Source organism: Accipiter gentilis, chromosome 5 (assembly GCF_929443795.1).
Source record: "Accipiter gentilis chromosome 5, bAccGen1.1, whole genome shotgun sequence".
NCBI classification, from domain to species: Eukaryota; Metazoa; Chordata; class Aves; order Accipitriformes; family Accipitridae; genus Astur; species Astur gentilis.
In genome coordinates this window covers 31,523,706-31,667,884 of record NC_064884.1, presented here as the reverse complement: position 1 = coordinate 31,667,884, position 144,179 = coordinate 31,523,706, and the positions used below count along the sequence as shown (strand labels likewise).

Genomic DNA, 144,179 nt, shown 5'->3' with positions numbered 1-144,179 from the left:
GGACTCAGCACAGGCTCTTAGGTAACACGCTATAAGGAGAGGGAATACTTCCACCAGCAAGGCTGAAGAAGAGCACAGCCTGCTTCCAGACCCCTTCTTGCCCTGCTCCTAGAAGAAACAGGTCACACCACCATGCTACTAGTATACAGGCCATCTTTACAAAGTGCCAACCCATCTCTCGGCTCTGTTTCTTAACTAGACTGTTTTCCATTTCATTTAGGACTCATGGAGAGACTGTGGAAGTGGATGCGCTACATGAAACTCTGGTTTTGCTATTGACATACATATAACTGCATCGGAGTGACCTCACTGACCAGTACTCCTAAGACAATCTTTGACAGACTTATTTTCATCCTAAAATTCTCTGCAAGTCTTGAGTCCTTCTCAAGTCTTCAGTCCATCCATTTCTAGTTACAGTCCCGCAAACTTTCCTATTGCTAGTGCTTTGGCAGAAAAGAGACAAGCAAAAATTTCATCTGAGATGGAGGTTGTAATTCTGACCCCAACCTGATGTTGAGGCATCCGTTTAAAATGTACATGTCTCAAAAGCTATGTATTTCCCTTTTTGACATGCACTACACTGCTACTCACAAGAAGGAATTACTGGTCTGCAACTTCACAAATACCTTTTCAGCAGAAAGGATCTCATGCATTATTGTACTTAAAATATCCTTCACCATCTGAAAGCATTATTGTAAAGATTTATTTCATATTGCCTATGTCCTTAAGAAATAACATTTGTAATGACTTTGCAAAGAGGTGCATTTAACTATCATTCCCCTACCTTGAAATTTTGCTTAATGAGGCCTATCTTAAACAGGCTCAACTCCCGGGGCTTTTTGCCAGTCCTCTCTGCAGCCCGAGTTTTCATCTGCACCTTCCAAAAGGTTGATTTAATCGGGCATGATAATTATTCTGTATTTAATAATAAACACTTGTATATAACACTAGATTTACCTGGGCATCTGTTTTTAAGGCTTTTCTAAGACTCTCATTTTTAATACACTCAAGGCCCTTCTGACAGCGAGGATGATACAAATCTGGCTATGACACAAGATAGAGAGTGGATCTCCTAGCAGCCTTGATTTTTGTCCCCCATCTTCCCCATCCTTTCCACAGCCAGGCACAGGTGTATTCAAAGGGCTAACTAAATACTAATTATGTCCAGGCTTACATTAAACTCTTCTGATGGCTTTGGTGGAACAAAGGGCAAGCAGAGAGAGAGGTTCCTGCACGCTATGCACATACCCAGAGATGAAAGTCTCTGAGAAAGCCTTGTTCCTCCTGTTCTATGTATGACTAAACATGCTATACTTCAGAAGGTTATAAAGAGGCAGTGACTTTGACCATGTGAAATCTCTGGGTTCTTGCTTTCATTTCCCCTCGTCCACAATTTTTTCCAGCGACAATAAAGCTCTTTTTCTGAATATGATGCTAAATGGCCCTCTCCTATCAATAAAGGATGCTGAAAATACTCTCTCTGGCCATGAAGCAATACATGCTATCTATCAAAAGTGCCCATTAACAGCTTACTGGATCTTCTTCCTCCATTCCGCTATATGCCTGATACGACTTGACAGTACGTAACTTGAAAAAAGGAATACCAATTACCCAGATCTATGTCCCTCTCAAAGTCCAGCAACACCGCTTTCCCATTCCCTTTTTTCTTCCTCCCCACTGCTAACGACCAGAGATACTGTGGAAGAGCGTGTGGTCTGACCCTGCTACTGTTACCTGTCCTGATCTGCTCTGGCTCCCATCACTTGGGGCACAGAAAGACGGGGGAGCTCCTCAAACTAAAATGCCAGGGGGTTTTGCATCTTTCCATCAAGGTGCAACTTGCTGCTTCTCCACTTCTGCCATTACCACTCTTGAAGTCGCAGCAGCTGCTCTGCACGTGGTGAGCAGATACGCTGCGCGTGCGTCCGTCCGCGGCGAGGCAGCAGGAGCAGCCACTGCCACTCGATCTCCTTCCTGCTCCCTAGGAGGTATTTCTTCTGCCTTACCAAGGATCCCCTCTGATTTCATTGAGGAGAGAGTAAAAAGAGCTAAGTCCTAGTTAACTAGCGATCAGCCATCCAGCAGGCAGTCCCGGCGATGCACCTCTGTGCTCGGCTGGAACAAGCTGATCACAGAGACGCGCTGGTGCAAGTAAGTGCGGCGTGAGTCGAGCACCCGGTGCAATGCCTGTACGGTTCAGAGAACGGTCTTGGTGTCTTCTGTCCCTGTGTTACCGCACCCGAGAACAATGACGCCAGTGCCCAGGGGAGAGCATCCTTGGAGCTCTGGAACAGAAAGTCCTCTGAAAACCCTGAGGATCCGTGAGATCCGAGTCATTTCCAAAGCGCGGGTCTGTTCACAGTCACACCCTCTCCCCCCCCCCCCCCCCCCCCCGGCAGCGTGGCGCCGTACGGTCCACCACACTTTATGACAACCCTCTGCAACCGCGGAGGACACCCTTTCGCCAAGGTCCCTGGCTCATTACGTTAATGAGTCGCGCGCTGGGCTCCCCCCCCCCCCCCGCCCCGCTCCTTTAGCCCGCGAAGTCGGTCTCTCCCGGTACTTTCGCCACCGGCGTTCGCCACCGGCGCCCGCGCCGCTCGGGACGGGAACATCTGGAGCGCCCGGCTTTCAAAGTGCCGCCCGCAGGGAAAGGGAAACCTGCCCCCGCGGCCCCTCCCCGGCGACGGGGCGGGCGGCCCCCCGCTCTGCACCAGCGGCGCGCCGGCGGGGGCTCCGCTCGCCGCGGGAACCGCCGGCGCCGGGAGGGGGGCGGGCTGGCCGGGCCGGGCCGGGCCGGGCGGGAGCGGCGGGGGAAGCCCCGCCTCCTGCCGCAAGCCCCGCCTCCCCCGCCCGCCCCGCCCGCCGCACACATGTGCCCGCAGCCAGCGGCGGGGCGCGCCGACGGGGCGGGCGGGCGGCCGCCGCCTCCCCGGCAGCGCAGCGCAGCGCACCGGACAACGGCGCCGGGCACCCCTCGGGCGCGGAGAGCCGGTGGCCGGGCGGACGCCGTCGCGCGCCATGGCCGTCGCTTACCTGCTGGGCAACGGCTCCGCGCCGCTCCTCGCCGGCGCCCTGGAGGTGCCCTTCGCCGCCAACGGCTCCGCCGCCGCCTGCCGCCCCGCCGCGCCGCCCTGCGCGGCCGCGCCGCCGGGAGCCTGGGGTAACGCCTCGGCGGCGGCGGCGGCGGCGGGCTGGAACCGCTCCGAGCCCTGCGGCGGCGCCAACGGCAGCGCGGGGGGCGGCGGACCCTGCGCCCCCGCGGGCGGCGGCCCCTCCGTGGTCACGGCCATCGCCATCATGGCCCTCTACTCCGTGGTCTGCGTCGTGGGGCTCTTCGGCAACTTCTTGGTCATGTATGTCATCGTCAGGTGAGTGCTGCCCCGCCCTGCCCCGCCCCGCGGTCGCCGGCCGCTGCCGTCGGGGCGGGCGTCCCGCCGCGGGGAACCGGGCTGCGGGCCGGCGTCCCGGCGGGGGATGCTGCCGTCCCTCTCCGGCAGGCGGCGAAGGGCCGCGCAGGGGGGTGCGGGGGGACTCCCGCCCCCGCGGGGAAAGGAAGGAAGGAGGCTTTTGAGAAAGCGCCGGAGCGGGCGAGCGGGGAAGAGAAACTTGCGGTGGGGCCGTGAGGAGCGGCCGGGCTGGGCGGACCGTCAGCAGCCGCTGCGGGTCCGGGGACGCTCCGCGCCGCAGCACCCCTGCGAGCTGCTCAGGCAGACGAGGCCCGACTCCCGCACCTGCCCGCCGAGGAGGGGGGATCGAAAGGGACTTGAGCCACTGCCCGTGAGCGGGTGCGGGGTCGCCCACGGACACCCGGCACGCAGCCACGCGTCTGTCCCCCCCACCTCCCCCAAACGCACGAGCGAAACGTAAACGGCACCGCGGCTAAACGCTTCTCTCTGCCCGGGTCTGTAGATCTTCAGCCTCAAGTCTCGATATGGATGTTTACAGTCGTATACCTCTATAAACGTATGTATACGTACGGGCGCATACCCGTGTATAATAAATACGCCAGGACCGCGGCCGCTATCCGTAATCCCGGCTTCCCGGCCGTGCTGCAGCGTTTCGCAACTTTCTCGCCCGCGAGCCCACCCGGGCTTTTACAGGTCGCTCACGAGTGCGTCTTTCACGCCGGAGACGCCCCGCGCCCCTAAATCGGAGGAAAACGGGTGAGAGCGACATGACGGGGCTCCTCCGCCCGCCTGCGAGCGGGGCGGGCGGCTGCCGCGGGGGAACACCGCCACCTCCCGGGAGCGGGGCGGTGGGACGCGGCAGGACCGGGCTGACCCTCCTCCTCCTCCTCCTCTTCCTCCTCCCCGGCTGCTTGTCGTTTCCAAATCAAACCAAGCAGCTGCGCAGCCCGGCGGGCGCTGCTGCGGGGGCGGGGGGCGCGCTCCCGCCCTGCCGGGGCAGCCCCGGCACTTCCAGTTTGCCCAGGTCTAGAGAGCGTCCTTTTTCCCCTCCGAACGCTACGTTTCCCCTGGGAGTCGGGGTGGCAGCCGTCGGGCCTGGGTGCCGCGGGCGCTGGGAGCTGGCAGGCCGGAGCAGAGGCCGGCGCCCAGCATCGCTCGCGGGGCAGCGGCAGCGGGGTGGCTTCATGGTGGGTGCGGCGCTGGCCCTGAAATCGTGGGGTGAGGAGAGCGGTGAAGGTGGGGTGCTGCGGGGGATGATTCCTTCGGCATGCGCTGGGGATGTCACCGCAAAGCCTGTGCAGCTTGTAGACCTGATGTGAACGCACGTAATCGCGCCAGTGGTTCGAACGACGGTAGTTCAGAATCCTCGTGGGTTTAACTGTGCTTTAGAGGCTGCATTTTAAATGCGCAGAGCTTGGGCGATTCTCTTCTGCCCTGTGGGTTTGGTCAGTCCGAGACTGAAGCTATCCGTGTCAAGATACAGCTGCGGAAAGGCTTTTGAGCAGGGGCATGACTGCCATCGGCTGAGCAACGTTCAATGCATTCCTCTGGAAGAAAAAGCAGATGCACGGTGTAACAGCCAGGATAGCGATCAGCAGAGAAATAGGCCACAGGTTGTCCCTGGAATTACATATTTATACCGAGCATAACCCATACTGGGTTCGTATTTCTTACATTAATGAATTGAATTACACTTGCACTACAAAGCCAAATTGAGGCACTTGCGTTTAGATTTCTATCTCAACAGAGCATCTTTCCCTGAGATTACAGCTTAAAAACAAAAGCCAGAAGCAAAAGGAGAAAACAAAAATATATTTCCATTTTGCAGAGGGGGGGGGGGGGGGAAATGGCTTCTCCAAAACCATTCGGGAATTCTATGGCAAAGGCAGGATCAAACCCAGGTCTCCTGTGCAAGAACAGGTTTTGGTATGACAGAGTTCTTCCCAATTAATATCATGCAGCTGTTTACCCATTCAGGATGAAAAAGAGTTTACGTGTTAATGGTTGAATAGGCTCTGTGGTTTAAGCAACATAAAAGTGCGTTTCCTTTCTGTGCTTCTCCGTAGGTTTAGTATATCTGGACAGCAATAGGGAACTCTTTGATTTACTTCCTCTTGCAAGCTATACTAACATGGCAGTATTCCCAATCATATAATATGCATCTATGAAATGGCGAGCATATGTGCTCCCATTCATGTATCCTTGGATCCAGCTACAGATAGGAGGCAAACCTTTCACTGGATTGAATTTGGCACCATATAAAGCCCCCCTTCTTTATCTACCTGTTACACCACGCCTGCTCAGGAAGAACAAAATATTGAAGTTCATATTAATTTTGATAAGAATTGAGACTACTAGAAGTAAGGTTTTAAAGTTATATTGGTACCCAGTTTGCCTTGAAAATACTAAAAGTTGGGAGGTAGGTGCTTAGATATTTGAAACTCTGTCCCGGATCACCTTCCAGAGTCCAGCCCCAGTGAAAGCAACAGTGACTTCATATTCAGTGTGCTGCATGCTAATATCTCATGCTCAGCTTCTTTAGAAATATTTTTTAATAATTATTATATTATTCTTATAAACATTATTATTCTTAACAACTTCTCAGCCTGGAGCAGATCCATGGGTTTGGAGCCAGAGCCCTGCAAGTGCTTGCCTGATGTGGAACTGTCCCTATCGGTCCACAATCTCACCCACAATGCCCCAAGCTGGGGCAAACAGGGGTCAGAAAGTGGACATGTCCAACAAGGAGTTAGAAGTGTAAGGTCATTATCGATATGAAAATCAGGCTCTTCGTGCAAAGCAGGTCCATGGATTTCCAATTTATATACATTATAATTAATGTGTTCTTATCCACCCTCTTCATTTTCCCAAATGGTTCCTGTTCAGCTGAGTACTTTCATCCCTGAATTAATATTTACGTGTTACATCCGTGATGTGTGAGGCTGAACCCTATGTTGCTAACGCTGAGCTGTTTCCCTTGTCAAGTACAAAAAAAAGCCTTCTGAGTGACAGCAGTAATAGTCAGGTTTTACTGCCAGCCATGAATTTCCTGTAATCTGAAAAATCTGTGGATCATTTTTATTATCTGTTTTCCTCATATGCTTTGTATAAGTGTAAATTACTAATATGAACACAGACTTGTTATGGCTATGTCAACAGCAAATGCTACTTCTAGCTGCTGCAGAGTACAACAAGACAGTGTACAATTAGCACCATGTGGTATTGAATTAATTTACCCAGTAATCTTTAGGCTTTTCTAGCTTTCTTGTCAAGTCAGTGGGATATTAGTCACGCGTTAGAGTGGGAAGAAGAATATGCCCTGTGATTAAGGCAATATGCTAGAAAGCAGTAATAGATCATGGACAAAAATCTTTAGCGTTGCTGGTCTGGAAGAGAGGAATAGATCTTGGAGGCCCCAGTCCTCCACGATGCCAAGTGCCCTGAGAGGACTGTAATTCCACCAACAGCTGCTAAAGTCACTCGGGTGATTCCTTAATTGCTTTGCTATTAATTTTGTCACATATCATAAACAAAGGGGACTCGGGTTCTCCATGATCCTTTGCAGGAGGAAGGACATGTCTTGTTTCATTAGAGTAAATGATTAAAATGATTACTCTGCTTAAAAAAAATAAATAAAACAGGGAAAGAAGTCCTCTCTGAAATGAAGAGATTTCTTTCTACATTTCTCAGAACAGTCTCTTAATAGCGTTTTGAAAAAAAAGAGCTGTGACTGAAACACAATCTAATCTGGAAAGACTGTGCAGTAGTGAAAGCTCTGGTTACTTCAGCTTGGCTCGCTCACGCTTCAGGAAAGCTGGTTTACCAAGTAGAATGGAATCTGGGGGGAAATTTCAATTGTAGAAAGAATTGATATCACCAGAGGAATAAATACTCTCACATATGTGCACAGAAAGGGAAAAGTGAGGGGTTTGGAAAGAGGTCATAGCATATGAAGCAGAGAGAGTCTGTTTAGAGAAATAAATTGAAAATCATCACAAGCTTGAAAGTGGCTGAAGCGAAGCAGGTTTTTCTAAAAAACCTTCTTTGCAAGGTGATGTGGAGTTTTGGGTGCAGTGTGAAAGAAGGGCTACCGCATTTCTTGTAGCAGCATAGATCAGGGAACTTAGAAACCAAGAAATGCTTAAAATTCATTCTTTTCTTTCCTGTCCACAGCCGTATGAACTTCTCTGCGTTTGGATGGTATTGCATGTGCAAATGGGTGTCCTGCCTGTTCCACTGTCTGCCAAGAAAAGCCCCATTGCTAAGAGCTTTTAACTAAAGCCACAGCAGCCTTAACCAGTCATGTCAATTATGAATTGTTAGTGCTCACCAGCACAAGTCAGAGACGATCTGAGGACAGAACTGAGGGAGTCGGGTCGGGCAGGAACAGCACAGAAGCTGAATTAAATGAGCAGCATGGCGAGGGGTGACCCTCGGCATCTTGCCTTACAGAAAGGCCCGTGTCCCTGTTTGCACGCTATTTGTGATGAGTTTGCCGACCTCTGTTATAGTGGGTGAATGTTTGACTAGCAAGCGGCTCCCCTCCTTCCCCCAAGATCAAGGGAAGCAGACAGATAAAACAGCCTTTGTTTTATATACCTCTGTATTATCTTCTTTTTTTTTTTTTTTTAATTATATTGATACGGACATGGTCAAAATTTGGCCAAAAACACATGAGCCTGCAACCTGGGTATAACCCCCGTGTCCCTGAGGGAGCAGAGGTGACTGTGGGATGAGTGAGGGCTCTGCAGCCCCATGCTCCGCTCCAGACCCTGTGCCACCCCGTGCCTGGCCCCGGTCCCAGCGAGTTCTTGCCTGCGGGACGGCACGCCTGTCCCGAGAGGGCAGACCCCCTTGCTCTGCTAGCGGCTACCAGCGGGCACTTCTGGGCTGAAAACATCCCCTCTCACTCAATTTCTCTTGAAAAAGCGGGTTTGATTCCACTGTATTTTCCCGGAGTATCATTTTGGTAATGGCTCCCATGAAGAACAGTGTTAAAAACTTCCTGATTATTTTTTTTTTAATTTCCTTATAAAAATAAGTCAAATTGTACCAACTTTCCATGGCTTCAGTAAAGAAAATATTGTAAGCACAATTGTTTATATTGTTTATATGATGTAATTATTAGCAAGCTAATGACTAGTGAGCTAATCAGCTAACATAATCCTGAAGTACTGTTTTATTTCATGTTAACTTAGAGTATTTTTTCAAACATCAAGGCATAGCTTTTGTTGAACGCCGTTGATAAGCTTTTATAATTTTTCCAGATCAAAAGGTGACACATTTACAAAAATCTGAAACATAACATGATGTAAGCCCAAATGTGTCAGAATCATAGTCTAGCTTACTAACCTCTTTTCCAGCCATAACCAGCAGCTTAGTCAAAGAGCAGAAGAAATAAGGGCATCACTGTGTGAGAATCCTTCTAACGGTCTGTGTGAGAATCCTTCTAACGGTCTGTTAGACTGCATAGAGACTTTCCGAGCTGCAGTTTGCATTTATTCAGTAGGGTTTTGTGGACATTTCTAACATGCAGCAGTCCCCAAAAATCAGAATCAAAAATAAGGTTGGAATAAAAGGTCACAAATATTACCACTTCTAAACTAAGCTGCTTTGAAACAAATATTCTCTAAAGTAAAGTTTCAGAATTCTGAAACATTTTTGAAGATTATAAGGTGCTTATTTTTAAGCTTAGGTGTTCTAAGATGGATGTTGTAGAGATCCTGATTAGCGGACATTTTAAAAGAATTATTTATTTTCATTATGATTCCAAGTGAAAACAAGTTTTCAGCCTGTGATGATTCTCTTCAAAATACAAATTCACTCATTATAACTATATTTTTTAAAAACCTGAAAGCAACTATTTTCTGAATTGCTGTGGTTAGGCTGATCTCAAACAAAGTTCTTTTTATAACCATCTGTGCCTTCTTTGGTTTACAGCATGAAGTTTGGATTTATGGTATTATAAGTGGGGATGCTATCATTATCTTTCAAAGCCTCTGCTCCCTTTTGGAAGTTGGCTTTTAATGGTGTTCACTAGCAAGGAGTTCCACAGCTTAGCCCAGCCACGTTAAGAAGCATTCTCATTCATGCATTTAATATTAAACACTTTTAAATTTTATTTATATTTCCTTTTGAGTTTACGTGATGAAAAAAAGGTAGGCATGACAGACCATAGCTAATCAAGTAACTGTGAAAGACATGAAATAGCCTATTTTTTTCCACCTTCTTACTGAGAAGTGTTCAATTATCAGCTATAAGATCTTGTATCTTAGATCAGGAATAAAACTTCAAAACAAAAATGTGTAAAACGAGCATCTCCTCCTCGTTGTGTTGTATGGAGCAATCCCAGCTGAGAGAAGTTTCTTTCTTAAGGGGGAACAGAGAGCAGGTATCTTTTTGTGTTTTCCCCTTGCACAGTGCTAACCTCTAGCACTGGGATGTGCTGCCTCTGTAGAAAAATGACCCAAGAAGCCAGTTACCCAAGTCCTTCTCATAAGGTGATGGTCTCAATACCTCCCTCAGAGCCCCAGTGCCAGACGCAATCTCATCCTTGTCACATGGAGACTAAATCCACAATTCCTGGTATTTTTGATCTGGTCTTCTCAAAACATAATCATGCTCCTTCTTTCCATTATGCCTGCTTTTCCTTTCCCCCCTGTCACAGACAGGTCTTCGTCCCCCCTCGCTCCTTTCCAGGTCACACTCGACAGCTTTGCTAGACAATCCCAATCTCTTGTATGTGAGAGACCATACCTTTTATAGTTAGCATTACTGTACATACTGTACAGTCTATAGCCTTGCCTCAAGCTCCGTGCTACCTCCCTGAAACCCTCTGACCGAGGGGCGATTACCACTGCTGTTGCCCATCACCCCTTTGAGGATCTCACATCTACTAGTGGTAAAACTGCCTTCAAAGGCTTCCCTGCCAGTTTCCCCGCTGAGCAGGGGATGTTTCATGTACAGTCCTCACCTGAGGTGATCAGTCTGCAAATCAGAAGGAGGGAACAAGCACCTGGCAACCAGAGAAAATAGCTGTTAACTTGTCCCCCCAAGAAAAACGTCACCGCAGTTATGACAGATGTAGTCAGTAGTTTTACCGTCAATCGCAGATTGAGGCAGAGGGGAGAACGTTGAGTTGAAGACAGCAACAGTTTTCCTTTCCATGTGTTCCTAGCAAAGCAAAAACTTCAGCAATAAGCACCTGCTGCTGAATAATGGCCATATATTGGAGTTAGCCTTTTTAGCACCATTGATTTATTTGAGAGAGATGTGTTACACAATAACTGCAAAAGCAGCAACCTTTACTGGAGACCCGTATATGCCTTGGCACCAAGCAAAGAGAGACTCAGCTAAAGGTGGTTTAACAAACGGGCCAGATTCAGTCCTGAAATAGTTGGCAGATAATTTTTCCCCCATTTAACTAGGCTGGGAGGGAAGGAAGTATACCAGCAGATGACTGTTTGGGCATTGGAGCATACATATTGCTGTCATTTGTTTTTTATCATAAAGTAGCTTTTTATGGTGTCTGGGAAAAGAAAAACAAACAAGGGTAATAGGAGTTATAAGACATTGCTACATCTTAAGTGTTTTTGTGGCAAGTTGATATGAATATATCTATAAAACCCTGCTCTTGGCTGGTTCCCCTCCCCTTTTTGGAAAAAAAGAAAGAACGCATCACATCAGCTTTATTTTGTATGGATTTCTGCCAGGATATTTTGCATATACATGTAATTTAAAAAGGCATGAAAATAATGAGAGAGAAATAATAAAATAGTTACCTGTTATGACTACTGTGGAGTTCGTGTGTTCTGTCTCAAGTAATTTCCTTGCTCGTTAATCCCCTGTCAGACATCAAGGGAAAGGACCAGCCTTCCTCTCCAGAACAGCTGGTTTTCCCAAAGAAAGAGGCTTGTTTTGTTTTCTCTGGGGAAGGACTAAACTCACTGAATCAAACTAAACAGCAGAAAGAGGACCTCTACATGATGCCTTTCAGTAGCAAAAAAACACGAAGAGCCATAAAGGAAGCAAGTAAATATTAGCCCAAAGCCCAACACAGCACTCTAATTAACTGAAGACAGGATGAGTCAGATGCCCTCCCAACATTCTTGGTGTCACATCATTCCCAAAAAGACCAGCACCGGAGTCTGAAGAAAGTTGACTCTGCCTAAAAGGCTTTCGTTTAGGTCTCCCGCTCCCAAAGCTGAGGTCTGAGAGAAGCTGCTAATTGGTTCTGAGTACAGGAGAAACAGCCCTGAGCCGGTGCTCCTCCACGAGAAGCGGTGTGCTGTGCGTACTTCTGCCTGCGTCCCGTAAGCAAATACTGGTGGGTCTGCACATACCTTGATGCTGCCCCAATGCGAGGAAAGGACAAGCTGGGAAGGCAAAGATGGTAGCAAGATAACCCAAGGGAAGTAAACTTCGGTGAAATTTTGGCTTGCTTTCATTTGTGCTATGGAGGAGAACAAAGTGCAAAAGGAACATGGCAGTGGGAAAACAAAGTATTAGGGAGAAAACAGGTAGCAGCTGAAGCAAATACAGTCAGCAGTTTTCTGCCCCATGGTCAAATCCACGTTCAGCACATACATTCAACCTCCTTCAGAGAATGGACATCCCTTTGCCAGTGTGTGAGGAAGGGAGGGGAAGGCTGCTCCAGCATAACGTATGGGAAGGCCTCGCTGTGTTCCCGACCGAGTATGTCAAATACCAAGGCCTTGTGATTTTTAGATCTAGTACATTCCCTTACTATGTCATGCCTTGACACCTGAATCAATGCTTGATATTCGTATGTTTTTTCATCTCTAATTAAGCCTCCATCACCAGTCACAGCAGTGACCCAGTAGCAGCATGTTGGGAGTCAGTCTGCAAGGCTTTAACAGGGGAAACAACCACTGCCTCTGTCTTTCTTAAAAGCAGTGAAATCTTCTTCCCTTCCCCGGTTCAGCTTTTACCCCCAAACCCAGGATCAGTGCAGGAAGTAAGTGAACGTGCTGCAGATTGCACAGTTGCACCATAACTAAGCGTGGACATTTTCTGCTATAATGTTGTACCTGCTGGAGGGCTTTTTTTCCATTTGTTGTTTGTTTGTTTGTTTTCCCTGAGGGCTTATTATTTGATCTCTTGTATATGATCTCTTCAGAAGAACATAAACCAAAAGGATGAGCAGATTGGTAACCACAGTATGGCACCTCCAGTCTGAGTGGCCTGACCGCCTAATAACATGTCAGGGTTGTACACAAGCTTATGGTGCTTGCGCCCAGAGCTTGAATTTAATGGCTTAAGGCATAAGCATTCTGAAGTATCCATGAACAGAAAAATCAAAGACTAAATCTTCAAGCTGATTAAATCATATGCTCCCAGACAGGTAGGTTAGGCTCATCCAGAATATATATGACTTCAAAACTTTAATAGGTAACGGTCTGCCACAGCATACGTCACAACTGTGGCTGAGATACAGTACGAGTCTTTCACTCTATAGAGACCTGCTACCATGCAAAGAAAGAAAAAGGACAATAAGGTAGGATGGCCATCATTTAAGTCCATCATTTGAGACCCTTTAGCTCAAAGGTACTTTCCAGAATATGGCCTAGCTGAGAGACTTAATTTCAGTGTCAGTCATACTAATTGGATTGGCAGAGAGAAGACATTTCCGAGGTTTTGGGTTTTTTTTTTCCAGACCGTTCTGAATATGACATGACTTTGTCAAAGCTTTAAGAGCTCAACGAAAATTGAAAGTACCTGATATCTCAGGAAAGCACACAAAAAATCCCTCTTTCCTACTGTTTTTGAGTTGTGTATAAAAGATGCACCAGAACAGCCATGGAAATAAATGTTTGTTTAAATTGGTTCGACTAGGCATACTTCACATGTTTTAATCTTCCCACCCAAGGAGACCGCAACTAATCTAACCTATGCACATAATGATTCTTCATTTGTTTAACAAGTCATTTATGCAAGAAGAACATGAATTTGAAACACGAACCTAATCTCCTCCAGCGTCAACAAGAGTTATGTCAGGTTGTCTGTATGCAAGACCTAATTGCTGGCTGTTGTTTTTTCAGCAGCCAAACTATTTTCATGAGTGACTGCTTTCTGCAATGAATCTCCTGTAATTAAGCCAATTTTTTCATATATTTTGCATTGAACTTAAACACAGATCAGTTGAAGCAGTCTTTGTCTCCAAATTAACATTCTGTGGGCAAAAACTTGTGTGCCTTTGTGTTGCCGAAAGTAGTTATTACCAATCTATCTTCGACCAGCCCATTTCCTGAGTGCAAAAAGACTGTTTCTGCTTTTCTCCTCACTTGTTATTCAGATAGGAATAGTTTTCAAATTAATTTGTAATGGTATGTATTACTATATTCATTAGGCTAAACATGGACCCCCCCCTCTCTAGCTTCCTTGCACCAGCCTTGTGGTACAAGGATGCTATAAAACTGATCTGGTACAGAAAGGCTGAAGGGTCTGGAGGAGGGTATAGTTCAACAATCCACGTAGATGTAAACAGCTTGTCCAAGAAGCGGGAGGGACAAGACAGTATACCAACTGTGTCTATTAGGCTTAGATAAAGTGTGATGCAAACTAAAAATTCTGTCATTTTTTAAGCAAAGATATGGTCTTCATGTTATTTTTCTTTACTTTTGAGCCATGGAAGATTAAAGGAAAAGACTCTTCAAAAATTTTTGGAGGTGTTAAGGTGGAGACTAAACCATTGGAGTGGGCAGGCCAGAAACAGAGCTGTGGCACGTGTCTTGCAGACAGAGAGGCACAAGCGTGCTCACATCTCTCTTGTTGCACGACTGTGAGGTGGAAGGGAAGGTGCTCGTGGTTCCTGCCCAATATGCTGTTACACTTTGTGCAATGCAGCTGGGGGTCTCTCTAGTTAGTTTGGTGAACCTTTTATTTGGTTTGCAAACTACGAGTGGCCCATGGGCTGCCAGTTGAAGAGGTCATTTCAAGACTTCCTATTTATCCTTGAATGCTAGGAACTTGGTGACTGAGTAGGATTCTCATCCTTTTCTCTATTGTTTTTTCTTATTCAAAGCAAATCCCAGTTGAGTGGACCTCTAGAGCTCAGATCTTCAAACTTCAAGTATATTTTAAAGCTTTGCTAGGTCGAAGATAAAGGCAAGGCTGAGTTTTCCCTACAGAATTAGACAGATATAAAGTATATTCTTCCTGTTGTACATCTGATTACCATCTACTGCTACCAACAAAAAAAAAATGCTTCATAAACATAGATGTTTTATGATACAAAACCTGCACTGAGGAGACAGAAAGGGCATACTAGTGGATGTCAGTATTATAATGAGCATATTGAATTTGAATATGTATCAAGAGCACTATGGAGCTACATATTCACCAAAAAATTGAATCATCATGTTTCTCTATTAGTCTTTCATTGCAGAGTTATAAAAATAGAAGTTATGTTGCCCAAAGCCAACTTCTGTCTTCACTTGCAACCTTGCTCATTGTCATGCAAAATTTAATATACTTAGTGCTTTAGATGCTGACATTTCAATGTAATCTAAATAACAGCATTCAGATTTTCATGGGTTTGCATTTAAGCCTCTTTCTTTACACATCTGGTAATTTTTAGATTCCCTAGTGACCTTGAATGAAACTGTGAAAACAGTATCTGTTAAAAGATTACATTTATAAACACAATACCTTTGGTATTATAAGTCATACAGATATCCTGTGACTTTAATTACATATAAAATCCAGTCCCTCTGAAGTACAGGAATCTCATCATCACATACACAACTATGACTGTACAATGGAAATGTTCGTGCTGCTTGTTCAAATATGTGGACTGATGCCTTGGCAAAAGCTATAATAACAGTTAAGATCAAGGCTTTGAGGAGCTCAGTTTTGAGGGACTGTTATTTTTCATGCTGTTAAAATTACTTTTAATCAGTTGCTTCAGTATTTATTTTTTCATACCAAAAAAATAATCCTGGGGACACTGATAATCTACTTATTTGGAAAAATACATGTTTAACAAAATGTACCTTTCAGAAATAAGCCCTTTATAAAATCTTGAAATACTCACTACAGAGAAACACCCAAATCCCATAGAATTCACTGAAAAGAATATTGTGAATTTGAATAGGCTTTTGGTGATTAGGCAATTGTGGAGGTAAATACTTTCCATCACCACAAAAGCTCTGCTTCCTTTCTTTGTAAGAACAGCATGATTAGAAATATAAAGATTACAGAGTACATGAAGCAAAATCCTTCATTAATAGCCAATACAGCCCATTAAACAAAGTAAGTCCAAGAACTTTTAAGCTTAAACTGACAATGAAAGCAAGATAGCAAAACTGAAAAATGCGTAACATTTAAGTAGAATAAGGCCCATGCCAGTGCCAGTGAAGAAACTTTATTCCATTTATTCAGAGCTTTTCCCTGCCCATCCTCTGGCATGCTAACCTTACATATTGGTTGAGATATTTATGTTTTTACTGTATCAAGCATTCCCTTTAAATGCTAAGAATGGCTTTAATTACTAATAAAAAAACCCATTATCATTATCATCTGATGATGTGCTCTCCAGACAGAACTGTGCCAGAGCCATGTGTGATGGCAGCAGCCCTGAGCACCGTACCTAAGCGTGCTTTCTTGTCCAGCCATAAAGATAGGGACAATCACCTGAGGTCTGAGAAGGGATCAGCAGCCTGGGTGAGGGCGCAGGATCCTCATCGCCTTTCCTTGTCTGTGCAAAATTGAGAGCCACTGCTTCTCCACTGCTGTTGCTGCCTGAGTGGATCAGACTGGAGTAAACTGGATATGTCTGCTCACAACGCAATCAAACCTCCAGGTCAGCTCACTGGAATCAACCTTAGCTAGTCCTGGATCTGTTGTCAGACCTATGGAGAAGACATTCATTTTTGATAAAGAACAGGGGACATGGCAAAAAGAGGGCTTAGTACAACATTTTCATTCCTGGTAATAGTGAAGTCAATAAAAAATGTCACTATTTTCATTCTCCTCTGCAAGATTCTCCAGCAAATTGCCGAGAAAATATTTTCTCCTCCCTCCAAACTGTATTTAGAGCTGTAGCTTATTGTGTACCTCTCCCACACTGCAATCCTGTACATTTTTTCTAAATAATTCCCAGCAGAGAGAGGCATGGATGCTTGCACCATCTACCTCTTCCTAAGTTAGCGTTACAATCTTGTTGGATAAAGGGAGCGTTCCTGTAAGAAAAGTTTTTAGGGTACTTTCAGAATATAGGTTTTATTTAAAAATTGGAAGTATCGTACTCAGAACAGACTTTCTCAAGACAGCAGTCAAGAAAGAGCTTGGATCTACTTGAAAATCTTTTATAAAAAAACACCCTAAATTGAAATTAGGGTTGTTAGTGACTCCTCATGCACAGTGCTAGAAAATGAGAGGACAAAGCCAGTACAAACTTCTTCAGATGCTCATCATAAAAGCTATCTAGATGCATTCAGCAAGAAGTCTGCATTTCTCCAGACCCTACCAAAAATGTTCCAAATGTGTGTTCCCTACACAGCCTTGTCATTGGGGGTTTTTTGCAGCTGACTCATGTTCTGAAGAGATCAAAGTCTGAGAGAAAAGAAACATGAAATACTGTATTTTACACTTTGTCTTCCCCAGCAGGTTGCCTGAAAGATCTTTCCAAATGGGCTATTCCTCTTGCAAATCACTCTGTAAATTGTAAAATGTTTGATCAAACACTGCACTTGTCACTTTGCAGAACAGAAGGAAGTTCTATCAAAAGAGCAAACCATCTGAGGCCTCAAAAGCCAGGCAGTCACAGCTGCAACCTCGGCAGTAATCAGGACAGCAGAGCAGCATGGCCAGGACCATTACTTAGAGTGAAACATTTATTGTACCACTGCAAAAGTATAGCGTCCTCATAAAAAGTGGATCTCAAGTGCTACTCAGCTGACACAACAGACTTGAAATAGTGAAGGGCTCCTTAAAAATGTGATGAGACTAAGGAGGAATTTGGACTCTACCTTTAGCAATGCAAATACAAATTGAAACATAAAAAGCTCCTCCTGCTCAGCTGTGACTGAAGTGTGATGTAGTCAAAATTCAGGAAGTGGGTTTGGGGTTGTTAGCAGCCCAGACTTAGAAAGAAAGGGGTGCAATAGAGGTTGAATACCCTCCTGCCAAAATAGGCACTGGGAAGCAGAGCAAGCGTTTCTACCTCAAGCAACAGGACTGCACTATCCACCCGGCGTGGTGGTTCTACTGATAACATTTAATGCATATGGTTAATAGCTTCTGTCGTCTTGGTTGATTGAAAGAACATCTGTCCAACTTCTATTGGACATGGAGAATGGTAAAGCGATGTAGTAACCATCACTACAAATGATTTTAGAATTCTGTAATTATCAACAAACGAGAAAGTCTAAAAGCCTGACTTTTTAGACACAGCGGACTTGATAATTATACTGATCTTTTAGGTCTTTATTCCCTAAGGAATTACGTCATTACTACTCCACAACCTACAAATGAGTTCTCTATTTCTACAGACCATGGTTGCGATACTCATCACGACATCAGCAGATACAGAAAATCTATCCATGTAGTAGTGTCCTATATGTACAAATACAATTTTTTTTCGGCTTCTCAATTTTTTAGCATCTATAATATTGTTTCTTCTATGTGTATCCTTTCTCTCTGCACAAGTTAAATTAATCTTTTCTTTCTTACATCGTTTAGCTAATGCCTCACTCAACTGCAAACATTATTGTAGATAAACCATAGCAAAATCATTTGGTTAAAAGCAGGAGAAATTATCTTTGACAGTATCTAGCACATTATTTCACAGAAGTTTCTTATAGATGGTGCACTGGATTCAATTTTTTTTTAACATTGTTCAGTTGTGGTCATTCACATGCTTTGCTGATTTTTTTTTTTTTCTAGGTACACGAAAATGAAGACTGCTACCAATATCTATATTTTCAATCTTGCATTGGCAGATGCCCTAGCAACAAGTACTCTGCCATTCCAGAGCGTGAATTACTTGATGGGAACATGGCCATTTGGTACCATCCTTTGTAAGATTGTTATATCCATAGACTACTACAATATGTTCACCAGTATCTTTACACTCTGCACCATGAGTGTGGATCGCTACGTAGCTGTTTGCCACCCAGTTAAGGCCCTTGATTTCCGTACCCCCAGAAATGCCAAAATTGTCAATGTCTGCAACTGGATTCTTTCTTCTGCCATTGGCCTGCCAGTTATGTTCATGGCAACTACTAAATACAGACATGGTAAGTCCGGCTTTCATTCCCAAATTATTTCAATGTTTAAACTCCTTTCTGCATTGTTTCACTTTATTGTAGAGGCATTGAATTAAATTCTGACTTCCAACCTGTATAAAGCAGGTGTCGGTGCAAATGGACCCCATCATCAATGTTGCATCTGGCTGTAGCTGATGGGACACAGTGCTGCGCATGATCTGTCTTTTACAACAGGCAGCTCCTGCTCCTTCTGTGGGTCCGTGCGACTCTCGCTGCCCCACACAGTTACTGTAGTGTTTGGAAAAGCATCTGTGCCTGCCTGCCTTCTGCTGCGGGGCGGTTATGCGCTGTCCTACAGCACAGAAGCCTGTGCTTTAGCCAGGATATTCCCACTGAAGTTGGCAGTCACAGATATGTTGCGCCTAGTCTGGCAGGACGTGATACAGAACAGAGAGCACGTTCTGGATCACTGGTGCTCAAAGACCTTCCATGAAGTGACAACACCACAACATAAATCCAAACCTGCCATTGTGCACAGTTACCGAGTGTCATATCATTTTCTCCATTGCCCTGAAATACCCAAACTCTCAGTGGATATGGTGGTTAAACCATCTTTCTTTTCACCAGGTTTTATACTGAAAGCAAAACCGAGTCAAAGTTTAAGCATTTATGACAGTTTAATTCTTCTTCTTGTCCAATATACATGCAATTCCAAGCAATAAAATAAAATGCAAAAGAGAACAACTTACCTCGGAGTTTTTATAACTGACACTTCATACGTGTTTTGCAGCACTGTGTCCTGTCAATGTTTGTGCCAATGACAGGTAACAGATTGCTTCGTTTTACCTGTCTACTGAGTAAATCTTCATATATTTGCCTACAATATTTAACAAAAAAGGTTCAAAGAAAAGCAAATTAAAAACTGATGTGCTTGTTCTTCTCTGCTGGTTTCCTTTTTCTCCAGGCTCTATTGACTGCACGCTTACGTTCTCCCACCCTGCGTGGTACTGGGAGAACCTCCTGAAAATCTGTGTGTTCATCTTTGCCTTCATCATGCCAGTCCTGATTATTACCGTGTGCTACGGGCTGATGATTCTACGCCTGAAGAGCGTTCGCATGTTATCTGGCTCCAAAGAGAAGGACAGGAACCTGCGGAGAATCACGAGGATGGTTCTTGTAGTGGTGGCAGTGTTTATTGTCTGCTGGACTCCCATCCACATTTACGTCATCATTAAAGCCCTGGTCAACATCCCAGAAACTACTTTCCAGACTGTCTCCTGGCACTTCTGTATTGCTCTAGGGTATACAAATAGCTGCCTTAATCCAGTCCTTTATGCATTTCTAGATGAGAATTTCAAAAGGTGTTTCAGAGAGTTCTGCATCCCCACTTCCTCAACCATTGAGCAGCAAAACTCCACCCGAGTCCGGCAAAACACTCGTGACCATGCTTCCACTGCCAACACTGTGGACAGGACTAACCATCAGGTATGACTAGCAGTGGAGATGTCATCTGTGGATCCAGGCCTCCCGCTTGGAGATGACATGTATTCTGAAGTTACAGTTTATACTGATTTGTAGCTATTTGAAGGTCTAAACACCTTCAGGGTTATAAGAGAAACTGGTGTATGCATACACAGAGAGCCCAGTCCTGCGTAGTGCTAGCTGTTCTCTAGTTGATGCTCAGAAGCTGGGGGCTTTCAAAGTTACCTTGCACAACCGGGTCCAGTGTGCATGCGTATACAAAGCACACAAAACGGTGTCATTTGCAGGATATTTACAAGAGGTGACGGCTTTAGAACCGGTGGGAGATTAATCACAGATTTCTCTATTCATACTCCTTGTCTGCTGACAGAGACAGCAGTGGGACAGAATATAGATCTCTCTTCTTCTCCCATTGCAACAGTGAATAAAAAAGAGAAGAAACTGTATTTGTACACCTTTGATTGATGTACAAAGAAGGCCTACCTGGCCTTGTTTGTCCTGGAAGACATGCAAGAAGTAGACAAAGGCTTGTCTACATGCAGTTCTTGTATCAGATAATTATCTGTGTTGGCTAAGGTGGGTTTTGAGATATATATAGAAAGATATATATAAATATATAAAATACATATATATATACACACACACACGTTAAGGAGTATTGTGCCATTTTGTCATTTAAAGTATACTGAGAATATACTTTTTCCCTGTAGAAAAAGCCTTTGAGAGGTAGGCATTTTAGGGCACAGAAGGTACCAAGAGAAATTTTTTTTTTTTTATTCAGGCTATTTTTTGCTTAGCTTTTGCAAAGGAGCTTTTTTGTTACATGTTCAACATCCATACTCTATGATTAGTCCTGAGAATTTCCAATCCCCATCCCTCAGTGAACATCAAGCAAAACGTGAAAGCAAACCTTAACGTGCGTGAAAGTAACTCAAGTGCATAACAAGCACTAGAAAAAGTTTGAGTCATCTCTGTAATTCATTAAAAGGAAGAACAAAAGGCACAAGCCTAGTTCGTTCCTTGCCATATCACCTTTCAGCAATATACTTGGGTTGCTCCTGCACCAGTTTCTCACTGCTGCCACTTTGGCCACAAGCTACCTGCCACCTCAAGGTGCAGAGGTCAGTGCTTTTTTGCAAAAGCAGTCGCACACCTGCCACTCAGCTGCGCCAGAAAGCCCAAATCAGAACATTACCATCTCCAAACAGACAAAAAAGTAACTGTACCAGAAAAGAGGAGGAAGCAAGCTAAAGGGAGAAGGGCTCAAAGGAGAAGCTTTGTTAAGCATCTGATTCATACATGCCAAACTGTGGCCTGTAAAATCAGCTAGCACCTGCTCGTCTTACGCACATTTTGGCGGTGGAGCAGAACTGCCAAACTTGGCATAGGCACATACATAGATGTATGTATGTATATACGTGTAGTATTTACTAGGTGTAGCGAAAATTTATTAGACAGATTCAGCTGTTAATAATGCATTTGTAACCCTCAGTGGAGTCAATTTTGCGCATGTGTCTGACAACAGGATTGTATCTATATCTAGCACAATTCCAGCTTTTTACAGTGCAGTGTGTATGCACACATTTTTCTACATTTAGTTTTGTAACTTTATGTTATTTTTAGGAGAGCTGTTGCCTTCTAAACTTCTACCCTTAGCAAAGATTAATATGGTACTGCCCAAAGGCTGAGTGAAGTAGAGTCTATTTCCCTGGGCACTGAGCAAACACAGAGTAGAAGATGATCTTTCAGCCTACACCAAGAAGGGAGAGAGCCAGCTGAGGCAGGGATAGACCAAGCAAGTGAAATGAGCTTTATAGTGGCAATAATGAGGAAGCTAGTCTCATAGTTGGGTTCTTTGTTGGTTGGGGTTTTTTTCTATTCAGGGAGTAGTGATGAAATTAGTTAAGAAGAGATAAAGCACATGTAAAGAGAAGTGAAGGGGAAGATGCTGAAGGGCAAGGGAGGTGAGAGGAAGAGTGCAGAGGAGAAAGGGGAACATCGGGAATGCAATCCGAGTGAAGCAGTAAGGAAGGAAACTGAAGCAAAGAGCCAATATGCGTGGAACAAAGAAGGCATATGCAGAGCTGTAAGGCATTGTTTGACTACCCAGCTCTGACTGCTTTGGTAGCTCTTCCTAGACACTAGCCATCAGTTTTCCCCAGGGCCGGGGAGAAAAACGACAACACTTGGAAGCTTATGTCCTCATAGAGGAGTGGATAGGGTCTCTTTGCATGGTCTGGTAATTGCAAGAATTTGAAGTGGCCATAAATGGACCCAGTTTCACTTCCCTCACCACTATCACTGCAGTCCTTGCTTTGGCAGCTGCTGCTGCTGCCAGTGGTTTATTTCTGCCAGATGTGCTTTCTGGATGCTGACCTGAGCCTTCTCACTGCTGTGCTCCCTGGTGTATAGCACACCAGCTGTCAGGTGCAGTCTTTCTCACTCTCCACAATGTCTATAGAATACGTTCACACCAAGCCATGTTCAATCCTGAATATTAAACTTCATTTACTTTTTCGCTCCAGCAAACATTTCTTTAAGAGACAACATTTTTGTAGTCTGCTACTATCAGAATGACAGACAAGGTTGTAGGACTAATCTACACTAAAAAGATTCTATGGGACAGTACTTACAAGTGTAACATCTATTTTTTTTTATTATTATTAGTGGTTTTTAAATGGAGAAAGCCCTAGGGTGAATGCAGCTTTTGCTCTCAGGAAAGAAAAAAGAAAAGAAAAAAAGAAAAAAACAAACAAACAAACCCCTGTTCACTCAAACAGTGAGCTTTTGTAAATTCTATTGACAGGGCATTCTTTTCACAGGTAAGTGCTTTCTGTACAAGAAAGTCTAACTAGTATATCTGTATTGATATGAGTATACTGACGAGCTCTTTCTTGTATAGACAAGGCCTCAGAGAGTGTTTGGTATGAATTCTAATTGCAAGGCTGCGTAGTACTCGGCACGCTTCACGTCATTTTCAAAGAAACAGATGTTCTACAAGTTGTTTTTTTTACCAAGTGAGAATTCTTTACTCCTGCTAAAGTTAATGAGAACTGCAAGCACTCAATTGCTCAATGGCTTTAGGCCTCACACTTTTAAACACTTAAAAATAAGCATTTACTGGTAGAAGGAACAACTGTGTTTTCTCTCAGTACAGAAGCAGTAACAGGAAACATCATAAATACTCATATTATTCTGAGTTAAGATACTGCCCTTTGGCCTACTCTGTGGCTCTTTGGCATTACCAGAAAGGTCTAGATTAAAAGTTTGATTATTGTTTTATCAGCATTTACAAAAAATAGAAGAGCAGAACAAGTTCAAAACTCCTCCAGAAATGCAGCTTCTTTCAAATGCAAAGAGTAACATCTGACCCATAACACTGATGTTGTGAGCATTTACAGAAATTGTACATGCTCAGTGGAGGAGCATAGTTCTGAGGGAGAAAAGACAGTGGTTAATCAGGCATGCAAAAATTGGAAGAGTTGTAAGACTGAGATGTTTCAGGTCTAGGGGGGGATGTATCCTGTGTTACACTCAGCTAACTCCTGCGGTAAAATGCATAGGTTACATTTCTTCCAGAGTGACTTTAAAGGCTTGGCTCACTTTAATTCTCAGGAAGGCATATGCAATCTTGTAAGTGCATTTGCATGAAGAGTTAAAATGAGAGTAGGAGTGATGGAATCCTGGAAAAATTGCTTGCAGAGCAAAACTGCTTACCTTGAACTTTACTCTTTATGACCCAACATCAGTAGGGAATGGTAATAAAGGACCAAATACTAGCTTTTGCAAATGGCTGAGGTTTTTTAATGTCACCAACGTCAACCTGATTCATAACAAAGACCTTGACAAGTATTTTGAAATAGCTTTTACTTCAGGTGCACAGAGACTCTGCATTAATTTATCACTGAGATTTAAAAAAATTTGAATATTTTTCAAAATTTAAAATTCATTCATTGATAAATCTTTTTTCCTGAAAACTGTTTTCCAAATACTTTTTTTTAAATATCTATCTGTTAATAACAAAAAATTGTAAATACATAGGAAAATGGATTATTATTAATTATAGAAAACAAAAAAAATTTAATTTGGTTCAGTGAGTTAGTTTCTTTGTGACCCATTTAAGTTTTTATAGCAGCCTCACCTGAATGTATCTAAGCAACTAAGCAAATTATGTATAGGCACATTTTCAGGACTATTTAGTCATCTTATGTAACTATTTTTTGTGGTTTTAGCTTCTGATGCTTTCTCCTTAACCACTGAAAGTGTCTAAATGCCATAATGGAAGCTGCAAATCCTCCTCATATGCTGAAAATAAGACCTCAGATATGCTCAGTATCAAGGACCAGAAGGTCTGGTATTTGTGCTCAGCCCTGAAAGCTTTGCCCTTATTTCTTGGATTGGCAGCCACGTGTAGAAATAAAAAGGATATTGGCTTAAAGAAAAATTATTTTTAAGTTGAAAGAAGGAAAAATTTAAAGCTAGTTTCACTTTGATTAAATAAGTGAAAAAAGTACTTTCTTACATTTTAATTTTCCCAGTGCTATATGACAGATTGCAAACAAGTATGGGGAATGTTGGTGCATCCTATGCAGAAACATGACAAAAGCTGGGCAGATTCTGTAACTCCAAACCTTGGCAGATTCACATCTACCCATATTAATAGGGAATGGCCTTTCTGTGTTTTTTTAGAAAGTTGATATACCTCACCTGTAAATAATACTGTATTTCAATAATAAAGTATTGGTTTCTTATAAAGCCCATTTCTGGCAAGATAACGACATCTATGAAAAGCTTGTCTAAATTCAATAGATCCTTAAAAGTGGGCTTTCTTTTGTAGCTGATTTGCACTGACATGGGCCCTTTGTGAATCTTCTAGGTAGCAGAGAAAACAATGTGTTTGTCAGACTATTTCATTAATGGAAACAAGAATAAACTATGCTATGAGGACCAGAACTAATTAGATGGCGTCTATGGTTGCCTGCATTCGTGGCATTCTTTAACCTGTGAAGTAGAATAAATGAGGAACAAAACATTTCAATTTTTTCCTTAATAAATTAGAAAAAGTTCATTGGTAAAAAAATACAAAAGAAATGCTTCTATTTTATCTGATGCATAAAGATAAGCCAATATGGACTTCAAAATTCATTTCTGGATCTAGACTTCCCCAAAAGATAGGGACATTCACATTTAGGATCAGGTCAGTTTCTGGCCAAAAGGAGATGAGGAGAAATATTCCCACTACAGAATAAAGAAAATCCCTTATTATAGCCTGTTAAATTGAACAAGCATTTGAGTTATGTTATGACTTGGAGAAATTTATCTCCAAATCAGAAGTCCTAACAGCCTCCACTCTGCCAAACGTGCTTGGAAAGTGATCCAGTTAGAAAATGCACTTTCCTTCTCCCTGCCCCCAAATCCTTACCCATGTCCCGTTACTTTTACAGGAGCATGTTCCCTCTCTTGTCTCAGTGAGGCTTCATCCATGACTCTGCGTTCCTGATGATAAACCCTTTACCTGCAGTGTCTCTCACCCTGTTTTCAACAGGTTCTAGTGCTGCAGGACAGCATTTGCTGGGCAGTAAAAAGAGTTGCAGACCTTCAGGACGTGCTGTGCAGTAAGCAGATCTTCTTGATGAAAACATCTGTGGGGCTTTTGTACCTGTATGCAAATAGAACTTAACATGGATACTGTGGACAAGCAGGGCTGAGAGGCTGTTGGGTTTGTTTGCTGATATAAGTCCATCTCACACAGAATTTAAACTAGACTTCAACTGCAAATCCAAAAGTTAGCCAATGTACCGACATGAGCCCAGAATCCATCATCTAAACACTAACTCCCCTGCAATTGCTACAAAAAGAATACAAGGAGGGAGCAAAATCCTTCCATGCTCCTGAAATTCATAGAGAGTTCCCCTCTAGAAAAAGAACAACTGGCTTGGTATGAAATATATTCTAATTCAAATTTCAGATCTGCTAATGTTTCTTTGTCTTTGAAGGAATGAAACTTTTCTGTGATCATTTTCTCTGCCTTTGCTGCTTCACGGCAAAGACATAGTCTTGCCTTACTCTCTGGGCTACGTGTTTAGCTTTATACAGCAGGACAGCAGCTGCAAATGAGAAGTAAATTCCTCTTGAAAGCCCACACATGCAAACACACACACAAACTTGTGGGTGGGAAGAAATCAAGTAATTGTTCATTGTATTTGCAATTTCTTTCCTTTCAGTTGGAACTTCAAGAAGCTGAAACTACTCCACTGCCGTGACAGGGTCTCCTGCCGCGTAGCTCTCAAAGCAATTGCACACCAGTGCCACAGTGTCTCTGGGCAGTATGCTATGGGAATGCGTAGGATACCCTTTCCCTCAAAAAAATACTACAGAGGAAAGTGCCTGCTTTTCCAGTCTGTCAAAAATTGCTTCTGCAGCACTTCTACATTGCGCATAACAGAAGCATGAAACTTAACAGCAAGCAGAGCCAAGAGATACGGGGGCTTGCCAGGCACCAGTGTTCAAAACAGTCATGTTTACCAGGAATACATACATTAGTCTAAAACAAAGCTACTGTACCTGTAGTGTGATCTGATGTGCTCTTGACAGGTTGGAAACAAAAGTTCAAGGGCTAGACAACTATAGTTTGAAAAACGAAGGTGAGCTTTTAATGATTGGAAACAATGGGAAATGAAGTTGTAATACTGTTGGGTACTCAATTTACTCTTAAAATCTATTTGTAGAGGTGTTTTCTGTGCAGGTTATTTATGTGCTGAAGTCTCACAAGATCATCTAGAACAACACATTTGCAGTTCAAGAGGTCTTCTCTTAGAAGGATTGCACATTCCACAATTTCAAAGGGAAAATATTTCTCTGAGTGCTCACTTAACAAAAAACAAAACTCCAAGCTTCACCTTCTGCTTCTGTTTCTCACATAAAAAATACTTTAAAATCAAAGCAATGAGCTATGACTTCTTCTATAAGATATGAGTAAATGAAAGTAATCCATGTTGTTATCGATTGTCAAATGATCCCCAAAGCAGCATAGACTCTATTAACATAAATTCCTATGTGAACAAAAATCTGGCTATAAGTCTGTCAGAGCTAGTACAGACTGATGATGACTTCTCTTTCAAGTAGTTTCTCAAATTTCAACTGCCCTGTCAGCAACATTTTGAATTTGTAAGTCATCGAGCAGTCCCTACATGAAGTGCTTGGAGCAGTTCACGCATTAGACCTTTTTTTTTAAAAAAAAAAAAAGTTATGTTTTGCTAGACATCTATTTTTCTCAAGAAAATCCATAAAATGTTTGCTTTTCTAACTAGCATAATATAGTCCGCATGTCCATTTTGTATTAGCTGCTAAAACACATTAAGATTTATGAAAGAAACATTGTACTGATGTAAATACCATGTTAGCTGTTTTCTAGTATGAAGAATAGAAATATCCATGTAGATAATTTGTGGTGCAATGGTATTTTCTAGCCATTGTTTGTTACTTGCTTTGTAAATAAATCATCAGTAGTTAACCAGGGGAAAATGTACTTTCATGAATTTAAGTGTATTCTAAGATACAACTCTATGGAACAGGGTTGGGGTTTTTTCTTTCTATTTCTGTAGCCAAAATGTATTTCTTGTTTTCATTGTTAAATCTATGTAACTATTCACTTTTAATGTGAAATTGTTTGTTTCTGCCATGGACTGCGTAATAAAGATTGAAGGCCAAATCCTTGCAAGTCTTAAATTAAAGTAATATTTGAGTTTCATCACTCTGTTGCAGCTAAATATGTAGCCCTATATATGAGCAGAATATGAAACTAGATATAGCAGAAGTGCCTTAATTTTTTTTTTCCCTTTTCTGTTGAAAATTCCACTATGCTGTCATAGGGATTTAATATTTAATTTTGTATTAGGTTAGCAGGACTTCCTCATAGCCATCATTAAAGTTTAAACCAGAGTTGTCACCATTCTAAGAGGCTTTACATCTAATTTTTAAACAGCATAAGATAGAGTCTCAGAAGAATTTGACATTGTTTTGCACTACACAGCAGTATTATTTAGATAACAAGAAGAACATAGAATATACCAGAAATGCAAATGGATTTACATCATACAACATCATTTCTATCTGATGGGTTCCGAGTAGTCTGCCACGCTCACATACAACCGCCTCACAAAATTGAAACACATTGAATGACTATTTGACAAGTCCTAACTGATAGATCAGAAATATGTTTAATTAAACTTAAAATCAGTTTCATGACCAGTCAAAAGTTCATCAGCTTTCACAGAATTTACATAATGAATTGAAACCATTATTTCACCTGTACTTAGAGTGGAATTAAGCTCACAGACAAAACGCTATGATTTGCCAACAGACAGCCTAATGTTTTTTAAGATATTTTCAGTTTCTACAGTCTGACAATTAATTGAGGACCTAACTGTAAATATTTTTAGCAGTAGTATTGTTGTTGTAGCCTTGATGGTCTAAGGATATAAAGAAGCAAAATTTATCAGCAAAGCATTAGCAAAAATAAGTAAAAAGTCTTGTTTTCTTCCAGAAGGCTTGAATGTTCATTGGTAGTGCTTTGCAGTAAGTAGCATACTATTACACAACTTCTGTATCTGCATTGTAAACCTTTAATAAAAATGTTTGTGTTTCTTGTGTATTTGCAACATACTATATTCAAATATACATTGATTAACATGTTATGCCATATATTAACAGCTTATCTTTAAAAAATGCCATGCAATCAACCCATAGCAACACAACTGCCTTGAAGGTTCTCAGATTAATTACCTGACTGCTTTAAAGAATATGTTGTATTTCTTATTTAAAAAAGGGGAAATCCCAATAGTTCCTTATTTAAAAAAAAAAAAAATTTAAAAAGCACATGGACAGAGTTCGGTTTTGATCCAAACCGCCCACATCCCTCCTGTGCCAAGAACACACTGTCAGGGCTCGGCTCCAGGAGCCAGCCAGCGCGGGAGCCTGTCTCCGGCAATGGAAAGGCAGGGTGAGCAGAGGGGAAGCCTTCCCTTTCCAGATTCTGGCAGACAGAGGCTTCCCAGGCTCCTGCCTGTTAAATTAAACAGCCTGGGCACGTGCCCAGGCCCTGGAACAAGCTTGCCTGTACCACTAAACCAGAGGCTGGCTCCCTGTTGACCTGCATGCTCCTACACCATTTTGGAGGCTAAAAGAATTTATTCGCTTAAATACAAGCTGTTTTGTCCCAGTGGGTCTCAGTGTCCTGACAATGTTACTGGGCACATTTTCTCAATCGTTGTAGAAGTAGTCATGATTTTTAAAAGACTTTGGTGAACTTTTCTTTATGGAGTGACTGAACAATTTTCCTCAATCTATAAACAGATAGAGGTTGTTACCTAAAACATCCTCTAGCAAGGAGTCCCATGGCTGAGTTGTGCTGAAATATTCTTGTTTTGTTGACTTTAAAGGTTCTGCCAAATATTTTATTTGGGCATAACTATTTCTTATCTCGGGGGGGAGGGGAAGTGAATAATGGCCACTCAGTATGACATTTGAGCAAGATTATATGAATATGACTATTCAGTAAGAAATAATCATGACTATTTTTATTCTCTTCTTCATGCCGGTCATGATTTTACAGATTTTATTGTATAACTCCTCAGCTGTTTCTTTCCTAGCATGCTCATTGCCATTTTGAACACTCTTGAGCACTTCATGGATGTTTTCAGGGGATTACCCACAATGACTCTTAAGATCTTTTGCCAGATCGGTAACAACTAATTTGCTACCCACTGTTGTACATATGTGGTTGGGATTTATTTTCTTCACACGCACACATTATTTTGTATATATCAACTTTGGATGTGTTGTGGTTTAACCCCAGCTGGCAACTAAGCACCACGCAACCACTCGCTCACTCCCCCCACACCCAGTGGGATGGGGGAGAGAACTGAAAAAAAAGTAAAACTTGTGGGTTGAGATAAAGACAGTTTAACAGGGCAGAAAGGAAGAAAATAATAGTAATGATAATAAAATTACATTAATAATAAAAGGATTGGAATACACAAAACAAGTGAAGCACAATGCAATTGCTTATTACTCACTGGCTGATGCCCAGTTAGCTCCCAAGCAGTGATCCATGATGCCAACTCCCTCCTCCCCCTTCATCTCTGTCCCTCTCCCTCACCAGCAGCCAGCCTGGCTTTCCAGGGCCCTAGCATGGGCAAAGGGGGTATTCAAGATACGACTACTGGTTACATCCCCACTCAGTGGGGTGGGGGAGAAAATTGGAAAAAAACACCCGAACTCTTGGGTTCAGATAAAGATAGGATAGAAAGGAAGAAAAAAACCCAATAATAATAATAATAATAGTTTAAAAATTACATTAATAATAAAAAAAGAATTGGAATATACAAAACAAATGATGCACAATGCAATTGCTCACCACTGATACCCAGTTAGCTCCTGACCTGTGATCGGTGCTCCCTGTCCAACTCCCCCAAATTTTTATACTTGGCATGACATCCCATGGTATGGAATACCCCTTTGGCCAGTTTGGGTCAGCTGTCCTGGTTGTGTCCCCTCCTAACTTCTTGTGCCGCTCCAGCCTTCTTGCTGGCTGGGCATGAGAAGCTGGAAAATCCTTGACTTAGTCTAAACGTGACTTAGCAACAACTGAAAACATCAGTGTGTTATCAACATTCTTCTCATACTGAATGCAAAACATAGTACTATACCAACTACTAGAAAGAAAATTAACTCTATCCCAGCCAAAACCTGGACAGCATGTCATCTATCATTTGATCCCCCAGTCACCCAATACCATGAACTCTTTGTCGCTTCTGGCCTAGCTTTGACTATTTTAAATAACTGTGTGTTTTTATAAACACTGTTACTTCACTGCATGCCCCTCTTACATGAAACATATGACAAAACAGGACAGCAACTTTCTGGGACATCACTGGAAATCTCCTTTCCACTTACTATTTTTTCCCTCTGTTTCTTGCCTTTCATTTAGTTTTCAATTCATGAGGGTGGTTTTTTTTCCTTTATATCATTATACTTTTGTTTCTTTAAAAGCCTTTGGTGAGGTACAGAGTCCAACAGGTTTTTAAGAATGGATGCACACTGCATATCAGCTGGATCACTTTTTTCTACGTGCTCATCAGCTCCTCCAATGACCTCTGAGATGCTGGGTCTGTTGCTCTTCATTCTGCCATACTTGCCACCTGTCTATCCATTCTGCTCCTCCACCTACCTGGCTTACTGAAGAATCAGAATTACCTGTCAGTAGTTCCCCTTTCTTCAGGCCCGTCTTTTTTCAAAAAATACAAGGCTCCCAACTGCCATATTTTATTTTAGTTCTAAAGTCAGTTTTAAAGTGCATAAAACAACACAGTTGTTAGCTCAGCAATTTCATACCCAAGTTCTTTTAGAACCCTTGATTGAAAAACATCTGGCCCTCACTATTTGATCCTATTGGAAAACCTGATTTATTCTAGGCCACTTTAGTTGACACTTCATTCTGGAATGCCTCTTCAGGCTTCTCCTCTATGAAGACTGCAATACCGAAGCTCTTCTAAGTTCCCCTGTAATGAATTCTTACGTGAAGGATTGACACATCTTTTCATTTTCCACTCTATCTTTTATTTTCTAGTTATTTATTGGACCCTTGGCACCCTTCCAGTTTGTCATGCTATTTTTTACTCTAGGTCTGAATATCTTTTCATACTACCAACATATAACACGAGTAGTCAAAGAAGCTAAGTCCACAACAAAGCAGCTATCTGAGCTATGATCACTGTCAAAGTCAGACGCCGCATCATTTGGAGAAATATCACAATACCAGAGGAGTAACTTACTGTATCCAGAGATTCCTTCAAAACACCATTTCTATGATTCTGTGGTTGCATAGTACTGCACACAGGGCCTCAGAAATCAAATAAATGCTCTATATTGATGGCCTTACTTTATTCCCATTCTGCACCCGCATTTCTCTGTGAATAGAATTGAGATGAAGGAATCCAGCAGCTGCTGAACACACTGCTCTCAGCTGTTCCCAGCCTGCATAAGCCCCTGGAGAAGAGTCATTGTCCTCAAGGAGCACATTAGCTGACATCAGGAACTAGCCTAACGACAAAAGCCAAGAGGATCCCACAGAGAGGAAAAAGCCAATGTATAATCACATCAACCCCCAAGTTCCATTTGTCTCCTAGACACCACCTGGCCAGAAAGTAAGTGAGCATCCAGACACAGTAAACCATGCGCTGGCATCCAGAAAGAATGGGGAGGTAACATGACAGAAGCCACAGTAGGTTCAGTTCTCAAAGACACATATTTATGTAGCAGGCAGCCACGATAAGTCAGCCCCCTGGGCCTGAACTGTGGAGAATGGCCTGAACCGTGATGCATTTAGGTAGCACTGACAATTCACTTTCTCCAGCCTTCAGTCTTACAATGATTTTTTTGCTCTGGAAGAGATGAAACCCCACTATGTGAGTCTGCATCACCCCTGATGCACTATCTACCACCTGGATAGGAAGCAGTGATAAATTCTGTTTATGATCCAAGGGAAGCTGCACAGACACTGCACACCTCCCCAGCAAGACATAGCCGACCTCTAGGATGTAGAGCCATTGCAGCCTCCCAAAGTCCCACCGTAAAATGACTCGTCAGGTGAAGGGATGGACATAGTGTTTTCTTTGGATGAGGATCTTTGTAGCCATTTCGTACTCCTACTCTCTCTGTTAAAATTTACAGTAAGGATCAGCACAGTAACTATACGCACACCTGTATTCAGTTTTTAATGTAGCATCAAATTAATTCCACTGCACCAAAACCTCCTTTGGCATTAGCTGAATAAACAAAAGATATTTTTTCTTTTTTTGGACAAGTCAGTGAAAGTTTTGGAGTGATTTGTAGTATCAGGCTAAATTCCTAAGTGCTACCTTAGTGAGGAATATAAAAGTAGTATGGCTAGAGATGAAAGACAGACATTTACTGTGTATTATTCCAATTAATCACTTCTAATCCAACAGCCTTTTCTGGAGTACACAAAAATTTGAACACACCCACAGATTCACAGATTGACGTGCTGATATTCGTTGCAACAAAACACCTTGAGCTTAAAGAAAGGTGTGTTAAAGCCTGTAAAATTATTGAATGCTCTATATTGATGGCCTTGCTTCATAACACTTTTTAGATAACATTTTACTTCACTGTCCTTGTCGTCATAAACTTAGAGGGGAAAAGTGATGCTTCTCTTTCCACTTTCATTGATATCTCTGCAAAAAGCCCAGCAACAGGCATAAAATACGTTAATAGAGACTATGCATCTAAAAGGACCAATCATTTCTAGAAAGAAATAGGACTGGAAAGAAAAGCATTACACAATGAACAGAAGATTACTGCTGTCTTGGGGAAGAAGCAGCAGTAGGTCCACTGAGCTTACACCAGACAGGAGGTAATATAGCAGCTACAAAGCACAGGCAGAAATGTTAAAGGGAAAGCGATGGGGGAGTGGGAAGGGGAAAACTTAGTAAAATAGTCTGTGGAGATAACCACCTACCTGACATTTAAAACCTGCCCTGGGTTTTACTCCAGTATAGGTAATCCTGATTTCACTGAATTTTTCTGCATAATAGATTTACTTATACTGTTCTGTTTGTTTTGCTTTTTTCCCACTCACTTCTAAATTGTATTCTATTTTTGATGTAATTTTTTTCAGGGCCTGTGAGATTTGCTGAAAGTTTTGATGTGGTGACCTAAAATCTACTGCTACTAGTGACCTCTATTATTACATTTAAACCACAACAACTCCAAGGATCTCTTCAGATGGTGTTTTGCTCATCCCTTACAGGCAAATTCACCAATCCAGAGATTTGAAGGCCAAAACCAACTGCTATAACCTACTGTTCAGACTTTCTACAAAACCATTCTGCTAGCCCTTTACCAAATCCAAACAATCCCACAGCATGATGTAACATGGTTTTTTTAAGAAGAGTGGAAAGGGAGGGTATTCTTGATTCAATGAGTCTAAAGGACAGAAATACCATTATATCCTCATGATATTTCTGTCCAAAATACGTATCTGGTACATATATTTTACACAGGGGAGTATAAAATATAAAAAATATTTTACCTGAATTGGCCATTGCTTCACTTCCTACCTATTGCAATGCCTTTTCTGAGAGTTTAAGGACTCCCTGCTATTAGAAGCCACTATGGGTTTGTATGAGATGCTTCTTAGAAGGATAACTTTGATCTAGTGGATTTATTCTCCCAACTTTTCCTTGAGTGAATTCAAGGCAGAGAGGCATGCTCCTCTAGGGCAGTTCAGACCATTTATCACTGGGACACTCATCTGAACTGGGATGAGGGTCAGCCTCTTTAGGAATAAACAGACCATTGCAAACTCTTTCTACTTCTCCAAATACATTAAATGAAACTTTGCACTTCTTAATTTTCTTCCCATAAGGCATGGTTTTCCAATTTCCATTCTTTGTGTATCACATACTGCCAACTAGCCTGCTAATACTGGTGTCTGTCTTGGTGTGGAAATGAGAAAGGTACCCATAGTTTCAGACACATGCATGACATTTCAGAAATGCATTGAAATACTAGCCACTGTCCTTCCTGAAAAACACATATTGGGGGGCCGGGGGGGGGGGGGGAACATATTCATCCAGAGGTTATATTCTCCAAGGACTTTATTCACTTTATGAGCATCATACCAGTAGCTGCTACTCATTTAATCATTTGCTTTTATCTACAAATGTGTCACAGTTACTTTATTTCAGCATTTTTTTTGTTCCCAGATCCATGATTTTGTATCTGCTTGTATTAAGACATACAAGGTTAAAATGAGTCTGCCTTACCAAGGTCAATCATCAAAAGCCAAAATAATAAGGGGCAAACAGAAGTTTGAACATGACACTGAAGCAAACTCTTCAATCTCCTAAAAACTACCTTGAGAAAATGAAATAGGGATAAAATAAATAAATGGGTTTTTTTTAAAAAATCTATTAGCTATCCACATACAAATTTAAAACTTCTAGCTGCTGAAGGGTCTGAAGCACAAGTCTGATGAGGAGCAGCTGAGGGGACTGGGGTTGTTTAGACTGGAGAAAAGGAGTCTCAGGGGAGAGCTTATCGCTCTCTACAACTACCTGAAAGGTGGTTGTACTGAGGTGGGGGTCCATCTCTTCTCCCAGGAAAGCAAGAACAAAAGGAAATGGCCTCAAGTTGCACCAGGGGAGGTTTAAATTGCATATTAGGAAAAATTTCTTCACTGAAAGTGTTGTCAAGCATTAGAACAGGCTGCCCAGGGAAGTGGTTGAGTCACCTGGACGTGGCACTTAGGAACATAGTTCAGTGGTGGACTTGGCAGTGTTAGGTTTATGGTTGGACTTGATGATCTTAAAGGTCTATTCCAACTTAAATGATTCTATTTTTCTATGATTCCACTTCAGAGCAGGCAATAGACAGAAACACAGGTGGTGTGACTGCGAATGTGTAATTCTGTTGCTACTTCTGTTTTTATACAATTAACAAGGAGTTTCTTTGCCACCTCTAATTCATGGCTTTCTTAGGAGAGAAGAAAAGCTTTCTTACAATTATCCCATGTTCGAATTCCAAATGACAGAGATAATGATGACAATATAAAAAGGCAACAAGAATGCTTTAACAAATGCTTTTAAAAAAATTAGTCTTGTGTTGCTCTGTTATGAACTGCATTAAGCCAGAGACCATGAGCACAGAGGGAGGTTATAGTTATTAGCAACATCAATGGGAGGCCTCCTGTTCAGAGCTCATCTAGTGATGATACTCATCTTCTTCATTACCAAGAATTAATGTCAATGCATGAAATTCTGATCCATCATAAGCTGATGCTTAGATTTGGTCTGATCCTCTCTTGAAAAAAAAAAAATCTCTTAAACATTTTATAATATCCTTTGTGTTAGTCAGTGTTATGATGCCACCATTCTCTGCTTTTATCTAATTGCATTTTGATACACAGAAGCAATCTTGATTTGTAAATCTTTCAGAGCAGGAGGGTTTGACTGCCCTTGTCATGAGACCCCTAACACATTTAGATCCATCAGGGTGTATTTATCCCTCTGAGTTAACATGCAGGGAACTGGGAAGAATGCTTTCTTCTGATGCTGCATACTAACAGCATTACAAGAGAAAAATGAAATAGATGTTTACAGAAAGAGGCTGTGACAGTAAACAAATGTGCAGAAACACCCAAGTGATGCATCACTTACATGTGAACGGTGCATGCCTTGAGCCCTCCCATTCCCTGTTTGTCTTCTGATTCTCTGGAACATCAGATACAAGGAAATATTCCAATGAATACAAAAAAGTAATTAAATTTGAACAGCCTGTATCATCTCTGCACTATTGATTAAACTAAACAAACATTCAATAAAAGAGATTGAATATGTACATTCACAGACCTGTTAAGCAATAAGAGAGAATTTGGATTATCCTGAACTAAATTGCACTTTATTCACAAATATATTGCTGTTTCCAGAAATTCAGAAGAAAACACTAGTTGTTAGAAACCTCAGGGCGGGGGAGAAAGGATAAAAATACAATCCTGTGCCTGGTAACAATTCAGACAAAATATATATGAAAGTACAAGTAATTTTGCCTTCATTTTATTTGCTAAAGTGTAATACATGGAAGCACTAATCAGGAGAAAATTTTTAAAAGTTGAAGAGAAACATCAGATGATCAAATTAGAAACTGGATACCAGTGGAAAGTAAAGTGTTGATCTTAACGCCTGGTTTGGTGACTTCAATATTGACAATCCTTATATGATATATTTTCAAATCAGTTATGGTCCTCCACAAGAGTAATGAATTTGATCCTGTATAACGCAGATAGAAGTTTGATACAAAGCAAAAATTTAAAGGAGGCCTTTCAGTTTGTTTGTAGGAAAAGGCTTCCAAGAGAACTCAGCATAATCTTAAAAAACATAGTTCTGAGAAAATTAAATAACTCAGAAGTAAGTCACTGCAAAAATTATTGAATGGTCTTTGGAAAAATCATAGCTAATCTTTTTTGTGTTAATTTGCCAAAACACTGACCCTATATTGAAACCTTTTCGCATTAAAAAAAAAACCAAAAACACTAGTGAATAATAAGTAGCAAGAAGGACAGGGGCACCCCCAAAGGACCGTGGATGCAGGCAACCCACGCTGGGGCAGGGGCCCACCTGAGGCCACCAAAGTAGTATTTTGACTACTGTAGCTGGCACAATTTAGTTGATTTCCAGAGTTTTTCCTCAGTACCTGAAGCCTTATGAAAAGTTGGTGTTAACTGGCAAGAATTATTCAAGACTGTTTTGCTTGTGACACAATCTGGCATCAGTTCCCTATTTCATTCTGTTAATTTGGAGAGGGGAAGGGCCTGATGTGGATTTCTAAAGTAACCTCCCATTATTCAAAATGAGAGTCAGATGCTTGTAGCACAGGTAAGCCTCCTTATGCTGCCTTGACTTTAATAACAATAAAGCCAAAAAGAGAGAGAGCTGAGCTGTTGAGCCCCACTCCACAGGGTGCCAGCTGAGCCCACCCCTCCCTTCATGAGCTGAGTGAACTGGCACAAGCCAGCTCAGGTGTGTATTTCTTCTGCAAAGGCATCTGCAATTGCACACAGACATATTCTGGCTTCAGGAGAGACAGTCACACAAGGAGAATTGTGCTCATGGGGTCTAACTCTGCAGTGGTCAATGCCAGCTCCAGGAGGCACCACCTCTTGTCAGAGGGGACACTTAAGCAGGAAATCTCTTCAACTTTCCTCTTCCCTTACGCAGACCCTCCTGAAAGGATATAGGGAATTGGCTGATGTAGTTGCCAAGCCACTCTCCATGATATTTGAAAAGTCATGGCAGTCAGGTGAGGTCCCTGGTGACTGGAAAAAAGGGAAACATTGCACCCATTTTTAAAAAGGGTAGAAAGCAGGACCCTGGGAACTACCAACCTGTCAACCTCACCTCTGTGCCTGGGAAGACTGTGGAACAGATCCTCCTGTAAGCTATGCTAAGGCACAGGGAGGACAGGGAGGTAATTCAAGACAGCCAGCATGGCTTCACCAAGGGCAAGTCCTGCCCGACCAACCTAGTGGCCTTTTACGATGGAGTGACTGCATCAGTGGACATGGGAAGAGCTATGGATGTTGTCTATCTGAACTTCTGTAAGGCCTTTGACACAGTCCCCCACAACATCCTTCTGTCTAAATTGAAGAGATATGGATTTGATGGGTGGACTGTTCAGTGGATGAGGAATTGGTCAGATGGTTGCATCCGGAGGGTAGTGGTCAATGGCTCAGTGTCCAGAGGGAGATCGGTGGCAAGTGGTGTCCCTCGGGGGTCCATGTTGGGACCAGTACTGTTTAAAAACTTCACCAATGACATAGTGGGATTAAGTGCACTCTCAGCAAGTTTGCAGATGACACCAAGCTGAGTGGTGCAGTTGACGTGCCTGACAGATGGGATACCATCCAGAGGGACCTGGACAAGCTCAAGAAGTGGGCCCATGTAAACCTCATGATGTTCAACAAGGCCAAGTGCAAGATTCTGCACATGGGTTGGGGCAACCCCAGGTATCAATACAGGCCGAGGGGTGAAGCGATTGAGAGCAGCCCTGCCAAGAAGGACTTGGGGTACTGATGGATGAAAAGCTGGACGTGAGCCAGCAATATGCGCTCACAGCCCAGAAAGCCAACCATATCCCGGGCTGCATCAAAAGAAGCGTGGCCAGCAGGTTGAGGGAGGTGATTCTCCACCTCTACTCCACTCTGGTGATACCCCACCTGGAGTACTGCATCCAGCTCTGGGGCCCTCAACTTAAGAAGGACATGGACCTGTTGAAGCAGGTCCAGAGGAGTGCCACAAAAATGATCAGAGGGATAGAACACCTCTCCCATGAAGAAAGGCTGGGAGAGCTGGGGTTGTTCAGTCTGGAGAAGAGAAGGCTCCAAGGAGAGCTTATTGCAGCTATTCAGTACTTAAAAAGGGCCTATAAGAAAGATGCAGACAAACTTTTTAGCAGGGCCTGTTGCGACAGGACAAGGGCTAATGGTTTTAAACTAAAAGAGGCTAGATTTAGAATAGATATAAGGAAGAAATTTTTTACAATGAGGGTGGTGAAACAGTGGACAGATTGCCCAGAAAGGTGGTAGATGTCCCATCCCTGGAAACGTTCAAGGTCAGGCTGGACAGGGCTCTGAGCAACCTGATCTAGTTGAAGATGTCCCTGCTCATTGCAGGGAGGTTGGACTAGATGACCTTTAAACACCCCTTCCAACCCAAACTACTCTATGATTCTATATTGCCAGCAGCAACCCACATATGAATCATCAGTCCTTAAGATCTGAAAGATTTATCACGTTACTGATTGGCACAGCCCGTATTGACAAGTCCATGTCATCCTCTATTTAATCAGTGGAGTAGCACTGCTGGATTTACAGTCCTTTGCAGTAGACACTTCTCACCACCAAGTTACAACCAGGGGACTGAGTGACTGGGTAGGAGTGGTTTAATCAAAATCACATGTGTTATTTGTGACTGGAGATTGAACTTTGGTCCTTCAAATCTACATCCAACATTGCACACCTTAAATTATCTTTTCCATCCATATGCATTTCCTCTGCACAACAAAATTACAAAGAGAAAATTTATTATTACTCAGAGTTTACCGGACTCATTCATCTGGGGTGAAATCAACACATCATGTTACACTGCTACTTCTAACTTGCCTGACCATCCGCTGCCATGTCGTACATCACTTCTTTTCATGCAGTGTTACCTTTGCTGCCCAAAGAAACACCCAGCATCACTTAGACAGCAGGGCAGGAGGGCCAAACTCAGAGCATGGAATGGCTATGGAACATAAATAGCAAAAGGGCTGCACTGTTGTTTCCTTTTGTGGTTCTAAATTATCCAATTTTTTTTTTTTTTTTTTTTTTTCTCATTTTCCACAGCCAAATTTTTCTACAGGAGCATTCCTAACAGGAAGGTAGAAGTGCAAGGGTAGCCCTTTCATGGCAGTCCCACCTATGAACTACCTCCCAGTGGCTCCATGTGCTTGAGCATCTCCTGGGCTTCTCTGTGTCTCTGCCTGCACCAGACCCAACCCAGTCCCAGCTTCTAGCTCAGTGCATTTAAGAAAAGATCCACCAGAAACTCTAAAATTAATTCTGACAATGTGAATGTATCAAATATAGCAGTTGTCAGTACATCCACATCTACAGGTGAAGCTTTGTCCTCAGAAAGCAAAGTCCCTTTATTTAGCAGGAAGTAGCTGAGGTCACCTGAAGACACACAAGCCAGACACCACTCTCCAAGGCTGTACAAGTTTGGTTTCACTTGAGCGGGTATCTGCGTTCTTTTTGCCAGTCCCCATGTACATTAAAAAGACCAATTACGCAACCTTTTTTCTTACACAGTCAAACTGTGATTTCCTCTGTCAGAGCTGATCCAGGATTTCTGCCCTCTGCCTCCATCTTTGCCGAGGCACAAAACTGCCCTCTAGAATGGAGACAAAGGTTTAGGGGAATGTTTATGATCTTTAAAGCAGTATTCAGTTTCTGTCTACCTAGGGATAACACTCATGTAATCGAGGACTGATGAGTGTGTAGTAGTGCTGGGTCTAGAAGGAGACACCAAGTTACTTTAAGGATATTACAGACAAAACTACAATTAGGGCACAGGTAGAACAGGTCTAGGGTGGGCAGAGACTAATGGCCTAACCCTAGCCCAAATGTTAGTTGTCACCCTAATCTGAGAATGCCACCCAACCCCAAATCAAAATTAAAAGAAAGGCAACAGCCTTTGCTAACTCTAAAATATCCTCTGAGCTTTTTCTTCTACGTGGAAAATAATCTGTACCTTCAGATCTCACTATGCCAAACTGAACGCAACTCTAGAGACAAGCTTCCGTCTACCCCTGGATCTCCTGTCTTAAATCGATCCCATTTGTTCATGAAGGACCTAGTAATAGAGATCCTAAATTACTTCTGTACCTCGTATTACCTGTACCTAAATTATTTCTGAACCCTGACACAGTCTAAGCCTAAATTCAGTCATGAGCATCCCCTCAGCACACAACCAGGGCCACAGCTAGAAGCAAAGCAAAGATAGGTGCATGATGTGGTCGGTGTTCACTTACCTCTGTGACCTCTCCTACACCCAATGTTAACTCACACTTTCTCTGAAACAAATGCTAATCTTAACTTTGGTCTAATCTTTATAAGCAAGACCAATTGGACCAACACTGAAATATGAACAAGAAACCCTGGCCAGCCTTAGACACAACTGCAGTCCGAGGGCTTTCACAGGAAGAGGCCAACAAACCAGGCACTTCAGCCACTACCATCCTGCACCCTACTGCAGATGTTCTCAGGCAGAAATAAAAACGCAGAACTAGACCAGGCGATCCAAACTGGGCCCGGATCCACAAATCAGCATTATGTCACAGAACAGCTAGCATGGGTGCCAACGTCAGGAGTAAAGGCCTGGCCACGTTGTCTCTCATTCCTCTGGCCTAGCACCCAGGTCTGCCTGACCAGGTTGCCCTGCGATCACTCGGAGCAGCCGTGCTCCCAAACCAGCCAACACCTTCCTGCACCTGGGCTTTGCTCCCAGGGGTTACTTGGTGCTGGGATTTTTGTATGAACAGTGCTGTCACACAAACTCTGCCTTCATCATTCCTCATGGGACTGGTTTCCTTCCTTTGTGTAATGAGTGAAGTTCCCACATCCCCTTTTCAAGACATATACATCGTTTGTGCCACTGTCTCCAAAGTGCTGAGCTTTGTTTGCTGCCTCAGTCCTGAGACTCTCACCTTCTTGGAAGGTTGCTTCTTCCAACCAGTATCAGCACCAAAATTCATCCTTTTTTGTGTGTTAGAAAACACAGTCCAGAAACAGCACATAAGATGTAGCCACCCAAATTGCCTCAACTTGTCATCAGCAAGATGAGCAGAATAAATTATTTCACAGAAAACAAATGATGCTCATGATGAAATATCACATGAAGCTGCAAAGGTGATGTGTGTGTTTTACAGCAGTGTGAAATCTTATTTGGAGCTCCTCCTGGAATTTGTAGAGTGAAATTTTCAAATTACACGGGAAAGGTCACCACCACCTGGGTCATCTTCGTCACTGCTGTAATTTATGAACTTAACTGCTAGCCAAGGTGAACTGAATTTACTGTCTGTAATAAAAATAAGATTGAAGAAAACACACTTCAGAAAAACACCTTCTACTTCAACAACAGGACCACGAGGGCACAGATAGGCCCATAGATTACCAGGAGATGGCTGCTATTGCAAGGGCTGAGGACACTGGAGATGCCTCTGAATTTTCAGCTGTTTTCCTGTGCCACACCAAGACAGTGGCTTTTGGGTTTTACCAGACTTGCACAGACATTTCATGAGGGACAGAAACACGCCACGGTCCTTACCGCCAGCATGAGAGAATTTTTCTCAAAACAACCTCCTACCTCTCAACCCTCATCTCTTAGGGTGGTCTGCAAAACAGCTTTAACAAGTCACTGGCTGAGATTCATGGATGTGAAATAACCAGATACTAAAAATCATCACCTCTGAGACATCAGGTGCATGGCAGTGTGTGGGTTTCCACTGATCTCATGCCTCTGATTTTCCCACAGGCAATAATTATCCCTTTCCTCCCCCCCCTCCCCAGATTTACTACCTCTCCTTTCCTAGCGCCTGCCTTGGCCCCTCAGGCATTATCTTGCTTTTCCTCACAGAAATCTTTATCCTCAGACCGTATATGGTTTCAGTTTGCTGCTCCTGTTTCAGGTCTGGAGAGGGCCAGTGTGCCAGACAGCGTCTCCATTTTTCCACCTGCAGCAGATGCTGTCACCTCACTGTAAAACTTGCGCCGATGTAATGTAGACTGAGACAGCAGTAACGCTGTTACTCCCCCTCTGACACAGAAACTTCCAATTTTCTCCTTCGCTTGCTATCTTGCTAACAGCCAGCAGGCTGTGCTAAGGGATCAGTTTTCTCCATCAGAAAACTCGCCGAGACCCGTTTGCAAGAAGCTGTGTTTTCCCACCGGCAATACAAGGAGAACTTCTGTGTCTGCCGGAGACCGACACCGCTCTGCCCAGAAGTGGAAACAGGAAAGATACACCTTTCCCCGTCAAAATAACAGGGCAGTTTGTCACCAGGCACAGTATCCATGTACCAAAGCTTCTGTCAGACAATTTTAAACATCCCCTAGTGACAAGTAGGTCATTTCTTGAGCACAGGGAGAGAGTACAGGAGCTTTCCTCCTGACAGTAGGTACTTTCTCCCAGCAATAAGAAACAGCCCATGATAATGTGAGAAGAATGATGCCTGAGCCTTTCCAAAATGTGAGGTGATGAAATAGGGTTAGATGCCAGGAATGGCACCTTTGCCCTCTGTTGCCAGTTGAACATACTGACAAGCCCAAATTCACAGGGGCTGACTGGAAGGCTGGTGAAGCCCAGTGGGTTTTTTTAAGCAGACAAAAGACAAATGTCCAAATCATAATGCTCAACTCATTTCTATCCTTATAAAACTTCAGAACAGGTTATATTTTGTACTACTGCAGGAGAGTGTAAATCAAAAGCCAGAGGAAAACAAGAGGTAGTCCAAGCCAGCAAGGCATGGTTTCACAGCTAGCATAAACGGGTGCATGTATGGTGCTCCAGCTCCAGCCACTGCCTCTCTCATGCCTGCACCAGCATCCCTGCAGCAAACGTGTCAGGAAGAATCCTAAGGAAACATACCATTGGTTTTTTGTAAAGTTTAGCTTTCAGGCCCAGAAACAAAATATTTGGCCATGCATGAGGCACAGAAAGCAAGAGCACAGGCTGAGATCACAGTAAACCCCGCACAAAAACTGTTTCCTCGGGTTGTCTTTACAATCAGGTTTTGCAGGGGGGAAAAAAAGAAATCATCGCTTGGTGAAAGTGAAGCTGTAGCTTTGCGGGCAGCTGAGTCAAGCTAATGCTCTGCTCCTAAGAGGAAGAGGACCCCCTCTTCCCTCCTGCTTACACAGCTCTTCTTCCTTCTGCTTCAGCCTACACGATCCCGCTGCCTCCCTTGTGAGGGCTCTGGCAGGCACTGAACCTCTTCATAAGCCAATTTTATTCACCATCACAGTAGACGACTATCCAGCTTGCCGTGTCTGTTCCTTGCTGCCTGACTCGGTTGAGCAGACAGAGGTGCCAAATGATGAGCAGATTAGCCTGAAGCAAACAGTGGGAGCATACAGGAGATTGGGGGAACAGAGGGGAACATGGACATTTTTCCATCAGGACAGCCGAGCCCTTTGACAAACTTATTTCTTAGGAAACACACCTTCACTGTGCTGCTATCTGTCTGGCCTGTCCAACTAAACTGAAACTCTTTTGACAAAGATCCCAATCCTCTTTTAATTGAAACAGGCTGCTCTGTAAGCTAAAAAAAAAAAAAGATTCAGCAATGTCCCACGCCTGTCAGAAGAGACCATTCTTCCTTAAGGGTGGCTACAGCAACTGATTAAAGAGAATTAGCTAATTTAACAGCAGTTTCAAAAATTACATTGCCAACTAGTGGAAGGCATTCCTCCGTCAAACCAGTCATTGACTCTTCCTGGTTCCAGATTATTCAACTTAACAGTAATATTAGTCCCAAGGGGAAATTGCTTGTTTAAAGAACCAACAAACCCTTATTTTATTACATAGCAGTAAACTGAAAAATCTGCAGTGAAAAGTAAAAAAAAGGCTGAGCAAAATATTCTCTCATTTCAGTGTTTAATTGACAAGTGCAAACATAAGGCTCTCATTCTGCAAGATGTGTGCATCATTCCATTAAAATCAAGTCACGTGTGTGGGCAACAAACAGTAAAAAGGCAGTGCTGAGTGCAAACATTGTGCTTTGAGTTTGAAACCAGTGAAAAAAAAAAAATAGACTTAACAGATAAAATACCAAACTGGGATTCCATATACCTCCATGGTGCTGCAGGCCCTGCCCCTGCCTAACAGATATGCTTGCAAATATTTCTTTATGCATGGCTTTCCCTGTCTACACAGAGGGTAATGGAACAGATACCCCCATTCCTTCTTTTGGCCAGTCCTCAGCACTGAAAGCTTTGCACAAGAGCTCTGCTATTAGTATGCACATATGGCATTTCACCAGGTGAGTTGTTTTGCTAAACCTTCATAGACTTACCTGAATTTTTGCTTGACTAGTGCTAGTTTCTCTTCTCATGAGAGTGGGAGACATGTTTTCATATCCTCTTTTCTTCATTTTTAGGTGGGAAAGGGTAAAACTGCTATAAGCATCTTCAAGAATCAGAATAATTTGGGTAGGTCCTAAGGCATCTAGGACACGGGGAGTGTTAGAATTCACATGGTTCCTATGCTATGGTATGATGACATAAACTATTTGCCCTGTAGAAATGCCATACACTTACATCCTCAAAATGGACTTCATGTGGGTCAGATGTGGTACAAAAGCCCCAGACACTGTGGTAGCTACAATGGTTTCCCAAAGAAATGGATTTTCTGTGTTAAAGGCTAAGTCATCTAAAGTCAATCATTTCAAGGTAATACATCAAGGCTGATGAGCTATCAATGAATTGCATGCATATTTAATTTTTAACTTTCTGCCAGCTTATAAACCACTCCCTTTGGATTTTTACCAGGAGGAAATAAATCAGAAAAATATTCATTATTCCAGAGCAGACAGGTCTTGGAACTTCTCCCATAGCAAATTTCAAGGAACGTAGTACTCTCCTCAACACCTGACAATCTTTTTTTCAGTGTTGAAATGCCTAGCTTTTGGCAAGCTTAGCTCCCATTACCCTTACGCACAGAGACAAGAATTTCAGCCTGATCTTAGCTCAGAGCTTTTCTGTTCTGTTTCTCCTTTTTCTTTTTTCACCTTGAATTTTGTTTTAGTTAATAATAAAGCCAGTTCTCAAAAATGCAAGAATGTGGCAGCAGACCAAAATGGGATAAATCTTCAAGCCATCAAGGAAATGCTGACTGACATTTTAAATGTCTGCTGCTTCAAAATGCCCCACATATAACAGGAAATATAACTCTGGCTCTACTACTACAAGAAAACCACTTTGGCTTCCTGTTAACAGAAAGACACATCTCATATAAATGAAGTAAGCCCAGGCCCACATTGCAATTGGTCACTTCTGCACCAACAAAAAAGCAAAACAACAAAAAAGTCCAAACCCCAAACTTCAACCACAGTATATGAAGTTCCTCATATAGAATTATGCTTACATGGACTCCCTTGCTACTTTAAGAGTTAAAAAATACAAGTTTTTATATGAAATCTGTAATAGACATGTAAGCTTACAGGCTCACACAACAGATGCAGCATGGCCATAATTTTTCCTAGTTAGAAGTAATTTTAAATTCTGAAATTCTACATAGTTTTAAATCAAATACCACCTCTTTTCTTCCCCTTCCTCCTTGGCTGTCCCAAAGGAGCCTTTTCTCTTAATATGAAGGTTTTCTTCAAAAAGAAAAGGGGGGGGGGAGGGAGTGTAGCACATTATTTATTCCTGTTTACTCCTGTTGCAGGTGAAACCCAGTTTTGAGTAAATCATCAGAACTAGAAGCAGAAACAATTCACAGTCTCCACATGAAACCTCTCTCATCTTAGGAAAGAAAACGTGATCCCACCTCATTCTAGTAGCTCATGACATCTGCACCACCAAAGCAGAGAGATTTGGTTTCCAGAAAGCCACCAGAGACAGACTACAGAAACAGCTGAAATAAGATATTGTCATTATTTACTCCAAAATCTGCATAACTGGACTTACTGCACCAATACCAAAAAGCTTACTGATGAAGGAATAATTGTCCATGCACACACAGTTTTTCCTGAAAAAGTACATAAAACAAGTCCCATGAGGCAGATGGTTAAAGACTTTTGGAGATTCACTAGGGATGCGCAGTTTCCCTGCGCTATGAGTTAATAGTGCAGGCCTTCCAAATTCAGACCAACAGATACCATTTACCCCAAGCATCACTGAGCAGAGAGTTGGCCAGGTTTCTCCTGCCAAAGTGGGTCCCCACTGCATCCCACTAGTTGTAGCTGTCAGCTTGTGCACACTTCTTCCTCTGACTGTGGCTTCCACATTGCTGCAACAGCCCCTTGTGATGAACCCAGCACCAGGTGAAAACCGTCACATTAATTAGCAATGCTGGAAGATGAAACCTGGTTTACTCCAATTTTTCACTTCATATTTCCCATACTTTCCATTTGTTTCAGGTCTAAATAGGAGCTGAAGAGAATAGAGATAGACTCCCAGCACTGCACTTGCATAGAACCCATACATTTGTTTTCTTGAACACACAGAAATTTGTTAAAATAATAATTGCATTAAAATAACCCCATTTAAGAATTTTATGTTCTTCTCTAAGACAAGATACAGCCCATCCTCAGCAGGTTTCCAAAACCTCAATAGTTCAACAATAAGTATCTACTGACCATCTGAAAGAGGGTAGTTTAAAAGCTATTTTAGGCTACCTAATCTGTCAAAACCAATAGTAGAGTTTAGGCAGTCCAAGGACAGTTCTCTTTCTCTATATTTGGGGAACCTGTTTTGTATATGCTTATACAAGCACAGTGTGAAAAGAGCCAACACAGCATGTGCAGGCCACATAGTGCTTTCCTTTGTGTAGTGCAAATCTACATCAGCAAACGGAGTTGACTAGGACTTTGCTCAGAACTGCAAGGCACTGACTCATCTGGCCCAGTTCAACAGGCTACTTTAGCGTATGCTTGTTTTTAAGATCCAAGTGAAGATGCTTTTGAAGAAAAATGGTGTTTACATGCTGTGATTCATGAGAAACTCTTACTTGCGAGAGAAAACGTGCATGCAATTTGACCTCCATTTTTTATCAATTATTTAGTGCCAGGTAGTTAAAACTGAGATGGACCAAGCAAATTAATCCCGACACTCCTAATTTTCAGTGTGCTCTCAGCGGTTAATTGATATCATGTCAAATTCAGGGCCTATCCCTCTCCCATGTACACATCTGCTTTGAAGAATTTCAGTTAGGAGCAGGACACTCACAGATGTCCACTGTTTGAGGGTCTTCTGGGAATGGTGAAAAGTTTAAAAAAAAAAGAAAAAAAAACAAAAAACAAACTTTAAATGGGCTCAATTTTTAAGACACAATTACTCTAAACCAAGTTGCACCAGCTATTGATCTTTCTTAATTTCTAGCAACTTCTGCTTAGAATTAGTACTGCTCATATGATGATTTTCCTGTTTTATAGCTTACTGTCTGCTCCTCAGTTGTCACACTCAACACAGCCTTAACTGTATTTTTGGATACATTGGGACGTAATTTCATGTCTCTATTTTAAAAGGAAAGCTGCTGAGTGTTAAAAATGCAAAATCAACAGTCAGTCATCACTACATAGGTGGAAAAGATTTCACGTGTTCCTACTAACACTATTAACTTTTGTTTTCTCAGTCAAGCTATGATAAAACATATAATGTATAAAGACAGGTGAATATGGCTGCATCTGTATAGTGTATTTTGCTTTAAAAGATAAAACTGTGTTGAAAACTAATGACAAAGAATATCTTTACAAAATAGCCAACAGAAGTGCAGATTGCCACAGTTCCTGTAGTGGCATTAATCTGAGAACAACGGGCTAGTTCTTGCTTTTCAAAATTCAGCACTCTGCAAAGTTCCTCATATTTGTATACATGCAGAAGATGGGAAGGCAAAAACTCCAAACCTTGTACTGAGCACAATGAAGCCAAAAAGTCACGATCCTGCAGCAAAACCTCTTAACATACTTATTTTTGTTTGCCCAAATGGAAGTCCTGAAACTTCCCAGAAAACTTATTTTCCTGCCCTAAGTTGTACAGATTTTCTTCATTTAAAACTCAAAGCTAGAAAGACAGAATAAAAAGTTATGGCAGATGTGCCAGGATAGTCTCTGTTGTAGAGCCATTACTGTGATTCACAATGGAACAAATAACAAAGAGGCATTTCAAGTCAACCTGTAAGCACTCTCATCTAGCTGGGTCTGGTCCATGTGTGCCTGCCTACATTAGGAAATTCGGCATATATAAATATATAAATAAAACATATACACAGTACATAGTCACATTCATATAAGCCATAAAATGACATATATTTACAAAAATATTTGCAGCTATGTTTTACACTTTCAGGTCCACATCAGGAGTTTAATTATTTAGCTTCTGCCTTGTGAACTTGATCATCTTCCTACGTAGGAATCTGGGATGAACTTGTACCTTATATATTTACAATTGTCAAAAATAAGAAAGAAGAAAATAATCTTCCAAGGAATTCTGCCAAGTCCGTAAGAAAAGTTGAAACTTGTTGAAGCATTAGCTGCCTCACAGAAGAGTAAATTACATGTTAGCAAATACTGAGACCTTCTCTTCTTCATGTAGAAAGACAGTACCTTGGTCTGGCCCATAAATAAATTTGAAACTCATAAAACATCAGGCAGAGCACAAACAGGGTGCCTGACAGCTGTCTGTAGTATAAACTCATGCATAATTACTATTCTAGTTGACTCAGTTTAAACTGGTAGAGTGATGAAAGTGAATGAAGGTAGAGATGAAAATGCATACATCAGGTTACCTTACAGGGTAAAAAGGTAGAGAGTCGACTACATCCTGTTGGCATTGTTTTAGCTTCCTTTAACAGTAAGTTACGTGGTTAAAACAACCCCAAGGTTCCCACATTTATACAGTACATATACAGTTCTGTGACTTCCAGCAGTTGGACATATTTAATTTACTTCTCCAAAGATGGAAAAACATTTCTTTGCTGCTTCACAAAATACTCTTCTTAGGTATGCAGCCCAGGTTCAGGCATGCTTTCTTAATTTGAGGGGTTTGCCTTTTTGACACGAGTTTTGCAAGAGGAATTAAAGCTTTGGAGAAGGGGTTGTTTTCCTTTCGCAGAACACTTGGAAAAAACAAACCTCAAAACGCAGCAGTTTAAAGTGCCTGTAGGTGAAGACCCATGGAGAAAAACCTTGCTATGAACCATTGAACCATGGCCTCAGATAGCACTTTCAGCAATAGGCTGTGGAGTCATCTCTTGCTCCTCGCTATTCTCTGTGGACATGTCCTGGATCTCCTGCTGCTGATAAATATCTTGAACCAGCATGATGTTTGTGTTCCTCCATTCTCTGTACTTCATTGCCGTCAACTTTGGGTCATCTAGCAACTGGTTAATCGTGGCCAGGTCATGTTCCTTACACTAGGAAGAGAACAAGTGGTTATTTCCCATAGAAACTGTCAAGCTCATTGTCCGTAACAAAAACACTCTCTATGTCACAAGGAGATGGCGAATTATCCATCCTCCTGCCAACTTGTTCCCATTTTTAGAATGTAGATCATCAAAGTTAAGTCCACAACAGAAATTCATCCCAGTTGAAGGCAAAATTATGATTTCATGTAGATTTTTTATTTTATAGGATTCATAGCAAAACCTCATGAGAGAAGATTCACGCGAAAATTAGACATTGTTATGCTGTCTCACAACAAGTTAGTACTTGCATTAAACTAGACACAAGAGCATTTATCTCTGTAATTCACACCAGTTCCAACTTTCATCAAAAAATACTTATTCTGTGGTCACGTTATAAATGTGTCTTCTCTGGGAGCTAGATAGAAAATAATTTTGGATATAATCTGTGCACTAGCAATAGACTTGCTAGAGCACACATGGCTGCCAATACATCTACCGCCAGCTACTAGCTACTACTACTAAATCTGATCTCTACTTTTAGAAAAGAGCAGCTCAGACCGTATATTGCAGGCAACCTGATTCAATGGTAAGACGTGAACAGTCACTGATATAGGGACACTGAGACCCTTTATGTCACAGAATCACATTATGGTTGAGGTTGGAAGGGACCTCTGGACATCATCCAGTCCAACCCCCTTTCACAAGCAGAGCCACCTAGAGCAGGCTGCCTAGGACCGTGTCCAGATGGGGTTTGAATACCTCCAAGCATGGAGACTCCACAGCCTCTCTGGGCAACTCGTGTCAGTGCTTGGTCACCCTAACAGTAAAAAAGTGTTTCTTGATGTTCAGAGGGAACCTCCTGTGTTTCAGTTTGTGCCCATTGCCTCTGGTCCTGACACCAGGCACCACTGAAAAGAGCCTGGCTTTGTCTTCTTTACACCGTCCCTTCAGGTATTTATACCCATCGATGCCCTCACATTTTCTGACACAACAAACCATTTTGCTTTTCCAGCCCTTATTGCCTATCCATGCAGTGGACCACAAGATAGAGAAGCCCTAGTTAGCAGCTACAGTTTCTTAATGGAGGCACTAACAAACCTTTACTGCTTTTACCTGGCTCCATCCCCCCTCAGTCTGTGTATGAAAGCAGTGGAATAGTTCTAACTATCCTCTCCTACTGCCACAAGTTTCATCAAGCTCAAGGACACTCCGTGCCAGTGGCTGCCTTGAAAACACCTTGAAAATACTCCTCCTGCACACTCATGACACTTCCTGATAGTAGCAATCAGCTGCTGGGATATCCATATCCCACTACTACTCTAATGAACTATCACCTACTCCAATTCCTGTGATGCCCGAGACGCTTTTTAAACACAAAAGCTTGTTCAAGTGTTGGTTTACACAAGTCCTGCCCTCAAGACCTAGTGCCAGCCCTTGTAAGAAGGCTTCTGGCATTGATGCAGAGGTGTGTGCAGTTAGCCTAAGAGAAGAGGAGGAAATAGGGAGGTAGAAGGGAGAGAAGAGTATTTCCAGCAGACAAATTTGGTGGCAAAAAGCCATGCCGTGGAGTTTTTCCTGTACCACTAAATCTATTTCCTGCATTCATTAAGCCTGTGATGCGTTTGCACACAGCTTCCCTCTCTTCCAAGCTATCCAAAGTATGTTTTGTTAATGATATATTGTGACAGCAACATTAATCTGTTGTTAAAGGTGTAGAGTCAAAAGTCCAAAATTAAAATTGCACTGAATCTTGCATAAATCACTTCTCAACCTAATAGGGTTTTAATTAAAGCAGAGTAAATATGGATCAGATGCAAAACTCTCCTGATTTTTAAATTTCCAATAGATCATTTCCAATTACCGCACATCTCATGTTATACGTTAAGAAAATTGACTTTAAAAGCACATAATCCCACTGATGCAAAGAATATGCCACTTTCTCACTGCAGGCATTTGCCTTTCAGACAGGCTAACTTAAACACTGCTGTGTATAGAACTCTGTTTGTGTCTGTGAGAAAATGTCTGTGCTATATTTGTCTTGTCAATACTCCAATTTCTTAGTTTGAAGAAAGCAAAAAAAGATCAACACATTTTATACATTATGAACACTCCAAAAATGATTTTTCCATATTAAATACAAGTGTTAGACAAGCTTAAGGTTTTAAACAGTGCTCGTCACAACTTATACAATACTCTCGTGCTAAATCAATGCAAAGCTGTCCTCCTCGCTCATGTCTGGCAGTAAGGGTCCCATTCAGCTCCATGCTAATGAAATTGATTGTCCCACAAGATGGAACTCCGTTTTGTCCTAACTGGTTCTTAGATTTACTAGGGAGGCTTCTATCAGGGAAAACTCTGCAGTATGTTTCTATATTTAGCTTCCTGTCCCATAAAATAGACATAATTTTTAAACGAACTTTCTGTTATATGATGGGCTTACTTTATTGCTGATGCAGGTGAATACTGCTATAGTCAGTACCATGTCACTGAAGACTCTGATACTGAGGAGACACTTCACCAGGTCTCATATGGAGCTGGTCAGAATGCCTATATTCCCACTTGCCTTTTCAACTGTACCTTCAGGAATTTTAACACAGGCCAGGGTGCCAAAGTCAAGCCTCCCATTGCAACTAATAGTCAAATCAATGATTGTGCTGATAGGATTTTTTACAGGCATTTCTCCAGCTTACAGTGCCTGAAGCCAAATACACACACTTGAAACAAGATACTCAATTCCTGCTTCTAATGCATATAAAAAGAAACAAGTGAAGCCCCAGGTTTGCACTTATTCTTTCTTCTCCTTACAATTTAAATGGTATGGTTAAGCTTTCTGTTTCCCTTGGTACCATTCAGAAGCAGGCTTTGAAACCCTGTGACACTTGATGCTGGCAAGTAAACAACCTCATAAATCCCCATATTCCAGACAGATTTACTGGCCCTTTCATGGAACGTCCCCTGAACCCCTCCACCCCTCCAGTTCATGGTACATTTCCAACATAAAAGCAGGATGCTTTTGTTATTAAAAATATTTTAGTTACAGGAGGTCTTTACAATAGCTTTGGCACATCCTGTACATTCTCCAATAATCACATAAGGAAAACTTTTTTTGGCTCAGGGTCATTTTCATGTCCTTTATCATCAACGTACTTTGTCTGCTCTTCCTTTTTTTAAGGCTCCCCTGTTTAGTGCATTCAGCTGAGCTTGCAAGTTATCCAGCTAACGAAGAGAAGCTTTCCTTATTAAATTTTCCAAATGGGCTGGAACTTCTGCAAGAAGAGTCCCTTCTGAACTATTGCCTTTGCTTCCAGTTCAAATTGAACAACAAAACACAGATCAGTATTCAGAATGAAGTAGAAAACAATTTCAAAAACTTAACCAAATTCTCTGGGGCTCTTACTTAATATGTAATTAGAGTTTGGCTGAAGTCTAGGCGTCCTTCTTTTTTCAGCCAAACTGTTTCTCTCTCTTGGGCTTTTCCTTGGCTAGCTCTGCGACCTCACCTTTAATGTGCTGTTCAACATTCGAATTTTGTGGAGTTTCTCATTAATGGAGGGGTTTTTGCTGCGTTTGATAAATGACTTCCTAAGTTCTTTCTTTGTTGACAGCCGACGATCACCAATGGGAGACAGGCTTGCTTGTTCTAATGACTTGTAAAGTCGCTCCATCTCATCATCATCACATTTTTCCTGATCTGCAAAGAAAAGAATAAATTGGGTATGAGAATGTGAATGTGGAAGCAGATAGCAGAAATGTTAAGTTCAGCTATCAGAAAGGCTCTTAGCCAAGTTAAAAATAATGGTATTGGTGTTAAAATCAAGGGCAATTTTTAGGGTAATTTATAGGGTAATAACACATATGAGAAAGACATACTACCAAACTCAAATGTTTTAAGAATCAGGTCGTGATCCAAACAAATACAAGCATGTATTTCCACTGATTGAGTGCTGCTTTAATGCTCTGAATATATCACAGACTTTGAAAGCGTCAGTAATGCTACGTTTGAATGAAAACAACTTTGATAACATCTACACCCATTCACCCTTCCCTACATGCTGCACAGAGTGAATTACATTTCTGCCTGGCAACTCACAGGTCAAATTCTATTTGGCATACTGATTCATTGCCAGGTTTTGGTAATTATTGAAACCAGAGTTTAAAAAAATTGAGCAATAAAATGAAACATAGGAACATTTCAAGGGCCCCAAGAGAAGATCCCTAGAAAACAGATTAAAGCAGGAGCCTTTTGGGCAGCTGATGCCTAACCCCTAAGTTTCACAGATTGCAGCACAGAATTTACTTGTGATGCCCCTCAACAAAGCCTTGATTATCTCCACCTTAATTATTCTGATGGCTCCCAAGCTGCAGCACCATTTTCCATGACAGAAAGGAAAATCTAGTAAACAGCTGAGAATGAAATAACATAAAATAAGATAAAAATTGAATCAAAGGCATTTTTCAGAATAAAACAACTTAAAAATGAGCAGTCAGAAACTAAAAATGTACCAGGCATATATAGGGGTGTTTGGGCAGAAGGCCATTTTCAGCAACAGACTGCACAACTCGCTGCTTGTCCCTCAGTCCACACTGCAAGCTTTTCTACTTCAGTGGTAGCTAAAGGAAAATCTTAAGTTATTGGTGTTTTCAGGGTGCTAATAAGTCCCTCAAGATCCACTGGGATAACATTTGGTTTTATTTCACTGGGGATGGTGGTGGCGGTTTCTCTCGACTGCAGTCCTCCATGTGCCAGTCAAACTGGCTGGACACTTTTTTCTTTGAATGAAAAGTTAAACATTGACTTTTCTAAATCATCTTCAGTCAGCAAACATTTTCTGAACAAAAGGAATAAGTCTTTTTGCTCACTCATGCCACAGCAAAAAGACTTCTCCAACATGTCAGCACATTTAAGAGGCTGCTCCTTATCTTTTCCATGTTTTAAAAACTACAGCATCCTCCTACACCCTTGTTCTTTCTAAATATTTATGTTACAACAAAGGTTTGTGATATGCTACAAATATTTGCCTTCACTGTGTTGCTGGCCTTTTTTTTCACTACTTTGTGATTATAAAAAGCCTGTTGTAACTTGACAAGAACTAAATATAGCTTCCAACATTGGTACAGTGTATAGCTTCCAACATCGGTACAGTGTTGGGGGAGGAAAAGCAGAACTGTTGTATATTTACCAAGCTGCAGGAAATAGGAAAAAAATGCAAGCGTAAGGCAAAATACACGGCAGTAGTATGCCATGAGGCTCGTAATTATAACTAGCTTCCTGCCTACTTTCTTGGGATGAAGCAGCTGTTTGTTTCATTAGCCTGCTCCTGCACAGAACTGGCTCAGCTCTACTGTAGTCATCACCCATCAGGACTGTACACAGTATCGCTTTGAGAGATAAATTGACCTTTATCAGATATCCAGGAAAGAGTATATAAGCAGCAAAAAAAATTTGCATTGATTCTGTCCAGCAACTTTAAAAAATAGTCGAGCCACGGGCAACATAAGGTCCCTGCTCCAGATATTTTTTGATGCTAACTCATGATGCTCCTCAGTGTCCTAAAAGGGTTAAAAAGCAGCTAGCATGAGAAAACACCTTCACTGAACACTCTTCTTCTATGCATCTGTGCACTTGTGGGTGAAGGTAAGGACAGTAATACTCAACACAGAAAACGATGGAAGCAAAGTCACAAAAGCCCAGCAAAAGGCTCCCAGAAGATGCACTTGACCCGCAGCATGCACTCGGCTCCTGCATTCTTTCAAGACTGCAACCATAAACTCCTCTCTCATTTCTTATTCTTCCACCACTCCCATGCCCAAAAGATTGATCAGGGTCAGGTAATTCCAGGGGGAAGGGAAAGTGCCAGATTCTTCAGGTCGGGTGGATAAAGGGTGTGACAGTAAAACAGCTAAACGGAATTTCAGGAAACAGTTGGAAAACAAGGGTGAGTGAAAACTACAGGCTGTGTAGAGCCCGGCATCAGTTATACAGTACTTTTGCCTCCATCTTTGTTTACATTGATGAGCAGTGAACTTCTCCCACAGCAGTTAAAAAATAACAAAACAGTATCTTAATATTGTGCTTTTGTATAGAAGCAGATACTGTTGCTACTGACAAAGAGTATGCCTGCCAATAAACCTCTATAAATTGAGGCCAGACTGTCTGATACCTATCTGGACTTTCACCTTCAATGTCCTGAGTTCCCCTGAGCCAAGCTCAGAAAGCAAAAGCCCATACTTTGCGTGCAGGTTTGAAGCTGCCACTGAACACACTAGATTGATGCTGTGAATCTGAAAGGGGTAGAGGTAATGGAGGAAGAGGAGAGGTATTATGTCTAGCAATAAATTAACAAGCCCAATAAAATGATTTGTGATAAGAAAATATATTTCTCCTCACTCACACAATGGTGCATTACAGTATTTCACAAACCTCTTAATGCCACAAAAGTAAACAAAGAAAGCACTACGTTTCCCCCACAAAACACCTGAGAGAAAATTAAGGTTGAATAATAGAGATAAAGCAAAGTGACTCAAGGCTTAACCACAGACTGGACTTTTTCTTCAGATTCAAACATTCACAGTGCATTTTCCCAGAACTTGGTATTCCTTAATTCCCTTGCACCTGGAGTCAGAGCACTGACCTGCAGATGAGCAAGTATCTAACAGAAGCACAGGCATTCACCAGTTCTGTATTCTTGAGCGTCAGCGATTTGGATTCCTCCTATGAAACCTCAGCTGTCTAGACTATACTACTGAATTGTTACAAAATATTTGCTTTCCATCACAAAGTAAAAAATTATGCAAAACCACATAGTACACAAGCGGAGGCCCTGGTGTAAAAATGAACAGATTGTCTGTGTCAGCCTCCTAAAGATAAATATACCACCCCTACTCTGAGCTTTGTTAACCTCTGAAGGTTTATAATGACGGATATATTCCGCTGGCAAAAATTCTTAATAACATGGACAGGTTGGGCCCCACTAGCACTGCTCTGGAGTGAGTCTTTCCAGCTGGGTCACACAGCTAACATCAGGCACATTCCAAATCACTTCAAAATATAATATTGCAAGTTATCTCTTCCACCAGTACTCTTGAAGCTAAGCACTTTCTGTCTCAGGCATGCAAACTGAAATGCCACTACAGCACTTCTTTATCTCATCCTATTTTAAAGATAAAATACACTCATTTTTCTCTCAGGACCTACTGAGGGATTAGTAGTAAGGAACAAACAGCAACAGTTCAAGGATATTACATATTGTGTGCATTTATGAGCGCGTACATGCACACAGCAGAACATGTGTATTGTGCACTTTTCCCTTCCTTTGGCAGTATAAACGATAAGCCCTTCTGTTGAATCATGCCACTGGAAGGATCAGTCTTCCTGGGATCCTGCACCATGCCCTTCACTCACAAGCCTCACAGCCTGCTAAAGCTTCACAGCACTCCTGGAAAAATTCTGTAGTATTGCATAGGTCTTTTAACTTGGTCAGACTCTGCAGTGGGGAAAGCGGAAGAGAGCCAGCGGTGACCTGAGAAAAAGGGAACTTCTGCCCTGAGATATTTTAACATTCAAGAGAAAGAGACCTTCTAAGTCGGGGTGAGGAAAATAAAGTAATATTTCAGGCAAGTCAGAGCTTCTGATAAATTCTGTTTCACGAGAGGTAAAACACAACTTTGTGGCTTGATGCCACTTATCTGGAATTTCCCTCTAAACAGGAGATATCACAGACCAGAGCAAGCCGCCAGAGGTTCAACATGCCAGCTCTTCACCTCTTCAATTTTCAGCTTCCACCTTCCTGTTGGCCAACTTGCCACAGGTGGGAGACATTAAGGTATTGAGACCCCCCACCTTGGAGCAGCAATACAGGAGCCTGCCTCAAATCTCAACTTTAATGCTCCTTATGCTTGCAAAAGTGAAATTATCCAGAACTTTTCAAAAAGCAGCTGTGAAAAATCAAGCTGATTGTTTCCCTGAGGTAAAGATATATAAATCGGCAATGTTTGGCAGAAAGAGCATTTTGCATTGAAAACCACCTCCAACAGAACATATCTCACTAAATGTAAGCTGAACTATAAATACTTGTTCTCCTATTCTCTGAGATCTCACAGCTCTCCAGCTGTGTATTAATCTCAGGAAAAAAAAAAAAATCTGCATCTTCCTCCTGCCTTTCCTACTCTTATGAGCTTCTTGTAGCTGTGCCAGCACCTCTGATTCTGCCAAAACTATTGATGCCAATGGGACAATATATACAGCCAGGCTGGGGAGAACACAGGAAAAAAAATCATAAACCGCTTTTGTCCTTACCTACCTACCCACCCCCACCCCCCCCATCCATTCTCCATAGCGGTAGTAGACTTTTCAATGGGAATATGATGACACCTTGGGGAAATCCCATTTTCCACATAACTACAGAACAGAAAATACAGGAAATATTTGAATTAGGAGGGCATAGCTTAGGCAAACTCCTCACTGGCAAATGCAGAACTAAAAATAGGAGAGAGTGGGAGAAAATAACAGGAAAACTATATTATCACCAACAATTAGACGCTCTTGACTCTAACATTATAGTGGACTCAGCAGTAAGAGGTGGCATTTTAACAGACTGTGACTGAACTGGAAACAATACAAATAAATATCTCTTTTTCAGAGAGTGCGGAAAATCTTAACACCATAGTTTTCTGTGATTTCTAAAGCCTTTTTGATGAGAAACAAAATAATAATTCAAACAGTTGTTTCTTTACACAGTTGTTCTCACCATAGGCATACTTCTTGGCTAGTCTTAGCCACGATCTAGCTATTTTCTGTAACTTTTGCAGAAGGAACAAAGGGGCCAGAGCACACCAGAGGATCTGTTCTGACTATTACTGGCACAGGCAGACTCCAGAGGGGAAGAGGATGTCAGTTCTGAGAAAAGAAGGAATCGAATGCATCCAGCTCCTACTTAACCAACTCCTTCCCACAAAACCAACCCTGATAAAATTCAAGTGGTATTTGAAAATCTTTCCAGGTTTTTCGAAATATCAGCATACACCAGATCTTCTACTGGCTACTGTGAGCTAAGGTAAAGTAAATAAACCCGAAGTGGTACCATAAGAATTCCTTGCCAAGACACATTAACTTCACATGATCATAAAACCCTCAGAAAAATGTAAGGAAGAAGGATGTTATTGCTATAGTAGAAGATCCCGAAATAAATACAAAAACACATTCCTGTTCTCTCATAGTAACCTCTCCGTTTGTGCGGCTTCCTTTATTATCATAGTTTTTGATGATGATGGTGGTGTGTCACAGTCAGATACTTTTTGTTCCAGTGGTTGCCAGAAGAAATACAAAGGATGGAGTTTGGCTGCAGAGCGTGTCTAGCCATCCCGGGCAGGGCAAGGCCAGCTTCTGGATACAGAGCACGTAGTCAGATTGTTGTTTGTATTCTCAACCCTTTCTAGTTTACCTTTCAGTTTCTTTGTGTCACAGGCAGCTTTGAATCCTTTGTCACTGTGCATGTAGCAAACTGCAACACAGAAGTATTGAATATTCCCACAAAGTAAATGGAAACATAATGCTGATCTCCTTTCAAAGAGAAAACTGTTAAACTCTCCCTTTTTGTACCTTTGTATTACTCTCTGGTATGTAACCTCTCCCCAGTAATCAGCGCTGAGAATGGTCATAACACCACTAAGAGTAACTGGAAAGGTCATTAAAAATACCATATGGCAGAGCTCCTTGCACCAGACACTTACAGTTGCTTAGCAGGTTTAATTACATAAATTTTCACTGAAAGAATAATCCATGATCATTTAGTTGAATCTGTAGTTTGCCTTGCAGAGATTCATCCATTTATCTCTGAAAAACTTTTCATACATTGTTTAGCTCATCGCTGAGGTTTCTTCACTATTTTGTATTTTCATGATAAGTTCCTCCCACAAAGTCACAGCTACTATTTCTTCCTTCTAGGTACCAACTTTTCTCACATTGGCCTCTATTTCTGACTTTTGACAAGAAAAGTACTCTTCAGTTCTTCAAAACTTTCACCTCAGCTCAAGGCTGCTATCAGCTACAACCAAAAATTACTCACAGAGTTTTACAAAGCAGAATGTGCCATAAAGCAGAGTGTGCGACAGGGTTTTTTCTGTCCTCACAAGGAAAAGAAGAGAGCATGGACACACATGAAGGCTCTGGGGGGAGTGGGTTCAAAGACTACACAGTTGGTCTGATAACAGCAGGGCCGGTTTTACACACATGGGACATGGACTTCCAGGACAGATGCCAATGCAAGAGGGACCTGTCTCCTCCTGGACGCAGTATCATCACTTCTGAAACACGACGAGCTGTCAGAAACGCACTATTCAGAAGCATTGTAAAGCAAGTAATATGGATTGTATTGAGGTATGAATTCTCATTTCGCATCAGATAACAAGGGTGTTCTCACTTGTTATTGTAAATCATGAGGGTTTGCAGCTAGCTTTTACCCCACAATTTGAATTCATCTCACAGTATTTGTGCACATCCTTATCAACTAGTTGGACGGGGAAATTCTTGGGGGATAAGCCACAGAACCAGAATTACATCCTTTTTGATAACTTCCGTCTGGAACTGAATTGCTATTTTACATTAATCCTTTTTTTCTACCTCATTCTCGAATTGAAGTAGCTTAACTAATCTCCTTGCAAATTATTTCATTTATTTTTTCAGTGGCCATTGTGGGGGAGGACCCCACATGCCAACACTCTTCATCCCCTCCCCATAATATGCAGACTGATAAAGGAAAGAAAAATGTGTGTATGGTGTACATCTTACCTGCTCAACAATGGGTTATGATGCAGACAGTAACTAGTGAGGTTATACAGTTTCCATAGTGACTGTTTCATTGAAATGATCTATTTCTGGAGTTCCATCAGAGATCATCAGTGTGGTTAGGATGGAAGTGTTCTGCAATCAGGGTTGGCCATCAGCTAAGCAGTGAGCAACAGAAAATTCAATTCCCCAGGAATATTTCTGGGAAAATTAAACTGCCTTGCAAATAGCAGGAATATACCAAAATGTACCTTGATTTACATTTTAATCCCATTTTTATTGGCTAGTATTATTAGGCCTATTGAACTATGCTTTAAAGGATTATGAATGTGTCATGCTAATTCTATGACCATCCATAAAAGTACTTGTCACCCTTACATTTATGATGGAAAGCATTAACCTATGCATTATTGCAGGATTGCTGACAATACCAGAGTAACATATTCTAAGCAAAAGTTTGGATTTCTGAAGAGCAACCACTGAATCTTGCTCAACAGGATCTATAAGACACCATGCCATATATGACCTATACTCCAACAATTCACGTGAATGTACCTAATAATGTTTCCCAAAGGCATTACTTAGTCAAATTTAACCCAGAAGGTGAAATTACAGAAGACAATGCATTTACTACATCTTTGTGACATTCTCATTAGGGACGCCATTTCTGCCAGCCTCAGCCTTTCATTACTTGCAGAGCCAGAGATTATGGGAATTAGATTCCACAGTAACTCTCTCAAAACATCCACTCTTTTCCACCACGTAGAATTAGTACATATGCTCGCTCTCAGTTTTAATTTTTACTAATCTTCATTGCTACAGAAGTCTCTAGCAGAGCAGCCTAGAAGATGGATAATGAAGCTGAGCGCAAAAGACACTGAATTAATTTTCACTTTTGCTAAAATCTGGAGTTCACTCAATTTCCTTTTTTTCTTTTGTAAAATTAGAAAAACATGACAAACTAAAGGGGTGCTAACTGTTGATATTTGTAAAACAATTGGGAGACTGACAATGTAACGGATGTGCCTTATACGATCATTTTTCCATCACTGCCAAGTTCACCTACAGAGAAATACCCTAAGTTCCCAATGAGTCCAGTGCTGTTTCTTTCCATCTTTGCATTACCTTCAGCCTAAGCTTTTGGATGCACTTTTGTTTTGCATTGTACTGAGGCAACACTGATCTTTCAGCAACAAAGTACTCATTTCAAATCTTTATAAGGATTTGGAATCATGGGTAGAGCTGATGCACAAGAACATTTTTGCTTCCTTATGTATTAGCTGTTTAGGCAGCATGCTGAGTATCTTCTCATTTCAGCATATTCAGAGGCCAGAAATGCCTCTTACGCTTCTCAGCTGCTTTTGATGCAGGAAGAAGCAGCTTTGCTCAGAAGGCAAGACACATTGCCTCGCTATGGCAGGAGAGTTATTAACAGTAACAATGACCACATTCTGGAACTATGCCACCTTTTTAATTTAGCAGTACATTTCAGTAGGAGGATACCTATGGAGATTCACATTTGCTTAAGCAAATGGGCTTTCAGATTCAGGATTGCAGTTTTCCCTTGATTACAATGAAGCTCAATGAAACAAATAGGGAATATGTACTGGAACTAAATGCAACTGCTTTTATTTTTAAAATTGGATTGACCTAACCCCACCCCATGTTAACTACTTCCTACATAAGCCATTTTGCTTAGGGTGCCAGTTCTGTCACACACTTTTTTAAAATTTGCATTCAATTCTAATAAAAGACAGCTGCATTGAAATAAAGAAAGCTAATAAAAATACGTCTATATTAGGATGTTATACAGAGGCAATGATCTTAACATATAGGTAAAATTTGAGAAAAGCTGTAAAGATACTTACCAATTAGATACTAGGTTATATATTTAATGTGCAATAAGCCAAATGTTAGTTATAAATGGTGTGCCACTGGAAAACTCCTCAGTGGAGAACATAAAGGAGGGAAGTGGAAAGGAAGTTGAGGAAAACCCCTGAAGTCCCACATTGTATGGCTCTGCAGACAAAAATGTCCTCTCATTAGCTCACCTTTGGCTAGTGATCTCTGTCCTGTTGCATCTGGCACAGCTAGACAATGTGTATCCGGACCTAAAAAAGAGTTTTGGGATCCACCACTGGGTCTGGAAAGCTGGCCTTCCTGGCTTTCTGCTGCATCTCCACAGTCTACTTCTGGTGGCTCATCAGAGTGAATCTGTACGCAGAAAGTTAATGGCTGATCACCCTCTTCTGTGGCAGAGCTGTTAACTAGGTCAAGCCAGGACTGCCTCTCGGAATAAACCACTTTGGATGTCAAGGAAGAAGATGACTCTTGGGAGTTGAAAGTGCTTTCAGGAGAGGAGAGAGAACAAGATGCTTCACTTGACAGAGTCGAGGTGAAAGAAGACTTCTGCTGATCCTGCTTTCCAGAAAACAAAAGGGGGGGGGGGGGGGGGGGGGGGGGAGGAGAAGAAAAAATATTTCCAATTTATTCCTGTTCCTAGGTTCTACATGTTATAGATATGCAGCTGAAATGCTAACTGACCAAAAATTGATGTAATCTGATTACTTATCCATCCAAACAAGCTTGAAGTATGGCAGCCAATCTCCTACAGAGCAGTAACTTTAGAAACTAAGCCACAAGGAAGCCAGAGGTAAAACATAAAAACCTGACAATGCCTAGAAACGAAAGATCAAGGAAAATATTGTGTTCAATGTAGTCTTCCATGCTAGGTCTCACACTCATGTTCACTCTTTATTTTGTCTTCACTTTGTTGGTCTAACCAAGAGTGCAGAAGAGAAACTCTGAATTAGCCATTGAACATGAAGTTGTCTTGAAGCATTCAATAAATACACCAATGCCATAACCACGGGTAGACAGAAATGGGGCCAAGCACTGAAGTACCTTGACCTTCTCAGCACACAAAAGCATTTTACCTGGTCCATTCAAGGGACTAGTCATTCACCAAGGCAAGAAGGCTGATAGGTAATACGATGGCAAGTTAATGGTGGAATGAAAGAACAGTCATGGGGCAGAAGGCAGGAAAAAGGGAATGGTATAAGATTTGTGTTGCTCGTTCACCTGCTAAGATTCATCCTTCAGCCCATGAATCTAGAAAGCAACCCAAATTTCACTAGAAACACATCAGAAATCATTAAGACATCCTAGAGGCCCTCCATACTGTACTTGTCGCCCTGCCTCAACAAGAGCGCATACAGCCAGATTGGTCTCAGGAACTTCTAACAGTCATCAGTATGAGCTAGGAGTCGAATGAGAGAGGGTATGATAGATGCACAATTCCTTGGAAAGAAAGGTTGAGAGAAAGAACAGTTTTGAAAAGTATTTAGCTTCCCAGACAAGCAAATAGGTGCCCAGGTCTTTGTCTACAGTAGGTGTTTACATTGATTGACTTGTACTATTATCTGGTCACCAAAAGCAACTCACACAAGAAGAATTAGCACTAGTCTGCTTCTTAGCCACCAAACACCGCTGAAAGGATGAGCCAAGAGAGTCAAATACACAAGTAATAAATACACAAGTAATACATACACAAATATACATACAAATACCTAGAGAAGGATTAATTGACAGTAATAAAGTAATGGAAGACAAGGGGAGACAAAGCCTTAAGTGAAGTTCTTGGAAACTATTAGAAACCGTGACAAGATCATCATGATATGAAAGCCAGATTTCTCATATCTGCTACTGCAGAAATTTACTCCTCCTACAAATCATCTGCTACTGGCCAATGCCAGAATCAGAATACCAGACTTGATGGACCACAATTCTGGCAAGTTTTTGTTCTCAATACATATGTAGAATAGATCTGTGTAAGGATTAAAACAGATGATAAATAGACTGGAAGTATTGAAAATTGCTGAGAAAGTGTTGCTAGAGAAACCCGGACAAGCTGCAAACACAATAAAGAGACTAGCCTGGAATACTTATTTATAACCTGGTAAACTAGAAATAAGATGTATTTATATAAACCAAACCAAGAGTGACAATATTTTGGATTATGATACATGAATCTCTGCAATTCAGTGTTGCTGTAATGCATACTACTTCCTTTTTACATTAAAAAAAGCAAAGTAATTTGCCTTCCTGTGCTTCTAATCTAGCTGTATCATGTAGCTACAAATAAATTCAGAAGATGAGAAGGACCAATATCACATTGTGGGTCACCATTTGTTTGTAGCACTTTCTTCACTTTCGTAAATTTTCAAAGCCATTCCTCCAAGACTGTCACTATGGGACACTGTGGGACAAGACTTCATTTATATTCCTATTACGTGAAGTACAACATTGTGTTTCAGGAGGATTTTTGGTTTTAAAAAGGAAACCTTCACAAATGCATCCTAAAGCCAAGGACAAGATGTTGTCATAAACTACATGTACGAGTGATAAAACCACCCTTGGGAATACAGGTAACCTGAAGCATTTCATCTAAGAGTTCCTATTGCAAAGACAAATTGTTGAAGCATTTGTACAGCCAAGCAGAACAACTGAACAGTAAAAGCTCTCGCTCACATGGTGTGGATGGTCTAATTTCAGTTGTTCTAAGACAGGAAAGAAAGATGTTAGATCTCACTTCTATTTCTCTGGCATGCATCCATGCAAAAGAAAGTGAAATAAAAACTGTGCCTCACTGAGTGGAATGTATCTTTATTTTCATTTTAATTGTGTGTTAAATAAAAAATTGTGGGTGAGAATAAAGATGACTGCCAGAATACGTTTCTTTTTCTCTACGTATGTGTTATGGTGTTTTTTTTCTTTGGCATGACAAATGTTTACCTAACTTCCTCGAGTCATTCCTTTGGAAGTTTTGCAATCATCCATACAATTATAAGTCTCCATTCGGGGACATTTTAAAAAGCAGATGCTTGAGCCAGCAGATCATAAGGATTCCACTGGAGATCAATGAGTCTCTAGGCATTTTTTAGAGAAAAATTATCACCATGAAACACCTCAACTGCTCTTTTGGGACTGCTGCAATGTATTGTCTCAACATAGCTGCTGGTTTTTGAACTATAAATCCATTCACATGTGGAGAAATTAATACAGATGGTCAGTTTAACTTTTGTCCTACAGATGTTAAAATTTACTTGTTCTTCACTTGCTTTTTTTCTTCCACAGTACCCAAAGCATGCATAAACATAGAAAGCTCATGATCACTACTTTTTTCTTTGTCAAGTTTCAAAATGGTTTGGGTCAGCAGAGAACAGAACAGCAAGTGAAAGCTTTGTGCTAGAAGTACAGCAAAATGTTTGCTGCTCTGACACGTAACAGAGCCTGCACCTGGCTGGCTATTAGTTTCCAGACTAATAGTTTTCAGACTGGAGTTGATCTCAAGAAATTTGGAGACCTTTCTGCTTAAGACAACATTGGTTTGATTTTCCAAAATGTCCATAGCTCCTAATTCCTATTTTGCAAAATCTCTTTGGCACTCGGGAGGAAGAAGTACAACTTTTAAAAAAAGAAAAAATAACAAAAAGAAATGAACCCTAGTCAATGCCTGCAGCATTCTTAATGCTGGGCTGGGTTTCCAGGGTGAGTGTCTCTTCCAGTAGCAATCTGAAAAGATTCAAGCAGGCCTTCCAAAATTGGTGTACCCACAGAGTATCAACACAAATTCATCACATGTTTGGGACCTCATGGCTTGGTTCATAAACTCCACATCAAATAAACAGGCACCAAGCAATGTTTAACCAGCCTTCCCTGAGACAACCAAGAGCTCCACTCCTAGAATTGACTTTCCAGCAGAAGCTGGCTTTCCCAATCCGTCCAGTGGTTTTCTTGCTCCAGTACTTGTCCAGAAGGGAAAAGGGCATTAAGTCAGGTGTTTAAAAGGAGGCTCTGACTTGCAGTCAGTCACAGCTGCATTGGTACCTAACTGTTCCTATCTACCACATAAGCAAGCTGAGCATAGGGCAGACCCGTGGTAGCTGGAGCTTATTCCAGTGTCCAGTTCTGGAGTGAAAAGATGACAAATTTGCTCAGGAGATGCTAATCTTTGTCCATGGAGGAAGGGATTTTAAGCTGGGGATGAGGAGAAGGGAAATCAGCTGAGAGAGGTAAAGGCTGGAGGAAAGATAACCTTTAAGGGAAAGGCTGAGGAAGCAGGACGCCTCCGGCACCTGCACCATTGCCTGCCTCCCACGTGTCCCCTGCTAACACGTGGAAGCCAGCACTCAAGAAGAGCATATGGGAAGAAGACAACCGGAGATCGCCTCTGCAGCAACAGATTGACAAGCAGCAGGAAGCCAGAAAAACAGAAAGCTAAAAAACAGCACCTGTTTAAAACTCATCATCTGGAAAAATGCAGGCATTCACTCAGAGGTGAGCAGATGGAAAAGACATCTACAGCCTCTTAAAGGCAAGCCACTGAGATATAAAATTCAAGATGCTTCATTATCAGCCCTCGGCCCAGAATAACTCTTGGAGATGTATTGTCAAGGTTCCTATTTTCTCTGATATTTATAGTCACTTAGCCACATTTAACTTACAGTTAATACAGGCAATAAGGAATCAAGTTTTACACAGCGGTGAACACCCCCCACCCCCACCCCCCCGAGTGCCAGGTGGATTGTTTTATGGTGATTAACATTATACAACTGTTTCAGGAGAGTAAATAAAGACTGACTTATCTGACTGAAACAGAAAGGGGCAAGTGGGTGACAGTGTGGCATACGCTCCCAACTTTATGTGAGCTAATTAGAGATCGCCACACAGGCAACCCTGTGCGTGACATCTCCTTTTATTATTGCTTGTGACCACACAAGCTTCTCCAGCTCATCCGTATATTTCAAATTTGTCCCTGCTTCACTGCCTCTGTGTCCACCCTAGCTACTGGATGTCATTTCGACGTGCCATACAGGAACCTGTACCACACCAAGGAGGCAACAGACGCTTCCCTTCCATGAGGTGCAATGAGATGATTAAGTACCAAGTATATTACTGCATACCCCTCGCTGTTAACTTTCAGATGGGAAAGGCTTGAACTCAGGATTCCTTATTTCAGCTGCATTACCATCCCAAACCAGATTACTCATTTCTAACCACAGAATTAAGTAACCTTCATATCTTAAAGCACATGTAAGGGGAGATGAGTTCACTGGGAAAAGCAACAATACAGAAACAAGATTAATAGGGAGATAAGTGGCTAATAATTAGGCGAGTCAATTTGATTAGACACATGAGGGTGCATAGTGCTTATTCTAATTTATGAAATGAAGTGAGGCAGCAAGGAATATTCTGGGCAAATATGCTACAGCAAGAGAGAAAAATAGCATAGATTTTGGGAGGATGCCTATTTTCTTTTTTTATAGTCTATTTTTCAGAGGTAGAGGAAGAGAACCAATTTTATCACTCTAAGAAGAAGCCTCTTTCCCTTCACTGCCACAAAAGCCGCTTCAAATTCAGCATTCTTAAGAACAGCTCACTCAAATACATAAATACAAATCTGTTGGATGATGCTACGCTACTGGGGTCACAAAAAGAAAGAAGATTTGGGACTGATTAAATAAAAAAAAAATAGTATGAAAACCTAGGTTATGGCAGTGTGTTAAAAACCTTGTAAAGAAAAGACATAGCATGTGTATGAGGTAGAGTGACACCTTCCTTTCTCCAGCGAGATAAATATGCCTCCATCTGAAGGAGCTGTTCTTTTTCAGTGCGGGGCTCCCAGCAAGTGCAGGCTGCAATAACTGTGTGCTCTGCCACAGGGCAGGGGCAGTTAGTGCATCCTCATTTTACAGGCCATGTTTACACTGGGTAAACATTTCTAGCCACTGTTACAGGTTATTTCTCAAAGGTCCACCACCTCAAGAAAATTTTGTTCCAATTGGCTAGCAACAAGAAACAAGCTAATTACTGCAACACTTACCGAAGGAGGAGGTGGTGGCTGGACTGTGTAGGGGGGAGGTGGCGTGTCTGTTATTTCTGGATCATCATGTTCGCTTTCGCTGTAGCATTCTGAGGCAGACATGGAAAATGAGCAAAAACAAAGTGTTAGAGCAACACTCATTTATTCCTCACAACACTGTGGTAACGAAAGATCACCAAGCAGGTTGTTCTGTGCTGAGGACCATGCTGTAACAAGTCAGTGTCTCCTACAGTGAAAATTAATCCATTTGTGGTAATGCTACACTATTTCATGGCAACATTTTTTCTTTTATATAAGTAAAAAAATTTGCTAATTTGCTATGGCAGGAAACACCAGGTGGCGCTGCTCCAGATAGCTTCGCAAATATGTTTGGGGTGGGGGTTTTTTTCCTCCCTTTGCAGCCTTAAAAGAAAGGCTGCATCATTTGTCACATAAGTTAGGGAAACCTGTTGCAAGTAGTAGATGCTGTCCCTTAATCTCTGTAATCAGTAAGTTTTCCTGGAGCTAGCAACAGCCCTCGGTGTTTGGGCTGCAATTTTGGAGAAAACAGATTTCTTGCATGGTGCTTTGGAAACCACAAAGCAGCCTCATGGGAGTCTTCAGTCACCACACGGTAACTTACATAGGCACGCCACGCGGCATGGCATACCTGCGCAAAGCTAGTACTAAAAGTATGCACAGTACTCTAGGACTATCCACCCCACTCATTTTTTATTTTTTATTTTTAAATAAAAAGCAAACGCAGAGCCTCAGTATCTCTTGACATATGGCAGAGAGGCAGTCCTGTTCTTATTTATTTCAAATACATTTGTAGCTGGTGAAACCATTTTCTCAGAAGCTTTTTAAAAGTGGATTAAATGAAGTGATAATCATTGATAAAATAAAACACAGAAAAGAGGAGGCAGTAAGTTTCTGGTTCCTACTCCCAGGGCCTAGCCGTAACCACTGGGCAAGGTAACTTCCCACTGCTAAATCTCCCAGCCCGCATCAGCCTTTCACATCCAACCTTTACAGGAGCAAGTGCTTGGGTCCTGCCCTGCACCCATCATGCGTGAAGGGTGACAGCGCTCACCCCCACCCAACTGAGCTGGGCACAAGAAAGGTTGCAAAGACATAGTCGGAGCTTAATGAGGACAACATGAGTGAGTGCCAAGTGTCACAAGAGCAGCAGCTGCCCCTGAGGTCTCCCCGGGAGCCAGCACTCTGCGCTGCTTGTGCTGTCCAAGGGCAGCTGGGTCTCTCCAGGGGAAGCAACCCTCCGGCTCTCTCCCCAAGCGGGCGAGGGCTGTTTATAGTCAGGGAGCATTTTGTAAGAGCTGGACTTCAAGAGTTCATGCCTCTAGAAAACAGTGTGTCTCTGGGAAATCACCCGTGATTGTCTCATCTTTTAACTAAATTAATACCTCCACACTGTCTTTTTCTGTATGTCGTTTGGGGGTTTATAATAAACACACTGTGACAGCAACAAAGTTTTAAGAGAAAAATTTTATACGCAATAAAGAGGTTTCTAAGATGTTAACAGAGTGAAACTTGAAGACATTACTTTTTCTCCCCATACTGCTTGCAGAATTATAGGGGTTTTAATAGCATAGCTGCTATTCTGTTACTGGAAATATGTGCTGGCACATCTTAGTATAAAGGACTGAGACTGGCTGCAGTAAGTCCTACCTCAAATACTAAGGCTCTGTTAATGCATTCTTGAATAAATCTTAGTACAGAGCTTATTTTTTCTACAGGTCCCCTTTTAGGTACACAGAAGAATTGAAAAAGAAGTGACAGCTGTTTCTGATACTCTAAATAGGCAAATGGGGTTGTGGGGGTGAGGTTAAAATGCATAGAAAGTACGTCAATACACAAGAACTGCCATAACAAGAACCAAGACCCTCCTGAAGAGATATGGTGTGTGATAGAGTGGAGAACAAGGTCAGCAGGAACAGAAGTGACTGTGGGTAATGAAAGCATTTTTCTGAAACATAGCAATGCCTCTGTAAGGCCACATCCACTCAGGCATGTCAGTGGGGTGCTGAACCCACACTCACAGCGGCTGCTGGGGCACCTGTGACAAAACACACACGGAAAGACGAGGTGGTGTTTGACACCAGAATCAGAGTGCTTTTTCTGAAGGGAAAATGGGCCACCAGTTTTAAAAGCTGAAGAAATCTTGGCAATGTTATGTTTATTGCAGGGTAATTAGATAACCTGCTGCAGAGGTTATTGAGTGGATTATTTTGTATCTTTCTGTCATTTTTTTTTATTAAGATTAGTGGACTAACTCATTTCAAATTGTTTTATAATTCTTGACTCAGCCAACACAACCAATATTACATTTTTTGAGGCTTTAAAAAAAAAAAAAATATGTTTTCCTATATAGAGTTTTGACCATCCTTATCTTCCATCGAACTCCTCCTTTGTGAAAACATGGACAACCTTTGGACACTTCCTCCCCAAGTACAACTACCATGCAGTTCTTGCTACACAACCTAATACTCAATATAGCACTTTATCCTGATTATCTCAGACTGTTTTGATGCAAAACTGGGTTCTAAAAGGACACAGGCATTTTGGAGGAATTTGGAGATATGGGTATTAACAAGTTTCCTGACAAGAAATAAAGAGGAACCATGAACTGAAACCAAAGAAATCTATGAGATCTGCTGAATCTCCAGAATTCAGTGGTATCTATGTTTACCAGCCCGAAAGCTATTTTTAACGGCAGAGTATAAATGGAGCCAGAGTATAAACAGAGCCAGATCCAACTAATCAATAATGGAATTACATGTCCAAAGCCTGGACAAAAACCACAACCTTGTTCTGGGAAACAGCAGAAGGGATGCAGAGAGGAGCATTTCAATTAGATTAGACAAAACAGGCTGCGTCACCTAAGTGTTCATACTACTACAAATACCAGTTTCTTCTTCATAATGACAGCTCCTTCACAACCTGAGCAGTTCTAAAAAAGGTACTGGGTACCAATACTCTAAAAATGGAGGGTCAAAAGCCCAGAAGATACATACTCCTCAGAATCATAGAATCATTTAGGTTGGAAAAGACCTTCAAGATCATCGAGTTCAACCATGAACCATGCCCACTAAATCATGTCCTGAAGTACCCCGTCCACTCGCTTTTTGAATACCTCCAGGGATGGTGACTCAACCACTTCCCTGGGCAGCCTGTTCCAATGTTTGACAACCCTCTCAATAAAGAAATTTTTCCTAATATCCAACCTAAACCTCCCCTGGTGCAACCTGAGGCCATTTCCTCTGGTCCTATCTCCAGCCACCTGACAGAAGAGACCAGCACCCACCTCACTACAACCCCCTTTCAGGTAGTTGTAGGGAGTGATAAGGTCTCCCCTCAGCCTCCTCTTCTCCAGACTAAACAGCCCCAGCTCCCTCAGCTGCTCCTCTCAAGACTTGTGCTCCAGGCCCCTCACCAACTTGGTTGCCCTTCTCTGGACAAGCTCCAGCACCTCAATGTCTTTCCTGTAGCGAGGGCCCCAAAACTGCACACAGGACTCGAGGTGCGGCCTCACCAGTGCCAAGTACAGGGGAACAATCACCTCCCTGCTCCTGCTGGCCACACTATTTCTGACACAAGCCAGGATGCCGTGTGGCCTTCTTGGCCACCTGGGCACACTGCTGGCTCATATTCAGGTGGCTGTCAACCAGCACACCAGGTCAGAGTCCGTCCCCTGGTTTGCTAACATAATACTACCCACAGCACTTATTCTAAAACAGCTCCCGGCACGTGTCCTCACCAGTAGCTTTTCCAAGCACTCTGACAGGCGAGTTGCTTTGTCCCCTGCCCAGATTTGTGATTCGAGTGCAGGTATCCTACCACCAAAATGATCTATTAGGGCAGTGTGCAAATTAAGACAATAAATAAATTGCTAGGGAGCTTTTAAAGTTCTTGGGCTTGGCTCTGAAGAAAATTGTAGGCTTCAGTACACCGCTACCAAGCCCCCCAACATTGCTGCTGTTGAAATCCACAGGAACAAAAGAGACAATAGGGATGAGTCTATATTGCACAAGATGTTCCCAAGCTAGTGAGCTCCCAGGCATAACTCCTGCAATATACCTTACCAGCTCAAAACCCAGAGTAGCACAGCTGGTTCACTTGGTAGGTTTAGCAAGCCAGCAAACTGCCAGAAAGTAGTTACACACCTCTCGCAAGATCACTGAGCGTCTCTCAGTGGCACTGTTTCTCACCATTATTTTTCTGTGATTACTCTGTGCTATGTCAGTGGGGTTTCTCTGAGCTCAGTCACTAGAAGGACCCAAGCTGACAGTTTAAAAGAAAGAAAAGAGCTAACAAAAATTTGGCCAAACAAAACCTGTGAAGAACCTGATGTAGTTACATGCTGAAACCATCGTTAGGAGCATACCTTCCTCATTCTTCCCATTGGGTGCCTGAGGGTCTACAGCCATCCCCAGCTTGCTTAGCCACCTGTGTTTGAAACAGAAGGAATAGAGAGTTAGGAATACTTGCATGCTGTTCCGACAGAGTTTTGCCTCTTTCAGATGTGTTCTACGTTTTCATTAACCTGAAGACTAAATGTCCAGGTTTCTTTCTACTTCTTAGATCATCTTCTAGAAAGGCACCAGTTACCTGAATACTAATACTCCCTGTGGTGAGCAGGACTAGCTGCCTGGAACATCATCTTTCCCTGATCCTGAAAAAAGCATTACTGATGACTAAGGAGTTGCATTTGTAGAAGCTAAAGGAAAAGTATGCATGCTATAACACAATGTCAGTAGCTTAGTCCTGCTGGTGAGGTGTCATCTTTCCCCTGAGGTGAAGCAAAAGGCATAGGAGCCATAGAAGTTGATGTCAGCTGCCCTGACCAAAACTATCGCAGCACAGTCTAAGAATCTAAGCCATTTAAAACCAGACTTTCTGACCACTATATACTGCTTTCTTCAATTCCCTATGTACTTTTGGTTTTAGTAAGTCTCACTTCCTGTATTGCTTTAAGCTATTAACAGTTGGGGGGTTTTTTCATTTCTTTTCCTAGGTGGCTGCATTTTTCTAGTGCTAGAAACAATCCCTAGATATGCTTTTTGCATATTGTGTTTGCCTGTAGGTCATTCAGATCTATCCAGGTTTTAAGCAACCTACAACTAAAAAAGCTCAAGCCTTTCAGATTAAAAGTCAACACCTAAATAGGGAATGCATGAAAGGCAGGAATTAAGATTCTTAACTCTGAAAAAAACATTGTGTCTGATCTTGATTCTACTGAAGCAATGGGAAATTTGCTAGTAAGATCAGTGTCAAAGTAACTGGATTTTTAGACTGCAGTTTGAACAACAGAGCCACATAATTCAAGGAAACAAAGTGCCATTTCTGTAAGAGTGAATTATTGACTTTCTTCTAACAGCTAATCATGAGAGAATGATTTTTTAAATAACAGAATCTTAACAAAAGAAAAGGTTTGCTAAAAAATCCAGGACTTCATTAACCACAAGGTCAGACAGACTGCTAGTAACTGCACACAACTGGCCAGGTAAATGCACGCAGCTAGCCAGCACACGTTTACTTTTCATGTGTGCGTGACAATAGCAAATACATGCTAAATTAATGAAGCAAATGACTGTATTAATAAATCCACTGTTGATTTAATAGATATATATGCATGAATTGTTACAAAAGGTCATGATCCGTCAAGCATTTATGCACACCAGTAACTTGACACATGCGAATGCCCTGGTGAGTTCACTGGAACCACTCACATGCATATGTATTTGCAGGACTGGAGCCAAGAGAGCAGATGTCTTTCAGTCTGTTTTGACATATGCGTGAGTATGCGTGTACTTTATGTATTAAATGCATGTATTTTATACTTTGCCAAGGAAAATACCATCAGTTACAACAGTGAGGAATTAGTATTAGTGCAGTGTAGTGCAAACTGCTCGAACGCTAGGCTACCTAGCTTTAAGCCAAAATAAAATTTACTCAAGAAGTGGAGTTTGAAGAAAATCATTCTGGGAGCATTAGAGCTGGGACACCTGCATAGATTTCAATCGCTTACTCACATGAGACTAAACATTTCAAAAGTGTCATTAGGACACTGAGAATTTCCAGCTGGGCTCCAAACTGGCTGCTAGCACTCACTAACATCCTCCGTTAGCTCTAATTTTCCTTTTCCCCACATTCTTCCCTCTCTTCTCTCAACCAGGATTACTCTCTCTACAGAAATATTCCTGTACAGCAGTCCCTCATTCTCAGTCATCCTCAGCCCATCTGCCTCAAGAACTTCTCACTCCATTCAGGAGCTCTGGAAGGAAACACAGAGATACAGGAACGGATGGTTATCTCCCCACCAGTGTGCTCTGTTCTGCTCCAAGTTGCAAAGGGCAACACATTCTTTCCATCTATACTTACTTGCCTGTGTCTATACAGTACAGATTTATGAATATATATACACTACTGTAGTATCATACATTTCTGTATCTGTAGCCCTTTCAGAAGGTCACACACATTCTCTCAACCTCTATCTTTTTCTGTAGTGGTAAATATGTATGAAGTCTCCCTTTTATAGGGGGAAAGAACAGTCAATGCCCTGTGAAGAATCTCACAAAGATCACCAGCAGAGCCATGATTAAAATCCTGACCTGACTATCATAGGAGCTCTCTTGCCATTTAAATTGTACTGCTTTGTACCCAGTGTTTTGCCATGTAATGCAATAGCATTGTGAACAGACTGCAATCTGAAGTTGAACAGACAAAGAAGATATGAGATGTATCTAAATCAGCCAAAACTGGACCAATAGCAAATAACACCTATTTCTGATAGCTCAGTGGTTTCTAAACTGCCAGTATCCATATCCATTTTTACTTCTTGCATTAAGAATTGCATGAATGAATTGTTGTTTTTATGGACATTTGTAGAAAGAAAACTTCTGATCTGTCATGAGGATCATTTAACTGCAACATATTTTGGTGCTGAAGTCATTGCTTATTTACATTAAAGAAACAGCCTTTTCTATCCCTTTAACCGTCCTTGTTAACTGACATGCTACTCTGAAAGCAGACGCTATTAAATTCTAGTCCTAGATCACTTCTGGGACAAAACTATATTAAGCTTTTCCCTCTTTTTCCTTTCTTCCCTCACTTCTCCCAAGGTGATGAACTCGCTATCAAATCTTTGCACCTCTAACGGAAAGGGATTTATACCAGCAAATGTCAGGAAGATTAGTATCAAAATCAGGCTAATAATGTGATTCTGATTTCAACTGTCATTAGTGAACAAATAGCAGTAGTTTCTTTCTACAAAGTGACTAGGAAACAAAACAGACTCAATAATACCCCGAATAACTTTGTCAACAATCACTTGACAAGGAGAGAATGAACTTTCAAAGGATGTTCTCAGGCGTGAGACAGGATGAAACATGGTGTCCTGGTTTCAGCTGGGATGGAGTTAATTGTCTTCCTAGTAGCTGGTATGGTGCTGTGTTTTTAAGTTAGGTATGAGAAGAATGCTGATAACACACTGATGTTTTCAGTTGTTGCTAAGTCATGTTTAGAATAAAGTCAAGGATTTTTCAGCTTCTCATGCCCAGCCAGCGAGAAAACTGGAGGGACACAAGAAGTTGTGAGGGGACACAGCCAGGGCAGCTGACTCAAACTGGCCAACGGGGTATTCCGTACCACGGGACGTCACATCTAGTGTATAAACTGGGGGGAGTGGGGGCAGGGGATCGCCGCTCGGGGACTAACAGGGCGTCAACTGGCAGGTGGTGAGCAACTGCATTGTGCGTCGCTTGTATATTCCAATTTTTTTATTATTACTATTGTCATTTTATTAGTGTTATCATTATTAGTTTCTTCTTTTCTGTTCTATTAAACCATTCTTATCTCAACCCACAAGTTTTACTTCTTTTTCCCAATTTCTCCCCCATCACACTTTGGGGGGGGGGGGGGCGGGGAGCAAGTGAGCAGCTGCATGGTGCTTAGTTGCTGGCTGGGGTTAAACCACGACACATGGCCAGTCGCTCCTACTTACGTGTTCATTTCCAGAACATTTTCTGCCGCAAAATAAAATGTCTTGATCTGTGGGTGGCTGATCTTAATAGCACTTTAAGAAGAGAAAAATAGAAGAGATATGAAGAAAACTAGCTTACATAAGAAAGAAAAAATAATACCTGAATTAATTATTTTAAATATTTATTCACTCCACTATATTAATCTGGATCAGCTTATGCATCCTTAGAACTCTAGTCTATTTTTAGCTCATTTCCTAGGCCACACATTATTCAGAAGATATAAACCACAGGAACTAAAAAGGAAGGAATAAAGAATAAAAGAGAGACTTTCACTATTCCATTACATAATTCTGTTGCGTGCCCACATCTTGAATTCTGTGTGCAGTTTTGCTTCTCCCAGCTCTGAAAAAGTAAAGTAAACCTGAAAAAGGTTTGGAGAAAGCACCAGGGGTGACACAAGGTATGAAACAGCTTCCATGGGTGCTTAATCAGGCTAAGATCCCACAGCATAGAAAACTGATGGTTGAGGGAAGCGACGTGTGATACAATAAAATCACAATGGCATGCAGTGGGTGAATAGGAACTGCCTTTTCACTGTCTTTTCCAAGACAAGTTTTAGGAAGCACCAAAGAGGCAACTAGGTGGCAGGTTTGAAACAAAAAAAAAAAAAAAAGGAGGTAGTCCCCTAACTACCTCCAGTAGTTAACCTGTTGGTCTCAGCCCCAGACTATGCTTTAGTTGAATATCCACCAATAAGACTTTTCAGAGGTTTTTTTTTCCTAAAACATAGTCTCTGGTCCTGAGACTGTGTGGCTCCCCTCTTTTCCTCATTAGGTGACTGTCCTACGGAAGCACACACTGTTTGACTGGGCCCCAGCAGCGCCAGTCACTCCTCACAGTTATCTTAACACACCTGATCCTAAATAAGCGATGAGCACGTTTCCCTCCCAGTCACTGACAGCCAACAGCTGAAGAAGCGAAAGGCAACATTTTCTCATGGTCCTGTACTATGTGACTCAACCTTTCCACTGAGAAAACAAAATTGAGCTCCCCATATTCAAAATAGCTGTCTCCTTTCTTTGGAGGAGTCAAGCCCACAATTAATCACAAGAACACCTACAGCTAATCTCAGTGTGAGACCCAAACAGAAGAACGAAGGCCTTCTCTTGAGGGACAGAATAAAAACCATGCTGAGCTTTATAACTTTAAATAGCAGCAACACCCATCCAAACCTTTGAAGTGTGCTCAGAAGCAGCTGGAAGACAGTGCTGCATATCGAGTTTGGAGAGAATATTTTGAAAGGTGTATCCTGCTAAACAAAGTTTTTATTCCCTGCACAACCAGATGCTTCAAGTACAGCCCAAGCTCAGATGCACCACATCAGCCTAAAGAATAGTCCCAACTTTGAGGGAAGAAGCATTACTTGAACCACTGTTGACCTCCCTACCTAAGAGAAGGTGTCTGAGATAGACTACAACTTACTCATGATCAGTGAACAAAGAGAAAGGAGGAAAAAAAAAACAAACAAAAAAACATTTGGCATACTAATCTGCTTTGTTATTTGTCGTTTTAGCAGAGCACATCTGGCAGAGAATTTTCAAAAATATTTTTGCAATATGGTTTTCTTTCAGTAGCTCAATTAATATCTCATTATATATACAACACAGAAGAGCACCCCACAGCTTCATTGTCAGACTCTACGGAGATTCAATTCCTTGCAACATTGTAAAAATCATGCAAAACAGGGGGCAAGAGATAAACTTACTGCTTTTTTTTGCATTCAATTGCTCTGTCCACACTGAAGTCTGGAAGTCTGATAAATCCTTCTGCCTTTTCAGCCTGCAATAAAAAAAAAAAAAAAAAAAAAATATTAAAAATTACCACATCAACCAATTGGTAAGTTAGCAGACTCCAATTCTCAACAATATTTAACATGCAAGTGCTTGGTTTTGACAGCTTTTTATACTGTGAAAATATATGCTTATCACCATGGGGACAGATTAACACTCGATGTTTTGGCTGATATTTAGGAACAAGAAATATTCCTATACCAGCTACTATTTGTGCAAGTCCTGGATGCTAGAAAGCCACCACTCTTGCCTGTGCAAGTGGCACTGTGAGCATAGTGTTTGTTGTATGCTTCCAAATATCAAAGTGCCTGAAAGAGAAAGGATCCTCAACTGCTACAAGTGCCGAGGTAGATTCTCTTTCCTCCTCACCTAGAAGTGGTTGTATCAGAGCACCCTTATCTAAGATTCATGAATAAGTCATAAGTCTAGTCCAGAGTTTCAAATTTTCCAGGGCAAAATTTAGGTTTTGATCAAACCAGGACTAAAAGGAGTGGGAAGGTGGAGGAACCCAGTTCCTTTGCAGCTATCAGTGATCACGCAACTTCTTTTGACAAAGACGCCAGCCATACTTTGTGCACAAACCACAGAAAATGAAACTACTGAACCTCAGCTCTAAGAACAGAAGCCTCTCAAAAGAGACAGATGACATAAGAGAGGACAAATAAGGGTTATATCATCTGTTCCTATCTGGATGTTACGTACAATCTCAAAGGAGCTGTTTGTTCCGTAATGCAGCATGCATGCATGTTACACAGATGGGTAACAGCACCACATATAATGGTCTATGTATATTTGAAAAATACATGTCTATAGTGATGGGAATTCAAAAGTGACCCAAAATGATCCTAGGTAGAGATGGAAGAGTTTCTCCCCCAGGTAACTCTAACATGGACTGTTTCGTAGGGTCATCTATATACGCCTGTACGTGTGCAAGGCAGAGGCAATACAGGCTGCTCCCATGGCAGGAGGTGAAACGGTGCAAGGGGATGGTCCCATGGGGCTGAGCTCCACTGCTGAACACTGCAAACCAGTCTCAGATGGCTTTGGCCACCCAGCTGTCACTCCCCCCAGAAATTTACAGGCATTGTACAGGAGGTAGCAAAAGCTAGGCAGATATTTACAGTACACTGTTTATATGCAGTCACCCCTTTCTGGACAGGAGAGGCTTTACTGAGCATTGGCATCTTGGTTCCAGGTCAGCTGGACTCTGTGTCAGAGAGTGGCTCCAGCAAAACTGAATTTACCAGGTAGCCTCAAATCCCTGTTTCAGCTGCAAATGGCAAGAACATCTTCCTTTACTAAATCTATCTACGCTCACACGACCAGCCGCAGTAAGACCAGGACTCCTCCTAAGAGGAGCAATGATGTAGACAAAAGTCTGCAGCACATAATGTCAGAAAAAAACGTACTTCCCAAAATACAGAAAGCGTTCATTCCAGAATCACTTTTTTGCTGCTCCCAGCCCTTATCCCTGGGCACATTAAAATTCTAAAAATGTACACTGAGTTAAAGCAGGTAAAATATACACAACAGTTACAAAGACAGAGGATAAATGAAGATGACTGACAGTATCTCAAGTCACATTATGCAAGAATATGAAGAGACTATAAAAAGATGTTCATCGAGACAAGTCTTTGAGCTTTAATGCTTAGCAGAACGAATCTCCAAGAACTGAAATATGGATACAGAATGTATATTTCAGTGGGCGGCTTCCCTGCACCTCTGCATATCTGTTCTTTGGTATACAATAAATCATGGCAAAACCATCATTCCTGCACTTTACACGTATTAAGTATTCATATGACAGCTTTATATTTTGCATCTTCACCAGTATATGGTTTTACCTGCTCCAGGACAAAAAAAAAAAACCTCCAGCAGTGGAAGGTGGGGGGGTTGTTCTCTTTCAGTACAGAAGAAACAATGACGTTTATCAGCATCTGGGCTGAAAAAACTTTGATTTTGCAATGTGGCTTCATTTGAACCAAAAAGTGCTTATTGGCTATTGTGGGTTTTAACTTTATCTGATTATATTTGTATCTATCAAACTTGTTTAGAGCCTGGCTTGTGGAGCTTTTGTTTCCATTTCACAGGTTGGAATTTAGTGAGACTAAACTCATTGAGATAAAATAAAATTAACTAAAGAAAAAAAAAGTGACAGATTTTTTTTAAAAAGTCTTTTTTTTAAAAAATGTGTATTTCAATTAGTTAGACTTAAACTAGTAATTCTGTCCCAGATCCATAGCACATCAAGTATACAGGGATGAGTGAATGAGTAGGGGTAAGTAAAGGAAGAGCTCTATTCACGGGCTGCATTCATGGGCTGCATTGTACTAAAGATAGAGAATGTACTATCCTGCATTTCTGTACCAAAAAGAGTGGTCACTTACTAGACCAGGTGCAGCGAGAACACAGAAATTCCTGTTTGGTTCCCAAGACCAGTCTAAGAGCACCAGAGACCAACTTCAAAAAAGCTGTTCATGAGGTATCAAAGCCATTACTACACACATTGCTGGATGAGAAATGTATACAAAGCCAGTTGTTTCTCTACAGTATGAATCAGTAAACCCAGTTTAAAAAAAAAGAGATCCAGAAGACTCCATGTGAAGGAGTATACCCAGGTACCTTCTCACCCCCACACCAAATAATCCATGGCTTAAGCTATGTAAGCCATCAGGTGGGTAAGTAGGTGACTAGGGTCTGGGGCCAGTTGGCTGTACATGTTACAAATGCAATCACAGCTCAGCCAGTTTTATCTACTGGTGCAGTAGCCATTGGTCTAGGATGCATCCTATAAATTGCTTCAGGTGCTGCACAAGCACTCACGAAGAGACTAAGTCCACACAATGCCATTAGATAAGTCACTGTCTCTACTGTCAATGTATACAAATATTTGAGCATCTGAATTTTGTATTGGACTAGTGAATTATCAGGACCCTGTAAGTCAGTGTGGGGACACTCACCTGGGGTGCTCCCACCCATGTGGAGACAGAACTTGGACCTGAACCACTGAAATATCCGATAAGTATCTATATTAGAGGAGTACTCTCTAAATTGCTAACAAAAATAGGTCTGTAGGCTTTGATTTCAGCAATTTACATTTACCAGTTTCACAACAGAGAAATCTCCAGACTTCTTATGCAGTATTTGACATGTTCCAGTTGATAAAGGTTTATGTTCAATGCATTCAGGTTTTATATTAATTCTGTCAGTGATTTCACATTTGTTCATTTATAAGAAAAGTTTAATGTTTCATTTTATGTATGAGGCAGGAGGATAATGGTGCAAATCTTTTTTTTTTTTTTAAATGTGCTACTGGTACACATCTCAGATGTGTCATCTATATAATGGAAAACAGGGGGTTAATGGGTCTGTAGTTCCATAATTATCAGAAAAAAGGAAGGAAAAAAAGGAAACCAAATCATAACAGTAAACCTTATGAGCATTATTACAGTCAGCAAATAGAATTCCAAATAAACACTAGGAACAGAACATGTGGAAGTCATCCTTTTGGTCATTCTTGGAATAAAAATTATATTTTAAAACATTAAAAGCATATAGAAGTCCTAAATGTTTTCTTTTCTCTGAAACGTTATCTTTAACATGACTTTAAGCATGCTATTAACTCACACATTTCACTCAAACTTGCTTCAGATTTTATTGCAATGCTGTAAAATAGACCTAAAAAACTCAGATTAAAAGAACCTTGACCTGTTTCCTAATTAATCAGGATGTTTAAAAGAATAAGCTGTTATCTCTTGTGTTTTTTATGCAGGATAGCCTAATGTATAAATCTGCACTTTTTTGCTATACCCAGTTGTAGGAAAATAATTTCAATAATAACAACAGTCTCTGCAAATGCTTGAGGGAAAAAGAAAGTAACCACTTTTTCACAGAAAAAGCTTTTCACTCAAAAAAAATTTCAAACATATTTATGAAACGTAATGCACAAATCCAATGAAAGAGGCTAATGTACTTTTTAGCTTGCCTCAATACATTGTCTAAATGTTGTGGCTTTAGGAGATTTAGTAAACCATTTAACAGACCTTTTTCAATATTTAAATTGAATGTAATGGTGCAGAATGATTTTTAAAAATAGTGCTGTAAAGTGAAAATATCTAGTTATTGCGGAAGAGCTCCAATCTGCAATTCAGGGTACTCCTCACGGCTTCATCACAGTGTTTCAGTGCTGCCCCCAGAAGACCCTGTGGATGTTGGAGGAGCAGTTCAGTCCTCAAGCCTTTTTAGTCTTTCTTTCTTTTTTAGTCTGCCAAGTACACCAGTGAGGCAACCTATAGAACTGTGAATAATTTGTGTAAGATATTGGACCAGAGGTCCCCAAAGCCTTCAGCACAATCAGCCGACATCAATGACTTTTTATCATTCACCTAAGCAGCTCCTATAACTCAAAAGGTGAAAGGTTTCTGTTTTAAAAGACCGTAATTATACAGCTACTGGCAAAGCTGTTGGAGTGAGGACCAATTTAAATGCAGCGAACGGGGAAAAAACCAAAGATAAATAGTGACAGTAGATCACAGCCTGCAACTCTTTGATTTTATATTTATATTTCTTTTCAGCTGAATCCCCATGACAACCATCGTTGACACATCCTGCAAAACTGTATTTCAACTCTGCTTGGAAAACCAGCCGAGCTATCCTAAAGGCCCACAAGACAGAGGTGTTCAGTCCTCTGTCCCTTTCCAGCCAACACTATCCAACACAGTCACAACAAGCACAAAGAGCCAGAAGCCTGGGATTACACGTGACGATCTTCCCCTGCCACCCCTCTTCCTATGCAGGAGTGCCGATTCCCTCCAGGGTTTCGGTATGAGAACTAAAACTGCTAAAGGGGCAGGCAGGATCGCACGCTGTCCTCTTTAAACACTTGTCTTCAAGGCAGCTGCCTACAGAGAGCGGTACTTGAAAGAGGGAACCAAATGTTAACGAAGAGCAGTTCTCCAGGGAGCCTTGTGTTCCTGAATGCACCCAGAAAGTCTGACTGCTCAGAACTACTTTCTGACATTTTCTGTGTTTCCATTGCAAAACCAACCCTTGGGTGTTTCTTCCTAGTCCAAACAGCTTCCCCTCCCCAGACTGAGGGCACATCCATGCTGCAAACAAAAGTTTACCTGTCTCATGTCGTATCCATGTTTTATAGAAAGAGCAAGCATATGCAGGGAGAGGTTTCAGGGCACTCTACTCAATCCTGCTGAGACCACTGGGGCCTTAACTTCACCACTCGCAGTACCTCAGCTAGCCGGTCGAAAGCTAATTTGGATTTGGCTGTGTGCTCTGGTTTGCTTTCAGCGAAGGAAAAGCTTGACTCTCGGGGTGTCTGATCTGCTATTGCTGACCCTCCTCAGCATTTTTTTTTTTTTTTTCTCTTTTAGGCTGTGGCTTTCACAATGAATTTATGTTAAATTGAAGGAAGTACCATCTGCAAATGTCACCACAAGTATCCTATATCGCCTCCCCCAATCTGCCTCATGTGAAAGACCCAGAACCAGAGTGGCTTGAAGGCAAATTAAATCAGACCGACAAACATCCAGAGCTTCAGAGGTGCCTGAAGACAGACTTCACCAAGAACATGATGTGAGCTGAGGCTACCTACCCAAATCCAGGGCAAAGCACGTTCCTGTACAAATTCCACCCACTCCCTATTTTCTCCATCTCCACTAGAAAAAAAGGTCCAGCACCCTGTTGCTATGCTACAGTTGCCAGTGTCTGGTTGACTGCGGTTTCCACACAGTCGCGAAAAAAACACGCTCATTTCTCACAAGAACAAAACTGGTCAGGCAGAGCTACAGGCAGCCAGCGTATCCCAGTTCCTTCAACCCCAGCCCTGCTCCTCCAGCACCACCTTTCACTTCAGTCTCTATAAGAGGGCCCTTCATGGGAAGCCTCAGGCACGTGAGGAGTAGGACTCCTCCTGTTTCAACACAACTATGAACTTAAGATTGTCATCATGGATGCCCTGTTGGGACCGAGGATTAACTCCACTGAAGGCAATGGAAGAGCAGGCAGTATTAAAGCCAGGCCAGTTAGTAAAAAGAAATATCAAGCAAGCAAGCGAATGTCACTGCTACTTCTGCTTCATTAATCTAGAGGTGAAAATATCTGTGAAAATACAAGGGGTCTTATTCATCTCAGATATGACTCTGAGCATGGCTCTGGTCTCATCATTTTAAGCAAGCAGATCTTAGCAAAGGACACCTCCTCTCCTTCCCACGCCCAATAGTTACTGCCACCCTGCAAACATTGGCTGAATCTACAGTTATGCAGAGGCTGCGCTTTAAGCTGTCCCAAGAAACCTCGGGTTTTAACATAAAACAGTGTGCAAGCATCAGCACAAGTTGAAAGCAAAGAGATGCTACCAGCTAGCATGTTTACAAGAGGAACTGTGATAGGTGAGAAGTCAGGGCTGACATAAGCCAACAGTATTTTGAAGCCTTATGAGGTCTTTAGAGTATATGAAATAAATTGGAATAAGACTGCCAACCATTCTTCAGCCTTGTTCATTTTGGGGCAGTCAGTGACAGCCAGAAAGCAGGCATGGACTAAAAGGATGAGTTCACCCAAAGGACGAATGCTGTCTAGGAGCACTGGGATCAGAATGACCATGGCTTCTCTGGATCCCCAGAGTGGAATTTAGCCAAGCCACAACAACTAAAGGAAGTAGAGGACTTTGCACCTCTCCCCACTACCTGGAAGGCAAACTTTGCCTAGTTTTGCCTTGGTTTCTTTCCTTCCAGCTTGATTACTCCTCAGACTAATTCCTTTCTGACACTTCCCCTGTCTAAAAGGCACGTCAGCCAGCCAGCTCACCTTTCTTAACACTTTGGCCAGAAGTACAACTGCAAGCAGTGATTTAGAACAGCCAATACCAATAAGGGTTTGCAGGGTATGAGTATATGATGCTGATGAGTATATCTGCCAGGCCATACCTTTCCAGCAGAGAAATTGTAAGCATTTGGAAAACAAAGCTTCTTTTTTCTTTTCTTTTACTTTTCCTATTTCTTTTCTTTCTCTTTTCTCTTTCTCTCATGCATGTAATTTGACTGTCTTGAAAGGAAGCTAACTCAGACTATTACAATACCACAAAAAACAACAGCTCAAGACCAGCAGAGTTGTTGTCACTTTTCTGCCCAAAAAGAATAGCTAATACCATCTTTAAAGGTCAGTCAAAGTTTTTATTCTGTTAAAAAAACCTGAACACTGTACTCACAACTGAAGAGAGAATGTGAAATACTCTTTCTGTAAGTTTAGGGTTTGAGGATTTTTTTTTTTTTTTTAATGGTTTCAACTATTTTATTTGTACCTTGAAACAGTTAGCAAGACTTTTAATGGGGATTACTGCAATAGAAATAAACAAGTGCAAACAATCCAGATTGCATTTAATTTCTCAGAATGTTCTAAGAATTACCAAAAGTTAATAAGGGTTTCTTTACTCTTTCATTCTTGTCTGGGCCTGGGACATGCTGATTTTCGGAGCAGCCCATGCGCATTTAGGAAACCTGATGCCCATCCACAATTGCACACTGAAGCTGCTTGAGTTTCAGCCTATATTGTTGCTAGCATCCCCTAATCCTCTACACACCCCAATTCTGGGTTCTGTCAGTCCACCACTTGAACGTGGTAGGAGCTTTCTTAGAGGCAGCAGTGCGAGAGCAAAGCGAAGGGAATAATTATGTCCGAATGTTCCTAGGACAGCCAAGACACCCTCTCTGCCCAATCAAGCTGAGCTGTAGCAAACGGCCTGGAGTAAAGCTAGCTGTTCCCTAGGACTCACTGCTTCTTTACACGCAGCCGTAACCTTTAATTAAAAGGGTTACTCTGGATTTCTCACTACGTCTTCTCCCCCCGCCCCACTTTTTTAGTTTTTAATGCTTAGTTCTTCAGCTGATGACAGGAATTCAGGGCCTGCTGTTCTTTGCCTCAGACTATTTCCCACTCATGCTGTTTGGGCTGGATTGGCTGGGAGAGAAACACTATCTATACTGGTTGTCCTGAGGAAAGCTCATCCTCAGAACAGAAAGCTGGACCTTGAATCCAAAACACTGTGTTCTTCTGCAGATTCGTCTGTTAGCACCAACTTATCAGAGCAGGAAGCTAAAAATCAGCAGAACGTGAGAACCTTTAATTACAATGCTCTGGATGAGACATCAGCAAGACCAGGAATAAAAACATCACCAACTCACAATGCTCGCACCTGCAACCCTACTAGTGCAAACTGGGGGCGGGGGGGAACCCAAACAAAAAAGCAAACAAATTAAACAGATTAATCTCAGTGTGGAAGGGGATGGAGAGGGAAGCAGGAGAGAGACTTCGGAAAATTAAACTAACTAGAAGCGAAGAAGCATTCCTGGTTTGGGTCTTGATAGCAAGTCTCTGCAAACTGCCCAACCCAGGAAAGCCTTTCCCAAATTCAAATGCCACCAGCACCTGCGAAGAGCAGCTCTTTAAAGGGCAGAACAGACAGCAAGTTAACGTTTCACAAGTAGTTACTGACCTAGAAAACACATAGCTTTCTCCATGTTTCCCATTCACACAGACGCTTCCCAGATTACAAGAAATGTTAGGGCTGGGAAAAAAACCCAGTCATTTGTACGTCTCCAGGGCACAGTTAAATTGTGCCCCCAGCTCCCCTTCTCTCAGTCCCAGCAGATACTGTTTGCCTGACACCCAGAGCTGCATGGACACTGTACTCACCAGCTGACTGCTGTACCAGTACAGCGATGACTCCTTCAGCACACACCAGAACTTTTTCCATTTGTTGCCAATGAAAGCTCCTTTTTCCTTCTTTTTGTAGAGCCATCCTTGGCAATCGGCTTGCCCCAGCTCTTTACACGATATCCTCCGTCGACTCATTATAAAGAACCCTGTGCCATTAAAAATACAGCGTTCTGCTTGTTTAAAAGTGCATTACAAGAAAAGATGTTGCTGCCAATTAAAAGACATCAACCTTACTTAGCAATCTCAGCAAGTCACCCAAGCATATCTTAAAATATACTTAGGAGTCGGTCAGTTTTATAATGGCTGTGACAGTAACACACATTCATTTGAAAGGCATTCTGATATGCAGAAACAAAACAGTAAGCTATAGATAATGCAGACACTAATTAATGCTAAGATAACCATACATGTGTTTTTGTAAATTAAAAATATATCCTTTGATCCTTTTAAGAGAGGCATGCATATATTTCCCTTCACACAGCTGCACTGAAAAGAATACATCTATTTAAGTCAGCTAGAGAAAACTACTACGCCAAGTACTTGAAAACAGCTAGTGTTTGTGTATGTGCAGGCAGCTGATTCTACCTCGCTGATTTCCAGCTTTGATTCAATTAACATACCACAAGGATTTAGTCCAAAGGAGCAGCCCGTTGTCATTTTTCTCAGAATCGGTGCAAGAATCAGTGGAGTTAAAAAGCAGCCTTCCTCCAGCTGAGTAGCAGTATAAAATCCTCAGCCTCCCAAGAATAAGACATACTAAGAAAATAACAAAAGAGGAACCCAGAAGAGAAAAGAAATAAGAATCTGTCATTACCTTGACTTTTCTTTTTTGTCTTCTGACGCAAAGGAACCTGTAAGAAATGCAGGAAGGAAAGAAAAGAGGAAATTTCAGATTGTGTTGCAACATTTGTGTAGAAAGGGGAGGGGGAAGCTAGAGAGGACGTGGTGGTGATGCTGGTGGTATATGCAGGATGGAAACATAACCCACTCACTGCTGAAGGGACATTAGTAACTGAAGCATAAAACGTGTTAATTAAAATTGATGTATATCTAGTTGAGCAAGAGCAAACCTAACTCTATTAATGTGTCTATCTACTAGTGCTTCCTGTTTCACACCCACAGGCAGCTTCTACTTTGCTACATGTCTGCCTGAATTGTATTCTGTGTTCAGAAGTTAAAAAATAGAAGTTAGAACTCCAATATTTTAATGCTTCTTTACATTCCATGAGGGGTATTTACAAACGTGGGGAGATTAAAAATACATGCCAGGTGTCTGAGAGTCCTTTAGCTTATTCTAAGAAATCCTGAAAAAGAAAAAAATTGGATTTTCCACTCCTCTTTATTTAGTGCAGAGAACATATTTCCCTCTGGGTAAGAGTTTCATAATATTTCTTTAAAAAAACATTAAAGTAAAAAAAAAATAATCACGCAAACCTGGCAGATTATCCAAATGGTAAAACATAAATATGCCAGAAGTTTGCCATGCCATATATGAGAGTTTTAGTCACTGCAAAAATAACACAATTGAATTATACTTACTCACTTGCAGTCTATATATTTTATCCCACATAAACGCATAGAAAATGAAACTAAAACAGAAGGCCATGGACCAAAAAAGAGGTCATTAGAAATGTAAGGTCTGGCTTTTGGAGTAAATAAATTCTCCCCACACAGGCTGGTTAGTTGCACGATTGTGGACAAAGCACTTGCCTTCTCTTTGCCTCAACCTTTCCATCTCTAGCATGGGAACAAAAGCATTCACTTTTTTCTATTTTTAGGAAGGTTTTGAAGCCTCCGGATGACAAATGCTGGATAAGGTGACGTATGATTTAATATGCTCAGCCACAACGTTGCTATGCAAAGCTGGTAGCTACCTGATCCGCTGCAGAGCTACGCTATGAACATCCCTAATGCAGCCCCTCTGCCTAGCCAGCTGGCTTTTCAGGAAAACAAAACCCCATTTCATATTATTCTTGAAGGATTTGATGGCTCTTCTCACAGGTGAATTAAAGGTGAGTAAAGCTACACCATCTGGAAACAGCAAGAGAAGAGACCACTGCCACCACTATTTACAAGAGCTAGAACTTTCTCTAACCAGTGATCTTTGCAGCACGTATCAAAGTGCAGAACTGCACATCGCAGTCGTGTGCTTATCCGGTGCCGATTTGAGATGACCTGAACAATACGCTTGTGGGAGGCTTTACCAGGAATGAATAATCCCAGACTCCTGCTTAATCATCACATATTCTTTTTTTTCTTTTTTTCCTCTTGTTTTTTGTGGGTTTTTTTTTTCCTAATTCCACCACTGCCTGCCTCTCTCTCAGACTATTCTCCATGACAACAGACAAAGAAAAGCAATAAGAAAACACATTGGCTCTATTGGAGGCTCCACTATTTCCCCATCCTATACCGGCCACCCTTCGTGTCTTCATTCCAAAGAAAGTAATGCCCTGTTTAGGACATGTGGAAATAATATATGGCCTCAGTGTATCAATGGGTCACTCAGTCACACTAATTACTTTCCTTTAGAGCTACCCAAAGTGGTATTAAGAAAAACAAGTATGAATCAGCTCTCCTTGCACAAAAACTATGTCGTGGGGCAACATCACATCTTTGCCATGATTCTACAGTGGGGTCATTTCATCTTTAACCAACATAAAGTTCTACAAGACGAGCAATACTGAGACAGGATGTGGCTCTCTGTAAACAACAGAGGAAGAAGTAGATCTTTCCACTAGCCTTACTGAAGATCTAAAGCAAAATAACATGGTCTATGGCTTTTCTATCAAGAAAGGGTTAATATCCATATTACATAAATCATCCATTAGGGCCCACTTTATATACAGACTTAGGAAAAAAACCTGATTACCTAGTAAGAGCTCAGGGTAGCAAAAAGAATTTACAAATGTACATTTATTATTCAGCAGCAATGATGGTATCCTGCTGCAAGTTGACAGGGGTGATAAAGCCCCATCTCTTCATATTTTGTGAAAGGAGTTTGGAAATCAATGGGGAAAGGAAGGACCATTTCTCCAGTCAGCACTACTTTTAGTTTGCTTGGAAAAAAATCAGTGATAAATCTGTAACAAAACCATTGCTGAGTGAGAGTTCATGAATTAAGATGCATTTCTGGTTTTCTTTCCCAGTATTCCTGAAAGCTGAAGTAAATTTTTAACAAATTAATCCTAAACCTGGAATTCAGCAACTTTTAAATGTTTTTAGTGCTGTTTAGAAGCCCAGCATCATCTTATAAAAAAAATACCTGGTTTGCTCTGTGCAAGAGAAACCTCTAATCCCAGACTGCAGCAATGAAATCTAGTGTTATTCACAAAATTGTCTTCCCAAATTTTGTTGATATATGAATAAACAAAAGCAACCTCTTTCTCCAAAGCACCAGTATTTGGAGTCAGACAGATACTTTATGAAATAAACAAACAGTTTTCAGTAAAACTGTTTTAGTCTAAAACCAACAGAAAACCTGTATTTAAATGAATCTACCACAAAAATTCATAAAATGCCTCACCAGCAGGATTTGGATTCAGTTTTCCACAAGATTACAACATATTCGCAAGTCTCCAGTGGCAAACCTTTCCTCAAGAAATAAATTAAAGTTTCCTCCTCTGAAAACTGGCTTATGAGAGTCAACAATCTCATTTCAGTGAGCCTGGGTGAAAATTGATTAAGTTTCACTCCTAATAGGAGACATTAACACCAGTGCAGAATGAAGCGAAAACTGCAGAAGGCAGAGTTATTGCCAGTAAAACCAATGGTACTGACCAGGGGCGTAACAGCAGTTTCAGGTGGGAATGTACTGTAACTATCAGACATGGTCACTGGAACAGTCTGAAACGGTCATGATTTTACTATGTTTCTGACAATGGTGGATGTTTCTCTATAAAGCTCTATTTCCTGATGGCGAATGATTTATTTCACTACCACAGGTTCAACTGAAAAACAAACCAAAAAAAAAAATCAGATCTATTTCTAGCTCTTGTTGTTATCAGGGAAAATCTGAGAACAATAATCCTCAGTAAGCTCTGAAATAAATGCAAAATGTTACAGTTATTTGCAACTTCAGGAGGGTTGTCATTTTTGTGCAAGGCTGAGAATACAGGGTAGGTTTTGGTTTACTCATTGGTTTACTGAGACCTGAGGTCTGAACAGGATGGGATGGGGATCCTGCAGGACAATGCAGGCTTCAAGCTTGCTATCCATTACTCCTCCGTGTGGCAAATAAACCCAGGAGCCACTTGCAAAGGGAGCCGTACAACTGAGCACTGTTCACAGCCTCTTCTGTGCCAGGCACGCTCCACCAATGAGCGAAAACATACAAGAGAAGTGACAACTTCAGCAAGAGACTTCTGTCAGTTTAGAGATCCTGTTTTTATGGAGAATCACAGTATGGTTGAGTTTGGAAGGGACTTCTGGAAGTCATCCAGTCCAACCCCCCCACTCAAGGACGGACACCTACAGCTGGTTTTCCAGCACCATGTCCAGACAGCTCTTGAACATCTCCAACGATGGAGACTTCAAAGCCTCTCTGGGCAGCCTGTGCCAGGGCTTGGTCACCCTCACGATAAAAAAGTGTTTCCTGATGTTCAGAGTGTTTCTAAGTGTTCAGAGTGTTCCTCCTGTGTTTCAGTTTGTGCCCATTGCCTCTGGTCCTGTCACTGGACACCACTGAAAAGAGGCTGGCTCCATCATCTTGCACCCTCCCTTCAGGTATCTACATGCATTAGTAAGATCCCCGTGAGCCTGTTCTCCCAGCAAAACAGTCCCAGCTCACTCAGCCATTCCTCATATATTAGATGCTCCAGTCCCTTAATCATCATTGTGGCCCTTCATTGGACTCTCTCCAGTATGTCTCTCTTGTACTGGGCAGTCCAGAACTAGACACAATGCTCCAGGTGTGGCTTCACCAGCACTGAATAAAGGGGACGGATCCCCTTCCTTGTCCTGCTGGCCAGATTTTGTCTAATGCAGCCAAGGATAACATTTGCCTTCTTTGCAGCAAAGGCACATTGCTGGCTCATGTTTAACCTGATGTCCACCAAGACTCCCAGGTCCTTTTCCTCAAAGCCACTTTCCAGCTCAGCAGCCCCCAGCGTATACTGGTTTCCCCTGGCAGTATCGTTTGTGCTTACGTGGAGTAACAGTAGGATGTAGAAGTCAGAAGGCCGGACAAGCTTTGGCAGTGTCTCCACAACATCCTAGATACTGGCCCCTGCTCGGCAGCAAACCTCTGCAGATGGTTGGTTGGGTCTACAGATGGGTGCCTCTGTCCCCCCAGAGCAGGGACTCGCCCATTGTGATGATTCACCATTTCTTCCCAGTAGCCTTACGCGGTTTACAGCTAGGCAAACCGGGTCCTTTGCTAGCAGGCACATCTGACTCCTTGTCAGTTTTGAGGACAGTCAACCTATTTTGCAGCTGCAAGTTCTTAGGTTGGGCAGGAACCTTCCTCTTGGTACCAGAAGTCATCCATCCTTCCTCTTCTCCAGAGGTTTTGCTTACTTTGATAGTGGGGGTAGGCAGTGCCTGCCTCTCCATTGCAGGTGGGGACTGAGACTTTTCAAGCTGTTGTGTCTCAGAGAAGACCCTATCTCCCTCCCTTTCATCTTCCCTGATGCTGCACAGCCTGCTTACCTCCTCCCGTATCTCCTCCAGTTGGCAGCAGAGCTCCTCCAAGAGGGCACACCTCCTGCAGGGCAGAGGGCCATCTTTCCTGGCCTCTGGGAGAGGTCCCAGGTCCTTCCTGCAGCGGGGACTTGGATGGCTGCATCTGCCATCTGAAGCTCAGTGTGTGCCGAAGGCTCTGCCCTAGCAGAGACAGCTGCTCCCACATCTACTGGGGAAACTGCTCTGTTACCACCATGCCTAAGACTGTTACAGCAGCACTATTTCAGCCAAGGTCCCCTTACTTCACTCCTCCTTCACACCCTGCTGCACAAACTGCTGGGTCTGTGGGCTGCGCTCTGGGCCTGGCTCTTAGGTCCCTTCCAAGCACCAGTTAAAGGGTGCTTGACCTTCCCTAACCAGAGGGAGCTGCATCAAATGCTCCAGGCACCCTGGGTCAAGGGCAGCTGATCGTGCTCATTAGAAGCTGCTAGAGCTTCCTCGGGCCTACACCCTTGTGTCTCCCCTTACCTTGTCTTTGCCTGACAGCGAGGATTTGCAAATATATATTATGGAGGCTACATGTTTCCAGCCTCCCTTCCAAATGCATGGCCTTGAGCAGCCATCGCTGGGAACCAAACTCAGGTGGGCAGCATCCCCTTGGGGAGCTGCCAGGGGCAGTCGGGGATCACCCCAGGGGATCCTTCTGCCTTGAGACTGAGGGGCATGCAGCCTGCAGACTCCCCAGGAGAAAAAAAATTGCAGGAAAAGAGGTGTGTGAGCCTATTTCAAGGGAAAGAAAAAGATTGTTCTACAAGCAAAAGCAGGGGCATTGGGCTAATACTGAAGATCAGACTTCATGCCTCATGAAGTTCAACTCACAATGCAAGAGCCTGAGAAGGCACCAAAGACAGCTATAATCAATAGTTCATCTTCTACAGAGCGGTATTTTTCCTTACGCTTATCAAGAGTTAGACAGATGGGTGGCTAAGAAAATCCTTTGCTAAGCTCATGTGTCCTAAGTTACTGCTTTCTCATCCGTTGAGGCATAGGACTTGGAAGTGGCATCAGGCCCATATAATAGACTTCATTTCACCCTTGGAGCAGAACTGGGGCAGCCTGGGGCAGCCTCGCCACTCAGCTGGCCCATAAGCAGCATTTTGTTTAGATATTGATGTTGTCCACAGTCTTCTGTGATTACAAGGGCACAACCCCAACATACGACCTCTTCAGCTGATCAGTAACTCTGGCATAACGTCAGTTATACTTACGAGAGCATTGCTGTCAGCTTCCATGAATGGTTTCAAAGCTTAGTGGGAAGGCTGTAAAAAGAGAAAGTTTTGTTTACTTAAGTTCTATATTATGTTTTCATATAACAGGTCTTGATGGTAGAGTAAAAAAAAAAAAAATAAAAAAAAAATGTTTTATACACTTTGACCTGCCAACTTCACCCTTCCCACTCCAGCCACCCCCTCAAAAAAAGACCTTTTCCAAAGATAATGCTACATTAAGCAACCTGATTTTACTGACTTATAAGTCAACCAGTGCTAAGAAATACTATTTCAAAGCTATCCAAGCTTTTCTATGAAATAAACAGAATAAAACTTATGAATGTGGTTGGGGGGGGGTTGCTTTTTGTTTGGTTGGTTTAGAGTTTGGGGGGGCGGGGGGCAGTGTTAGCAAATGAATAGAGAATAAGTAAGTAATACGGGGGGGGGGGGAGAACTACAGCATTTTTTGTTTGTTTTGGTTTTTACTTCGAAAGAAATCTATAAGATTTTGATTTAAGTTCGGCTGAGCTACTCCCAGTGTTTTCTGGGAATTCTAGTTCACTAATCTGCCCACTCTCCCAAGCAGGATGGGATTTCATACTGGACCACCCATTCTATAATGAATTGCAGTTTTTCCTTTCAGAGAGCAAAATCTGTGCAGTCCAACAGCAGATGCTAGGGTTTATTTTCCGAAGATACACGAAGTTAGCAGTTATCCATTTAGGTCACAGTTCAGGTGATTTCATTTGGTATACACAACAAATAGCCAACTCCCTACATGATTTTCCTTTGGTTGGATGATGAAGGATTCAATGCAGTGTACAAGATAAAAGAAAACATACCAACTTTTTAGTGCCAGCAAAGTTCCTATAAAACTCACCCCTCTGCGTATGAAAGAATCATTCAGTGAAATGGGAGAGGATACAAGATTGTTGAAGTGAGCAAGAAAGGATTTCCAGAAATAGAGCCACACTTCAGAAGAATTTCTAACAACAACTTTTTCCTGTTACTAAAACCAGTAATTTAAGATATGTGCCAATCCTTATACATAATATTTATTTTAGTTTGAAAATAAATTCTTAAAACAGAAAATAAAAACCCACCTACTGGCTTCCAGCAATTTCAAACCAAAAATAGAAAGGCAAACAAATACATATTTTTCTGGCTCCCAACTGTTTCTCTTTAAAAATAGAAAGAAACAATTTTTATAAGCAGCTCAAATTGAAGTAATATCATGATGAGGAGAGATGTTATGGCAAATAATTTTAAGGATGTTTAGAAATCATAGTTAGTATAAACAAGCAGAGGAAACACCTTTAGTTATACAAGCAAATTAACATCAAGCCTCAAATACCGAGCCAGAAAGCAAGGGAATAACAGACCAAATTATAGTAATTATTGTGACATGTGGCCTTTTGCCTGTCATTTCTTCATTTCATGTGTGCTTTGGGTTTGGGGAGGGTGGGGTGTAATTATACAAACTGCACAGATTTGAATCAGCCATGGTACCAGAAGCAAGAGGAGAAGTCTTAGTTAACTGGCAAGGAAATGTTTCCGCCTGTGTGCTTTGTGCCAAAGGAGTTGAAATGCATTTCAGCAGAACCTTCTCAGTGACTTGAACTCAAACTTTTGTTTAGTTTCCAGACATTGGATAAGCAATTTTTGAGCCAGCGTCCAACGTTCAAAAGCAACACTGACTTCTGTCTCATTCTAGTTAAGAGTATAATTTATTATTCCCTGTGTAAAGAAAGGTATTAAAAAAAAAAATCACATATTCACTGCAAAAATAACTCTCATCCACATAACCTGAGTTTATTTCTCCTAAGTAAACCCAACCTGAGTAAGATTAGTTACACTGTGAAATAGCATTAGGATTTTTATGTCCGCTCAAGTGTACTCAACTGTTGCAAAACCAACATTTCAGAAGGGCATAACCTGTTTATCACTGTACCACAGTAAAATAAGTGTTTCCTTTGAATTTTCTGAAGGTGCATTTTGGGAAAACCATCTATCCTTTCTAAACAGACAGGCAAATTAGGAGGAGGAGCTGGATAAATATGGCCACTCAAGTAGCACTAGTCTATACCCACCTTACTGGATGGTCCAGCATGAATCTGCAGGGGCTGTCACCGGGATCTAAAACCCCTCCACCCTCCAGTTTTCCCATCCCAGATACTGCAGTTAGCATCCCTGGTTGAGCTGTGCCCCTCACGTGCCCTCTGTGTGATGGTAGATGGTCACATCACGGCAGCCCAGGAGCATGCCCAGGGCTGGCGGTTTTGCTGGCAGAAGAGCTTCTCAGCTCACAAAAACTACACCTGAGCACAGGAGCTTGGCAAGCCAGCGAGAGGTTAGTAGGAAACAACACTTGGGTTCATACCACCAGGAGGGCGTCCCGATTCCTAACTGGAACAGCTGCAGCAGGAGAAGACTTGGCCCAAACCACCTCATTTCATACCACTCAGGGCACTGTATTACAGACGAGAGAGAGTCATGTGTGTATGCTTGTCCTCATTTCGGTGGACATGGAATTTGAAGCCCAAAGGTGTGTCCTAAGCACCAAGGTGAGGATGTGGGACTCCAGCCCTCTTCCTAAGCCTCTCCATTTGCAATGAGGTAAGATCTGGAAATGGGAACCCTCCAGCCTACAGATTAAGGTACCCTCATGGAAAATGTGCACCACCATTGCAGTCTGCTGTGATGGATGTTCAATCCACTGAAATGGCAAAGTGGAACAAACCAAAGAGAGAAATAAAACAAGGCACAGTGAAACCTCTCCCACTTCAAATGGCTTTTTAAAGGAGAAAACAAACTTGAAACTCTCACTTCCTGGAGGATAAAACATAATGGATATACTGGTTAAAAGCAAAGGGGATGGATTTACATTATCAGTTTGTAAACCATACCTATATTTCCTTGGCTTTTCCTAGGGGTGCCTGAAACAACTCATTTAATTTCAGTCTGAATTGAATAAAATATGTCAAAAGTGCTTTCAGCTAAAAGATTTCTAATTCAAATTTTTGACGGTTTTTTATTTTGATTCAACAACTAAACTATAAATATCAGTTTGCATAGCTTTATTAGCCCCACATCACTCCGGCTCTTTCAAGAAGAGTAACAAACACGTAGGTACATAAGCAATAGCTGATGCAACAAATGTGGAAACACAGCAAGTGACTTATCAGAAATATCATGCAATCGTTTCCATTTGACTGCATCATCTCTTCTGAAATAAATAGAAATGTCTCTGTTAAAGATCAAAGGCAATGTTATGCATGGGAAAAAGGGGAAAAAAAACTCTGAGGTTCCAATGATTCTAATTGCAGAAAACAATCTTAATTCATTAGTAATATTCCTCTTGTGGAAGTCAAAATCCACAAGGCCTGATGCTCCTACCAGTTACAAGCTACAGTGAGGATGCTGATCTGCAATGATATTGGTATAAGCCTGCCAGACATGCCTTCCAGGCATCCCTCAGATGACATCCAGAGTGGGCATATGCCTTCCTGCTTCTGAGCAAAATATTTGAGATATGTAACATGACTCAAACTATTTGTGTTGCAGAAGCACCCAAAATGTGCGTTGCTCAGTTTCTGTTCAGATGACACTGACACAGGCAACTGGAAAAAAAAAAAAAAAAAAAAAAAAATTCTACTTTACCAAGCACAAAGTCACGGCTGTAAGACAACCTGGAAAATAAGCTTGTTGCTTCCTTCTGTTTACATTTCTCACACTGGTCACCAGCTTTAACCTCTCTGCTTGCTGTCTGTTTATTTGGCTGCCTGCAACAACCTGCACTTCAATGGGCAATGAATTGACAGGCGATATGAAACTAGTGACAGTGCTACAAAAATTTCCCCCCAAAAAATCAATGATTACTTTAATCACATACCTCACTTACCAGGCATTAGGAATAGCATTGCCTCAAATTATAGCAGCGCTTGAAGCACTGTCCTGTGGCAAGGGGACAGCCTTACATAATAGTCCTAAATTATTACATTACCTCTAACTGGGGTTCTTGGAACAATGCAGGGGAAAAATAATCACAGTGATTGTAAGCTCATAATTGTCCTTTGGGTTACTAGAGATCCATTTAATCTGCCAGAACCTTACCATTAACTACTAATTAATCAGATCTAGACAGTTACTTAACTGGTTAATCAGCTATCTACATTAACTATCTTACTTGTACAAGGAGTTTCTTGATCTGCAGATTTTCTCTCTTTTACTGGGTCACCAGGAAAGTTGAATATTAAGCTGGTGCTTTGCCACAGGGCAATGACAAACAGACATTAAGGTACTTTTCATGAAAGTTCATGGACCATCCCACCCTGGTTAAGTTGTGTCCCACCCACCTTGGTCCCCATGACTTTGTGTTTCCAATTGCAGATGAAACTACAGATTCACCATTAGCATCGGAAACAACCAGTCCATTGAAGTATAATCATAACTCGTAATTGTCAGCGTATACCTTCAGCTTTGGCCACAATGGATAAATTCAAGCTTGTTAAATAAAAATTACCCTTTGAAAAGCCAAAAGTGTTCTTATCACGGGCCTAGCAGCAAGAAACAGCATTTGTCATATTATAATACCGTTGGTTATAAACTTATTTTCAATTGCATTTGAAATTATTCAATCCCCTCACCTGCAAGCAATTCAAAAAGACAACTTCTGACTCCATTTGTGAGAGGGCCAGGAAAAACTGGAACAAAGTTCATTGCTCCCGTCCTGGAGACAGAAAGGGACTGGAGACATCACCCTGCTTGGATCACGGCCAGGTCCTGTTAAGTCCAGCCAGGAAGCCCAAGAGCAGCAGGTTACAGGCGTTGACAGCTCTGAGCAAGCAGTTGCAGGAGCCCATGCTCACCGCCTTTGGGAGGAGAGGGGCTGGAAAGAAAGAAGAGGTTCAACAGAAGAGAGATGCTCCAGCTGCGTCTGGGGCCTCACAGACAAAAATGAGAAATCAAAATGGCATGCTTAGTGAAGTGTGTCTGCCCAAATTTGAGTTTGCATGCAGATTCCTCATAGTGTTGAGCCGATTCCTAATGCTGTTATGTTTGAAGGCCAAGAAAGAGTTTGCAGAAACATTAAGTGCAATACTTCAATTACTGCTGCCTCCTAGCTGGCTCTTTTGCTGTGGCAGGCAATAAAAGCAGGCAAAGTTAAGCTGGCTGCAGAAATGGATGAAGAGTTAGTGCTGTTAAGGGTAAGGAAACACTCCAGGTCTAAAGAAGCACTTCCCTGGTGTTCTGCTCCAAAGATGCACAGTTCTTTGCTAGCTCAGAAGATGAAACACAGAGAGGAGGCAGGAAAAAAGGCCCGAAAGCCTGTAGCCCTTCCTGAGACAACAACCTAAGGGGTTTCTCTTGAAGCAAGTTCCTTGCAAAAAGATACAGATGAGGGGGGAGGGAGCACCGTTCCCTCCTCTATTTTTTTAGATCAGCCTTTCAGCAAACACAGTGTTGAGGGAACACTGCAACACCCAGCACCTAAAGAGAGAATGAGGGGGATGTTTCCCCTCAGCACAAAGGCACAAAACTGCTGCAATAACCATAAACGTGGATCATCGCAGTGACAGGAACCTGAGACATCCTCACTGGAAGGCAGTTCTGACAAACATTTGCTGTCAAGGCAGTGCAGAAGGTTTTATGCATCCAAGGGAAAATAAAAATTGAAAAAATTAATCACAGCAATAAGCCGCTGCAAAACATTTTGTGAATTTGCTGGATGAGGTTCAGAGGAAAAAAAAAAAGAAAAAGAAAAGGCATTGTCATCAAAATTAACCACATTTCCTAAAATAAGACTAATAAAAAAAATTTCTGCCAGGTAGAGCTGACATGGGGAGGCTGCCTGGCACACCCCAGCTTCCAGCTCTGCCCCACACCATTTCAAGAACAAACTGACTTTGGGGGCCATTTGCCCAGCACAGCACAGTGGTATTTTCCTTTTGGAGAAGTTTTAGTATTTCCCCTCCAGTGGCCATCGGGATGAAAACCTGCCTTGGAGGCAGGAGTCCCCCAGGCAGGGAATGGCCTCCCTGCAGCCCCACAGTGCTGCCAGGCTGCCCGGAGCGGCTCAGCCCCCACCCACACATTGCCAGAGGCATCCTATGGACAGTGATAATTTGATTTAAGGCAGCAAAGCCAAGGCTAGAGCAGGAACCGACAAGTTTTTCCTATGTTTACAGTTGGTCTCCAGAGCACTGTGGAAGGAGTTTTCTCCTATGTCCAAAAAACCAAAGTTACCTGAGCAATATTTCCCGAGCTGCCACCCTGACGAGAGATGTAACAAGGAAATTCAGTCCCATTACAACTGCCACAACAGCAATGTAATACATCAGGATAACAGGAGCACACATTTGGCTCCTGCATTTGAGAAAAAAAGGCCACAAAAAAGTGCTCCTATTTGCAGTCTCTGAAGGTTAGATGTGAATCCTCTTCTCCTTTCTGCCACTCAGGTGATGTTCATTACATCAACAGCACTATACAAATGGCCAGCGTTCACACTTCCAGAGAAATATCAAGAGAACAGGTTTTGAAAAGTAAAGCAAGATCATTATGCTGATGATTGTGAGGATGAAGAAAGAAGTAGCTGGGACACTTGCTGCTTCTTCCACCAAAGGCTGCCACTCCACGTTCACAAAGTTTACAAGAAACAGAAGTCTTGAGAGTCCTGTTTGATTCTTCATTAAAAGATCAGGAGCATCAAAGAGTTTATCTTCCTTCCACCCTTCACAGTACACAAAGTACACGCACTGTACTCAGACATCACCTCTGCAATAGAGCAATCTCACTGCGGCGAGGTATAGCGATGGCAAACTGCCCTGGCAGGTTGTACCAGAGGAGGGTGGAACTGCTCCCACACTACAATGTAGTCTGGTCAGCCACAGAGATTTGCATGTGGTCTTCTTTTCCCTGTGGGTGAAAGGCATTTCCCCAGGAACAACAGAATGGAGAAAACTGGACTGCTCACATCAGAGCTTCTCCAGAGAAATTTAACCAGCACCCATTCCTCACTTCAACACCCAGGTCCACATGCTAGTGTATAACATGGAGTTTCTCCAAGGTCCAGGACAGGCAGGCTGGCAAGCTGGGCAGGCAACTGGGAGCCCAGTGCTGTTCTCAGTACATCTGAGTTAGACCAGATATGGACTGCTGAGAGGCAAAAAAATCACCTCTAGGATAAAAGCTCAAAGATGTGATGAGAGGGTGCTCTTAGAAATACTTTGCCCTGGGAATCCAGTTTAATCATCAGTGGCTTCCCTGCTTCTAGATTATTTCAGCAGTAGATTTGGTTTTCTTTTAATCACATTAATTCTCATTTTCTGTTCAGATTGCTACCAGCCATCTTTACTTAGACTTATGTTTGCAATGAGCAAAAGAAGAAAGCCTGCTTCACAACACAAAAAGAGCATAGTAAGAAATAACTGCTAGAAGATAGCTTCCCACCAGTGTGAAAAGGGAGGTCTTGTCCAAGGTGGTTAGCATAACAAGCTGGTTGGCCCTGAGAGCTGAAATAAAACTCAGAAAAAAAACCTATTACTGGTTGCAAAAGATTGCTGCAATACGTCTCTGCAGCCATCATCACCTCCAGGCATTCAGGATTTACTATGATTCTTGCTTCTTAAACACTATAGCCCTTGCCAGAACATCTGTACACAGAAATAAATTATTAAACGTGACTATTTGCTACTCCTGCAAATGCAGATCTGACTATATCTGACACTTGTATCTTGAATCTTACAGAAATGAACACTTTTCCTTACTCATTTTCTGTGGGGTTGCCCTCACTGCAGTAAAATGTGAAAGAAAAGCAGTGAGCGCTTTTCTAAAGGAGAAGATAATATAGTGAAACTATTCACATAAAACTGAAAACTGAACTTGTTCTTTCACAAGAACAATTTCCAGGTTTTCTCAGAAGATCTGGGGGGGGTGTGTGTGTGTGTGTGTGTGTGTGTGATGTCATAAGCTGTATCTCACCAAAGATTTTCCCTTAAATTCTGCCATGTTATGGCTCTCCCAACACTTTATAAAGTCTGTGTCTTCTTGTCTCCTTTTTTCTTCTAAGGAGATATTCTCTCTCCTCTGTTTTTCTTCTAAACCAGTCCCAAGCTGTTTATGTGCTTTTATATTTAGATGAGTGTATCCCAGTATAGAGTACTTCCATTTTTTAGTAAAACTTGAAAGATATTTGTATAAGAATTGGGTTAAAGAAAAGCAAATAGACAAAATAACTTTCAGACTTCACAGTGATAAAAAATATTAATAAAGACAAAATAAAATTAGTATTATTAAATATTTAACAGCAATGTATAGCTCACAGTAATTGCAGCCTCAATAGTTACTCTTACTTTTATGATCCTCTTTAAATAAATTATTTTAAATTGCTGCTTCAGTTTTCCCTCTCATGCCATGTGCCATTTTGGCAACAAAAAAATTTGGCAACAAAACCCCCATGGTAGTACAAATAATTAATGAGAAGTAAACGCTTGAAGAACAGCAACCCCACTCTTGCTATTTCTCATTGCAGCAGAGTTATAATTTATACCAGTTAAGAGTCTGAGGCTAACATAAGGATTTGAAACAACCATAATTTAAATTGTCTCAGTTTTAAATCAGCTCACTTGATGACACAACTTTCAACATGCACTTTTTCTAACATGGGAAGGAATGGTGTATTTGTCTTCCTAGCTGGTCTCTCGGGCTTTACTCAAGTAAGTGCCACAACGTACCCTGTTTCTGTTGGCAGCTAGATAGCTTCTCATGTCTTCTGACCAGATATGATAAATTAGCACACCTGTTTTGCAAGCATTGTCAAGCACAACAAGGTTGTAATACTCCTGTCTTGTTAAAGTCATGGAAAAGATTAGAAAGATTGAAAGATCATTAAAAAATTTGGATACAACTCCTCTAGGCACATCACTGGCAGAACACAACTGAATCACTACCTCATGACAGGTTATGGTGCTTTTTAGACATGCAGGCATGACCAGAAACACCTCAGTGAGCCCACAGAGCTCTGAAGTGAACATCTGAATGCAAAATTCCTACTCAATACCAGTAAGCACTTCATCTTTCAGGGCAATAGCTGTGACCATCCATTCCACCCTCATTTTTCCAGTGATAAATACCTTGAAGAAAGTCTAAATGTGAACAAGATAAACTTCACGCTTAAATGACTGTAACATGCCAATATGACAATCTTAAATCCCACCAACTAATGTGAGTTTTATTAGGCTAAGAAGTTAACACCATAATCATGACCACAGAAGATTTCTCATCTTCAAGCTATCATTAGTTCTACTTTGTACTTCTCTTCCACAGAGAATCTCAGAGAAAACAACGTCTTCATTTAAAAAAAAAAATAAAAAAATAAATTGTTCTCCCCAGAGATTTTAAAACAGAAAATAGAACAATCTTGGTTAAAAAATATACAGCTTTGAAGGAAAAGTCTTTTTTTTTTTTTTTTTTTTTTTTTAACAGTAAAGAAAGCAAGTAATTGTTTTTATCTAAAACCATAAATTAGATAAACAATCTAACAACTAAATGACTATTTAGACAAAAATAAAAATTTTTAAGTTGTATTTTTTCACAATATTAATTCTTTTTTTCATTACCCTTTCCTTTTGTTGAAACCTATAGGATGACAAAAATAAAGTGGAATCAAGCCAAAACAGCATGACTAAAGTTAATTATGTCCTGATTTAAAAGTATTTATTTTTCAAATTCTATTACAGTCCTTAAATTTCAATTTGATAACTTACTTAAAATTGAGCAATAATATAAAATGCACCCAAATTCATAAGAAGGTTGGCACAAGAAACCCACTTCTCATGAAGTGGACAGACTTGACCATCAGTCTGTGATTTGTTGAGATCAACGAGGAAGAAAAAAATCCAAGCTACTCCAGGCAAGAAAATCAAACTACTTCAGAGGACTCGCTCTCAAGATGTTTGTGTACATTGTTTTGTTTTGTTGGTTTTTTTAAAGTCTGCCACTCCGGAGTTTAAGCCCCAATTCTTAGCAGAAGAAAGTAAGCTGACCACAAATGTTAGGATAAAAGAATGCTGAAATGTTGAATTCAAGGTAGCCAAGGCTGAAACTCCACAGAACCTAAGTCAGGTCAGAAGGTTGAACAGCTGTTCAAACTGGACATCAGTCAAGTTTTCTGCACATTTCATAATGTGTTGCACATGCAACGAATATGTTCCTACTGTGTCACTTCATTAAAAGTGAAAGAAGGGAAAGCAGCAGTGGAGAAAAGATATGAACTTTAACTGAGCACCCAATGTCCCTGCATATCTGCAGGCAGCAATATAGGACCCAAATATAATATCACGTGATATAGTATAAAGCAATACTATGGCCCAAAAGTAGGAGCAAAATAGTTAAGCATGCCAAGCAGCTGTCTCTAAAGCTGTCCAAAGGGATCCATTAGGAAATAAACAGGCTAGAACACAACCACCACATGAAAGTATATCTCATCAGAAACCATCAAAGTGGAAGAACTGGAGAAAGCCCTACAGACTCAGCAATTAACCAATACAAGACCAAGACATCTCTTCTGTGGTTGCAGGAACCCAAGACTGGGGTTAAGTTGCTGTGATTCACTGTGTTTCTAGGATTGTACCTCCACAACACATCTTTACTGGAAAGGCAGTTTATGCCAGGCACAGACAACGCATCCAGGAGACGGAAAACTGCTGGAGGATCTTGCTTACCCCTGCAATGGCACGTACTATGTGGTACTTCAGAGTACAGCTTCAATCTTCATCTCAGCAGGAGGAAAAGTGCTTTAAAAGTACTGGTAGTGCACTTAGGTGCAACCCACAAGACTCCAGATAGAAACATAAGACAAAAATCACACCTGAAAAGAACCCCTCCAGTGCACTAAATTGCTAATATATCATCATAATCATAAATAATAATTATTGTCATTTCTGTTTCCTCATTCCACCTCCCTTCCCTCCCAATTCCCTATTTTGCTCTTAAATGAAGAGATGTTCAACAACAAATTTGGGAAGTGCTGCTTCCTACTTAGTACAAACATCTTCACACTGTTGCTTTCTGAGAAAATCTGATTATTTGACATCATCTCCATTCTCCTTGCACTTTGTAAGATCCACATAAATCATTTAAAGGCTGTATTAGGGAGCTACAGAAAGTTCAGACACATAAGCAAGTTACCACGTGTCAGCTGAGACATATTAACTACAAAAGAGATTCAAGCTAAACTGAATTACCTAGCAGTTGCATTTGGTTTAGATTAAGAGAAAATAAGCACAATTAATATGACTCAACTGGTACACTATTTTGATGGTGCTTGTACCCAGAAGGTCTTCCAGGAAGAACCTTATAGACTTGGATGCACCAAAGAACAGGAGCTTTTCTCCTAAGACCTTGCAAGAAGGAACAAGGATTACAAAGCATCTTCACAATGTAACAAAGCAGGAAACTATGTAAAATTATGTACAGCATTACCACCCAAAATATTGATGAAGAAGCTTTTCTGAAGTACTAGCAATAGGGATTTCAGTATGTTTATTTCCATGATAACGGACCATGTGCGAGGTATGGTAGGAACATTGAAGAAAAGAGAAGGTAACTTTGCCCCTGGCAGCTTCTAGTTTAAGACAGGATACAAGAGGAAGATGTAGACAGCAATCAGATAGAGCCCAAGACACAGTGAGACAACAGCCATCAGGAGTGAGACAGCAGCCATCAGGATCTTATGTTGGGTCTCAGCATACCTGAAGACTGACATTGTCAAGGTTTGCCTTAGTACTGTAGCAAGTGGCTCTGAAAAATGAGATCTAGTACTTTCAAATGTTTGTAAAACTAAGGGAGGGGTCCCAGGGAGTTCAAAATGAGAGTTAAAGCTCAGTATGTTTGATGCTGCCCAGAAGTGTAAATAAATAGGCTGGGAGATTCAACAAAAAAGCAGAGCAAGAAAATTATCCTTGCAGGGGGTTTCTGAACTGGTATGAGATGGTGAAATTACCTTTGTGAAGGCCAGAGAAGAGGAGATTTCAGTAAATGTGACATGAGGAAAAGACAATTTGGATGACAGCTTATTTCTGTGTATGGAGAGTGAAGACATTTGAAAGTGTGTGCAAAATTTAAACATAGCTTGGAAATGAGGATACAGAGAAGTGAAAAAGGCACTTAGACCATAATGTCATTGTCAGTAATGAGCAAGGATGATTTTGGAAAGGCAGAAGTTGATCATGCTGGATCCAACTAAGGGCTGAGCCATGACATCTCAGAGACGCAGGCCAAATTCTACATCTGGTAAAAAAAAAAAAAAAAGAGAGAGAGAACTCTCTTATAAGAGTAGATATGCTCTTCATAGGAGGAGAAGCCATGCTGATGTTTGTGAATAAAATTACTTAGGCATAAGGTACAGAAGAAAAATGGATAAAAAGAGAATAGGATCTTTTAGTATACCATAGACAGTATTTTGGGGTATACCAGAACCTTCTCAAAGGCAGTTTGTAAGTATGTCTGAGAAAACAGGTAGAGAACCAGTGGCAGACAGAATCACGGACAGTGAAGTTTTAAGAAGAGATTTTGAGATAAAAATCAAAGGTAAGTGTAAGGATAAAATGATGGCAGAGAACAGAGGTTGTTGTTGGTTGATTGTATTTAATAGAAGAAATAAAAAGATACTAGTTGAGAAAAGGGAGAAAGACCACAGGAGGTTCTGGGAAAAAGCAAGGTAAGGAAGTCAAAGGAAGATAAGCTCTACCCAGATGAGGAAGCCATATCTGCAGGAGAAGCAGCAGTTAAATAAGTAGTAGGTAGGCAAGGCTATGCCATTATGTTGATTCTGCCCCCTCCCGCCTTGGAAGCAATCGGCAAGACCAGTTTGGAGAGGAAAGAGACAAGCACATGGGGACAACTGGAGGTGTATGCACAGAGAAAGTGTGACTCAGCTAAATCAGAGGCAGGGGATAGAGCTAAAGAAGGACAGACACGCTTGTCGTGGTAGAAGAATTCAGTCTATTCACAGGACTTATGCCAGAGAGGCCCCACGGCAAAAGCAAAAGCAGCAGACACTGGAGGGTAGCCAGCCTGTAACTTGATGATAGGAAAGAGAAGTGAGCAATTAAAGGGTAGAGGAGACTGCAGAAGGGAAATATTTTTAGAAATGTATATCACTAAGGCATAAATACAGTGCACACACATAAGCACTTTGATGAGCTATGCCTTTAACTGCATGTTATTATTTTTCAGAAAAATCCTCACAGAAACATGGCTCTGCTTCAGCTGAGAGGGCAATTGAGATGCAGAAAGGGGTAATAGGTATAGTTTCACATACAACGTTACCTCAGTGCCCACCTCCCTGTTTAGTGATTGTGTAACCGCACTCAGCATGATTTCATTAGCAATAAGTGGTGCATCAGGCAGGACACTTTCTCCAGGCCCATAAGCAGTACTAGCTACATTCACCCATAAATAGTACTAGGTGTGTTAGCAGGTGGTTGAGGGATTCCTTGAAGGCAGTTCCATGCAGAAAATAGTGAAACTATTCAACATGTCATTTAGCTACACAGCCCTCTCTCTGGGTTACTGCTCCTACCTCAGGTTCCAACACCAACTAAGAATCTGCTAGGGCCTCCACATGGCAAGCCGATTAGCAGCAGGCTGCACATCTGTACCATATAATCAAGTGAGTGCACAATACTGTTGTCTGTAGTGTCCTACTGCTGCATCTTTATCCAAACCAGCCCTTATCCTATTCACCCACAACCAAGTCACTATTCATTTAGCTAGATCATGTGGGACTGTGGAAGGGATGGCTTTGAGGGGCAAGGGGAAACATCTGGAATTAACAATGACAAAACAGGAGCATCTTAACAACTGTGGAAGCTCTTGAGCCCACGTTGGCTTCATGCCTTCCCCAGCCACCTTGCAGGGACGGCGCAGACAACGGTGGAGAGCGTGCTGTGCTGAGCATGCAGCGCCCGGCTGCTGCACCCACTCGGAAACACACTCAACGCGAGATGCAAACGCTGCTTTCTAGCCACTGGACAGTCCCGCAAGAAATCAGGTCTCCCAGTATGCATGGGGACAAGTAGGAAGCAGCTTGCACAGAAAGTTTATGTGAACGTTAGCAGCCTGGCATTAACGGCTCTTGCCATTGACAGAGTGAAACAGAGCTTTCCGTCACCCCGTTTCTTCCTGGGTCTGGTACAGATGCTGTCAAGAAGCACGCTTTTGCAGGCAGTATACATTTTAATGTGCCCTTTCACCTTTCCCACTTACGAAGCCAGTAAGACTTTCCAATGGAAAGCAGGTGTTGGAACGCAGTGTGCAAGGACCCACTCTCTCTGCTTCAAGGAGCAGCCCGCTCTCTCAGGGGCCGCGGTGAGGCACAAACCAGGCGAAGGCAAAGCGATGCAGCGCTTGAGAGCGGAGAGCTTCACCTCCCCGGCCCGAGACACGCAGCCTCCGCCATGCCACGGGGCTTCTGCCTGCTCACGTCGTGTGCAGCTGGGTCACCAGAGCCAACGCGAAGAGAAGGGCATGGTGGGAGCCTCTCCTTCCCAGAGAGACACTTTTAGCCTCTAGAAAGCGTTAAAAATTTCACCACAGGGGAAGGTACAGAAAGGCCATTTCATGAGAAGTTAGCAAACAATTTCTCTCTCCTTTATGAATTGTCACAAACCATTAAGTGTTGGCAGGACTGGCAGACAGGAAAATCCTGCTGAACTGAACTGCAGCTCCTGAGCAGGGATAATAAACCTTCCAAGAAATCCTATTAATAGAATTGGGCCCAGTAAAAAAAAAAAAATATATATATATTACCCTGCACCCCAAAAAGGACCTGTTGGAAGCAAGTAGGCGAGTGATTAAACTAGCTGTTAGCCTCAGCTTTCACCAGAGGCATGTTTTGTTGAGGAAAACTCCAGTCCAGAGATGCAGTCAGGGTTTTGGGTTTTCTGTTTCAGTGCAAAGGACAGGAGATTTTAATTCCAGCTGTCCTTTTGTTCACCATAAGCATAAGCCCATTCACATAGTACTTTTGCTGTGTCTTTACTCACACAATTTCATATCTGTGAGACAAACGTTAAAATTAATGTATTCTAGAATTCTTTTCACATTAAAAACAGAAATCAATCTGCTCAGTGCTGTCACCATAGCACATTACAGTCTACCCCCATATTGCAACTTAAAAACTCTTTACATGGTACTAGATTTGCACATTTTTCTCTAGGAACCTAAAATTAATAAAGGAATTGCTTCCAGTTCCATATTACACACTTGTCTTCACAAATATTCCATTTAAATGAAACAGTCATGACTAGACTGTCACCCTGTACCTTGATGGATCCTAAAACATAACTGAATTAGAGCTGTACAAAATAGAAATCATTCACATACATGCTGTCATTTATCCTCACTCTAGAAATCCCATTATTTCTAATTATTTCAATATTTTTAAGGAATCCATTTGCATTTTTTTAACCAAAAAGGCGGGGCGGGGGGGAAGGAAGCATAAGATCTTTTACACAGCCCTTAAAAAAAAGGGCAATTACTTGCCAGTGTGAACTTCCTTTATGGTACAATGTAAGCCTTGTTTCTCATCAGCTAAAACCATATTTTTTTTAAAAAAAAAAAAAAAAAAGGAAAGTAGATGTCATTAGACAGAAACAACTAATGTTTGTCACTTAAGAGGAAAGAAATAAGTCACAACCTTACCAGCAAGGAATTCTGACAAACAGCCACACTTGTCCTGTCAACTCCCACACCTCGCAAAGCAGAGAGGAAACTCTTACAGAAATTGGTTGCAATGCTGAAATTGCCCAAGAGGAAACTGGTGTCTCTTTTACAAGTCATGACTATGCAAACCACAAGCCACGTATCAAAGCGAGTGCTAAAAGCCATGCCTGCCAGAACTAATACTAGAACCAAGCTAGGTGGAAATGGGGTAGGGGACAGGACTAAAAAATTAGAAGTATTCCCAGATAGCTAGTTTGTTTCACAAGTGGAAATTGGTTTAAAAAACATGCTATCAAATAATTCTGGAAAGACACTCAGCGTGCATTGTGGGAGACAGATGAAAACATATTATAGGTGCCCCCTAACAAATCGCACTATCCAAGCCTCAGCACAACCTCTGTTGCTAACCCATTCCCCAGAGCACCCCTTCAGCCTCAGTCTCCCAGGGGCCCTCCAGGCTCCAACTCTGCACCCCGAGGTACAGGAGAGCTCAGGACAGCCCCAGCCCAGCCACGCTGAGGCCAGGGAGCCCTTGGGACAAAAGGAAGGATGGGGCATGAAGCACTACCGGTTTGGTTGTTCTGGGTCACCTGCAAAGTATGTCCCAGAAAACGCCATCCACGCAGGGATAGGGCTGACAGATAGGTTTGCAGAAGAGCACATGGGTCTAATAGTTTCAAATCAGCAATCTTCATTTCCCATTTTTCCTTTTTGACTAGCTGATGCAATGGCAAGCCAAAATTAATAGCCCTATTAAAAATATGAGACAGGTGCTTCTGTAAGTTAATTTTTACTAGGCTTGGGGAACGAAAAAATAAAAATCAGGACCTTGTAGTTTTGGGTACTTTTCTGTCTCATTTATTCAACAGTTTCAGCTACAGGTATGTAGACTTCAAGAATCAATAAACATCTAGCACGAACATCTAAATTTTTTTTCATTTTCATTGTGCTCTCTACGCAACTATCTACTTATCTCACATATCACATTAGTCTAGAAAAGACAGAGCATGCCGTCTGTTAAATATCCTTCTTCAAAGTGATAGGCATTGCTGAAAATAAGGTAGATCATTGCATGCTTTGAAGTGAATTTTTCCTTTTTGACTCACTAGAATATTACAGACCTGTTTCTTCAAAGCTGGACAGAGGGATGCTGCTGCCTAAGGATTCTCCTGTGTTTCCTCAGATCTCTCTCTGCTCCAGCAAGGAAATTCCAGGGTCCAAAGGCAGGTAAAGGAGACATCCAGAGATCTGAATGCTTTAACTATTCATGACACTTAAATTACAGTGCCACCTGTAGGACACCTAGAATTTGGGCCTTGCTGATGCCACAAATGCCAGTTGTTATAATTATAGGGCTTTCTAGTAGTCTTGGCAGAAACATAAGAACATAAAAAATGGACGACTCACATCAGTCTACAGGGAGTAACATGAAAGCCTTGTTCACACTGAGTAACGTACATTGTTCTAAGCACCTCAGTGCACCCAGAAGAGGATATTTTGCTACAGGCATGAATCTTTTGTGGGAGTGGGACTTGCCAGTACCATGCACTCATAGTCCACCCACCTCAGAGCTTGTGCTACTGTAGGCAAAATAGAACTGCCACATCCTCAACTGTTTCCAAGGCAGACATCACCCACAAAGAAATGAATCTGAGGAAAGTTTCCATTATGGCTGCACACCGTTGGGGGGGAGGGGGGGGGTATTGTTTTTTTGGTTTTGGTTTCAGTGTGGGGGTTTGGGGTTTTGGGTTTTTTTAAACTTTTCCACTTTTAATTTGCTTTGTAGCTATTGACTATGTAACTCAATGCATCACACTTCAGTGACAGGTATTCACATTGCATGTATATGGTACTTTGCATCAGCATTGGGAAGCACTCGTATATCCTTCAGAATATGTTAATAAACTTTTCTGTTGCTTTCCCTCTCTCTTTTTTTTACTCTCCCATTTACCAGCATAACTTTCCACTTTTCCAACCCATATCTAAGGTGATGTCTGTAAAGACTTCTCTCCAATGTATCATTTGAAGATACACAGTAAGACAAAGGTAAGTATATGCACCTTTGTTGTTAAATTTCCATTAATAACGTTTGAAGTGGAAAATACTCAACTGATTAACGTAATAGCTCTGTCGCTGAAAAAAAAAACTTAAAAGAGAAGGTGTACAACATGTTCAAAGGCAGCTTCTGCTTAATGTTCAGCTGTGGTCAAAACCAGAACAAAACATCCAGACAAATGAGGAAAGGAATGATGAATAATATAATGGATTTAAGAATGCTTTTGTTTAAATCAGTGGCAGTTTTGTGTGGAATATTATGTAAAATAACCATCACCAACAAACAATAGAAAGAATTCTCTAAGACTAAATAGTAAAGAGTGAAAAGAATGATCAAGAACTGCCAGAGAAAAAAGCTCTTGTGGGAAAACGGATTTTAATACAAACAATGCTTTGTAGTGTGGCATAACTGATAAGGGATTCAACATAAATATTTAAAATTATGATTCATATAAGGAAAACATGAATCTTTCTCAGTCATATAAAAAAGGGGAAGGAACAAACAATTAAAGGTGATAAACAAAATGGACAGAAGGAGTGGGTTTGAGCACAGTATTTGGAACTCACTGCTGCAGTAAGCCGAGCGTGGAAGTTGGTGCAGAATTTAAAATATTACTCTGTGAAACAGGGCATAGTGATTCACTGTGAGCAGAGAGCAGTAAATGAGGTAATTTCCATGTATTTCAAAATTAGGTTGAAACATATGTGGCAAGTTTCACTGCATAAGAAAATTATTCTCAGTTAAACTAGCTTCTTATGACCACAGCAGTGACAGAGTAAGAGACCTCCACTAACTTTTGAGGTAGATGCTGCACATCACAGCAATAAAAATTTCAGTAGGATGAGTGATGCAGAGAGTTAATAAATGAGGCATAAAATCATGCAAATGCAGGCTGTAGAAATCACCAGGCTTCCATCCAGGGAAGTGGAGGAGGCTGGAGCAGAAGAGAGATTTCTGAAGGGTCTTCCAAGTCCTTGACGGCTTGCTAACATGGCTACAAGGACACAAGAAATCTTGGGGAAGGGGAGGCACACCACAGAAATTTAGGCATTCTCAATTCCCATTTATCTGGCAAGCTCCCTGTGAGTAAGCAAAGGATAGTGGAAGCAGAATAACCAAAATCATATGTACCAGCAACATGAGGGCAGCTCACAGAGATGAGAAAAGTAAGACTCAGTGAAAGCAGGCAAGTTAAACTACTTTTCCATTGTGTTCCTACAGCAGATTTCAATCCATTGGATCTGGGCATTGCACAGGGGAAAACACATCTGTGGTTAAAAATTCAAGACATAGCACCTGTATTTTCTCCTTGAACTGAGCAGCAGTTGTCACAGGAATCAGAAAAAAAGTGACCCAGTTCGCAGCTTCTTTGCAATGGAATCCCATTAGACGCTGTGTCTTTTTTATGCAAAAGTGCTCTGTGTTTGTTTCTTACCGGACAGGGAGGTAAGGTATCATCTGAGCCTTCCTTTACCAACTAAGTAACCGATGAATGTACCAAAGGGTATGGGAAAGCCACCAAAAGCAGATTACCAACAAACCCTATTGGTTGCACGACTTCTGCTGCAGGCTGCAAAGACCACAAGTGGGGTGGGATGAGTCTCTATCAACCAATATGATTCATATTTGCCATACCCATCTGTTACATGAAAACCAGTTGCTGCTGGCACTTAACATTCATGATTGAAAGCTACCAGCTCCCACTACCATAAAGATTGCCTTCTAAGCAGTAAAGATGTTCCAGGTTCCTCTGTGAGGTTTCTTTTCTATTTTAGCTTGTTTAACTTAATGAAGTAAATTTGAAACTGGGAGCGCTAACCAGCCCTTGAACACTCCAGTGTTGAGAGAATGGTGGGGTTTTATACACATCACTTCAGTTTTGTATTTCTCTCTCTCTCAGATCGAGTCAACCTTGTGGGAGCATTATGTGCAAATCAAAGGAGAGAAAATCAACTGTATATTTACCTCTACCACTTGGCTGAATCCCAGTGTGAGATTTTGAGAATAAAATGCTGATGGATGACATAGGACTGGCAGCCTTTAAGCAGCAGAGGCTCCAGCCCCAGTTCTGGCACTGAGTTACCACTTGACTTTGAACCAACCGCTTCCACAGCTTTAGCTCCACACTTTTAAAAGCGGTACACAGTAATTACCTACATTGGAGGAATGTTATGAAAATTTGCTAATTAATACTTCTGAAGTGTTTGAAGTTCCCCAGATTAACTGTTGCACAGGAGGGCAGTATATTAGCTATCTTTATAAGGACAGCATTATCAGAAAAGAAAAACAGAACATCTTTAACGTGACCAGAAAATTGCTTAAATGTCTTGAAAACAAACGGTTGCCAGAGTTAAACATTAGGCATTGGTTTTATTGCAGCACTATACTAATCAAGGAGTTTAACATATGTACAGAATCCTAAATCCCACTCTTTGCTTCAAAGTGATTTCTTGCATAACTTTATGCTACTGCTTTCCCTTCATCTGATAAAAAGCCTTCAGCAGTTCCAGTCACACTAACACTACTGCTGCTTGTTGTGGCTGCATATGTTCAAAATGCATTGACCTGCCATAGAGCCTGCAACAGTTTTCCATTGTAAATATGCACATGGACAACTTCCTCACTAACCGTGAGACATAAACTGGGTGTTCCAGATACACTGGGAGCGTGGTGGCAAGAAGGCCAGCAGCATCCTGAGCTATATTAATGGGAGCATAGCCAGGAGGTTGAGGGACATAATTATCCCCCTTTGCTTGGTTTGAACCACATCTAAATACTGTATCCATTTTGGGACCCCTCCAATATAGGAAAGATGGTGACAAACAGCAGGGGACACCAAGATGGTTGGAACTGGAGCACTTGCCCTGTGAGGAGAAGCTGAGGCACTAGGACATTTCCAGCTTGGAGAAAGGACAGCTTCAGGAACCATCTAACAGCAGCCCTCCACCACCTACGAGGGAGTCAGCAAAATGATGGAGATGGGCTCTTCCCGGTGGTGCATGGCAGAAGGATGAGACCTAACAGGCAGAAGTTGAAACAGGAGAGCTTCAGACTGGATGTAGAGAAAACCTCTTTCCCCATGAGGACAGTAGGACCCATCACCCAGAGCAGTTGTGTAGTCTCCGTCCTTGGAGGTTTTCAAGACCCAACAGGATAAAGTCCTGACAGGGCTAAGACTGATCTCACAGCTGAGCCTGCTGTGAGCAGGAGGTTGGACTGAGACCTCCTTGAGCTCCCCTCCAGCCTGGGTGGTGCAATGAGCCTGTCATTCCCTGTTAGATCCAAACCTACCTCTGATTAGCAGATCATCCACAAAACATATTAAAAAGTCTTCCCAAAAGTAGAAAGATGCATATATTTTCAAAAAGCAGGATATATATGAATGCAAATAAAAGATTAGGAGAACCTGTGTACTTGCACACACTTATAAAAATCTATGCTAACATCCAACCACAAAATATCACTGTAATCAACTGAGACTATACGCCTTCAAAAATACACTCCTTTAGAAGATTTTTCTCATTAAGCCAACGCATCCTTCTCCTTCATTCATTCATTCCAGCTGTTCTGCCAAGTCATCCAAACTTAAAGTTTTTAAAGCTTTTCTTTTTTCCACAGGCAGAAAAAGGAATAAGACATTTATACAACTATTTCATGTTTAAAAAATTATTCACAAAAACAGAGGAGTTTCTGGATGTAGTACTTGAGAAGGAAAAAATTAGTTCAATAGAAAAAATAAACCAATCACACACACACGCATACTTTTTGCATTCTTGCTCAACCGTTTCTATTCCAAACACAGGGTCATTTTGCAAAAGCAAAAATTAAAAAAGGAGAAAAAAATAGCATATTACCTGAAAATGAAAATATTTTAGTGTTTGAAAGTCTTTGGAAAAAAAATCATTATTTTCACATATTTTAAATTTATTTTTTCAAGTAACTCTAGAGTTGTGCTCTAACCTTCCTGAGGCAAGCCCATCTAATTACTTGTAAAGAACCCAGAAGAGGGATATCCCGTTCCATCTGTAAGATAAATAGATAAAAAAGCAATGCAGCCATTGAACTGTGTCATCAAATTCAACAATTTGTCAACAATCCATCAATAAACATTAATCACTTTGTATATAAGTCACTGAGAGTACACTGAATTCAATCATACTTTAGAGACGCATGAGCTGCATTTAAATTCAAATACTGTCATGATACAGCCGTCTGAAATGCAAAGCCTTCAGAAACCTTTAACTTGCAAAAGGTCAATTTTTGAAACATTGGTAAGAAAAAGCTGACATATCATGGTCTTTTTGTTTGCACATCTATTTAGCAAATAATGGCTTTTCAAATGGTACCATCATTAGGTATATGCACATCATCCGTATTCATTTGAATTAACTGAATTTCCCCAAATCAAATTCCCTCCCAGCTTATTTCCTTTCATTCATCCTTGGGCTGAGGGAACCTGACTGCTGAGTTCTCGCACCTCCAAGGAGCAAAGGGGGTCATGCAGCAATGTTGACACATTCACCAAGAAAAGCACTGATCTCAGCTACATGCTTGTTTCTCATCAGTATTTTCTGCTGAGGTTGCAAAGTGTCTGCGATTGCTACTTCCTCTTTCTCCCTGTTCCTCCCCGACAGCATTCGTCCCCAGCACAGCAATGAACCTACCAGGATGAGGAGGGTGAAGGATGCTCTCTGGTCACTCTTCTGCTCAGCTATGATTTTTACCCTTCCTCCACTCCCCCAGATTATTTGCATTTTTCATCATCAACAATCAGTCATAACAAAAAGTGAGAGAAGGGAATAAAAGCATTTTGCGATACATCTTAGTAAACGTTTGAGTCATTGTGGTCTAGCGGTTAAAATCTCTCTTGAATAGGCTCCTATGCTAGTAGCTAAGCACTAGACTTCAAGAATTGTAATTGGGATTTGCTGTTCCTTTTTCACCAAGTAATTTTTCTTCTAGGTTCACACGAGCCTCAACAGGGCACTTCACCTCATTAAAGACTTAAGTCTGGAGATCTCCAAACACCTTAAGATGGACACCTGTGTTAAGCCCATTATATAGATGAGGAATGTGAAAGCATTAGGACTAGACTGTCCCCTGATTAAACAAAACGAAACAAAACCCTAAGAACTTGTGCAACACCTCTACCAACACTTCTACATTGCTAATGGCAGCAATTTTGTGCAAAGGTACTGAAACTTCCCGTGCAGACACGCTGAGGAAAGACAAAGCAGAAGCCAGTGGGATTAAGAGAGCAATTGCTTAACCAGCTCTCAGAAAAGCCTTCCAAATATTCCTTGATTAAAAAGACAATGTTATCTATGGTATCATCAACTCTAATTTTCAAGCTCATCACACCATGAGCAGAAATTCATTCTCCTTTTATACCAGAACTGACCAGTCTTTGGGCAAGCTCCCCTGAAAACAGCAAGGTTCAAGCTGTTGGAAACAAGCAAACGAAGAGCCCTTCTGCTGCTCTCCACCCCCACAGCCCGCATGACTCAGTGCCACACGCTATTCTCCAACACTTCAAGTAGGGCTCAGAGCTCCTCCACCCCACTGCTACTCCTACAGAGCTGTTCCACCGCTATAAACAGTTGCTGAGACCCAAACAACTCGTCCTGCAAGGCTTTGGACATAGCAGCACTTCAACAAAGACTTCAAGCTCACTTATTGTATTTTTAGTTCCAACAGTTCCTGTTATATAGGAATTCCTTGTCTATTAAAAAAAAGAGATTAAGGGGAACAAAGGTGAATGGTTACAGAAAGACTAGAAAAGGGACGTGGGAGGGCAAGAGAAAAGATGTGATTAGACAAGCCAGCAATACAGATTCCTGCTTTGCCACACACATTTTCTCCAGGAGTCTGCACCAGTTCTTTGCTGAAGAGTTCAAGTGATCTTTGAAACTTAGAAGAGCACCATAACTTCTGAGGAGCTCTCCATAGCACCCTGGGCAGTTTCTGCTTGCCAGAACACCCACCCACCTGGTCTTCCAATTGCAGCTCTCTAAAGAGCTCTACATGTTTTCCCCAGTGTCATCACTTTAAACTAGTTCCCTTCCTGTGGTATAGCCTGCTACAACAGTTGTAACCACAGCTGTAACATCCCTGGTGCTCCCCACAGTTAGAAACTACCAAGGTATCCTTTGGGCGTTCTTGCTCGTCTTAGACCTTGGCAAAGCACTTCTCCGCCTGCCCCGTGCTCGTCCACCAGCCACCTCCCTTCTACCACTGAGCTGCTGCCCAAATGCCCAGGCCAACGTCACTCCAGAGGCTGACACAGAGACAGTATGAGCAAGGCGCTTCTTCCCACAGCTGGATACTACAGCAAGACTCTGCAAGTGAGGTTACAGGTCACGCGCAAGGCTGAGAGGCCCTCTGTGTAATTCTTCACAGCACCGGCAGAATCTCCAGAATTAAAACAGGCTTCCTTGGCCATTGCAAGGCAATGCAATGTTGTTCGAGAAGAACACACGTGCAGATTTCATCGCCAGCACTTTCTAGAAAGCTTGACCCAAGGCTGCTGTATAAAAAGAAGTATGGATAATCTGGGTGTCCCAAGGGGATGCAGAGATGAAGCACCTGTGATAGCTGAAGAAAACTGATCTCATGGATTATTATCTTTTTCTGAATTCCTTACATGCCAGATTTTGAAAGGAAATAAAAGTGGAATATTTAGTCAGTGCTGTGAACTAGGTCAAAGTAAAGGTAATCCCAAACCCTACCTCTGACAGTGGCCAACAACAGCTACCAAAATAGAGAGCACATGAACAGAGATAATGTCAAGTGAGGCCTCCATGGGAACTTCTGCCATTCCACGGTCTGGGCACATCCTGAAGGAAGATTTACACAGCTTCATTGTATGCAATAGCTCTCAACAGCCTCTCCTTCCATAAACTTTTCTTCTTGCTTTTTGAACCCATTTATACATTCAGCAAAACAAAACCCACACTAACTCCCACGATCTAATCGTGTGGTGTGTGAAAAAGTACTTCCTTTTACTTAAACTTACTGTCAGGTTTGTTGTTTTTTTGTTTGGTTGGGTTTGGGGGTTTTGTTTGTTTGTTTAAATAAACGGTGCATATTGGTTTTCTTGTGAAAAAGTGGATATTCAGTGCTACCCTGTAACCATCTCTGTGCCAGACATAACGGGCAGACCTTTATCACATGACCTCCCAATCCTCTTTTTCAAGCTGAGGAGCCCCAATATACTGAAACTCTAGTTCCCCTTTTCTGTACCTTGTTTCTGACCTTCACTTCCCATCTTTTAATTAGCTGTTAACCCACAAAAGACCTGTAGCTGCCTAGATGTCACAAGCTTTTGGCAATAGCCCTGCCAGAAGATTTCTGGAAATCCAAAGTCCACTGCACTGATACATGCATGGACACGTAGTGCTGTAGGCCAAAAGCAGCTAATTTGTAGAGCAAAATAGGTGGTCCCAAGGATCTGACATGCACGCACCTATTGCAAATGAGTATCTGTAGTCTAGTCTCATGGACTGATAAGCAGTGCACTCCTGGGCACATCTGGTTTAATTTTACTCAAAGGATACTCATTTTGTATAATGCAAGATCAGGCTACCATGTGAACCACAGCAAGGTAAATGGGGATAACCAGATTTGCTTCAGAAGTGCACTCCTGATCTGAATTAACCCACCTATGGCACCACATCCTTTATCAACTGGACATCACTTCAGTTCAGGTTGGCTCACAAATCCAAAGAACTCTGGGTTTGTGAAGAATGTCATCTTTATCCCCAAAAACCACAGTTAGCTTTAGTCTCCCTTGATATGTGTGAATCCAACTGGTTATTAATTTGCCACTTTCTATTCCTTTGGTACCCTGTAACTAATTCAGCTAATAAATTACATGCCATAGTATATAATTTGGCATTTCCTTTTCCCATTTGCTTTAGAGTTCTCCATGAACACTGCCAATTCGTGATGATCTGTCAGCCTTTTTTACTTATTTGTTTTAAAAGATATTCTTGTAGTAGTTCAGTTTGAGACAGTTCCTTAGATTCCTTCCACGGAAAAAGGCTCTCCTCTAGAAACATTTAGTACAAGGGCTCATTTAACACTGTTTCTTATGGTCTTGTCATCTTTTCCCACCTCTTTTACAACTCAAACAGCATCAAAATCTTTCTCTGGTTTCTGTTTCTAATGATCTGAAAGGATTTTGGTGTGTCTCCCTCCCCCATTCATTTTTTATGACTTTAGCAATCAACCCAAAAAGACTAACAACTTTATTTACCAGAAATGACTGTCTTTTCCATTTTACTTTATTGAATACGACTTCCATTTTTTTAAAAACATCTTTTTATTTCTAATAGGCTTTTGTAATTTGCTGTTTACACATACTATCTTTTTCCATCTTGTTATCGGTACTTTTTAATCTTCCTTGACAGATGATAAACGTTTACTCTTGGTTTCTAATAATGGCACATTTAAACAGTCTTTTTAGTCGGTTTAAACAGATGCCATTTCAAACAGCTTATCCTTTTAGCTGCCTTTTCTTTTTCTCTGAATATATGTTCTCATATCATTTAGGTCCACTTTTTAAAGTTACTTTATTTGGTTTCCTAACTACCAGATTGATGCTGAATTTGAAGTCGCTGTGGTTCCTACAACTTGTTTAACCTAAGGCAGATGAGAGATGCAATGCTTTCTTTGGCATTCCCCCTAACCACTGACATCTGGAATTAAAATTTTATCTAGGATGTTTTCTTCCTCTTGAGAAGCGCTTCCTACTAAACAATCTCTATAATTGAGAGCATTTGTCCATCCTCAGAAGGAAAATCCCTGTAGATTAAGTGCTGATGTTCACCGTCTCAGAAATCCCGAGTTGGAAGATTAACAATATTAATAAAAACAACAATTTTGGCCCAAAGCCAGGGCTTGGGGCACCACTCCCCCCGCAGCGCCAGCAGAGCCGCAGGGAGCCAGGCTGGCCGCAGTAGGCAGCGGGGTGCTGCTGCTGTGCTCTGGGGCTGGTGACACCTGGCAGGAGAGGACAGGGGCTGGTGACACCTGGCAGGAGAGGACAGGGGCCAGGCTCTGCTGGGAAGCAGCACCATGCCCCAGTCATATGCAGAGCAGCTGCTCACCTCTCCTGCTATGCAAAGCTACTTGTTTAATAAATACTACATATGCGTGCACACATTAAGCATACATTTGTACGGCAGGGTATTTATAAAAGCCTTTCTATCCCATCACCTAGGCTGTCTGCCAGAAACACTCAACTGCAGCAGTTCAAGATTTCTCTATAACCTAACCCCACATAAAAAATTTGAACCAGCATATGACCCAGCCTGTTCCAGCCATAGAGTGTTTAACTACTCATTGAGCCACGGAAGATTTATATCAGCAGCACGCTTCCCGGTCCAGCCACTGTGTTACAGCTGGATGAAGTGCTGGTTTAAAGAGCAGAACGTGACAGCTGGTGGTGACCTCCTCCTCACTGAGAGGAGGTAAGCAGGGACCCACGCTTGCACGCAGGGCTTGCCCTGTGGAGAGCTCAGGTTTCAGTGGGAGGCTCCCTTGGACCTCTTATGCTCCGAGATGAGAGAAGGAGAGTCTAATAAGACATCTAGTTTCTGTGCATGACTCAATCAGCTCTAGCTAACCAAAGCACAGCAGAAGCTGGTTATGCCGGAACAGCACTACAGTTATACAAGGTATTCAAGAAAGCACTAGTTATAAACTATTTTTAATACCATGAACGGTAGTCAGATTAAATATTTAAGTGCCCTTTCCCAATCCTGCTCTATCACATATAGGGAAATCCCAAAGGAGCATTACATTCAGCTAAAAAGCTTTGGGGAAAACATAGGAAGATATTTTGAAAGAAGTGCCACATATGAATCCAACTCTACCAAAATCTGGAGAAGTTAACAGCTTTGTTCCAAAGATTACAACCCAGCAGAGACTCTCCCTCCTGCAGCTGTCTACTCAGCCTTCTGCTGCAGAAGGTGACAGCAGTACGCGTATCTTATCCCCAAAGACACCACGCTCTATAGGCGCACAACAGAGCGGGCAGTGGAAACATCACAAGCCACAAACCTTGAGCCTCTCTTCACACAACTTTTCCACACCACAGCTCAAACCATTTCCTTCCCACTTCTCCAGTAAGGAGAACTGTGTCCATTCTAACCCAGGAAAATCAAACAGAAATCAGATTTAGACCCTGACCACTTGTGTTACCGCAAAGAGAAAGTGGAATCACTCCAAACAGATCAAAGTGGTGACTAGAAGTCTTAACAGAAAATCAAAATTCATTCTGGACATAGAAATATCCAACCAGAGGTTTTTCTCAGTGCTATTTTGCACACTTAAGTTTTTTGTGTTCTTCATTAAATACAGTTCAGACAAATTCTCTGCAGACACAGGAACCCCATCAAGCAGAGGTAATTTCAGGAACTGAATAACTGGTAGTGACAACCACCATGCACCACTGAATGATCCACAGCCACTGAATTGTTAAGAGATTGACAGCAGGGAAGATAGTCAAGCTGTAGAAGAGCACTAATTTACAATTCAAGGGCTTTCCATTCCCCCATTTTCTTTGCAGTGCTGAGCAAACTTGGCTTACCTCCATCTCAGTTCCCCAGATCACCCAAGGAAAGCAACAGCATTCTCTCCTGCAGATGGAACCGTCGTGAAGAGCAGACAAAAGTCCACTAAATGCTATAGGGAACTTTGGCTCCCCAGCTGAGGGGACTGCAGTCCCCACGTACCACCCAAAGCAAGTATTTGTTATTAGGCGCCAGTCAAGATTAATCTACCTTATTAATAGCAACAGTTAGCCTTTTAAACAGAGGAACTAAAACGATGCAAAGACTACTAATTGCTGACCAAACAGTCACTATTTTAAATTAATAAAGCTGGTGGCAATACCATAGCTACAATGACATAGAAGTCAGTTCGCAGTGTGAGAACAGGAGGTACCCTCTCACAGAAACACCAGGTCTCTGGTCCAGGTGCGACCAGCACTCCAGTTCCCCGGAGCTGCCACATAACATTGACGCTGTCGCATTCTTGACAGTCATTTTCCTTAGGGTTATATACAGCGTCCGCTTATGATCTCCAACAGCAGAGCCTAAGGATAGAACTGAACTTGCTAAACATACCAATTCTTCTCCTGTAGCAAGAGTTCCCGACATCAAGCCTTCAGCTTGCAGTCACTTGCAGGATAAACTCATATTTCCTTTCCAGAGAAGCCAGGTGATGGAGCTGAACCTGTATGCTCAATTGTAGTTTCACGATGTGGTCTCAAGAAAACACTTGCTTTTACCCCCCCCATTTAAAAGTTTCAGACATTGCTAGATAATAAGGGATTTTCCCCAACTTACATAATGCTGTCCCTTCTCTTCCTCTTCCCTCACGTCCTCCGAGCCAGTGAAGAAGAGGACGTGGACAAAGCCCCAGGAAGTCTGCGTGAGGAAGAGCAGTGGTCCTTGCTATATTCTCGCCAGTCGTGCTACAGGCCTCCCAGACCTCACCAGGAGATGAGGCGAGCACCGCACTTTCTCTACCACGCGGGGATGCTCCACATCAGAGACAATTACACCTCTGCTCAGTGAGTCTCTTCAGAGAGACAGAAGGAAAAGACAGCTCCAGACAAACATACACGGTTGCTTTGCTTGCTTTCTTCAGACCTAGTGACATCCCCTTTTTCTACTCTTTACTTCAAAGGAATGTATTTTACCTGCTGTCCTTACTCCAGCTCCAGGAGCACCTGGGTCCGAGAAGCGACAGATCGTTCTGGGCAGCTACTTTTTCCAAGCCTCCAGCAGCCCAGCTGCAGCCGAGTTTAAGTTGCAAGTGTGACAACTGCGCTCTGGGAGCTTGCTCTGGCGTAGGCCAAGGGTGGGAGGACTGACATACTAATGCCTGTATAAGGCCTTGTGACAACTAGCAGTTATCTCGGTGGTTTTACAAGTATCAGTTGTATTTACTCTAACTGAAGCGTTGCTGTCTGCAAAAGAAATTCAGGTTTCCTATGGCTGCTTCCCAATTCAACATTCATGAAACAGCCAACACCCTTGGTCAAGATCAAGGCCTCATCATGGTAGATATTAGGTAGATAAAGAAGATGACATCACCCTGTCTCAAAGACTTGGCAAAGATAAAGAGGGAGTAGGATGATGGCAACATTCCTGGAAAGGGAAAAATCAAATCCAACCATGCCCCCTCTTGGCCTCTATCAAAATAATGATTATGTGTAAATGTATGCATACACGTAAATAAAAATCAAGACTCAAACTCAGAGCCGGGAAGTTGTTTAGCTGAAGCCTGCAAACTCCTGCCTGTAATAATCCTCCTGCCTTCTGATTAGAGCCAAAAAAAAGGCTTTAGTGTTTTTCTTCTTCTCTAATCTAATACTATTTGTAAATGCATTTTTCCTCCCGCCTATCTTTCCAGTTGGTTTTATTTATGTAGACATGCCAGTGTGGTAAATTTCAGACCTATAATTTGTGGCTTCCTGACTTGGGGATGGTTCTGAAGTAGTTCTCATGTGGCTGTTCCTCCAGCTAAATATTTACACACGTATACACTGTGCATAGCTTTTACTTATGTGCATGAGCAAGGGTTCTGCATGCTTCACGTAATTTTTCAGAGTCTACATGTGTTTCCGATCATGACAACACATTGAAAATATGTGCCTACAAAACACATTTTAAATGTATTTATACAGAACAGTATGTGCTTACCCTTGAGGTGTTTTCTATATATAGAAAAGCTGAAGATTAGACTTCCTGTTCTCATTCTTTCCCCTCAAGTTCTTCTCTTGTTATTCATTGTATCCAGGTTCCCATTACGACTTGGCTACACATTATTTTTCACTGGCATGGAATCAATTCAAACATGAATTCTGACAATACACATGTACATGATAAAGCATGAGACTGTCCCCCAAAAAGACATCTGGGCTTTCACGTTTCAGTCAGTTCAACAACAATGATGATGCAAGAATGAGCATCATTCTCCTGCTCAATGTCTACTGAGAGACCACAGCTTACAAGTCTTCCAATGTATCAAAAAGAAGTATAGTTATAAATGATTACCAATGTTCATTGCCATGATATTTAACATATACATACTTTAAATCTCTTTTCTTCAAAAAAAATTCAATCTTGTCTACCAGAGCAGTTTTAAGCAGTCATTTAGTTTCAAAGCCCCTTTTTCTTTGGTTGTTCAAGCTTGTGGATGAGGCCAAACAAGTCATTCTCAGTTTTATTCCTGACGGCAAGCCTGAAGGCATTTATAAGAAGTCTCACACACGAACCTTGCAATAAGCTACATGCATTATCAAATGTCAGTCACCCTGTTGACCCCAAACAGGAAATATAAAGAGCCACGGCTAGTTCTTGATTGTCTCACAGTTTTGAAAATATTCACTCTTATAAGACTTTGTAATACGAGAGTTAAGCATTACTTTCTCTACCACGACTTCCCTTTCCTACTGCCGAGTTGCACGATGGCAGGCAGGCTGTAGCAGCCCTGGGACCTGGGCTCACAACTTGCAAGTTCCCAGTTAACAGCTATTCACCTCTGGGATAGCCTTCCTCTGCCTATGAAATACAAAATACGTATGACCACAGCCTGCAGATGGTAACACATTAAAATAGATGAGATTTAACAAAAGGACTCTAGGTATTTCATAGCCTTTGGACTAATCTTATAAACTCAAGCAGTCCTCTAAGTCAACAGTGCTACATAAATGTATTCACATGCTGATAAATGCTTGCAGGACCAGGGCCTAAATTAAGTAGATCTACAGACTTCACTATTATCTGGATTTATAGAAGATGATCCATTTGACTTATGTATGTTCTTTTTTCATCATCATTATCTTGAATGGATTTTTATTTATGTGCATGACTGGACAGTCAGTGCTTTGTATGAATACCCATATTCATCCACAGAGGACAATAAATCATCTTTCTCCCACTGTAAAAGTTTGTCAGGGAGCAGAGAGAGACCCACACAGCTCAACCAGGCAGTCAAATGCCACAAATAATAAATAGGAAACCATGGAAGCAAACAGTTTCTGAAGGACTTTTACCAGGCTGTTATACGTGAGCTGCTTGTCACGCTGTTACAAACAAGTCAATTTGTAGGATTCAGAATCTTTTCACAAGCTATTTGAGATAAAACAAAAGAGAGGGCTGAGCAGACCAGAAAATCCAACCAGCGCTAGTCACCACTGACAACTCCTCAGTAGCCCAGCTAGCTGGATATTTACTGTTGTGCTCTCCTACAGCAGAGTCATACAGAAAAAAGCCTGACTGCCCAACCAGTCTCACTGCAAGCACCATCTGCTCACAGTGATATTTGAAAAAAGTGTTAAATAATACAGTAACAAAACATTTTCAAAAATTCCAGATGAGGGCTGGCCCTTTGCGTGGATCTATTTGAAATAAGTCTGGAGAAAGTGATATGAGAATATGCTGGATAAATAATACACATTTCAACAGTCAGTGTCTGCACATTCACACAGAAGTTCCCACCTTGGCCAAAACCAGCGGAGACTGATGTACAGTCTGCCAGGGTTACCAACACAAGATGCTGCAGTTTGCAGAAAACCACCAGATCTCTCCAGCTGTACCTCTAATGTACTCATATGCTCTGGGAAGGGGGCAGGGCGAGGAGGCTCCAGCAGGTGAGCACCAAAGAATATTGCATCCAAGAGAAAGACCTTTCTCAAACAGACCTCCCGACTAAGGCCACAGGCACAAACGCCTCAGGGTGCCAATGCTGGGAAGCCACTTGGTGCCAACCTCAGAGGTACCACTGTGCCTGCTTTCACCTTGCACGATGATGGTGCTGTGTGGATAGACTCTGCAAACATCAAACATGCTTTGGTGCGGGGTATCTTCTTCCTTGCTGTAATCTATAGTCCTCCTCAGGGGCCTTCAGCAACACCCACTGCTCCTGGGACAGCAGGATAATCAGACAGACACCCCAGCTCCTCCAGCCATGGTCCAGTCCCTACCACGGCAAAGAGGAGGCACCATTCCTCCTCCACCTCCACCCTCGTGAGCAGGACCCAGCACTGCTGCAGCCTTTCCCTGCACTAGGAGGAGACCAGTAGAGAACCACAGATATGGGGAGGACAACCAGCTCACTCAGGAGCTTTCTTATAGCCTGTTGGTCCCAAAACAAACTCTGAACTACTCCCTCTCTCACCCATCAAGTATCTCTTCCTAAAGAAAATGCTGGACCCAGGACCTGCTGGTAGGGTGATTGGGAAGAGGAAGGTACTGATGAGGAACCGTTTTGGGCAGCAAGGAGGCAGAAAGGCACACGATGGCATGTTTGGGAGAGAAAGGCTTAAGCATGTCCTGAATGCACAAGTCTTCTTGACAAGTGTCCCTGTGCTGGCTTGTGTGTCCCTCCCAGCTGTGCTACAGGCTCCAAGCGCCAGTCAGATATCAAAGAGGCAGAGACTGAAGGTAAAAATAAATAACCCATTCTCAATCCAGAAGCCATTTGGGGTGTTTTGTTCCCTGAAACATTTACCGTGTTTGAGTCTTGCTTTAAACTGGGAAGGGAAATTTAGACCACTGTCTTATCCAAATTTTATCCAGATCTGCAAATTCACAGGAAAACTAAAACAGGAATTTTAAGTTAAATTCTCTGCTAATAAGCCGAGCACAATTTTAATCTGGTTTCTCTCCTTCTGGCAAACCCACAATTTGACGCAGTCTCCGGTATTACAAATTTAATCCAGAATAATCCACTTTTTCTGTTCATTCTGATGGGGGTTTCCTCGAGAAAATAAATGCATCTTTAAAACAAAAGGAAATTAAATAAAACTTTTTTTTAAAAAGGTTAAGTGGCGCCTCATAGTCTACAACCTGTCAAGTTAAGCAAACAAGGAGGGGGAGAAACCTTACCTTGTAAATAAGGCAATTACAAATCTAGTTTCTACAATCTGGAATGAAGCCAGGATCTAAGTGTGAAGGATTGAGAGGAAAATCTGTTGTAAATTCCTTCAAGTGAAAGTCCCTATTTAAAAGGCAGAGAACACCAGTTTTAGAAAGGTCATGAAGTCACAGCAGTTTTTTTCAAAGCACAACTCTAAATGTCAGTTTGACCTCTTTTTAAAGGCAGACAGCTGCACTTAGAGTATAACCATTATACTAGAAAGAGGAAAGCAATGATTAACAAGATGTTTTGCAGTGAACTTTGTGTAGAAAACCATAAAAAAATTTAAATACCTACTCAGTAGGCATCACAACTTCAATGATTGTGAAAATTTATTGTATCTTCTCAGTTTAAAGAAAAAAAAAGGCAAGAGAAATATACCTCTCGTACAGGCATAAAGTTCCAAGTTACACATGAACGGCATCATTAAAGCTTTCACCTGAGCCTGGTCTTACCCCTTTTCTAGGTAAGGGGACTTGCTGCAGGGACAGTGAAATGTGGCAACTGCCAGACCCCTGTGACTTGACTGTAGTTTATAAGTCTAGGCTCTTTGGAAAGGATTGCAGCAAAGGTGAAAGAGTGACTCTGAAAGACAGAGCTGACAAGACCTGCCATTCCACCTCTGATAAATATTATATAAGAATAGTTTAAATTCAGGCAGGATTCAAAATTACATGGGTATATACATATACCCACAGACACATGAAAAAGCACTCACAAAGCTCAGGCAAATTACACTGAAACTAGGAAGCCAGACTGGAAGATGCACTTTATATTAAGCCTTTACTTTTTATTCATAAATTCAACAGACTGCGGGTGTTGTGACTAACTGGCAGACGGTAAATTAAGGCACTACATGGTGTTTACCATGAGGTAAACTATTGCTTCTCCTGATTTTTAATTGGAGGTTAATTGAACTCTGGCTCACTCCACTATAAAGTCCTGACACTAAAAACAAAAAGACAAGGAATAGTTTCATGAATGTATTCCCATAGTCCATCAAACATTCAACACTTACACTGCCCAGATATACTGTCAAAGGTGACAAGCACACACATATCAATAACAATAGTCTGATATTCTGCACCATTCCTCATCACAGAGGTACCTGATCCTGTTTTCCAAGGGAAGCAAAAGCGTAGGGTGCAACCACGTTCAAGAACGTGAAAGATCTGATTCCAACTCTCCAAAGCCTTCCTGAACATGTATAGCATAACACAATACCTTGATCCTGGGCCCTCCATTTCTATTCACCTTACATGTAATTGTACACACATGCAAAAGCGACTATGAAGTAGACAGAAAATGACCTAGCAACATTTGATGCACATCTCCTATGTAATACCAGAAAGCCTCATGGCAGATGCTCCAGCCACTTGCTGTTACTCCCAGTCAGGATGCTAGCAGATCACCCCCAAAAAATACTTCGCAAGAAAGAAGGGTCCTGGCAGAAAAGTGGTGGTAAATCCTAGAACAAAACTACTATAGCACCATAGGACATGTAGGTAGACTCAAACAGCAAACAGCTGGCAAAGCTGCCACATTTTAGGCAGTACATATCCAAGCATCCCCAACCTACTGGGAGTTGCACTGTGGCTCAAGCAGAGATGGAGACACAAATATCTCATTTGTAGCTTTCTGCATACTTTGAAAAACAGAGGTTATTAGTTATTGTTTTTTAGCTTATCAGATTGTTATTCTTTTGCATTGCTACTTTGCTATGTATATTATTCCCCCCTCCCAAAAAAACACAACACTTACAGGTTGTTCCCACTAATAAATTACCTATTTGATATGTTTATATAGGCTCTTTTCCATAGTACGAGTCATGTTGAAATTGCCCTAATTAAAATATCTCCATTTATTTGCATTACTAATCAGTATTTATCAGTAACATGACACTTTATATCTTCAAAGCACTTGAATTGCATATAAATGGATTATCTGAAAACTTGCCCAAGAATATATCTTGGAATCTGATGCACAGACTCAGCTATTGCTTTCTAAAATAACTGCTAGCTTTACATGTGCATTGAATCACAGTGAGAGTAATAGTGACAGGCCTGAAGAAGCATATGTGTTACTTACGGAAAAAATGAATAGTCCATAGAAGAGGTAAGACAGCAGACCAGACAGTGTTCAGTGATGACATGGAAAAGCAGTTGGCTCAGTCCTTTGAGTGGTATAAAAGATACAGTCTATCCCACTTCCCAGCATGCTTTGTGCTGAAGAAAGCTGTCATACTTTTGTGCAAATGAAGTCCCACATCTCTAAAATTTCTTGCAAGAGAATTGCCACCATTCTTTCACTTCCTCCTCTTTGGAGCTTTCTACAGACTTGCATGCCAAAATATTCAGGGCATCTGGTGCTGCTTTCTGGAGACTCTGACCACTGACGACTTGCACTGTGTGGGAAATTAATTTCTCAGTGTAACATCATCACTGTGTCTCCCCACAAAGTTCTTATCCCTGGGCCACCCATTGGTTGAAAGAAGATGAGGGTAGGTACTTTTTTGCTTCACAGCTTGTTTTAATAAGGAACTTGTATACAGAAACAAGCTACTTCCATAAGCACCGAGCTCCCCTGCCTGCCCGCAATTTGTTTTCTTTTTTAAAAATTAAGGATTACAATAGGAACAGGATGGGGGGGGTGTGTGTGTGTGTCTTTCAACTCTATCATATGAAAGGAAGCAATATAAAAGAGTAGATTTTGTAGATCTGTTGGTTTGGTTTTCAAAGACTAAAATATCTTTTAAAGCTATCAATATGCTTTCCCTTGAAGACTCAGAAGTGTAGTGCCATGCCTAACACTTTCCTTTTGTTGGGGGGGGGGGGGGGGGGGGGGTGGAATTGCATAGTTCTTTAAAATAAATAACTATGTTCTGCAAGTGCCTTGACTGAAGGAATGACAGTGATAATTGCAGAAGATGATGACTTTATTTTAGATAACTACAAAAGTACTGATTTTGTATGTTACTGCTCCCTATCCTTTTTTCCGGTATGGTGCCACTGAAGTGAATCTTCTCATGCATTCATTCAATTGCTTCAGGCTCCTTTAAACCTCAAAACTTCACTATGGTTATAGCGATTTAAAATGCATATGGTGGCTGTTATCCAGAATGACCTGAAAGCGCTTGATGAACTCTACCAGGATGCAATTATATACAGCCTACTCACATCTCTGCAGATTCATAAGGTTGGAAAGAGACATCAGGAGATCATTAAGTCTGTCCCTCCCAGCAGGATCAATTATACTTGGGCTATTCCTGACAGAGGCTGCCTAACCTGTTCTTAAAGACATCAAATAATGGAGGTCCCACAGCTTCCTTCAGCCGCCTAAACCAGTGCTTAACTCTCCTTGACATAAGGTTTTTCTACCAACTTCAAGCTCCATGCTGTAATTTAAGCCTATTGTCTCTTGTCCCATAAAAATCTGTCCTATAAATTTCTTATATAAATCTTTATCACGTTTGTTCTTATGACACCAATTCAGTCACCTCTTCTTAAGACTATGCAACATAATTTTATTTAATATTTCCTCAAAGGCCAATGTTTTCTAAACAAAGAGCCCTATAGAGGGGCTGTTGCCCCCCCATTAGAACTACTTGCTGTGCTGAGTACTTCAGGTTGTGTGACAGGCACTGCCAGCCCTAAAATGACAGTCACCAAAAGGAATGGACATACCCCCCTAGCACAGTCAATGAGAGACTCTCTCAAAGACCCTGCTGAGAACAAAAGCACCGACCCTTTTTTCTGTTCTGTGTTGGTTAGAAATACAAGCAATTTACCATCCTTTCCCAGGCAGGTTATTATTATTCATACTGACACAGTCACAGAGTTTGATATAGACTCAGAAGATTTGAATGTCTGCTGGTTGTGTCCCTCTTCAGCTTTGGGGGGGGGGGGGGGGGGGGGGGGGGGGGAGGGGGATCAACCCAACAAGAAGATCTGTGAGCAAAGCTTCTTTGTGTTGTTTTGTCCATGCTGCTGCTCTTCAGGCCTTTTGAACTGTATTATTACTATTTAGTACAAAAGTGCCTACAGCCCAATTAAATCTCTGACCCAGCACACTCAGGAAGTTACAACTGTAAGAAATGGCTTGCTACAAAAAAAACCCTACAATCTAAATAGATAAGACAGACTGTAATAAAGGGATAGAGCATAAAAACCAGTTAACTTGTTTGCCAGTGTCAATGTAAACAAAATACCCCACAGAAAACTAGATACACCCTATATGTGGAAAACTAAAGACGTAGCTGCAGGGAGTGCATGGGGGTTGTCTGCAAAACTACTGCTCCCCCCCAACCCTATCACCTGCGTGTCCCACTCCTTAGCTGGGAGATTTTCTAGCATTAAACAGCCCTTCATTACCGTTGAGCTTAGGTAGGTAGACATGTAAATTAAGTTTTAAGTTTACAACACGGGCAGCATAAGAGGTAAGTCGAGTTACCATTTTCTGGCTGGTGGCTGAGAGGCACCAAATCTCAGTTCACCTCCAGATTTCAAGAGGGGAGCAGGAGACACAGAAGCCACCCAGTCAAGGATCCTCGGCCCTAGCACAACTCCCATGTCCTCCCCATGAAGCACTGCTTGAAACATAACTTATACTAAGCAAATCATGCCTGAAAAGTGTATAAAGCATTATTACTTTAAAATAAAAACACTTTATAGCCTAGTTGTAATACATATATTGCCTCTTCGATCTTCTGAATATAGTTTTAACTTACCACAAATCTAGAGATCTCTCAGGAAAATCATAAAGTTTGCACATATGAACCAAGAGGGCTCCCCCCCCACGGAGACTCCTTCCTGTCTTCCTTTTCTTCCCCCGCCCCGAACACAGGAAGAGAGATCACCAGCTGCCTGCTGAAGAAAACAACTACCGAATAGTGTGCATCATTCAGATGGCTTGGATGATTCAGCTTTTCCACGTGAACTTTACTGAAATTGCACACAAATGGTGCTTTGTGCATTTCTGAATCAAACGCGTAATTAATAGTCCAAGTGCATATCAACACAATTTCTGTTTGAAGAACAACTTTTCCTCTAAAATGCAGCAGTGTATCTGTTACCTTACAGGAGCTCCAGTTCTCAAACCTGTTAATAACTACATCTACCTGTGCTTATATACTGCAGTATCTCCAGCCTTTAAAAATCCATTTTATATTTTTCTCAAAGGTTGCACCAGTGAAAAGAGGATCTAGTGAAGAGCTCATCATTTTGAAAGCCACCTGATGTGATGTGCATTGGGTTTAGAGTGGGAGGGATGGAAAGGAACAGAAAAGCCAGATGTTGCAAACAGTCTGCTCTCCCAGATAGAGCAGCACAATAAGCAGCAGCTTGATCTTAAATGTGCCAAAGTTACCTGCAGCTACATTTTGAAAGTTCAAGATATTCTCATTGTCTAGAAACTTGCAGAAGAAAAATACTAAAAGTTTCCAGACAGTAGGCTGAGAGAAAAAAAACCCACACAAATGCAAAACTCACACACGTTTACTTGGTGTCTTTTCAGCTTAGCACTGCTCAAAGATGAAGGAATAGTGCCTGTTTTTACTTCTCTAATTTCCTTGGCCTTTTCTCATTTGTTCAAAAGTTCTCTTGAATCCTCTTCATCAACAAGATCCTATTTTAATTTCACCCCTGCAGCCATAAATCAGAAACAGCTCTAATAAACCAAATAGATTTGACACAAAAAGTAAAAAGAAGAATCAGACATAGTGTTGCCTTGGCCAGAACCTCTTGCCAGACAAGCCCCGTTTCCTTAGCAGGAGAAATGCTTATTTATCCTAGAGTAGCAGGCATGTCAAACACAGCTCTGCCTTCTGCAGGCACACAAATGTGGCAATGCAGAAACTGCCCAAGGTGCTCAGCAAGGGCAGCCAAACTGGAGCCACCTAGAGGAACACACAGCTGTTGCCTAAGCGCACGTGCAGCACCCATGCCACCACAGGTCACCTTGCTTAAGCAAAGGGAAAATGTGGCAACAGGTTGAATGGACTGGTCATCACTGGAAGTCGCTCAAGACCTAGAGAAAAATAACAGAAACATTGCTTGGCCTGGTGCTTTGATCAACAGAAGGAAGCGTTTGGGGTCACCTAGTGTGCCTCCTTCCATTAGGGCACCACCTGGGATTTTGTCTTATGGGTGTAAGTTAGGCGAGAGTACTGGAAAGCAACCAGAGAACCACGCTTTGGCAGCATCCCTTCTTCCACTAATGGCTTTTGTTTGTTTCTGCGTTTTTATAGTTGACTTGCACTTCATTTTAAGATGTAGACGTGTTATGTATGTCCAACCAGAAGAGCTTGTATCAAACTAGTCAGGCTGGTGCAGATCTCACCTTGCAGCTCCTGCCCTGACTCAACACTGCCAGACTCACCCACCCTCGCCAAGGCGTCTCCGATCACACCCAGCTCCATGAGCAGCAAGCACTGTGAGAGACCAGAGGGTACCTGAAATCTTCTGCATTTTGAAAACATGTCAAATACTTCATTAGAAACTAGACGAAAAATCTACATTTGCAGGAGTGATCTATGGGAGCTGTCATGTTTTGTTGTTACCAGGGGTGGTTCAGGTTTTCTGAACTTTAAATTTCTGGTGATGGCTTTTTCATTCCTTGTCATTTCTTGATAGCAACAGGAGTACTTCTCCTCACAGCTTCCCATCACACTCCCCCCTCTTTCATCAAACACTGGGAAAACAAGTCATGGTACTGAAAGCTGAGCCTCTTCCATCTCCTCCTAGAGGCTTTATTCCCCACACACAGACCATATCCATTCTAAGCACAACAGCGAACTCCAGTCAGTAGCAAGTCAAATGGATTTCTTGTGGCCAGGATCACCCATGCATGCGCACCCCTGGGTGTCTGCCTCAGTCCCTCACTTCACAGTCTCTCCCAGACAACCCCAGCTTACTTGCCCACTTTGCTTTAATAAAGGCCTTTCTGTGCAGCACTCAGTGAATCATGCCCGTGCCATACACGGAGCTCATACACTGCCAAACCTTTTTTGCTTTTTAAATAATGGCTCCCTTGCATTATCTGTGCGTTAACACTGTGCTGCAGGACACATCATCCCATTCCCACACTTCCACAGGAAAACAAGCTTTGCAAATCAAAGAATAACTCACGTATCTCATCACATTAGCCTTTTATCCTGGTTTTTAGTTTTCTAGTCCCACATTCATTTGCTATTCAAGTATACTTATAAGCTAGTTCTGGCCTACAGCTCATTGGGACCACAGTCACAGCAATCAAGTGCAGGTTATTCACCACAGGACACCACACAGCCAATGTGGACCAGGTTTATGACCCAGCATACCACACCAGCCTCTCCCTCTCTCCCTGATAACAGGGAGTGAGTCTCACCTGACTCCCAGCTCACAAAAAAGCCACAGTGGGGGAGGCAGGAAATCCCCTACTTGACTACAGGGCAGCAGGAAGATGTCGGTACAGGTATCTTTAGTAACAATCCAGCCCATCCCTGAAAAAAAACCACAGAGCAGCCCCTGAGTGACAGCAGGAGAGGGGGCCACAGAGCTCACCAGTGGCCTGCTGCTTCAAGGGTTAATGCCCAGCCACATTAGCACCATCCCAGGCAAGCCTTCCCACTGGGAAAGTTAGATGCACTTGATCCTAAACATTTGTACTTCCTGCCTTTGAGTTTATTACTTCTAAAAAAAAAAAAAAAACCCCGACAAAAAAAGACACAAAAAACCACACCACCACCCCCCAAAAAAACACCACAAACAAACTAAACCACCTGAACACCTGACACCACTCATGTCTTCTGCAACCAAAAACTTTCTCAATTTGTATTTCGAGAGCTGAACTAGAGGCCTGTCATTCATCTCCTGAGCAGGAGGAAGAGAAGAGAGGGACTGCTCGTTTAGCTGCTGGGCTCCCCCTTGTCTTCTTGTCCCTCCGTCCTCCCGAGCGAATGCACAGGCAGCAGGAGAGGGGCGTGCAGGAAAGGGCAGGAGGCCTGCGTGGTAGGTCTGCACCCATCTCTCCAACAGGACCTATGAATCTAGTTACAAAACTCAGAGCAAGAAGGAAAAAACCCAGACCTTTCTTCCTCTCCAGTGATAAGAAGCTGATGCAGTTGGAGCTAAAGGGCCAAGGACTGCTTAGGGTGGTCTAAACAGCTTCAACAGAGTCCAAGCCAACAGTTTTCTAAGCAGAGAGAAATTCTTATGGGAATCCAGAGCTTGGAAATAGTGTCTTGCCGGCAGTGCTATTTTTACTGGAAAATGCTGGCCAAAACTATCTCGGACAACAAAACAAACTAGATTATGCTATAAATATTAAAAGCTCTATAGCTGTTTGTTTATGCAATAAATTCCTGGAAAGCCCCTTGGCCTTAATGTAGGGAGGAGAAGGTCAGAGGGGAAGAAGGAAGCAGGGAAAGGGAAATAATTCATTTTGGGGATCATTTATTTTTTTCTCATCCTACTTACTTACAGCAACTTACACCAACTTCCCACCAGAAATAAACAGTCAAGAGGCTGTGCCCGAAGATATTAAGACTTCTGCATGTTCAATGGGACGTTCGGTGGGCTTCGGGAAGACTGTCTCAGCTAGAGTTGCATTATGCTTAAGAAAGCCTTTGTTCAAGTTCTATGGAGAGAAATGTAAACGCCACAGTTGCTCTACAAGAATCTACAATATCTGAACTATAGCACTCACTCTTTACTATCATGTAATAAAATCAAACCAATCACCTGAGATGCAGCCACTACAGTTTGGCTGATCATTTCACCCGGGTGAAAGTCCTTAGTTTCATTATTATTTATCATCATTCATGAAGTTCTCATCCATAAGGTAGAAAGAGGGTTTCTTGTGTTCTATTTGTTTTGGTTTTTTGCTTGTTTCTTTACAGTTTACAGACAAAAATTCACAGCCCATTTGTGACTACTTGGTATTATTAACATTTTCACTGGAAATGTGAGGATTTCATTAGAAGCATTTGCACTAGAAATAGCTAATGGGGGATGAAGAGCTTAGTAAGTAGTACTGAGAATCATGCAATTACTTGGAAAAACCATTAAATACATATATCGGTTTAGACTGTGGCATTTGCTGTGGTTCTCAGTAAATATCTTCCGAGCAAAAAAAGCCTCTAAGTGAAGGTCACAAGGGTTTGTGGCTCATTACCTGCAAAGGCACTCCCAGAGTACATGAAAATGCACAGCAGCTGAGCACCAGCAGCAAGCACAGCCCAGTGCTTCATGAGGATCTCATCAGGTTTGTTACACAGGTACATTTCAACAGCTCCTACTCTGGCCCATCCATACTGAGGGAGGGCTATAGTTACAGGGGGAAAAAAAAAAAAACCAAACCAACCCCACACAACCAACCAAAAAAACCCCCACAAACCCAAACCACAAAACCCACACCAAACAAGCAGCTACACCACTTTGCTGAAAGCGGCACTGTGAATTGGACTCAGTTGTCCTCCGATTCTTTGGCTGCTGCCTACCTGCCAAACTGCCACGATGAGGGGTGAACGTTCATCCTCACGAGAGCCCAGGAACCAAACAGAAACTGCAATCACAAACTGATCCCAAGGATTCTCCTTGGAAATCAGCACTATCCATCATTTGTTTGATGGTTAATTCCTCTGTCTCCATACCCAGTTAACAAATCACATAATCTCCTAAGAAAAGATATCACTGGCCCTCCCCAAAACAATATAGCAGGTTAACTCCATAACCACTTAAGGGGGAAAGTCAGTGGCTTACATCATCCTGAGCAACTGAGGTGGCCACACAGAGAGGTTTAAAAAGAAATGTTTATATCTATTCTATGTCATGCTAAAACAAACACATTCCTCCCACTGGCAGGAACTGGAGGACACCCAAAGGTCTGGGGTTTTTTCCTCCACCAAATATGTAATCCTCATTTTTCTTCCTCCTGGCAAGCTATGTGCAACAGACAACTCCTGCCTGTTTCATAGTTTGTATGTATAAAAAAATCCCAACTGTAAGTGATATCAGCCCAGCAATATTGTTTTTAAATTTGACTTTCCACTTCTGGACTGAGTCCAGAGTAACACAAACTAAGCTTTTGGACCACTGCGTGAGGCCCTGTAGGAATGACACAATCTCACCAGCAGTTACCAACTATCACAAAAGAAGGCAAAACTGATGGTTATGCACTTGCCAGAAAGCTGGGTTCACATTGTGCAGGCAACAGGATAAAGAGGGGCTACTATTTTAAACTGATGCAGCAGCAGCATAGGCAGTAGAATTTGGTGAAATTATATACTGACAGCAGCTCCTAACTGCTTTTGTCATGCATCTTACAGCTCAAGTGCCACGCGTGGAACTATATATAACTACTTTGAGTGACTGCCCCTGTTTCATATTCCAGCACCACACAAATGTAGCAGTAGAAACAAATGAGCATGTAGCACTTGCGTGGGTTGTTTTCTCTGTGGAGTTACTGCTACACAGCTGAAATGGTGTTCAGCTCAACACAACACAGACCCATACATTCAGCTTAGCCCAGCCCCTCTTTCTTCGTTATCCAAACTGAATCTTTTTTGGAGTGCTCTTACTACATTTTAGTTTAAGTCGATGGCTTTCTCGAGTGCTCTTGTCCACTATAAAACCTGGCAGCCTGCAAAATGACAAAAGCATTTCTGTGGGATAGCCATGAAGAGTGTGTGCTCCATAACCACAGCATGTGCAAAGGAAAACTCAGACTGAAGAGAGGAAAGAAGCCACAGTTGTACACCAGGACAAAGTCAGTTTACTCCAAAGGACCCAACATTTCTTTCCAATTGGACACAAGCGTTTATAACACATGCTCTGAGATGGTGCACTAGGACGTACAGTGGAAGTCGGGAGAAGGACTACTTAGATAAGTGCAGAAAGCACAAGCCAGCACCCACCCTCCTTCAAGATACCAATCCTGCTGGCAAAGGTATTTCTGAGAATGCATGCACACAAGTCTTGCTGCCCAGATCATGCATAAGAGACTCCAAAAATTGACTGATGAATGCAGAAAAGATCCTGAGGAAGTAAAATCTCCAAAAAAGGTTTGAGCTGAATTTATCATCAAGGTCCAAGTTAAAGCCTGATGAGAGGTTTAACTTGGTCTATGCAGGATGTGGCTGCAGGTATACAGCAGTTTATGAAGACTGCCTGTTGGCAATGTAATAAAACAGGACATAAAATTTGGACAAAAAAATTATTTTTACAAAAAGAAAATTCTTTATCCTCTCCAACTATAAAGCCAGTCTTCACCATCTGTTTCCGGGTTTGGCTAAGTTTTAGATTGATTCCCCCCCCCCCCCCTCTTTCTGTTCAATGAGCACCCAGCTTATGGAATATGTTGTTTTTAAAACAAGCCCTACTTAAGAGAAAGAAAAGGTTATCAGTTCATTGATTAGTATAAAATTAGTATAATACTCACAGTACTCTGTCCACCTCTGTTGGTCATCTAGAATTCAAACACTGATTAATTTCATTATCCATAATATTAGAGGAAACATTGCTTGAGGAATTGCCCTGAACTTAGTCTCTACAAGCCATTAGTATTCATTTATATATCTTATTTCCTCTTGCACATTACCATCTACAATAGTATTTTCTCGCAGTGGTTATGTAAGGGAACACCCAAGGTATTAGCTTACAAATACTCTACACACTAAAATAGAAGCCTACTCAATATTTCTGAAGTGCATATTCCTGAAACCTCACTATACATATATGCAAAAGTACCAAATATTCTTTTTTATTATTTTTGTGGGGTTTACAGCCTTTTCTAATTAACTGTGTTGTTTTGCCACTGTGACAGAGTATTCAGAGTATTGTGGAGTACTGTACCATGGCAGGATATCTGGATACGCATGTTGTACTCATTAGGGAAGTCAACCTAGGCATAGTTTTTGTTATAACAGATACATGTACCTTTAATACCAAGAGACGAGCCAAGTTTCTGCGTCATAGCAGTTTCTAACTTGTTACCTACATTTTTCTCAGATTAAGCCAGAAAGATATTGACTGTGATTTATTCCTAGATCTGTAGGCCTTTTTTTTTTTTAACCCCCAAGCTATAGAACACCCTCTATATTCACTATACACAGTAAGAAGTTTAGCTATCAACATTTTCAAATTTAACCTCTTGGACAAAGAAAGTGCACTAGTTTTGGGGAGTTCAGACTTTTCAGATGTTTCCCCTCGCTTTTCAGTTAATATGGTACAAAGAGAAGTAGCAGAAGACATGGATAGGAGAAATTATTCCACAAACACAGGACAGATTTCACCCTCTCCAAATGAGATTAAAATGCAAAAGGAACAATCTGAAAAAGTTGAATTTTTAACTCTTCTCCATACATTAGAACTTCTAACAGGAGCTGTTACCATAAAGAAGACAAATAACCACAGCTGGCAACATTGTGACATGCACCACTATGGGTCTTTCCTGCATTTTAAACCATTCTCCCAAACCAACAGCAGCATTTCTGCCAAATGGTAACGATAGCGGTAAATGATCTGTGCCATGTTGCTATTTGCTAAACGTCAGCTGGTTAATATTGCACATTGTGCACAGAGAAACTTGGGGGTTTTAATCTCTATTCTTTGCTAGGGAAGAGACATCATGTAGAGAAGCAAACCATCTAAAGTCCAAGTGCTTTTCATAGAACAGTGTAAAAGCTGCCTTTAAAGATCTGTTTTCTACCAGTTCCTTGCAACTTTATTTCTCTTCCTACACCGGTATTTGCATTTTCCCTCTCATTTGTTCATGCAGTGTTTCTTTGAAAGAAAATATAGGATTTTATTAGCTGCCACTACACAACTGCAGCAGCTTATTCAACCAATTGCATTATCATCCAGTGGCAATAGTAAACTTGGTCTCTAAACAACACCAAGCCCCTCTGCAGATCAGGGCCCGACTCCCCCATTTAATCCATCAGTTCTCTTGGAAAAACCTTTCTAGTATTATTAACGTTTTGTAGTAAATAGAAAGGAAAAGCAAGAAGAACTACACACTTCCTTCTTTAGTAAAAAAAATAAAATCATTTGGACATTATTTCTGCATACTTGAGCCAAGAAACACCCTTGCTTAGTGGCCACCTCTTAGAGCCACATACAACCACTCCACATAGCAAGAGGCTCCACAGGATGGAGGAGAGAAGCTTTGGTGTGACACACATAGGCAAAGTGGCTGCCAGAAAGTCCTTGAAGATATAAGTGAGGCTCCTGCTGCTAGGGTTACCCATACTGCTTAAGATTAATCTTGATCAGAGGAGGCCTATGGAGCAGCTGTCCTCCTTCAAAATACCTGGGCTGCAGGTGGCTATGGAATTACAGCCTTCCCCAAGTTCTCCAGACCTCCTCCCTGCTCCATGCAGGAAGAGAAGGGAAGTAACAGTCCCCTTGAACTTGACATAATTTATGAGCATATGTCTCCCATAGATACTCCCTTCTTCCTTTCTCTCAGGAAAAGGGACAAAATGGGTCAATTAAAACTCATTTTCACTTTGAATGAAGATTTCTAGAGTGAATGATGACTGCATAATCATAAAGCTCAACAGCAGTTGCTAAAAATTTATATTAGAGGAGAATCTTGCAGCCAACAGCTTAACATCTACCCCTGTGTAGCAAGATCAGGTCTTTAAAAACATGCAGACATGTGGAGGAAGGTCAAGTTAGGTATGTTAGAGAGCTATACAGCCAAAGGAAAAAGGGGTCTGGTGTTTAATTCACCTTATCAAGTGCTTGAAGTTACAGCTATCTATTTTATTGTTCTTTTAAGTTTTCTTGATGCATTTGCTTTTCAGTAATCGATGTCACTAGCATCGGAAGCAAAAAGCTCTAGATTATAGATACTGAAAAGAGTAGTCTGCTCCTAAGTCTGCTCCCAAGTCTTTCAACTGCACTTATCTCCTCATGTTTCAAAAAACCCAGAGATATGGCCACATTTTAGGTCACTGTTAAATTGCTTGTTCTCATAAATGATGTCACTGCATTAAAAGAGTTGTGAGAGGTAGAGGGGCAAGAGAAGAGCACATACATCCAATATCTACAATTCATCTACTGCAACCCAAAATAACCTATATATTACAATTGAGAACAGGTATTGGAGCTTTTCCATCTGATAATCAGAGAGGGGGAAAAAAAACCCCTCTGCCAAGGCCAATAAAATGCCAGCTTCCCAAAGAAAGACTCCCACATACTATACATTACATAAAAAGATTTGCAGCAAAGTAAGCAGTAAGCAGTATCTGCAGACAAGACTATCAAGAAGTCAAGGTAGCTTACCTGAACACACAGTAAGTTCACAGTAGCAAGCTTTTGCAACAAAAACAGGTATATTGTGTTCTGCTATATTTATACTGCATGCATACACTCCAATGGCCAAAAGTCCATCAATAATCACAGAATCATTTAAGTTGGAAAAGACCTTTACAATAGAGTACAACTGTAAAGCTAGCACTGCCAAGTCCACCACTAAACCATGTCCCTAAGTGCCATGTCTACAGATTGTCATGGTTTAAGCCCAGCCAGCAACAAACCACCACGAGGCCACTTGCTTGCTCCTCAGGACTCCTCACTCTTCCCCTGCTCCAGCTTGGGGTCCCTCCCACAGAAGACAGCCCTCCACAAACTTCTCCTAAGTCCTTCCAACAGGCTGCAGTCCTTCACAAACTGCTCCAGTGTGGGTCCTTTCCACAGGTCACAGTCCTTCAGGCACAGACGACTCCGGCACGGGCTTTCCCATGGAGTCACGGCCATCTTTGAGGGCATCGCCCTGCTCCGGCATGGGCTCCTCCCCGGGCTGCAGGTGGGCATCTGCTCCCCCGCTCCCCTCCATGGGCTGCAGGAGGACAGCCTGCCATCTCACCACAGGCTGCAGGGGCATCCCTTCCTCCTGCGCACCTCCTCCCCCTCCTTCTTCACTGACCTTTGTATCTGCATAGGGGTTACTTTCACATTCCACTCCGTTCTTCACTGCAGGTTTTTACTTTCTTAACTATGTTGTCCCAGAGGCACTACCGCCGTCACTGACGGGCTCGGCCTTGGCCAGAGGTGGGTCCGACTTGGAGCCAGGGAAGCTTCCAGCTGCTTCTCACAGGAGCCACCCCTGCAGCCCCTCTCCCACTGCCAAACCCCCACCACACAACTCGATACACATGTCTTTTGAATACCTCCAGGGATAGTGACTCAAACACTTCCCTGGGCAGCCTGTTCCAATGCTTGACAACCTTCTCAGAAAAGAAATTTTTCCTAATATCCAACCTAAACCTCCCCTGGTGCAACTGGAGGCCATTTCCTCTGGTCCTATCTCCAGCCACCTGACAGAAGAGACCAGCACCCACCTCAGTGCAACCCCCTTCAGGTAGCTGTAGAGAGCGATAAGGTCTCCCCTGAGACTCCTTTCCTTCTGACTAAACAGCCCCAGTTCCCTCAGCTGCTCCTCATAAGACTTGTGCTCCAGGCCCCTCACCAACTTGGTTGCCCTTCTCTGGACACACTCCAGCACCTCAATGTCTTTCCCATAGTGAGGGGCCCAAAACTGAACACAGGACTCGAGGTGCGGCCTCACCAGTGCCAAGTACAGGGGAACAACCACCTCCCTGCTCCTGCTGGCCACACTATTTCTGACACAAGCCAGGATGCCGTGTGGCCTTCTTGGCCACCTGGGCACACTGCCAGCTCTTATTCAACCAACAGCCCCAGGTCTTTCTCTGCCAGGCAGATTTCCAGCCACTCTTCCCCAAGCCTGTAGTGCTGCATGGGGTTGCTGTGACCCAAGGGCAGGACCCGGCACTTGGCCTTGTTGAACCTCATACAACTGGCCTCGGCCCATTGATGCAGCCTGTCCAGATCCCTCTGTAGAGCCTTCCTACCCTCAAGCACATCAACACTCCTGCCCAAATCAGTATCATCTACAAATGATGGATAAAGCTCAAGAGGGGCAAAAAAACCCCAACATTTCTTTCCTTTTTGATTGAGAAACCATGCATGAAT

At 41.9% G+C, this 144,179-nt stretch overlaps 2 protein-coding genes across 6 annotated transcripts; one reads left to right on the top strand and one right to left on the bottom strand.

Annotated features, from left to right (window-relative positions):
• The first annotated feature begins 3,021 nt into the window (after positions 1-3,021).
• Positions 3,022-26,883, top strand: OPRM1 (opioid receptor mu 1). 2 transcript variants are annotated; one of them, XM_049801289.1, is made up of 4 exons: positions 3,022-3,371; positions 18,318-18,670; positions 19,605-20,125; positions 26,851-26,883. In XM_049801289.1, the coding sequence occupies exons 1-4, from the start codon at positions 3,022-3,024 to the stop codon at positions 26,881-26,883; spliced, it is 1,257 nt and encodes a 418-aa protein (XP_049657246.1). The 2 variants fall into 2 exon arrangements, with proteins under 2 accessions (XP_049657246.1, XP_049657245.1); XM_049801288.1 differs by lacking the exon at positions 26,851-26,883 and adding an exon at positions 26,347-26,841.
• An 18,011-nt stretch (positions 26,884-44,894) lies between these two features.
• On the bottom strand, positions 44,895-133,038 carry IPCEF1 (interaction protein for cytohesin exchange factors 1). 4 transcript variants are annotated; one of them, XM_049801285.1, is made up of 11 exons: positions 132,929-133,038; positions 94,485-94,535; positions 88,412-88,448; positions 87,574-87,743; positions 78,783-78,856; positions 77,038-77,109; positions 73,420-73,481; positions 69,036-69,124; positions 63,202-63,568; positions 53,868-54,058; positions 44,895-50,376 (listed from the first exon to the last, which is right to left on the bottom strand). In XM_049801285.1, exons 2-11 carry the CDS (start codon positions 94,506-94,508, stop codon positions 50,176-50,178), a joined length of 1,287 nt encoding a protein of 428 aa, XP_049657242.1. In that variant the 5' UTR covers positions 94,509-94,535; positions 132,929-133,038; the 3' UTR covers positions 44,895-50,175. The 4 variants fall into 4 exon arrangements, with proteins under 4 accessions (XP_049657242.1, XP_049657240.1, XP_049657243.1 ...); XM_049801283.1 differs by lacking the exon at positions 132,929-133,038 and adding an exon at positions 110,190-110,237; XM_049801286.1 differs by lacking the exon at positions 132,929-133,038 and adding an exon at positions 99,131-99,210.
• Between the last annotated feature and the right edge of the window lie 11,141 nt (positions 133,039-144,179).

What these genes read in the sequence shown, in the direction of transcription:
- OPRM1 (XM_049801288.1), top strand. Translation starts at nt 3,022, where the DNA reads ATGGCCGTCGCTTACCTGCTGGGCAACGGCTCCGCGCCGCTCCTCGCC. An exon ending in AACTACTAAATACAGACATG is followed by an intron (nt 18,671 to 19,604) that starts GTAAGTCCGGCT and finishes CTTTTTCTCCAG; the next exon opens with GCTCTATTGACTGCACGCTT. An exon ending in TGGACAGGACTAACCATCAG is followed by an intron (nt 20,126 to 26,346) that starts GTATGACTAGCA and finishes CTTTCCTTTCAG; the next exon opens with TTGGAACTTCAAGAAGCTGA.
- IPCEF1 (XM_049801285.1), bottom strand. Translation starts at nt 94,508, where the DNA reads ATGGAAGCTGACAGCAATGCTCTC. An exon ending in AATGTTCTGGAAATGAACAC is followed by an intron (nt 73,482 to 77,037) that starts GTAAGTAGGAGC and finishes TTTCAAACACAG; the next exon opens with GTGGCTAAGCAAGCTGGGGA. An exon ending in TGTTGAACAGCACATTAAAG is followed by an intron (nt 50,377 to 53,867) that starts GTGAGGTCGCAG and finishes TTCTCTTCCTAG; the next exon opens with TGTAAGGAACATGACCTGGC.